General features: G+C 49.6%; 6 protein-coding genes across 12 annotated transcripts; 4 read left to right on the top strand and 2 right to left on the bottom strand.

Annotated features, from left to right (window-relative positions):
* Positions 1-10,549: 10,549 nt before the first annotated feature.
* On the top strand, positions 10,550-28,117 carry PLCD4 (phospholipase C delta 4; the record flags this gene model as incomplete). The annotated part of the gene is made up of 15 exons (XM_080799440.1): positions 10,550-10,571; positions 10,721-10,879; positions 12,238-12,482; positions 13,600-13,707; positions 14,278-14,509; positions 18,487-18,688; positions 19,970-20,114; positions 20,793-20,945; positions 23,308-23,502; positions 24,869-25,025; positions 25,326-25,442; positions 25,662-25,834; positions 26,391-26,526; positions 26,926-27,075; positions 27,161-28,117. 15 exons carry the CDS (start codon positions 10,550-10,552, stop codon positions 27,265-27,267), a joined length of 2,301 nt encoding a protein of 766 aa, XP_080655566.1. The 3' UTR covers positions 27,268-28,117.
* On the bottom strand, positions 28,115-42,853 carry ZNF142 (zinc finger protein 142; the record flags this gene model as incomplete). Of its 3 annotated transcripts, none has more annotated exons than XM_080799869.1 (8): positions 28,115-29,428; positions 30,355-30,460; positions 31,025-33,923; positions 34,694-34,871; positions 36,657-37,481; positions 38,394-38,582; positions 39,219-39,818; positions 42,574-42,853. In XM_080799869.1, 8 exons carry the CDS (start codon positions 42,851-42,853, stop codon positions 28,959-28,961), a joined length of 5,547 nt encoding a protein of 1,848 aa, XP_080655995.1. In that variant the 3' UTR covers positions 28,115-28,958. The 3 variants fall into 3 exon arrangements, with proteins under 3 accessions (XP_080655995.1, XP_080655996.1, XP_080655997.1); XM_080799870.1 differs by having other exon boundaries at positions 38,394-38,558; XM_080799871.1 differs by lacking the exon at positions 39,219-39,818 and having other exon boundaries at positions 38,394-38,558.
* A 2,269-nt stretch (positions 42,854-45,122) lies between these two features.
* BCS1L (BCS1 homolog, ubiquinol-cytochrome c reductase complex chaperone) lies at positions 45,123-49,156 on the top strand. Of its 2 annotated transcripts, XM_080798440.1 has the most exons (8): positions 45,123-45,221; positions 46,462-46,829; positions 46,935-47,074; positions 47,256-47,450; positions 47,723-47,786; positions 48,025-48,194; positions 48,413-48,530; positions 48,668-49,156. In XM_080798440.1, the coding sequence occupies exons 2-8, from the start codon at positions 46,510-46,512 to the stop codon at positions 48,918-48,920; spliced, it is 1,260 nt and encodes a 419-aa protein (XP_080654566.1). In that variant the 5' UTR covers positions 45,123-45,221; positions 46,462-46,509; the 3' UTR covers positions 48,921-49,156. The 2 variants fall into 2 exon arrangements, with proteins under 2 accessions (XP_080654566.1, XP_080654567.1); XM_080798441.1 differs by lacking the exon at positions 45,123-45,221 and having other exon boundaries at positions 45,829-46,829.
* Positions 49,157-49,362: 206 nt separating this feature from the next.
* RNF25 (ring finger protein 25) lies at positions 49,363-55,730 on the bottom strand. Of its 2 annotated transcripts, XM_080799003.1 has the most exons (10): positions 55,649-55,730; positions 53,231-53,305; positions 52,887-52,989; positions 52,730-52,797; positions 52,567-52,636; positions 51,352-51,423; positions 51,111-51,254; positions 50,663-50,755; positions 50,238-50,372; positions 49,363-50,033 (listed from the first exon to the last, which is right to left on the bottom strand). In XM_080799003.1, the coding sequence occupies exons 1-10, from the start codon at positions 55,687-55,689 to the stop codon at positions 49,455-49,457; spliced, it is 1,380 nt and encodes a 459-aa protein (XP_080655129.1). In that variant the 5' UTR covers positions 55,690-55,730; the 3' UTR covers positions 49,363-49,454. The 2 variants fall into 2 exon arrangements, with proteins under 2 accessions (XP_080655129.1, XP_080655130.1); XM_080799004.1 differs by lacking the exon at positions 51,352-51,423 and having other exon boundaries at positions 49,387-50,033; positions 55,649-55,699.
* A 953-nt stretch (positions 55,731-56,683) lies between these two features.
* Positions 56,684-78,854, top strand: STK36 (serine/threonine kinase 36). The gene is made up of 26 exons (XM_080798435.1): positions 56,684-56,783; positions 57,495-57,635; positions 57,746-57,823; positions 59,477-59,607; positions 59,849-60,098; positions 61,426-61,519; positions 61,807-61,976; positions 62,128-62,315; positions 62,830-62,929; positions 63,792-63,935; positions 67,053-67,232; positions 68,494-68,591; positions 69,019-69,124; positions 70,350-70,500; positions 70,704-70,831; positions 71,368-71,472; positions 71,937-72,035; positions 72,122-72,210; positions 72,488-72,551; positions 72,729-72,839; positions 74,702-74,776; positions 75,156-75,330; positions 75,570-75,717; positions 75,946-76,093; positions 76,682-77,428; positions 78,450-78,854. Exons 1-26 carry the CDS (start codon positions 56,700-56,702, stop codon positions 78,591-78,593), a joined length of 3,948 nt encoding a protein of 1,315 aa, XP_080654561.1. The 5' UTR covers positions 56,684-56,699; the 3' UTR covers positions 78,594-78,854.
* An 8,172-nt stretch (positions 78,855-87,026) lies between these two features.
* On the top strand, positions 87,027-122,809 carry TTLL4 (tubulin tyrosine ligase like 4). 3 transcript variants are annotated; one of them, XM_080798270.1, is made up of 20 exons: positions 87,027-87,164; positions 106,397-106,548; positions 107,535-109,128; positions 109,998-110,107; positions 110,462-110,525; positions 112,918-113,039; positions 113,446-113,556; positions 113,915-113,991; positions 114,702-114,893; positions 114,994-115,076; positions 115,344-115,472; positions 117,126-117,248; positions 117,546-117,644; positions 117,950-118,084; positions 118,470-118,607; positions 119,959-120,061; positions 120,883-121,093; positions 121,237-121,307; positions 121,695-121,780; positions 122,216-122,809. In XM_080798270.1, exons 3-20 carry the CDS (start codon positions 107,633-107,635, stop codon positions 122,472-122,474), a joined length of 3,609 nt encoding a protein of 1,202 aa, XP_080654396.1. In that variant the 5' UTR covers positions 87,027-87,164; positions 106,397-106,548; positions 107,535-107,632; the 3' UTR covers positions 122,475-122,809. The 3 variants fall into 3 exon arrangements, with proteins under 3 accessions (XP_080654396.1, XP_080654397.1, XP_080654395.1); XM_080798271.1 differs by lacking the exon at positions 106,397-106,548 and having other exon boundaries at positions 114,729-114,893; XM_080798269.1 differs by lacking the exon at positions 106,397-106,548.
* Positions 122,810-129,983: the final 7,174 nt, after the last annotated feature.

Genomic DNA, 129,983 nt, shown 5'->3' with positions numbered 1-129,983 from the left:
CCTGGGTGGCTCAGTGGTTTAAAGCCTCTGCCTTCGGCTCAGGTCATGATCCCAGGGTCCTGGCATCGAGCCCTGCACCGAGCCCCGCATCGGGCTCTCTCTGCCTGCCTCTGTGCCTACTTTTGATCTCTGTCTGTCAAATAAATAAAATCTAAAAAAAAAATAATAAACAGGCAGTACAGTTCTAAATAACCCATGGGTCACAGGAGAAATCACTAAGTTAGAAAAAAATTGATAATGAAGATACACCGTATCAAAACCTGTGGCATACAAGTAAAGTAATACTGAATATGGTTTTAATTCACATGTTATAAAAGAAAGGCTGAAGTCAGTGATCTAAGTTTTTATGGCAAGGAACAGGATAACAAATTCAAAAAATAAGAAAATACAAAAAAAAGCAAAAGCCAGTGAAATAGAAAACAAATCTCCAAGAAAGAAAAATTGTCATTACCTTGAAAACATCAATAAAATTGATAAAACCTTACTAGACCTTAGATCAAACCAAAAGAATGTTGGAAAAAGGGACATCACTCATATCTTACACTCACTAACCTTCCATGAAGTTCAGAGACTATAGAATAAGGGCACAGGTCCCCATTCATTTTTGAGGCCACCAAAACTCAGCAAGGGTATCACAGAGGAAAACCAGGGGTTGAACTCTCCTGTGAATGTAGATGTAAAATTCCTGGGAAAAAAGGCAAATCAGATCTAGGAGGGGGAAAAAAAGATAATACACCATACCTAATCTGGGTTTACTGAAAAAAACCAGGGTTGTTTCAATATGTGAAAAATAATCAATGTAATTAACAATCAAAAAATATTAATAAGGAGAGAAATCATAATTGTCTAGGTAGATACACAAAAGAACACTACAAAATTCAATAGCTATTCATGATTAAAAGAAAAAAACTAGAAAACCAGAATTAGGAGGGCACATCCTTAAATCTAACAAAAGGTATCAACAAAAATGCTATAGGAAACTTCCGAAAAAAATACAAAGTCCTCCTCCATGAAATGAGGATTGAGCCAAAGATACCCACTGCTACACCTCCAGGTATCATACCAGTTCAAGCCTGTATGATAAACCAAGAAAATACAAGGATCATAAAGGTAAAAAAATTTGCTGACAACATGACTATGTACAATCATAATACAAAAGAATCTGCAAACTCTTAGAATGAAAGGAATTTAGCAACGTCCCAGAATACAAAGTCAATATGCCAAAAAAAAAAAAAAAATCACGTGTTTCTAAATAACAATAAGGAATTTAAACAAATATAACAGGGAGTCTGGCTAGGTCTTTTCGGAAGAGTGTGTGGCTTTGATCTCGGGGTGGTGAGTTTGAGCCCCAAGTTGGATGTAGAGATTACTTGAAAAAAAAAACAACAACAAGGGGCACCTGGGTGGCTCAGTGGGTTAAAGCCTCTGCCTTTGGCTCAGGTCATGATCCCAGGGTCCCGGGATTGAGCCCCGAATCGGGCTCTCTGTTCAGCAGGCAGCCTGCTTCCCTTCCTCTCTCTCTCTCTCTCTCTGCCTGCCTCTCTGCCTACTTGTGATCTCTGTCAAATAAATAAATAAACTCTTTTAAAAAATAGCATAAGATGGGACGCCTGGGTGGCTCAGTTGGTTAAGCAGCTGCCTTTGGCTCAGGTCATGATCCCAGAGTCCTGGGATCAAGTCCCACATCAGGCCCCTTGCTCAGCAGGGAGCCTGCTTCTCCCTCTGCCTCTGCCTGCCTCTCTGTCTGCCTGTACTCACTCTCTCTGACAAATAAATAAATAAAATCTTTAAAAAAAATAAAAAATAGCATAAGAAATCAAATAACTCAAAATAGATATATTGAAAGATGTGCAGAACTTTTACATTGAAAACAACAAAACACTATTGAAAGAAACACCTACATAAATGAATGGAAGGATATATCTTCTCCATGGATTAGAAAACAATATTGTAAGGATGCCAGTGTTCTCAAATTGATCTTCTGGTTAAACTCAGTTCTAAGTAAAATCCCAGCAGGTTACTTCTATGAAATTGATAAGTGGATTCTAAAATCTGTATGGAAATGTGAAGTGCCAAATAGCCAAGGCAATCTTAAATAAGGACAAAAATGGAGTCTCCATTCCCAGATGTGTTCCTTTAACTTTCAGCCTTTTTTGTTGTTAAGATTTATGCAGCAGTTTATTTTTTTAACAACTATTTGTAGACCTGCGTCTTATAAATAGTACATACCTGTATTTCGTTTCCTGACCTTTTCTGAAGGTTTCGTCTCTGTGCAATATTATACCGTTTGTACTTTTTATTCTAATTCCATCTTCTTATTCTGATTTAATACCTCTTTGTTCCCCTTTGCCTTAAGTTTTCTATTTTTAATGTCAGAATTGAGGAATGGCTATATATTCTCTGGTCCTTTGAAGTTATGCATCCTGGCTTTTAATTCCACAAATGGTCTCATATTGATGATTTTTTAAGTGGAACTTAATATTTTGAGCTGCATTTTTGACCACGAAGAAGATGGGGTTTATTTAAGTTTGACTGACTTGGCTGTTTAGATTGGGGAATTGGTCTCTGACTCTCTCGTCTGACTCTCTCATCTGAGCAGCAAGATGTTTAGGGCATCTCCCTGTGTATAAGGAGGGGAGTCTAGGTTTGTCTGCGTGGCAGCCGGAGAGGATAGTGTCTAGGTCTCCCTCTTTGCCAGCTGCCCCTTCATTTCAATTTAGGGCTTCTGGGCCTTTCCTGGGCATGGTTCCCAGAAAATCCCTCTGCTGCTGCTGCCCTGATCAAGTTTCTGGGTCTGTTAATAATAGACAACAGCGGGGGAAGGGCCAGGATCATTATGGAAATAGGAACAACCAAACCACATGGACAGTTCCTGTACCAGCCCCCCACTCCGACCCTGTCTGTCTGCTCCCTCCCTAAATCTAAAGATCACCCTGCAGCAGGCATGTCAGCCACTCTTTGGAGCCATTCTAATCTTGTAAAGGTCTCCCAAGTGCCTGCCCCCCAAAATCAGAACGCATGATCTGAGGAGGATGGGTATGTTTATGAGAACACTGAAAAGGAATATTTAAGATCTGAACTCTCCCAGAAAGTCCAGGAAGAATGAAAATTCCTCACCGAACCCCCAGAAGGGAAGGAAGTTTGGCAGCAATTAGGTGAGGCAAATAGAGGCAAAGCATACATATAATCCCGGAGTGTAGAAGGCGTGAGCAATGTGAGGGAGAAGCATGGAAAACTAAGGACATGATGATGTTAGGGGAGGAGAAATGGGAGAGGAAGACGGGCTCTATTAAATAAAACGTGAAGCCAGCGCCATTTAAATTTTGATGCCCCCTAATCTTTTTATTCCCCATGAATGGCCTCCCTCTTCAGCCTCCCCTCCCTGCATACTCTACTTCCTTTATCAAAACCTGCTCTCAGGCACCTGGCTGGCTCAGGCAAAAGAGCATGGAACTCTTGATCTCAGGGTTGCAAGTTCAAGCACCATACTGGGTAGAGAGATTACTTAAGTAAGTAAATAAACTTTAAAAAAACAATCACAAACAAAAAACTCTGCTCTCAGGAAAATATGGAAATTCAACCAGTGAACTGTGGAAAAACAATAAAACTTCAGAAAGTACCAGTTGCAAAAATCGGAAACCCTCTTGTAAAATATAACACAGATACAGAAACATACGTAAAATGTATATAGTTAGGGGCACCTGGCTGGCTCAGTTGGTGGAGCGTGCGATTCTTGACCTCAGGAATGCAAGTTCGAGCCCCACGTTGGGTGAAGAGATGACTTAAAAAAAAAAAAAATAACTACTGGAGCACCTGGTGGCTCTGTTGGTTGGGCCGTCAATTCTTTTTTTTTTTTTTTTTTTTAAGATTTTCATTCATTTATTTGACAGACAGAGATCACAAGTAGGCAGAGAGGCAGGCAGAGAGAGAAGGGAGGAAGCAGGCTCCCTGTTGAGCAGAGAGCCTGATTCAGGGCTCAATCCTAGAACCCTAGGATCATGACCTGAGCTGATGGCACAGGCTTTAACCCAGTGAGCCACCCAGGCGCCCCTGGGCCATCAATTCTTGATTTCAGCCAGGATCATGCTCTCAGGGTCATGAGATTGAGCCCCGCATTGGGCTCCACACTGAGCATGGTGTCTGCTTGAGTTTCTCTTTCCTTCTCCTTCTGCCCCTCCCCCTCCTCCTGTGCGCTCGCTAACTAAACAAATAAATAAAATCATTTTAAAAGTTACTTTTAAAAAAGAAAGGAAAATGTATAGCTGAATAAGTTACAAAGGGAAGACCCTCATTAGCATCCGGGACTAGAAATTAGAACTTAGCCAGCTATTTCAGAAGCCAGCTATGTGCCCGATCCTATCACAACTCTCCCTCCTCCCAGAAGTAACCACAATCCTGACATTTATGGTAATCACTTAGGAGGATTTTATTTTAATGGGACTAAAGGTTTAGCTATAAATAATCACTAATGGTCAAATATTAGGCACTCAAAGGGTGTTTGGGGGAGCCCAGAGTGGTAGCCAGATCTCAGCACACTTAAAATCACATCATTTTGTACAGTTAGTTCCCTCTATGCCTAGATTAAAACACACCTCACTGGAAAGGAGGCACAGAAGTCCAAGTCCAGGGCTGTGCCCCGTGCGCTCAGCTGCCTGACTCCCATCCACTGGGCCGGAAATCTCCATACCCCACTGTCTTTCCAAGGCAGAGCAAAAGTAGGTCCCAGCTCACAGTGTTTGGGAGAGGGCCAGGGACTATTCGTCTCTGCTGCTGACATGTGAGCCCAGGACGTTGCCAAGACTTCCCTGGGTCTTGGTCTCAGTGTATAGTACGGGGCTATAATGAAGCCTTTTATGATCCCCTATAGTCCTCTCCTAACTTGCTCCCCTGTCCTCACTCTTGGTTTCTGTTTCAGCCACCTGCTCGTTCACCTTGCAAGAAGCTCATCACCTTTCTTTCCCCCTGGGTGTCTTTCCAATCTTGTGCCCCACTTTTTGCCCTTGATTCTTACAATACCACAGGTCCACATCCTCTCTACACACATCTTTATGAAGACATACACACTTCCTTGCACACTGGAGGTGCTGAACAAACGTTCCTAGAATGCATCCATGTAAAGAACGACCGAATGAACTGTTTCATGCATGAATGTATGTATTCCTTCAATATTTAACGAATGCCCAAAGCATACAGAGATACTAACCTGTCCCTCTACCCTCTAGGGTTCTTCTCCTCCCTTTCTCCTCAGGTGCCTCCTTCCCCGTCCTATTTCTTTTTTCCTTCCCCTGTACCACAGAGCTAGACCGAGTTCTCTGCAAGGCAGGATGCGGAGACACAGAAGCTGGCCGGTGGAACAGACACCCTGGAAAGGAGCCAGATGAAATAAGGGCAAAGACAGCTGTGTGACATGCAGGGAGAACCCGTGCCGAATGAAAAGCAGTGATTCACGGAGCGCTGCAACTCAGACACTCCTCCGGCTTCACTCTGAGAGCTACTGCAGGATTGGGGTCAATGAGGGCTGGCATCAAGACGAAGGGCAGCCGGGCTTCTCCTCCTTTAATCCTTGTCTACCCACCCCTCCCCCAGTAGTCCCTCCCATTGACCAGTGTCCTGGGCCTTTAAGAGTTGGAAGGGCTGGACTGAGGCGAGAGCTCATACCTCTCCCCTCCCTATTCCTTCCCTTTGGCTGCAAGTCCGCCAGTCACAGCAGCAAACTGCGGTAGAAAAGGGGAGGAAGCCAGCGAGCCAGCAAGAGAGGAGAGAGAGCCCAGTTGGGTTTCCTGGTCCCACAGGAGAGAGCATCGCACAGCTCACAGACACAAGACCGCTCTCCTGCCCACGGTAAGGGCCCCGGAGGCTCCGACCAGCCTCTGCTCCAAACTCTGCCCTGCCTAAGTCCCTAACTCTGTCCGACACATGCTTATCCTCACCCTGATTAAATTGTACCCCGGACTCCTTAGCCTTAACATGTCTGCAAGGCTCCCACGTTTTGGTTCTCTCTAGCCCTCTGATTTATAGTTTCCTCCTGACTGTGGCAGTCACCCCTTACACGGGGACCTCTTAGCTACCACTCAGAAGCGAGCCCCATCCTAATAAAGGAAGACAGAGATTGGAGTAAGGATAGATTCATTAGCAGGATGTTGAGGATTCCCGAAGACCCAGGGAAGATGATAGAGATTTCCTTAGAAAGAGCTGGGGTTTGAGCTCCGTACTTGTTCTTAGCCTGCTCCATGGGCCAGGACAGTTGGTTGGCATGGCCAAGGGCTGTGCTGGGAAAAGCACCTGCTTCTAGTCCTGATTTTGCCACACTAACCAGCTATGTGACTTTGGACAGCAGCTTCCTGATCTGTGATAGGAATTCAGGGTTTCCCAGACTTACATGTGTCATAGAGGCTCTTTTTTTTTTTAAGATTTTATTTATTTATTTGACAGACAGAGATCACAAGTAGGTGGAGAGGCAGGCAGAGGGAGAGGAGGAAACAGGCTCCCTGCTGAGCAGAGAGCCTGATGCGAGACTCGATCCCAGGACCCTGTGATCATGACCTGAGCGGAACGCAGAGGCTTTAACCCACTGAGCCACCCAGGTACCCCAGGGTTTCTTTTTTAAAATAAATATTCCTGAGCTCCCTCCTGGCAAATTCTGATCCGGTAGATTTGGGGTGAGGCTAAGTAATCTCTATTTGACCTAGGATTTCAATATAGCCAGGAACTTCTGGATTAGATGAGTTATGAAAGCAAGAGCCTTCTGAAGGCTATGTATGACCGGAGCCATTCTGTCTTCTTTATATGGATGAGGTCACCCAATAATCCTGCTCAGAAGCAAGAGAGTAGACATAATGATTCTCTTCCTTCCTGCCCCTTCAGAGAACCCTGAGACACCCCGAATTTCACCGTAATGTCATTGGCACTATTGGCAACTCTGCCATAAGGTCCATCTCTTACAGCCACCTGTAAGTTGAGGACCAAATCTTACTGGGCAGTCCCGGCCCCTTCCCACCTTATTTTGTGTCTTTTCTCTCATGTGTATTATCGAGGTCATCTTCTGTGTCCTTGGGGATCTCCACATTCACGTCTAGGAGAGAACAGTTAAGACCCAATCTCGTGCTCTCAGTCTTCATCCTCTGCCCCTCACCTCTTGCTCTTGCTCCCATTCCCAGTCCTTTGTTCCTTCTCTCCCCACTGCACCTGCATCACCATCCTTCCCATCCTACCTTCAGACACCGGAGGCAACACCGAGACCTAGAACACCTGGGTTCTAAGTCGCATTCTCTGGACAGTGTGTTCAGTCCGTCTCCTAGGATACGGGGGAAGTGAGGCTGAGGGCAGGGGGGTGCTCCTATGGGTCCTTCTCCCTCCTGGACCCCAGGCTCAAAATCCCCACAGAGGATGAGAACCCGACCTATTGGGAATTAGAGGAGAAAGAAAAAGAGGAAGAGGTGAGGGAAGAAGGAGTGGGGAAAAGGAGAAGGAGAGGAGAGCACAGAGAGGCTGACAAGTGAGCAAGTATGGGCAGTGGGACCAGGAGAGAAGAGCGAGCTGGGAGAAAGAAAAAGAAAGGCACCGGGATGGGGAAAGGAGAGAAATGGGAAGAGAGAAGAGAAAGGCTCTCAAGTGGGACATAGTGGGGGCTGAGAATGACAGAGGCAGGGAGACAAATTATCCATGTCCCTTGCTGGTTCTTAGCCCTGCTCTAACTGGCTTTCTAAGTTTTCCTTTGGAAAAAAAGGATTTTCCTTTTTTTTTTTTTAAGGTTTATTTATTTATTTTAGATAGAGCAGGAGGAGGGGCAAAGGAAGAGGGAGAGACAGGACATCAAGCAGACTCTGTGCTGAGCACGGAGCTTGATGTAGGGCTCGATCCCACAAGCATGAGATCATGACCTGAGCCGAAACCAAGAGTCGGGCAAGCAATGGACTGAGCCCCCTGGGGGCCCCTAGAGAAAACCCTTTCTAAGGGCAGGGCCTTGCTGAGATCTCTGAGCTAGTCACAAGGAACCGTGGTTCTGGTCCCACTTCCATCACGTAATTCCTTCAATGGCTCTGACACTTCAGCTCATCTTTCTAGCCCTTCTGCATAAAACGAAGTCCAAGTATGACATTTTGTGGCTCCCTGAGTTGAAATCGACCATCATATGGCCACATGTCACCTGGATCTAGGTTTAAAATAGTGAGTCAGGAATGGGAGGAGGATTAGAAAAGCACGTGCCCAGCCCTGGGGTTGGAAGAGTTTGGCAAGGATTAAAATAATTTTCGAAGGCTTGTTTGAGAGGAGATAGGCTCCAAAATAGGGGTGTCCCGGCACTTGAGCGGAGGCGTCCCATGTTTCAGGACACGACTGTGAGGTTCCTGGGTCCAGGTATAGGGGAAGGAAATTCTGTCTTCTCCCAGGGCTGAGATCCACCCCATCCCACGGTCCCTAGGCCCCAGACATGGGAGCTGAAATTCAAAGAGGAGATAAAGCAGGTTGTTGGCAAGAGGGACCAGAATCCCAGGCTTCCCCCTTCCTCTGGAGTCTGGGGACCTGAGACACTTAGGAGAGACCTGTTAGTTCTGTCCTCATCCAGTTTTTGCGAGCTTTGGTCGCCAAGCTACATCGCCAGCCCCAAAAGGGGAGCTGCGTTTCTGCCTCTCATGAAGCACTCTGGGTCCCTTCATCCATCCAGAGGCTTCTTCTGGTCTCACTATATTCAGCCTCAGCCAGCAAAACCTTGGCTTTTTGGAACTGTCACAGGGTTCTGTCTCTCCTGAGGGCTGCCTTGTGTTATCTTTCCCACTTAGGTACAGACTGGCTCCCAACCTTCCCTTCTCCCTCTGGGCACCTGTGTATTTGCTACTCCTTTGAAAGCCTTCTCTAGGTCCTCCAGTCAGGGGAACTGTATTTTTAGTGACCTCTACTTTCCTCCTAAAGATTTAGCCACCCCTGAGTGACTTGATAGGCTCTTCCAGCTAAAGAGAGGCGGGGGAGCCCTGAGACGCTGTGTGACCCCAGACAAGTCACACCACATTTCTGGACTTCCTACTTTTCATTTGTGAGACCCAGCGAGTTGAGCCACACCGTGTTCTAAGAGAGCGCCAACTGAATGATGACTTTAGAAATGCTTTTCGTGTTTTAGATGCTCACCGTTGTCAAAATGTAAACTTATCCATTAAAAAACGCAGCATCTCTTTTCGAGTGCTGTTCCTCTGCTTATGCAAAGCATAGAGCTTAATGTTTCTTGCGCTTTGCTTCACCCAGAATGAATTTGGTCAAGAGTTGAGGATTTCTTAGAGGGCACAGCTCGGATCAATGTGGCTACATATCGAGCTTTCTGGCTCTTTTTTAAAGATTAATTAATTAACTAATTAATTTATGAGTGAGTGAGAGAGAGAGAGTGCACACAAGCTGGGGGAGGGCAGAGGGAGAGGGAGAAGCAGGCACCCCACTGAGCACGGAGCCCAATGCAGGGCTTGATCCTAGGACTCCAGGATCATGCCCGAGGTGAAGGCAGATGTTTAACCAATGGAGCCACCCAGGTGTCCCCTCTTTTGCCCTTTCGAGAGCAGTTTGTTGTTACCTACTAGGGCAACTTAACCAGGTCCTAAATGAGTGTGTATCTTAATGAGGGCTCTGTTCTTCAGGAGGCAGAGAAAACTTGAAAATGCATTTCTAAGACTATGTAGCTCACCCGGTCCTTTAAGCTGTTGGGAACAACTGTTAGGCTAAGGCGTGTCAAGTGTGCCTTACTGTGGGAAGGCAGAAGAAGGTGGCTTGTGTAGCAAGTATGGCACAAGGGGTCACTTTAGAGGCAAAAGCAGCACTCCTGCCTTGGCCCCTCTGGTGCTGGGGGTTGGGGGGGATCTGCAAAGGACCAGGGAGAGGGCTCCCGAGATACAGCAGCTGGGATGAGTCCCTGTGGAGAAGAGAAGGCTAGGATATAGAGAGATTCCAGGTTCTGAAAGGGGGCAGCCAGCAAGATAGTGGTCCCTAATAATCGGGAGCTGAGGGGTGACGCCGGGGTTTTGGGCAGAAAGCCCCGCTACAACCCTCTGTGGAGATGACTCTGGAAAACAGCAGACTCTGGGGGATCAGACATTTGGCTTTAAATTCTGAATCCTATGTGATCTGATGCAAGTTTTGTAGCCCCTCTAATCCTCAAAGTCATCAGACTCAAACTAGACGTACAAAAGAGCTAAAGACTATGTGGCTGGGGGCGCCTGGATGGCTCAGTTGGTTAAGCGTCTGCCTTCAGCTCAGGTCATGATCCCAGGGTCCTGGGATCGAGCCCCACATCAGGCTCCCTGCTCAGTGGGGAGTCTGCTTCTCCCTCTCTCTCTGCTTTCCCCCCTGCTTGTGTTCTCTCTCTCTCTCTGTGTCAAATAAATAAATTATTTTTCTAAAAAAAGAGTAGGTGGGTGAAGCTCCTGGCCCCTCGTGGGCCATCAGAATGCACAGGTTTCCTTCTCTTCCTCCTTTAATCTCTTATTCTAAGATCCCCAGCATGAACCCAGAACCCTTCGTTCCTCCTTGCTCCTCCAGGTGACTCCGGCACCAGCTGGTGGAGCAGTGGGTGATGGCGTCTCTGATGCAAGGCCGTGAGTACCCCAGTGGGAGAGGAGGCTTTCAGGAGACCGCCTAGGGATGGGGAGGCAGGGAGGAGTCTGGACCCCTGGTCAAGAACATCTCCTGGGCCCTCCATCCTTCCCGCCGGTTGCCCAGCCAGCCCCTTCTTCTCCTGGCCCAGGGCTGCCCATCAGTGAAGACTTGCTGCTGATGCAGAAAGGCACACTGATGCGCAAGGTGAGGTCCAAAAGCTGGAAGAAGCTAAGATACTTCAGACTTCAGGATGACGGCATGACGGTCTGGCACGCCAGGCAGGCGGGAGGCACTGCCAAGCCCACCTGTGAGTCACGTGGATAGCTAGGCACGCGTGCGGTGGGGTCGGGGGCAGGTGGGGATCGGACCCTAAAGAGCCCAGCAGCCTGAGAGCAGGGGAGGGACGAGGGTCCTATGCTGTGTCCTCATGCTGTCCCTCTTACATCTACCTCTGAGCCTGTGGAGTGGGAATTACAATAGTACTTGCCTCTTAAAGCTATTTATGAAAATTCAATCCATTATTGCACATAAAAGACTTAGGAGGGTTCTGGCTCATAATAAGGCTCAGTAAGTCCTAGGTTCTGTTTTATTATCATCATAGTGAGAGCATGATCTCATGCATCAGACTGCCCGTATCAAAGCTCTGGCTCGGCCACTTTCTAGCTGAGTGGCTTTGGACAAGTTTCACTAAGCTTTGGTTTCCTCATCTGCAAAATGAGGACTGAACGGTTCCTGCCTAGAAGGTTACAGGGACTCAGCAAGTTAATGTACAAAGTGCCTAACGTGCCACCTGAAGCCAGGATGCCTTTCACAAATTAGCCATTATGATGAATATTATTTTTTAAAGATTTTATTTATTTATTTGAGAGAGCACAAGTAGGGGAGCAGCATGCAGAAGGAGAGGGAGAAGCAGGCTCCCCTTGGAGCAGGGAGCCCAAGGTGGGGCTCGATCCCAGGACCCCGAGATCATGACCTGAGCCAAAGGCAGATGCTTAACTGAGTCACCCAGGCGCCCCTATGGTGAATATTTTTAAATATCATAAATGCAGCACAACCATGTGTATCCTCTTGGCCAGATCCTTTACGCCCCCTCTAAAAATGTGATCACAGGACACATCTGAGAGAGTCCGCTTTAGAGACACAATCAAAGCTCATGAGCCCAGCACCCCCCAGCTGAGGAAAGGGGGTAGAAGAATTTCTCTGGCTCTTTCCTAGACATCTGGAAAGAGGAGGCCCTCAAGACTGGAACGGGGACACTGAACTTGGACGTACCATGCTTTGGTGTAACTGCTTCTACCTTTAAGTGTGTTTCCATCCATCAGCCACACCAGGGGTCACCAGGTGGACTGGCCATAGATGGGACCATCCCTTATTTCAGACGAGGGTGCTGAGGGGTTAGGTCATTTTGGTCTGTGTCACACTGCCAGCCGGTGTCCTGAAGCCAGGTCTTGCCACTCCCAGCGCAGGCTCCTTACCAGGCTGCCTCTGAACATGGCAGTGACTCACAGGGAATCCTGAATCCCAGAGATCTGCCTCTCCCTGTACTCTGTCTTTAGGGGTTTCATCCTGTGGAGGTTGGGGTTCCTCCGACCCTTCGCCCCTGCAATTTGGCAGACTCTTGTCCCCCGTGTCCACCCCCCCCCCCCCGCGTTTCCTCCCCGGCAGTCTCGATTTCTGATGTGGAGAGCGTGCGGGAGGGCCAGGAGTCCGAGCTGCTGCGCAGCCTGGCAGAGGAGCTCCCCCTGGAGCAGGGCTTCACCATCGTCTTCCACGGCCGCCGCTCCAACCTGGACCTGGTGGCCAACAGCGCCGAGGAGGCCAAGATATGGATGCAGGGACTGCAGCTTCTGGTTGACTTTGTCACCGGCATGGACCAACAGGAGCGGCTGGACCAGTATCAGCAGGATGGAGTCAGAGTGGGGGGCTGGGGGTCACTGAAAGAGCCAGATGCCACAAGGCTAGAGACAGGCAGGGGTGCACAACACTGGGCGGGGGTGACTAAGAGTCCGGATAGGGTGGGCAAGGACAGGTCAGGCCAGGGTGAGGCAGAGGACATCGAAGGCGTAATGGAGGCTTGGGATGCCAAAGGCATAACCAGGCAGGGGGTGGGTAGAAATCCAGCCTTTCGGGATGGGTGGAAGGGACGTGAGAGGCAAAGGACCCAACAAGGTGCTGATCTTGAGAGCTGAGCAGAAGATCCCAGTGGCATGAACTACGCCAGGACTAGGAAGCGGAACTTCATGGTGTTGACTCATTCAGGCTTCCTAGATTGTATTCACCTTCCATGCTAGGTCTTTCATTCATTTTTTTGTTCCTTCATTCATTCATTCACCGACTATGAAGCAGAAGGTATCAGGCACTATGCCAGGCTTTCAGGGTGAAAAGATGAATGAGACTCAGGCATTGTTTTAGTTGGTGGAGAAAAGGGATTTGTGTAAATCATCTAAGTACCCTGGAAGTGAACTTCCAGTGGACTGAAATTATTTGTGAGTGTTCAAAGGAAGGGAAAACATTTAATTCTAGCTGAGAGAGTTCTGGGAAAACAGGGAGGAAGTTGCATGTGAGCTGAGCCTTGAAAAGGAGTAGAACTTGAACATAAAGAAAGGAGGGAAGAATGCTCTCCTGCCAGAGGGAACAGCATGAGGAAAGGCTCAGAGACACCAAAGGACAGGAGGGAGGACATTGAAGAGCAGGAGGGAGAGTCTGGCTAAAGTACGGGGAAAAGAGAAGTGTGTTGAGAAGGCTGCGGGGGGGCCAGATCGTGGGGATGAAGACCTTCAATCTAGGTTAAAAAATTTGGGCTTCTTTCAGTAGGCAATAGGGAGGACCCTGCAGGCATCTGAGCCATGCAAGGACAAGATTATTCTGGAAGCTAATATGGAAAATGCACTGGCATGGAGGAGAGACTTGTAGCAAAGCTAGGGGAGACGATGTCAGTGGATGAACAGGCACACACATCCGCATATACAAACACACACTGTGCTTTGGCCTTGACTCCCACCTGGATGGCTGAGTGACTGGTTCCAGCGTGGAGATAAGAACCAGGATGGCCGGATGAGTTTCCAGGAAGTCCAGCGTTTACTGCACCTGATGAACATGAAAATGGACCAAGAATATGCCTTCCAGCTTTTCCAGGTGAGTCTTTTTTGGGGAAGGATCTTCAGAAGCCAGCCAAGGCCACGTTCTCATGTGGCCCGATGTAGGTGAGCCTATCCAGCATCACTCTTTATTGAATCTCTCCTATATGCCTTACCACTATGCCAGGTTCAATGGAGAGTGTAGGGCATGGTTTTTATGCTTCAGTCTTTTGAGAAGGATGATGCCTAGCCTTATGAAGGGGGAACAACCATATGTTACTGTGTCAGATCTCAAGGACCTCTCTGTCCATGACCAGAACTTCCTAGGTGCCTAGTCACAATGGAAAAGTCCCACTGGAATGTGAATGAAATAGGAAGAGGGATCTTTAGACCTTTTAGGCACTTGCTGGGGCATTTAACCCTTTCTAATTGAAATTTTTCTCTAGTAGCAAATGGTAAGGCTGCCATTTTGTTTTTTACTTAACCAAAGCAGCTTCTATGAACACAAAGTGTCAGGAGCCCTGGGAGAATTTTGTGGAAACATGTTTGTACCCACCTGTCAGCCAGATGGCCATACGATGTGCTCTTAAAAGGATTTTCCCACCATCCTCTAAACCCTCGCTTGCAGGCAGCAGACATGTCCGAGTCTGGGACTCTGGAGGGACAAGAGTTTGTAGAGTTCTATAAGGCGCTGACTAAGCGTACGGAGGTGCAAGAGCTGTTTGAAAACTTCTCGGCGGATGGGCAGAAGCTGACCCTGCTGGAATTTGTGGACTTCCTCCGAGAGGAGCAGAAAGAAGGAGAGCGAGCTTCTGACCTTGCTCTGGAACTCATCGACCGCTATGAGCCCTCAGATAGTGGTAAGAGGGTTAGGGCGGAGGGGTACTGGACATGGGCGAGGAGGGGAACCTTAGAAAGGTCCAGAGATAAGCCACCTTCTGCCTAACTCAGGGAAGGCTGAGGCCCACCCCCTACCTACCCCAGCCCCTGCACAAGCATCTTACCTCATTCAACCACTCCCAGGGAAGGAGATCAGCAGTTTCCTGCCCAGGTAAGACAGGAGTCTCCTCCATAACATTGTATCCATCAGAAGGAAGAACATTCCATAAGCTCCCTTTTCTCCATAATGCTCATACTCCACTTTTAGAGTAAGTTTGTCCTGATGTTAACGTTTGCCCCCAGTGGAAAAGGAAGGTCCTTGGTCCTCTCCCTTTAGCTTCTTCTTAAATGCCTGATTCCTTTTCTTACATCTCCCTGCATGGTTTCTGTTTGCTGTTTCTTTACATGCTGGCTCCCTGCTCTTTCTTGGGCTTTCTCCAAATTCTCCAAGTGGTTCTGGAGTGGCTAAGCCCCTGGGCCAGGAAGCTAGTCAGTCCCGACTGAGGCGGATGAAGAGGAGGCCAGTCATCTAGCTTCAGCAAACACAGCTCAAATAGGGCCTCTCTGTCTTCAGCACTTTCTCCTTGTTCCTTTGATAGACATCACCTTGCCCTCCATCCCCTTCAGAATGAGAGAAATTTACATTAATAATAAATTATTTACAAGGTACTTTCACATCACTTACTTCCTCTAGCCCTCACTATAATCTTGTAAATCGAAAGCATAATCCTTATTCAGCTTCTGCTAAATATCCCATTAATGTGCTAACATCTCTACATGTCTTTTCTCTTCTCATCCTTCCAAGGACCAGTTGAAGTGGATTCTGTTATTAAGTCAGTTGTGCCAAAGAGGAAAACTCGGATTTAGAAAGGTCAAATGATTTGTTCAAAGCCAACAGCTAATGAGAGGAAGAATTGGGATTCAAATCTGGGTCACCTGACCCTTACCTAAGAGCTCTGTCGAGCATGAGAATTAGAGATGAGACGGATGAGAGGTGCCTGGGTGGCTCAGTGGGTTAAGCATCTGCCTTCAGCTCAGGTCAAGATCTCAGGGTCCTGGGATCTGAGTCAGGCTCCTTGCTCAACAAGGAGTCTATTGCTCCTTCTCCCTCCGCACTTCTCCCTCTGCTCCTCCCCCCTACCCTTGCGCTTGTGCACTCGCTTGCACACTCTCTCCGTGTCAAATAAATAAACTCTTTTTTAAAAAAGAGTTTGTTTATTTATTTGAGACAGAGAGAGCACAAGGTAGGGGGAGCAGCAGGCAGAGGGAAAAGCAGGCTCCCTATGGAGCAGGGAGCCTGGTGTTGGGCTTGATCCCAGGACTGAGGGATCATGACCTGAGCCAAAAGCAGACACTTAATGACTGAGCCACCCAGGTGCCCCAATATATAAAATCTTAAAAAGAGAGAGAGAGAGATGAGATGAATGAGAGCTGGACAACTGACCCACGTTTCCTAGGTCTCAACTCCCACTCCTTCCATTCATTCACTCACTACTTCAGCTGATGCTTCTTGAGCCCCTGTCATGGGCCAGGACCTAGGCTCAGCCCCAGAGATACAGCAGAAGGTCCAACAAGAACACTGCCAAACAGAAAGGTTTGGAATCACTGATTCCAGAGTCTATGTCCGTGCTCAGGGAAGAAATTGGGCCGTAAAGCAATCATTTCAGAAAAATAAATAGAAGAGGAATGCATGAAGGTTAAGAAATAAGATCTTCTCTCTCCAGTGCAGGACCTAGAAGACATCAGTTACTTTTATTCTGCGGCGTGCCCCTCTGGGTGGTGTCCCCGCCCCTGCACTCAGCTGTCAGGTACTATAGTCTGGCTGCAGGGTAGTCTCCTCCAGGGGACCTGGGCTCAAGGCCCCACTGTGCTTCTTACTAACTGAGTTATCCTGGCCAAGCTGCTTAACCCCGCAGAGGCTTGATTTTCTAATCTGTAAAACACTTGGTGACCAAATGAAATGACAGGCATGAAAGGCATCTGGTAATGGTGGGTTTACTCTCTCGAGTTAAGTCCTTACTGTTAAGAATGAAACTTCCTGCCTGATTTCCGGCCGTTCTCCACTATCTGTAGGCCTTGTCAAAGCTGGAGCAACGAAGCTGGGCATTGGGGTCGAGGTGTTCCACATCCCAAGGGCCCCCCGCCGCCCCCGCAGTGTTCCCCTCAGTGAGACCGCACAGTCCAGTGGGATGGGCATAGCTCAGACACCTGCCAGCTGGGGTTCGAATCCCAGTTCCTCCAGTTACTGGTTTTATTCTCTAACCTCCCTGGACAGATTCTATTCTATCTACCTCATCACGTTGGCAAGAGCATTCAGAGAGACACTGCAAGGGGTGTCCCGGGAACGGAGCAAGTGCTTGGTACTTGCTCATGGGTGAGGGCTATGGAAGGAGTGACAGGGCCCTGCCCTCAAAGGGCCTAACTCAGGGCCTTTGGGCATATTATAGTCCAGGGGTATATCAGACAAACACTCTTCAAAACACCATATGGCAATTGATGCTAGGAAGAAACCCTCAGGTCGTAGCTGGCAGTGGCTATACAGCCCAGGGAATGAAACACAGGTACCTTGGTCGCGTCGCTAAAAATCTTTGATTTTGTTGGTCTCTGGGCCTCAGTTTCCCCATATATAAAATTAGCCCTTTGGGGCGCCTGGGTGGCTCAGTGGGTTAAGCCTCTGCCTTCGGCTCGGGTCATGATCCCAGGGTCTTGGGATCTAGCCCCACATCGGGCTCTCTGCTTGGCGGGGAGCCTGCTTCTCCTTCTCTCTCTGCCTGCTGCTCTGTCTACTTGTGATCTCTCTCTCTCTCTCTCTCTCTCTGTGTCAAATAAATAAATAAAATCATTTTTAAAAAAATTAGCCCTTTACACTGAATACTATGCTGTCCCTTACGCTAACCATGGCTCCATGTGACTATTTTTTTAAAGTTTTTTTTTTTTAAAGATATTTATTTATTTATTTATTTATTTGAGAAGGAGACAGCACTTGAGTGTGGGCACTCGCATGAGCAGGGGGAAGAGCAGAAGGGGATGGGGAGGGACGAGCTGACTCCACGCTGAGTGCAGAGCAGCCTGCTCTGGGGCTCAATCCCACAACCCCAAGCTCATGACCTGAGCTGGGACCAAGAGGGGGTGCTCAAGTGACTCAGCCTCCCAAGCGCCCCTCTGTGTGACTATTTAAATTTAAATTAACAAGGTGCGTGGTGACTGTCCGTGAAGCCTCCACTCTTGATTTTGGCTCAGGTCATGATCTCAGGGTTGTGAGAAAGAGCCCCGTGTTGGGCTCTGTCTGTGCTCAGGAGAGTTTGCTTGGGATTCTCTCTCCCCGTCTCCCTCTGCTCCTCCCCACCCCCGCTCTCGCACACATGCATGCACATGCGTGTTCTAACTAAAAAAAATGAATAAAATCTTAAAAATAATAAGATAAATGTAAATTATCTAAAATTGGGGCATCTGGCTGGCTCAGTGGGAAAAGCACACGACTCTTGATCTCGGGGTCATGAGTCCAAGCCCCACTTCGGGGGTAGAGATTACTTCAATGAATAAGTAAGTAAAAACTTTCCAATATTTAATGAATTAATTAATTAAAATAAAAAATTTAAATTCAGTTCTTCAGTCACACAGCCACATCTCAAGCGTTCGGTAGCCACACGTGCCTAGAGGCTAGCGTACTGGACCGCACAGAAGAGAACGTGTCCATCATTGTAGAAAGTTCTATTGGCTACCACTGAACTAGAATGGTCTTCATGATTCTCGACGTGGCTTTAACTCTCCCTGAGGGTGGGGATGATTGAAATGACAGGTGGTGGGTGGGGCACATTTGGCATCAGGAGGCCGGGAGTGGACGCCATCTGAAAGGCAGGACCCTGGAGAGGGACGAAGTGAGGGCTGCGCTGGAGGGGTGCTGGGATGCCCTCACTCAGAGCTTCTCACTATAGCCTTCCCCTACTCTGCACCTCAGGCAAATTGCGACATGTGCTGAGCATGGATGGTTTCCTCAACTACCTCTGCTCGAAGGACGGAGATATCTTCAACCCAACCTGCCTCCCGGTTTACCAGGATATGACTCAACCCCTGAACCACTACTACATCAACTCCTCTCACAATACCTACCTCGTGGGGGACCAGCTTTATGGCCAGAGCAGCGTCGAGGGATACATACGGTGCAGTGGGGAGCAAGGGGGAAGGGTTCCTGCTCATGAGAAGGGCCATCTGTGCCATCGGTGGATAACAGGGATCAAAAAGATGTTGTGGGGGGTTTGGGGCTGAGGACCCCTGGATTCCTGAGAGACTTGGAGGAGACGTTGAAGACTGACAGGAGGGTAGTACTGAAACTCTATGGGTAAATGGAGCTTCTTTCTCTTTCATAGGCTGTGAAACTCTCTTGGAACTCAGAGGTCCTGACAGGTTTATTTTGAACAGATGAGGAAACTAAATGTTACATGGAATGCAATAGAGCACAGAAGTTAGAAACATAGGTTCTGGAGTCAGACCATATGAAGTCAAATCCTAGCTGTCTCACTTGGTGCTCTTGTTCTAAGTATTTAACCTCTCTGGGCCTCAGTATCCCCATCTGTGAAATAGGGATGGTAACAATGCCTATTCTGTCTGAGTTGTTGTGAGGATTAAATGAGATAATCTGTGTGCTAATACCCAATAAGTGATCACTGCTTTTACTGTGATTAATCATGGATTGGGTCAAAGAGTCAAGATAATCTTTGTAGTGGCACCAACTGAACTAGTAGCTTCAGGGTATAAAAGATGAGTGGAACATATTGCTTCTGCCCTAGGACATCTAGTAGAGAAGATACAGTATAAATTTACTGAGAGTTTGAAGGGGATCTGGCTGGCTCAGTCGGTACAGCATGCAACTCTTGATCTTGGGGGTCATGAGTTCAAGCCCCATATTGGCCATAGAGCTTACTTTTTATTTTTTTTTATTTGACAGAGAGCGAGAGATCACAAGTAGGCAGAGAGTCAGGGAGAGAGAGAGGGGGAAGCAGGCTCCTTGCCGAGCAGAGAGCCCTATGCGGGGCTCGATCCCCAGGACCCCAAAACCATGACTTGAGCTGAAGGCAGAGGCTTAACCCACTGAGCCACCCAGGTGCCCCCAAAGAGCTTACTTTAAAAACAAACAAACAAATTACTGAGAGGTTGACTAACTCAGGTGTTGCAGAATGCCATACAACCAGAACACCAGAAGCATCACAAAGGCAGTATGTGATGTTGAAGGAAGATTGTGAGCTGGGAAGGGTAGGGGGTGGAGGTAGTGTGAGTCATAGCAGTATCCCGGTGGACAGGGAAGGGTTCACGGAGATGCAGCTTGCAGGGGTCTTGGAGACTAAGTGCCAGTGAGCACTGTTCTCCCCAGAGTGGGGAGAGAGTCCCTATTCACGTGATAAGACCTTGATCTCTCTGTCCCTGGGGGCTTGGGGTTCTTGCAGGGCCCTGAAGAGGGGGTGCCGCTGCGTGGAGGTGGATATATGGGATGGACCTAGCGGGGAACCTATTGTTTACCATGGACACACGCTGACTTCCCGCATCCCATTCAAAGATGTTGTGGCCACTGTGGCACAGTACGCCTTCCAGGTAGGAGTCCTGGGATGGGCGTCCTGGAGAGGGGAGATGATCTGAGGGAAGAGTGGCTGCCTCTGGATCTGGAAAAAGTAGATGGGTGCGGGGGAGGCTGTGTCAAATGGCAGAGATGGACAAGAGATTTTAACTGGAAAGCATCAGACAAATATTGAGGGATTGTGAATAAGGGTTGGATGTGTCACTAGTAGTTAGTAGTCCTAGAGCTAATCGCTAGGGATCAGTGACTCTTACTTCTAGTCACTGTCACCCTTATGCTTACAACTGACACAACACCGTAGACACTGACAACTGTCCTCCATTTCGGAGAGGGTGGATAAGGAAACAGAGGAAGTGGTGGGTAGGGCTGGGGGACAACAGAAGTCTGGAGACGAGAGTGTAACATGAACACATAATCAGGGGAATGGCCTAGCCTTCCCAATCTGAGCCTAAAAGCTCAAAGGTCCCAGAGGGACCTCGGCACAACCGGTATAGGTCTGAGATTTGGGATCCCAACAGTGACTTTTAGATGTGGGGTGGGCCCCAGACCCAGCAAGACCTCCTTGGTGCCCAGAACAGGTCAGAGGGGTTTGGCAACCAGGGTACTCCGAGTGAGTCACCAGAGGAGGTCTAGAGAGGAAGGGAGGTTCCATATTTTGAACCTCTGGCTTTAGCATTCTCTCCTTTCCCCATCAGACATCAGATTATCCAGTCATCTTGTCCCTGGAGAACCATTGCAGCTGGGAGCAGCAGCAGGTCATGGCGTACCATCTGACCGAGATCTTGGGGGAGCAGCTGCTGAGCACTACCTTGGATGGGCTGCTGCCCACTCAGCTCCCCTCGCCCGAGGTAGGCACCCTCATCTGCCAGCCCAGGCTCTGCCGTGGCTTCCACACTGTCCCACCCTTGCCCCTCCATGCCCCTCCTGTTCCCTCCTTCTCAGTCCTCCATGGATCATCTTACTCTTGAGTATCCTTGGAGACAATTTTCATTTTCCAAAAGTCCCATTGAAGGCAGAATGGTTGATAGGTTTTCTAAAGTTTAAATCAATTATTTTCTTCTTATTTTCTTTTTCAGTGGAATGATCTTGATTTTTTTTCCTGATGGCTCATAGGTGTATATATATTTGCACTTCTAAGAACGCTTGGGGTCATTTTCTATATCCCTTTTATATGTCACATACAATAGATACTATGAATGTCTTTTCATGTATAGTTTTTTCCCTTTTAGTAGCTATGTGGGATTCCATTTTCTGTTGTGAACCATTATTTATTTAACCAGTAAATAGTAAACATTCAGATTATTGGTAATTTTTCACTTGTACATATAGCTTTGTCCATTTACTGCCACCCTTCTTCTTCTTTTAAGATTTCTTTATTTGAGGGGCACCTGAGTGGCTCAGTTGTTAAGTGACTACCTTCGGCTCAGGTCATGATCCCAGGGTCCTGGGATTGAGTCCTGGATCAGGCTCCCTGCTCAGTGGGAAGCCAGCTTCTCCCTCTCCCACTCCCCCTGCTTGTGTTCCCTCTCTCGCTGTGTCTCTCTCTGTCAAATAAATAAACTCTTTAAAAAAGATATTTATTTGAGAGAAAGAGAAAGCACAAGCATGCGGGGGGGCAGGTGGGTAGGGGCAGAGGGAGAGAATCTCAGACACCCTGCTGAGCATGGAGCCTGACACAGGGCTCAATCCCACAACCCTGAGATCATGACCTGAACCAAAATCAAGAGTCAGATGTTTAACCAACTGAGCCACCCAGGCGCCCCGTTCACTCTTTCTCTGAGATGGATTCCTAGAAGTACATTGCTGGGTTGAAGAGTACTTGTGTTGATATTTTGGTTATTACTGCCAAGCTGCCCTCTGGAAAAAAAAAACCAAATTGCACTCTGACCAACAGTGTAAGAGATGGACCACAAACGATTAAGTAAGATGATTCACGGTGACAAATGCGGGGAAAAAGAAAGTCAAGTTTTTAAAAAAGAAAAGTCTAGGACACCTGGGTGGCTCAGTGGGTTAAGCCTCTGCCTTCGGCTCAGGTCATGATCTCAGGGTCCTGGGATCGAGGCCCGCATCGGGCTCTCTGCTCAGTGGGAGCCTGCTTCCCCCTCTCTTTCTACCCGCTTCTCTGTGTACTTGTGATCTCTCTCTCTCTCTGTCAAATAAATAAATAAAATCTAAAAAAAAAAAAAAGAAGAAGAAAGAAAAGTCTAAGGGTGCCTGGGTGGCTCAGTGGGTTAAGCCTCTGCCTTCGCCTCAGGTCCTGATCTCGGGGTCCTAGGGATCCCCGCATCGGGTTCTCTGCTCAGCAGGGAGCCTGCTTCCCCCTCTCTCTGCCTTCTTGTGATCTCTGTCAAATAGACAAATAAAATATTTTTAAAAATAAGATAAAAAAAATAAGAGTCTGTATTTTCTTCTTTTGAATTAGTACATATGATTTACCCACTTTTATTGGGGTTTACACTCTTTACCAGTATATAACAAGTTTTTAAATGTTAAAGACAATGCTTTGGGAAATTTCTGTTTTTGCGGCCTTTGCTTTTGGATCATAGCATCTTCTGCCGTATGGAGGATTTTAAGCTTTATGTCGTCAAATAGGCCAGTCCTTTGTATGTCTTCTGAGTTATGGATGATAACAGGAGATGTCCTATTTCTTTTCTTTTCTCTTCTTCCTTTTTTTTTTTTTTTTGAGAGAGAGAGAGTGGGGGTTGGGGTGGCGGAGGAAGAGGGAGAGAATCTCAAGCAGACTCCTCGCCAAGCACGGACCCCGACATGGCATGATCTCAGGACCCTGAGATCAGGACCTGAGCCAAAACCAAGAGTCAAACACTTAACCAACTGAGCCACCCAGGTGCCCCTCATCTCCTGTTTCTAAAGGCTTTCCTACTTTAAGATTATTTAGAAAGATTCTTCATTTTCTTCCAATACTCTTATGTCCTTTATATTTACATGTAAATTTTGAATATGGGCAGAATCTCTATGTGTCATATGTGAGGTATTTTTTATTTTGTGTTTTCCAATTGGATAGAGATGTGACGAGTTGGCTTAATGACAGGAACCCCTACTGTATGTATCAGGCAGCCACCCCGTGGGGACTCTAGCCCACTCACGTCTTCTGCCTTTGAGGTGGTCCTGTGAGAGCACTGGGAGCCGCAGGGCCCCCCAGGAGAGTCCCAGAGCGGACAGGGAAACAAGCCCCTTCATTTCTATCTCCAGGAGCTTCGGAGGAAGATCCTGGTGAAGGGGAAGAAGTTAAGGACACTTGAGGAGGATCTTGAGGAAGAGGAAGAGGAGGAAGAGCTAGAGTGTGAGCTGGAGAGGGAGCAGGAAGCCGACACAGAGCTGGAGGCCCAGCTGGAGTCTGAGTCCCAGGAGTTGAGCCCGCGCAGTAAGGACAAAAAGAAGGAGAAGGTGCGCCAGGAGGGTGGTCTTTCTGCTCTGGCGTTTGGTCAGTCTGTATTGTAAATGGAGTTCATGTGTGCAGAGACCAGTGAGCCAGGCAGGGTGGACGGCCAAGGAGCAAAACGCCCCTTGCCCCCAGTGAAAGAAGTGTAAGGAGGCACGCGTGGCATCACCATTTACTATCATATGGAGAGAGATGGCAGTGGCTTTCTGATTTCTTTGGGCCACGGAATGGTTTGTGACTGAAATCTTACATGGGAGCTCTGTGTACAAAAGGGATCGAAGCGGAGCCATCCCAGGGGAAGAACCCATTTGGTCTCTCCTGAGTCCCCCGTTGACTCTTGAGACATCTTTGTACTTCTTCGCGGTCTCTTTAAAGGCCAGTTTGAAAACCACTGGTGTGCGCATGCATGCGCACAAGTGTGTGTGTGTGTGTGTGTGTGTGTGTGTGTGTATGTGTGTGAGAGAGAGAGAGAGAGAGAGAGAGAGAGATTGTGTACCCGCACTATTGTACTGGGGGTGTAGGACTTACTCAAGTGACTGCTGTGACCGCATCTGAAATGGGCTTAGAGAAGGCTTCTTGGAAAAGGTGAGTCTGAGAAGGGGCCAGAAGTAGCCAAAAAAGAGGAGCAGAAAGAGTTGGGGAAGGTGAAGGTTCTGAGAAGCCTGTGCCCAAGTGGCCCAGCTCCCTGTGGGGAAGCGGTGCCATTGGTGGGACAGGCAAGATCCTGGTTAGAAGTCTGCCTTTCTCGTTCTCATGCTCTTCCTTGACTTAGCTAACTTCTAGCTTATCCTGTCCTCTCCGGGGCTGTGGTGTCTAGCCTGCTACCATGTCCAGGGAAGGAAATGGGAATTTAGGAGAAAAATGTAGAGTCACATCCTTCCGGTGTGACTTCCCTGGCCATTTGCATACCTCGACATAACTGTCTGGGTTCATGAGCATTTTGACCAAAACACACTATTAATGTTTTTTTAAAAGGCGAGAGGTAAGGAGGACACCTCTCTACTTCAAAATAATCATCAAAAACCTGTTACCCAGAAAGTAACAGTAGAGCAGACCCTTTAAGCCCAGCGGCTGAAACCGATCCCATCAGGTTTCAAAGGACTGCCTTTATTCCCATTCCCATCCCCAGGTTGTGATGTGTCCGCTGTTTTGTCCGCCTATCTGTTGTGAGGTTATGGTTCAGGCTCCTATTTCCAAGGCTGGGTCCCTTCTCTTTTCCAAGCAGGTGAGGCAGGAGGGAGAACGCAAAGGGGAGGCAGTGGGCAGAGGCTTAGGTTGGATGGGGCAATTCAGATCCTGGCCACCAGCTCTTTTCCTCTCGGCTCGCTGAAGGTTCAATTCCATCTTCCTCTCTGTTTTCTCCTCTTCCAGAAATCCAAACCCATCTTGTGTCCATCCCTCTCTGCCCTGGTTGTCTACTTGAAGTCTGTCTCATTCCACAGCTTCACTCATTCGAGGGAGCACTACCGCTTCTATGAGACCTCCTCTTTCTCTGAAGCCAAGGCCAGAAGCCTCATCAAGGAGGCCGGTCAGGACCAAAAGGGAGAGCCAGGGAGGGAATTGGGATGGGTAGGGTCAGGCTGCTGGGCAGGAGGACGAGTCCCAAGAAACAGGACCAAGGGCCTAAGGAGGGATGAGGGAGCCAAGCGACTCCTCAGAGCACGCACTGGGACAGGAGCTCTGAGCAGCGGGCTCAAGGCTCTAGGGGGAGGAGAGCTGGCCTCAGGAGATGCTGGGGATGAAAGCGAAGTAGGTAGGCAGTGTACCCGAGGCCAGGGAAGTGGAGAGATCCCCCCATCACCGTCTACCTACTATACCCTCTATGCAGGCAACGAGTTTGTGCAACACAACGCCTGGCAGCTAAGCCGTGTGTACCCCAGCGGCCTGAGGACAGATTCGTCCAACTACAACCCCCAGGAACTCTGGAACGCTGGCTGCCAGATGGGTGAGGGGGCAGCAGCAACAGCAGGGAGGTTACATGCCCCAGGGGCCGGCCAGGAGGGTCGGGGAATGCTTGAAGGGTGCTAGGCTGAGAGAGATGCCATCTGTGGAGGGTGTTCCCAGCAGGCCCTCGTATACCCAATCCATCTCCTTCATTCCCTGAAAGAGGGGCTAGAGGGCTCCTGAGACGTATGCTTCCCTCCCTTTCTCCCGGGACCCACAGTGGCCATGAATGTGCAGACTGCGGGGCTGGAGATGGACATCTGTGACGGGTTCTTCCGCCAGAACGGTGGCTGTGGCTACGTGCTGAAGCCCGACTTCCTGCGAGATGCCCAGAGCTCCTTCCACCCTGAGCGGCCCATCAGCCCTTTCAAGGCCCAGACCCTCCTAATCCAGGTACTGTGGTGAGCAAAACTGTGGGAAAGAACCTGGGGTGGCCAGGATGGAAGCAGGGGGTCGAGGCAGCGGGGCCTGGTAGGGACACAGCGGGTGAAGAATGCCTCAGGAGAGGCAGGCGAGCCCGTGCATGGTGGGGATTTGGGAACCAGCTGCCTAGGTTCGAACCTGCTCACTACTCGTGTAACTCTGGGCAAGTTCCTGAACCCCAGGCTCCTCCCCTGCAAAATGGGAGGAATGCTAGTTCCCCTCACAGAGTTGCTGTGATAGGTAACCTAAAAGTACCCACGACAATGCCTGGGGCCAAATCAGGGCCCGAAAGGGTTTGCTGAACCTACCTACTTTCAAACCTTGTTCAATTTCTACTCTGGTGGATTTTAAATCACACACAGGTTACTAGAGGAGCATGTATTACTCAAAGCCAGAGGCTAGAGTGCTCCTCCCCCGGCCCTCCCCACCATCCCTGGGGGTGCTCCCCCCGCCCCCGCGTGTAAGAGCGAGCTGAGTGGGGCTGAGCTGAACAGGCACCAGTGAGTTTCTAGAGTCCTGCTTGCAGGTCATCAGTGGGCAGCAACTCCCCAAGGAGGACACGAGTAAAGAGAGGTCCATCGTGGATCCACTGGTGAGAGTGGAGATCTTTGGCATCCGCCCAGACAAAAGCCGGCAAGAGACCAGCTATGTGGAGAACAACGGTGAGGCTGGGCGGCGGTGCTGGGCTGTGCTGGGCAGGGGTGAGGGGAGTGGTGGTGGGAGTTAGGTGGGAGGAACGTGGCTGTTTCCCTACCGCACTGTCCTCCCTGAAACAGTCCCTGTTCCCACCCCCTCCCACCTCCACGGGAGGCAGCGTGTAACAGGACAAAGAATAAGGGCTTGGACCTCTTTGATCTGAATCCTGGTCCCTTACTTGAGAGCTCTGGTGACCTGGGCAAATTGCTTATCCGCTCTGGGCCACAATCCCCTCACCTGTAAAATGCTGATCATGGGGAAAACTGAGAGAGCACAAAGGAAGGGGAAGCGACCCAGGACGCGCCTAAAGCAAAGAACCAGCAAGGTCGCTTCCTTCACTCCCTCTCTCCTCCGCCCCACCCCAGGGTTTAATCCATACTGGGGGCAGACGCTGAGCTTCCAGGTCCTGGTGCCCCAACTGGCTCTGCTGCGTTTTGTGGTCGAGGACTACAACCGGAAATCCCGAAATGACTTTATCGGGCAGTACACGGTGCCTTGGAGCTGCATGCAGCAAGGTGGGCCGGTCCTCCCATCCTCCCACCCCTGCCACCGCCACCCTGGCCCCAGCTGCCCTTTAACGCCCTCCTCCCCCCTCTGCAGGCTACCGCCACGTACACCTGCTCTCCAAGGATGGCATCAGCCTCCACCCGGCTTCCATCTTCGTGCATATCAGCATCCGGGAAGGGCTGGAGGGGGATGAATCCTAAGGTGGGCCCTTCTTGGGAAGGGTGGGTGCACTGGCTTGAGATGGTAAGAAAAACCTGGAAGGACGCTCCCAAAAGCAAAGAGAGATGGTGAAAACCATAGTTTTGGACTGTGCATTCCTAAGCACAAAAATTACCTCACTCTTCCTAATAAGCACACCTAGGGCCTGATTTTTCACTCTCTTCCCTTTCTTCACTTCTCCACGTCTGTGGTATCCTTTCTGTCCCCTTCCTTCACATACTCTCTACTGGACTTCTTTCTTTCCTCTTGCCATAGGCTCAATCCCCGCCCAGACTAGGACTAATCTCTCTCGTCGGCCCTGGCCCGAGAGGGGCCTGGACCAGAGGGACACAAAGAGGCATTACCCCCTCCACCCGAACCGCCTCAAAGCGCAGAGCCAAGGGAAAGATAAATCGAACCTCAAGGCTCCCCAGGCAAAGGCTGGGGGAGGACGGCAGACCCCCAAGACCATACTACGACTTGTGAGAGAACACTGCACATCCCCGAGTCCCCACTGGACTGCTCTCCCCTCTTCCCACCTGTAATAATAGAGATTTTCTACCCAGTTCGGCGTGAGTATGGTCTGTTGCTGGGCAAGAAGAGGAGGCATGAAGCTTGGGGGACACTTGGGAGACAGGTGGGGCAGGGAAGGGGTGGAAAAATAAGTGTCCAGCGCCCCGCCCCCCCTGCATGTGCTACATAGAAGGGTACAGAAGAAGTACGGCCTCCAAGGACGAAAGGAGGAGACAAAGGGTTACATGATCCACACCCTCCCGAGAGTTTGCCTGGAATAGTCCCGGTTTATGCCTACCGCCCCTCTATAGTTATTAAAAGTACGCTTTGTCATTTCCCAAGTGTGTCACAGTTTCAATGATTGAGCATACGGTCACTATGAGGAACTCACGGAATTCTGGATTACAGAGTCTCACCGCCCCCCTTCCCTCAAGTCCTGCGCCTTTCCCACTGTCTTGTGATTTAACTCCTGTGCAGCTGCTGAGCCAGGCTGAGGACGGAGGCAGCGGACGGAGGCCGAATTAAAGCTACTTCCAGGGGGAGGCTGACTGCGTGGCCTACAAGTAGACCTCGGGGCTCAGAAATAAGGAGCAGGGCAAGGGCCAAGACAGGCTCAAGGGCAGAGAGAAGGCAGACCCGGGAACATTTCAGAATCCCTCGGTGAAGATGGAAGGAGACAAAGGAGAGGTAGAGGTGTGAGAGGGAACGGGCCAGAGCGAGAGGACAGCCCGGCTGTGCTCAGTCAGGGACATGGACGCGTCGGTAAGCTGGTCACCACTCTGTTTAACATGCTTTGGAGAGCAGGAGGCGCAACAGCACATGCGGTCACATACAACTGTCTGGAGGGTGCTGGAAAAACACAGGACTGGACAGAGCAAGGAGGAAGGGGAAGACAGAATGGGCGAAACCAAGGTCTTAGAGCCAGCGGCTCTGGGGGAGTGATGAAGGAAGCGGGAACTCATGGGTTAGAAACATAGGGTGTCTCAACCGGAAATCAATCTGTGGTCCATGTCACTCCTTTATATGGTCATCAGCGTCCCGGTACTACAGCCTCAGCCCCCGAAACCTCGAAGCCAGCCCTTCCTTAGGCCCTGGAGCCGCAGGCAAGCTCTGCTTCCGGTCTGCAGGTCTGCACGTGTGGGACCACCCCCTCTGTGACAGTGGGGGAGGGGGCAGGTGCTCAGCCCTCGGGTCCTGTCGGGGGAGCAGCAGGAGCAGGAGGGCTGGGGTCCTCCAGCTGCACGTCATGCAGGTGCACCGTGGGGGTGGTGGGGTCTTTCCCCACTCCTTGGTTCGGGTCGGCCTGGTCCGGGTGGTGCCGGCGCACGTGCTTTACCACCTGGAACTTCTGCTTGGCCTTGTAGCTGCAGAGGCGGCAGAAGAAGGGGTGCCGGTCGGTGTGGGTGAGGGCGTGATGGCGCAGGCCAGCGGCCCAGCGGAAAGCACGGTGGCACACGTTGCACACGTAGGGCTTGGCCTCACTGTGCTTGCGGAGGTGGGTGCGCAGCAGGAAGCGGGTCTTGAAGGCCTTGCCGCACTGCTCGCACATGAAGGCCCGTGCCTCCCGGTGCCGAGTCTCCTGGTGCACACGCAGCGCGTCGGCCCGGTTGGTGCAATACTCGCACTCGGGGCACTGGTATGGCTTCAAGCCTATGGGACGGGGCAGGGCCAACAGACAAAGTCAATACCAGAGCTGGTGGAGCCATGTGGAGCGGGCCCAGGAGTCACTGGGATCCCGGGACAAGACACAAGCAGCACACTGACTCACGACTGCCATCTGTGGAATGTTCCAGCCCCATCTGGCATTTCTCTGCCCTCCTCCCAACACAGCCTCTTGCGCACAGTGAGTGCCCAATGGATGCTGATAACTAACTGGACCCCTGAGTAGCCACCTGACGGCGATGACCACTCACTCAGATACCACGGGGATTCCGGATGGGGAACTCCAACCCCTTATGATCATGGGGTACCCGTGGAACTTGGGGATCCATTTAAAGAGAACTCCGTGTTCAACTCAGAAAGGAAAAGAAAATTCTTAAGGGGAAAGGATTAGAGGCAAGAGAGTGGCGTCCGTAGGTGCAGAGCACCCTGAAACGCATTTGGTTATTGCCCGGACGCGAGGGGATCCTATGCGTAATACAGACACACCGCCGTTTAGCTGCTCGTGGAGCACCTGTAGTTCCCGGACTCCGTACCCAAGAGAAACAAAGCAGCTAAAACAGGCAAACTTTTCATGTTCCCATTACTCCTAGTAGCTCCACTGTGTCTGCAGTAACTAAGCAGACCTCTGTCAGCCACACGTTTATGTTGTGGGGCTCTCAGTGGGGGGTGGGTGGCCTAGGGCCATGGTCAGCAGGGAAGCTTTTACAGAGTACACCCAGGCCCTCAGGCTCACCTCTCTTCTGATTCTCCCAGGTCTTCAGTGGGTTGGGAAGCTATTCTGGCCCATCAGCCTCTCCCCCACCCCTCAATGTGCACCCCGAATCTGAGTAAGGACATCCACCACCTCAGGGAGGCTGGGCATGCCAGGAAGTGGGGGGGAACCCCATGGGCCCATGGAAACCACACAGACTCACCTGTGTGCTTGGTCATGTGGTACTTGAGCTGGTTGACCCACTTGCACTTGTAGCCACAGTCGGGGCACAGATACTTCCGTTCCTCCCTATGGATCCGCATGTGGTACTGTGTGGGGGGGAAGAGCAGACTGTGCCTAGAAAATGTGCACACTTGGTCCTCGGTGGAGTTGCTCCCACCCCAGCTGTGCTCCCTCCACCAAGCGGGCTCCCCGGTCCAGCCACTCTGCCGCCACCCTAACCTGCTGGGCTGCCACCCTAACCCACTGGGCCGACCTCTCGGTCTGCTCCTTCTCAGGTCTGCCACTTACTACCTGTGCCCAGACTCCCAGCCTATTAATCTGTGAAATGAGAAACAGCAGCACTAACTCCACCTCCTGTGTTGCAAGGATTAAAATTACGGTGAGTATGCAATAGCGCTCAATAAAAGCCTTCATCACATGCCATGCTCCCATAAGGGCATCTCCCCTTTGCAACCGTGCTATGAAATATCAGCACCTCCTTCAATGGGGGGCCGCCAGGGGGCTTGACAGAGATCCCAGAACTGATAACCAGGAGTAGGGACCAGAGGACTCAGGAAGCTTCCCCCCTACCCACCCCAGCCCGTCCACCTTCCCCTCCCACCAGGCCCCCTCCCCGCCATTCGCCCGTGGCTTCACCCCACCAGCCTCACCTTGAGGCGGGAGGGGTCGGCACAGGCGTAGGGACAGAGGTGGCAGCGGTAGGGCTTCTCTCCCGTGTGGATGCGGCTGTGCCAAGTGATCTTCTGGCGGTTCTTGGTGCTGTAGGCACAGTCAGTGCACTTGTACAGCCGGGTGCCACCATGCCCTTTCACGTGGTGGTCCAGCACCAGCTGGTGGCGGCACGCGAAGTCACAGAAGGGGCAGCGCAGGGGGGGCTGGCCGGCCCCCGCGCCGCCCTCCGGGGTCTCCGCAGCTGCCGCCGCCGCCTCTTCCTCTTCCTCCTCGTGCTGCTCCAGGTAGTGCCTAACCAGGCCAGCGCGCTCCCGGGCTGCGAAGTCACAGAGGTGGCAGCGGTGGCTGAAGTGCTGCTGCCGCCGGTGCTCGTCCAGGGCTGGCCGGCTGGGGAAGGCCTCCTGGCAGGCCCCACACTCCAGTCGTGGGTGCTGCTTGCGGGTGTGGCCCCGCAGGCTGGCCGGGCTGGCACATAGCAGGCCACAGCGGGAGCAGCGCAGGGGGCCCTCGGCGGTGGTGGCGGGGGAGCCCGGCGTGGCGGGGGGCGGCTCGGGGTGCCGGCGCAGCGCATGCTGCTTGAGCGCCGTCTCCGAGCTGAACTGTGCCTCGCACTGGGGGCAGGCGAAGGCGGGAGTGCCCTGGTGGCAGCTGTTGACGTGGCGCGTGATGTCATGTCGCAGGTAGCCGCTATAGTCGCACAGCGGGCAGAAGTGGGTGGGCGTCTTATCGTGGACCCGCAGCCGGTGCAGGCGCAGTTTCGAGTTGGTACCAAATGTCTGCGGGCAGGAGCTGCAGGGGATGCGGCCAACCCCCGTGTGGCGGGACTGGTGGGCCTCCAGCCGGTACCGCCTGGTGGTGGAGAAGTCACAGAAGGGGCACTGGTGGGGCTTCACTCCCTCGTGCTTGAGCCGCCGGTGCTGCTGTAGGCAGCGGCTCTGCTTGCAGGTGAAGCCGCAGTCCCCGCACTGGAGTGGCGGCCGGGGTCCGCGGGCCGGGGGGGCGGTGGTAGGGTGCCTCCGCTTCTGGTGGAGCCTGAGGGTGGCAGCGGCGGCGGCGGTGAAGGAGCAGAGGCTGCAGTGCAGCTCTCCAGACTCTCCAAGGGGGCAGCCCCGGCTCTGGTGCGTCCTCAGGGCCCGCTCCTGGCGGCAGCTGAAGGGGCAGGTCGGGCAGGAGAAGCGGGCCCCCTTTTGCTTTGGAGCCAGTGCCGTGTCCCCAGTCCTGGGGCTGCCCTCTGCACTCCCACTGCTGGGGGAGACGGCGTCCCCATGGCTCAGAAGAGAGGCCCCTCGCTTTCCTCCCCCGCCACGGCCCCCCCGGCAGCCTTCAGCCACGTGAGAGGTGATGGAGGAGAGCCGGGAGCACAGGAACGGGCATGAGTGGCAGTGAAACTTGCCCTGCTCGAAGTGGAACTTCTCAGGGGTCTCTGTGGGTAAGGTGTCCCCAGACACAGAGCACAGGCCAGGGGGCTCCTCTACTTCTTCTGGCTCCCCGGGAAGTGCGGCAGCAGTCTCTTTGGGGAGCACTGGCTCTCCTTCTAGCGGGGCAGGGGGGGGCTTCACACCTTCTGTGTCCTTGGAGACCTGGGTACCTGGGGGCAGTGGGGAGCCTGGTCCAGGCAAAGCCTTGTTCTTCCTGAGCAGAGCGGGACACTTCTTCAGCAGGTGGGTGCTGAGGCCACGCTGTTGCTTGAAGCTGGCTCCACACTCGGGGCACAGCAGGGGCCCTCGGCGGCCCTGGCACCCGGTCCTGGAGTGCACACTCAGGGCCTTCTCCCGGCGGGTAATGAACGGGCAGTGTGGGCAGCGGAAGGCGCGCCCCTCTCCCTGGATGACTACCATCTGAACCCGCCCCTCCAGGACCAGAGCCTCGGCCTGCTCTTTGTCCTGCCTCCGCAGGGCCTTGAGCAGGGACTCCGACTCGGGGAAATGAGGGAGCGGAGTGTTCTCAGCAGGCAGAACGGCCTTCAAGGCTCCCGCCCAGCTGTCAGGGGGCTCCTCCGAGGAAGGGAGGTTTTGGGGGGCCTCTGGGACTGGCTTTTCCGGAACAGGCTCTTCTTCAGCACCCAAATCAGAAGTCCCGGCAGCTTCAAAGGGAGATAGCTCAGTCAAAGTTCCATCTGGCCCTTCGAGTCTCAGGGGCCCTGCGGGATCCAGGGGCCTGAAGGCCACAGGGGTGGTTTCAGGGATCTCCTCCAGGGGTGGCTCAGCCACGGGCTCCAGCTCTACGCCCAAGGCCTCTAGGTGCAGCGTGCAGCTTCCCTCATCGACCTCCACCAGACTGGGGCTGCCAGCCAGGTCGTCCCCCTGCGGAACCCCACTGCCATCCCGTCTCCCGGCGCTCTCCTCCTCACTGGTCTCTGGCGGGGCCGGGTCCGAGTGGGGCTCCACTGCCAGCACAGGGTCCTGGTCTGGCCCCTCAGGCGGGACGGGCAGCTGGCTGGGGGGCTCGGAGTCCAGTGGGGGCATGGGGCCCGGCCCGGCCCCCTCAGGCTCCTGGCCGGCGTAGCGGAGCTGCCACACCTGGTCGCCGGGCACGTAGCCATGGACCTTGCGCTTGTGGAAGAAGAGGGTGGTGTTGCTGAAGGTACGGTAGTCACAGAGCTGGCAGCGGAACTCACGCAGGCGAGTGTGCTTGCAGTTCTCATGGCTCAGCAGCGCCTGCTTGTGGCGGCTCTGGTAACTGCAGTAGCGGCAGGGGTAGAGTGGGGCCGGCGGGCCTGGGTGGTGCTGGGAGGCCATGTGCTTCTGCAGCTCGTACTTCCGCTTGCAGGCAAAGGCGCACACCTCGCACATCAGGGACTTGCCCTGGTGGCGCAGCTTGTGGCTGCTCAGCTGATCCGCCCGATGGCAGCGATAAGAGCACTGGTTGCACTGGTATCTGGTTGGGGGGGGAGGCAAAGTGGCCAGGCTCAGTATCCCAGAACCCGTGAATGCTTCCTGTGGACAAGGCTCCACACTCAGGGCAGGACTCGTGTCATCTAACCCATTCTTGCCACTACCCCACAGACTGGGCATCTGCTTCCAAGGGAGGAGACTCAAGCACAGAGGTTAATGACCTGCCTCGGGTCACGAAGAAGCGAAGGGCAGACAGCCCACCTTCAGTGCTTGTGTTCCGACCCTTGCTCTGTTGCTCCCACAGGGAAGACAGCACAGATCAGCCACTTGCTGTGGACTCCGAAGGAACTGCATGGCTACGGCCTCACGGGGCTGGTGTCTGTGCCTAGATCCTATTCTCCCCCAGAGGCATGAAAGCTCAGCAGAGACCCCCTTGCCAGCCGAGCCACAGAGCAGCAGGGAACTTTGCCTGGATGGGGAACATGGCTAGGATGGGGGGGGTTGCAAGTGTTGTCTCCCAACTTTCCTAGGCATGGACTCTGTGAGAGTTCAAGGGACACCATCACGTCTGGGCCTGGACTCTGGGTCTGTGCTCCTTTCCCTGAGCCCAGAGAGTTCTCCCCATGCAGAGGGGGCCGCAGGCATAGAGGCTAGCTACCGGTGACGGAGCAGAGACCAGAGGAGCAGAGAGGGGAATGGGGAGGAGTCATTCTGGGGCCAGGAGAGCATGGTGAGTTCAAGAGGAGGCTAGCTTAGCATCAGCTTCCTGGGTGAGGGCAGGAGTGGGGGGGGGGGCGCGGCATGCACTCATACCTGAGGTCCCCCGCGTGTTTCCGCATGTGCACACTGAGGTAATGCTTCCACTTGGTGACGTAGCCACACTCAGTGCACATGTAATCCTTGGTGTTGGAGTGGGTCAGCATGTGCTTGGACAGGTAGCTCACGTCTCGGCACGTGAAGTCACAGAGCTCACACTTGTGAGGTTTCTCACCTTGGGTGTGGGTGGGGGTAGGGATGGGAGGGGAGGAAAAAGGTCAGACGTGGATCTAGGGAGTGCACAGACTGTCCTCCCACCCGCAAGCTTGCCCTGATGCCAAGCACAAGCGAAAGCCTCCCGCGCCGCCCGATATGTGGCTCCAAACGGTCAGCGCTGCTTCTGGCCCTCTCCTCCGCTCCGACATGGAGGAAGCCAGGGGGAAAGTGAAGACCATGCTTTCCATGACCGGTCTGCAAGTCTACCTGGATGCTGTAGAGCTTGTTAGCTCTAATGGCTGATTGCTCCACTTACCCTAATTCCCTCCAGTTTTGCAGAAGAGGAGAAAAAAACTAGGCTGTGTGACATAGTGGTTAAGAATTTGGACTCTGGAGTCCAACCCATTAATAAAGATATTAATAGCTAACATGGACAGAATGTGTATTATAAAAATGCCCCCTCTTGGGGCGCCTGGGTGGCTCAGTTGGTTAAACATCTGCCTCTGGCTCAAGTCACCATCCCAGGGTCCTGAGATTGAGCCCCATGTTGGGCTCTCTGCTCAGCAAGGAGTCTGCTTCTCCCTCTCCCTCTGCCTGCTGCTCCCCCTGCTTCTGCTCTCTTGTCCTATCAAATACATAAAAAAAATCTTTAAAAAAACATGCCCGCTCTTACTGACTCTTCCCAGCAGCCCTATGAAGCAGGTCCTAGGATTGCCCCATTTTACAAAGAAAGAAGCCGAGGCACAGGGAAACCACAGAGCTATGAAGTGGTGGCTGACTACTACTACGTGGTCTTGGACAAGTCACGTAACCCCTCCGAGTCTGTTTTTCCTTGTCTCCAAAGAAAGGGGCAACAAAAATACTGATTGCTCATGGCTGGTGAGAAGATTAAGTAAGACATCCCTAAGTCCTCAGCGGTGCCTGGCAAGGACTCAAGGAAGAGCTGTCTATGGGGTTGGGTAAGAGCTGGTGCTAAGAGGCTGGGGGCACGTTCCTTCAGGACCCTTCCCTGTGATCCCTGCCTGCCCACTCAGCCCGTTTCCCTGTGGTGAAAGGCAAGTGAAATGGTCCTATGGCTCCAGTTCTAACATTAGCAGTATGATTCCACAACAGGGCATTTAAATGTTCAGTTCCTCTCCTTTACCTGCCTTCCTTGCAAGACTGTCTTTATGCATTAAATAAGACAATGTAAAAAGAACTCGGCAAACTATAGAGCACTGTAGAAATGGGAAATTTTATGAGGGGCCTTAGAAAAATGACCTTTGGTGACTAAGGCATGCACAGAAACGAACTGTTCACCGGAAACAATGGCTTTGCCCCAGGCTGCCTAAGAGCTATCCTCCTAAACTAGAATCTTCGATGAGACTTTTTTTAAAAACGTCTTGTCAACCCACTGATGCTTGCCTAGAGATCGCAAGTGGGGCAGTGGCGCAGCAGGAAGCTTAATCTGGTTGTCACTCAAAGCATCAGTATAATGCTGACAACCAATCAAGAGTCTGAGTCGGCTCCCGAGGCTCTCTCAGGTATGGACGGCTTGGGCCACTTGCTCCTCATCTCAAAACCTGAATCACAAAGGAAGGTATCTCTCCATGGCCTGCGGCTCAGACCACCTGGACTCCCATCCTAGCTTAACCATTTCACTAGCCGCGGGACCCTCAACTTAAGGCTCCTTTGTAAACTACAAATGGTAGATTTGGTTCTAGGAACGACGGACGCAGAGCCCCTTGTGGGCTTCGTACGCAGCACACACGCCCAGCTACGGCCGTGTGACAGGTGTGACTGCAGGGGCAGAAGGTGGGCTCACCGGTGTGCAGCAGCATGTGGCGAATGAGCACCCTCTTGTGGGCAGTGGCGAAGGCGCACTCGGGGCACTGGTGGATCTTCTCGTGGGCATGCATCTTGCCCACGTGGTCCTGGTAGGCCACGGGGTTGAAGGTGGCAAAGGGGCAGAAGGTGCAGCGCAGCTCCTCGCTGCCCGCGTGGCCCTGCTTCTTGTGTTTGCGGAATGCATGCTTGTTGGAGCAGGCGAAGTCGCAGTGCGGGCAGTGGAAGGCATAGTGGCTCTTGCGATGTGCCTCCATGGCCTCGGCGCTGGCGAAGAGCAGGGGGCACGAGTGATGGCGGCACTCAACAGCCCGCGCACCGTGGCTCTCCTTCAGGTGCTTGACGAAGGCCTTGCGGTCGGGGGCCGTGTAGCTGCAGCCCTCCTGAAAGCAGCGCAGGGGCAGCGGCCCCGCAGCAGCCGCTGCCGTGTGGCTCTTGAGGTGCTCCTTCAGGGCCTGGCTGAGGCGGAACTCCTCCCGGCACACGGGGCAGGCGTAGGTGTCCGAGTAGAAGTTGGAAATGTCTTCGTGCATGCTGGCCATGTGGCGGTTCAGCGCATTCCTCTCCACGGCGCTGTAGTGGCACAGTGGGCAGCGGTGTGCCTTCTGGCCCAGCTCCCGCAGCAGGTGCGTCTTCAGCTTGCTCTTGCTGGTGAAGAACTTCTGGCAGTTGGGGCACTGCAGGCTGGGGTCGGGGAAGTGCAAGTGCAGGTGCTCCACCAGGTGCGTCCGCTTCTTGAAGCAGCGCTTGCACTCCGAACACATGTGGGTCTTGAAGAGGGACTCGGTGCCGGGAGCCACGTCTCCTGGAGAGGGAAAGGGAAAGAGGGTTGACGGCGAGATTCTCTGAGAAGCCGGGGGCTGGCCAGCTCACAGGAGAACCACCATCTGTCCGGACATGTTAGGAGGCCTTTCATCTTTCTCTGTGGGGAACCTAACAACGGCATCTCCAGCAGGGCAGGCTCACAAAGGGGGCGAGAAGTTCAAGTACTGAAGGAAACCAAGTCACAAGGATTTCTCTGACCTGGTTGTGGGCCCATCTGAAGTGCTTCCCCCAGCTCCCCACTATTCCCGAGCCTTTGTCTAGAGCTGCTCAAGAGAACAATCTGGAAGAAGAATTCTCACTCTTCCTGCCCTTGTTTGTGAGGGTAGGCAGCGGGATCGGCAGGGTTGGTTGGAAGGCCAAGAAACCCACAGAGTATGTAAAAGGGAAGAGAAGAAGGTCAAGTACTCCTGCGTCTAAACACTGGTTCACTGAGTTCGAGATCAGAGAACTGGTCATACACACAACCAGATCTTTTCTAGTCACTTGACAGGAAACGTGCTCTGTGGGGGAAGGATGGGTTGCAAACGTGGTTCTACAGAGTTGAAAGCTGGGAAGCAAGGATTCAGAAATAAAAATCTTCGTGGGCCCAATGCCAGACAAAACAGGCTGCTGACCAGTAACCTCCGGCATCTTTATATAATCAATATCACCGTCTCCTTCCCTGCAAAAGAGCCTCTGCCTGAGGAAGACCAGCCTAGGAGAGTAACCCCTACTCTGTGTTTCTACAGTCTTTTTTATCATTTTCCCACTACACAGATCAAAGTGGAAGGGTAAGAACCAGAGGCCATGAACCAACACCCAGAAAACCAAACCCCAGAGAGCCTCAATGTCAGACTCTCCACAATCTATTCCTCCCTACCACCAAGAGGTTCACCCCTAACCATGTCATTACCTTCTAACTGCTGAGCTCCCTGGCCTTTCTCCAGGCCTTTCTGGGTGTCCTTCAGAGCGCCACTCTCTTCTTCCTCCGCTTCCTCTTCATCCGCTGACTGCTCCCTGGGCAAGGGCGCCTCTGCTCGTTCTGATGGCTCTCCCCCTCTAGGGGGCAGTTTGGGAGCTGGAGACACATAAAACTTGATGTCTATGGGAGCCAACGACAGCAATGACCGCTTCTCCTGCTCCTCTTCCGGGCTGGCAGGACCGCCCCCTCCCCATTTAGTATAAGAGAATCTTGCGCTTGGATTCTAGGTCTATCCATTTATTACCACTCAAGACAGGAGAAGCTAAGCTATCATTAACACTCCAACCTAAAGCAAATCAAACCTCAGATGACACCATCTTCACACCCCTTGAAGGCAAGGGCTTTGAGATCACTGCAGTGGGGGTAGGGGGCTGGGAGGTACAGACTGGGGAGACTGCACTTCCCTGGCCGGGGTTCCCAGGGCTAATGGCTGGCAGCTCAGTGCAGGTGAACACAGCCAGACCTCTAAACTGGTCTACTCAGAAGCTGAACTCAGCAATTCAGGGTCACACCCTGTCCCCTCCAATCCATCACTCTACCCCTCCACAGAGGCAGTTGCTTCAATAAGGCAAAGGTGTAAGGCTATTTCCCAGGAAAGAGGGGTCTTCTCTTTGGGAACATGGCACTGGCCGGTCTCAGCAAGCCTGGGTCTTGCAGCAGAATCCTGGTCTCTCTCAGCCTATTTCCTCCTCCTCCTCTATTCACCCCATGCCCTCTTTTTGAGACCAAAAAAAAAAAAAACACCTGGTCTCATACCTGGCAGCAGCTCCTGGGCCGGAAGACCCTGCCGGGCAGACAGTTCTCCCTGCGGCCCAGGCCCGTGGCTCCGCTGATGCTGCCGGAAGAGTTTGACGTTGGAACCCATAAAGCTGCAATGGTTGCAGTGGAAAGGGTAATGGGCCTGTCGGTGCAGCTCCATGGCCTGCCGGCTCCCGAAGAGTAGGGGGCAGCCCCGGAAAGAGCATGGCACAGGGACCGTGGCATGGGCCTGCCTCAGGTGGAGCTGCAGGGCCTTGCGATCTTCCGAGGAGAACGCACAGCCGGACTCCGGGCAGGGGAAGGTGGTGGGAGGGCCCCGGTGACTCTTGAAGTGGCTCTTCAGTGCCTGGGGCTGGGCAAACTCCTGTCTACACACGGGGCACGGCAGGGGGCTATCTTGCAGGCCCTGCCCCTGCACAGGGCCAGAGAGAGGGAGGTTGCCGGGGGTGAGCTCTACGGAGCATGGGGGGCCAGAGAGGCCCGGCAGAGGCTGTATGAGGGGCTCAGCACACTGGTGCAGGGCCAGCAGAGTGGGCTCTGCGAAGCTCTGCTCACAGCGCTCACAGAAGTACACCTCCACCACCTTTACCAGGACACCTGCAGGCAGAGGACCGAAAGAGAAGCACGGCATCAGATGGAACGAGACTCCTAGGCGTTAGCTACTAGTAGAAAACGTAGGTGACTCTTTTAATATTGGTGGGATGCAGATGGACATTAAGACTTATACGGGGATGGTTAGCCCCATAAGGTCAGGGACAGTCTATTTGCATGTTACCTGGGTTCCCAGTTTGTAGCACAATATGCCAACATAAAACGGGTATTTAATAAACATTTGCTAAATGAATACAACAAGCATTAACCAATTCTGGAAAGCATTAAGGAAAGGCAATACGTTTTGCCCAAATGAAAACTTTCAAAAGAAGAAAATGACACTCTGAGGATAATATCTGCAGCTTTGAATGACAAAGTATTACTTTTAACTTTCTGGAAAGAGATTTTTTTTTTTCCCAAAGGCACAGTAATTCATAAAATGAAGAACATCTGTTTTCAAAAGACCCAAATCATATGAGTAATCACTGGCATTTCTTTAGCAATGGGCAGGACCTTGATAAAGAAAGGCTTAGGAAACACTCACTGGGTCCTCTAGCTGCCCTTCCAGAAGAAGGACCCAGAGTCCTGGGAGGTTAAGGACATTGTGCTTGCTCATGGCGGAGCCTTGACTCCAGCCCAGGTTTGTGCCATGTCTACTCTGCTGGTTTTCTCCCCGCCCCCCTCTTTTTTAAAGACTTTATTTATTTATTTGACACAGAGAGAGAGAGATATCAAAAGTAGGCAGAGAGGCAGGCAGAGAGAGATAGGGAAGCAGGCTCCCTGCCGAGCAGAGAGCCCGAAGAGGGGCTCGGTCCCAGGACCCTGAGATCATGACCTGAGCCTCAGTCAGAGGCTTAACCCATTGAACCACCCAGGCGCCCTGGTTTTCTTTTTTTTTTTTTTATTTTTTTTAAATTTAAAAAATTTAAATTTAAAAAATTTAAATTTAAATTTTTAAAATTTTTTTTAAATTTGGTGCAACAATTCAAATGACACAGATGTACCTCCAGAAAGAATAACCAACCCCACCCTTACACACACAGTTTGGTCTATAATGTTTTAGGCCTTCAGGAGTCATTTCTCTGCAATTTGCTCCCCCCCAAACCCGCCACTTGCTATAGATCAGATACTTTTTTCTATGATTACCTTTAGATCTAATACATTTTTTTGTCCAGTTCATAGTACCTCGGAGCACAAACACGTCAAAATGAGGGCTTGCCTTTACTAATGGACATTTGGGTCATTTGGAACCCTTGTAAGTAAAGCTGCTCCAGACATCCTCATCCCTGTATTCTTGTGCATGTGTGTGAGTCTTTCTAGAGGACGGAGCCCTGGAAATGGAATTTCTGGGTCAGAGTATGCATATTGTCAAATTTGTTATGTAGATAAATTGACCTTCAAAAGGTTATACTAAATTTATACTCTCTGTAAGCTGTAAGACAGTATCTATTTTCCCACCAACACTAGATATTATAAAAGATGTTTAATTTTTGCCAAAACTGAGAACCAACAATGGCATATCATAGTAATTATTATTTTTTTAAGGTTTTGTTGTTTTTTCTTTAGTAATCTCTACATCCATCATGGGGCTTGAACTCACAACCCTAACATCAAGAGTCACAGGCTCTTCCAACTGAGCCAGCCAAGCACCCTCATAATTATTTTTAAGTGAAATTTATTTGTGTGTTAATGAGATTAAGCATTCTGATGGTTATTGACTACTTTTATTCTTCTTTAGTAAACTGCATGTAGGTTTTTTCTTCCCTCTCAAAAAAACCAAAACACCCTTTTTCTTATTATGGAGCTCTTTGAATTTTAAAGAGATTAACCCGGGGTTAACTCAGGTTAACCCGGGTTAGCTCAGGTCATGATCTTGAGATGACACCCCGTATCAGGGGTCTTGGATGTCTTGGGATAGAGCCCCACATCAGGCTCCCGCTTCTCTCTCTGCCCCACCCTCCTGCTCTGCTCTTGCTCTCTCTGATAAATAAATAATATTCACAAAAAAATAGAGTTTAACTCTCCCTTATATATTGCAAATGTTTTTCCCATGTTTGTTCTTTCTTTATTATTTGCTTCCCCACACAGAAGCTTAGAAACACTCTATGATCAAATTAGCTAATCTTTTCCAGGATTTGTTGTCACCATACCACACTGCCAAGGGAAGTTGTGACAACTGTAGCCGGAGGATGGCAGTTAACAAATGGGGAAGTTACCTAAAAATAAGAAGTTGTAGCTATGGGAAGAATAAAGGGGAGAATCATTTTTCTAGCATAAACATAAATGCTCAACTCCCATTCCTGACAACACGCCTTGGATGAGTTACATATGTTACACACAAGAAACTAGGGCAAGGAAATACCAGATTACTTCTGGGAAGCCCTGCCAAGCCCAGGGTGGTGGAGACACTGGGCCTTTTGCCTAATCCCTGGCTGCAGTTCCTGAGTGGGAGGGTCGATATGCTATAGGAGTAAGGACTGGGTGGAGGTGTCAGAAAGGTCTTCCCTTCTGGATCCCTGCCTAGCAGACATGAAGTCCTTGCAGGAACAGACTCTGCCAAGAGCTTGGTACCAGCTTGTGAACCACCTTGCCAGGCTTCAATCAACATTCACCAACTGCAAATCAAATGACAACATCTCTAAGAATAAAAATAAGATGCTACCTTGTGTTCTCATCATATTTACATAGAAGGGTCAAAAATAGCACAGACAAAACCTCAGGGCTGATTGTCCCAGTGGCCTGCTAGCAACAGAGTGGGTACCTGGGGTCTCTCCAGGAGCACCTGGGGACAGGTTTCCAGCCACTGCTTCCACAATGATCTCCATGTTCCCTGTGTCCTCTTCAGTTGCTGTGGTCTCTACCAGCAGGCAGCCTGGGTCAGCAGGCAAAGGTGTGGGGTTCCCAGCAGGACAGGGACTCTGGACGGGCTCCAGGATTCCACGGTTAGAGAGAGATGGGGGGATCAGCAATAGCTCCGGGCATAGTCCATCCATCTCCCCAGTGTTGTTGGTTGGCTGTGAGTCCAACACGGGGTCTGTCATCACCACTGACTGGTGTTCTGTGGTCTCCTTATGTGCTGATAAGCCTATGGAAGAGAATCCAAACAAATCAGTTAGAAATCTCACCTTCTTCCCCATTGGTGCCGAGGCATGGCCCAGTGTCTGCCCACTTAGGCATTTCCTTCCATGGTAACATGCCACACCTAGCTAACCTAGAAGTTTTCTTTTTACAACAATGTTCAGAACAAAAACTAGACAGATGCTAATAGGAATCAGCATTAGGAGAGAGCCAACAAGATTGGCCAATATATTAAAAACTGAAGGTTATGTCTCTTGGAACTAAGTGACCTTGGTGAAATCATTAAGCAATCTGGGCCTCAGTTTTCTTATCTGCAACAAAACTGGGGCCAAGGGATCTCAGAGGTCCCTTCCCCTCTTAACATACTATGATCTCACTATTCCTTACTATGGGTCTAAGGCCCTTCCTTCAGGATCTGGCCTGGCTGACCTCTCCAGACTCATCTTCCACCTGGCCCCTTAACAGACCTCTGACCCAGCCATATCAATGAGCTGCCACTCCCCAAGCTCACCACATCCTCATTTCTCACGTGCCTTTCCCTCTCCATGTGATGGGCCTTTTCCCTTTCTCCATCTCTCTCATCTGGCTAACCAATGCCTGTCTTCTAAGAATCTGCACAATGTCACTTTGGCTATGAAGGCTTCTTGACACCGTTCATAGAAGTTACTCTCTCTGGGGTCCCACTGGCACCTTGTACCTAGCTCTGTCGGAATCTGTCACACTGCAGCGTTGTGACCTATCAGTCTCCCTCCCTAGATTTGGAGCTTTCTGAGTACAATTGACTGACATTATCACTTCACTGAACACAAACCACAACAATCTATGCAAATCAGACAGATGAGATTCTAGTGAAGAACTGTAGACACGGAGATCCATCAAAGGAGAGTTAGATTTCTACAAGGATAACAAACCAGTGCCTCTTTAAGTATGATGGAACCCACCTGGAGAAATATCAAACTCATTAACTACGGCCTCCTACTGAAAACACTAGAACACAACCAAGAAATGAATGGCAACTAAACTGCATATCCAGTTATACAGGGCCCAAGTTACCTGAAGCTGAATAATTAATAATATATAAGAATGATAGTAATGTTTAAGAATAATTAGTAATGCATAAGAATGTATTAGTAACGTATACAGTAATGTATAAGAATGAAACTGAGTCATGCCCCTCGAGTGAGGGGTTAGGGCCAGGAAATCTGGTTGCTGGTGAAAATTCTGCAACTCAAAACCTCGGCTCAGGGAATTCAGAAGGTAGCTGGGAAGTGCACTTCCACGGTCAGAGGGTTCTCTGGAAACCACAGCTTCCACTTACTGGATAAGACACCACTCTGCGGGGAGCCAAGGAGGACTATCCTTCTAGATGGAGAACCTGAACCTTCAGCCGCTGGAAGGCGGGTAAGGTGGCAGACAGGTAGTCACAAGAGGCATTGAGGGCAGAGGCATTGAGGAAGAGAAAGGACAAATTAAGGTGGAGAGAGGGCCTGCGGAAAGAATGAGACCCGAGGCACCCGGGTTTCCACCTGCCTTTGGGCTCTGACTCACCGCGTGGCCTCAGACAGATACAGTCACCTCGCTTCCCAGGGCCTCAGCTTTCCTATCTGTAAAGTGGAGGTGATGACAGCGTCCACATCGTTGGGCGGGAGCGAGAATCACAAGAGCCAGCAAATGGCAAGGCCGTTTTGTAACCTGCAAAGCTTGGGATGGAGCATCGTCATGATTACTGTCCGGAGGCGAGGCAGCGGATAGTCGGGCGGGGTCCAGAGCAGTGACGCGGCTGGGGCACTGGGACTGCTGCTGTGATGCGCCGGGGCCCCGATCGTCGGCGTGCTCCGTTCAGCACCTCCTCCCGAGGGGTCCCGCCGCCCAGGCCCACCCTCATCCTGGGGCTCGAGAAACTTTTGCCTCCGGCCCGCTCCACACGTACCCCCTCCTACTTCCCGCCCGGCAGCCGCTCACTCACCTCCCGGCCCAGGGCGGGCGGGAGCCGCGTCTCTATGGTCCGCCAGCTGCTGGAGCGGCCTCCCGGGACTCCCTTTGTGCGACCGCCTCCGGCCCAGCCGCCTCTAGGTCTGATGGAGGCCGCTCTCTCTTCCCCTTGTCGGCTGGCGGGGGTACTCTATGGTTTTCTCTGGCGTCTCCCCTTACCCCTTCCTCCAACAGAGAAGCCCAAGGAGTACCATCGAGAGTTGTGGGGCAGAGTGGCACGGTCCGCTGGGTGGGTGTGGCGGGAAGTAGGTGAAGGTACGCGGGGGCGGGGCCGAGCGGCGTTTCTCTCAAGTGCGCGGGGCTGAAACCATCGAGAGGGAGGGCCAGAGAGTCATGGCGGTAAGGGGGCGGAGTGACGGGTTACTCTAAACCACGCCGCCGGAGGCGCGAGCTGGGGTGTTGAGGGGGTTCGGGAGGGGGCTTCTGGGCGTCCGACAAGGGCCGGGAGGGGGAGGGGCTCTGTCTGAGGCCTTCCATGCATAGATATTTTGGCATTCTGGGTTCTACTCTGAGCCTCGGCGGTGGTCTCAGCTGTCAGTTCACCGCCACGCGTGCCCCCTGCGCCCCACGCAAAGTGGCAGAGGCCAGGAAGGTGTAGAAACGACGTAGCCTCCTGTCCCTCGGGATCTCTAGAATTAGACTCGGTCACGTTTTATTGGGGGGAATTCGGGGAAAGGCTTCATGGAGGAAGCAGCAGATGGACAGGTCTTCTATTGGAGAGAGGAAAGGAATCAATTAGAATGGGCGTTCCGAGTAAAGACACCTGCTTGAGCAAGAACAAACTGGTTTGCATATTTGTACAACAGGGAGTTTTAGGCGCTAAGCCAAGAAAGATAAGTGGGCTCCGTGTTGTGGAGGGTGTTGAGTACCGGGCAGAGGAATTTTTACCTAATTCAGGGATATGTTGAGAGCCAGCCATGGGAGGTGTCGCAGTAGGGAGAGTAATATGATTGAAGCAGATTTAGGAAGAAAGTTCTGGGTCCTTGCCTAGCAATTTGGTGAAGCATTAAGATGACATTTCAAGAACGAAAATTAATTTTAAGGAGGCAGTTTAGTTGGGAGGTAATAAAGGGCTAAACAGGACATTAACAATTGAACATGTAAAGGACAGGGTATTTCAAGGTCATTAATCATGGTGATAAGGCATGAGATTACTGACAGGTCAGTGGAAGAAAATAGCTTCTTCATTCCCTGTTAATTCTGGCCAGTGGGCTCCTTTCTATCTCAGCTAGTCCCAGGGACCACAAAAATTATTTCCATCATCCTGATAAGACACTGGCTACATTGCTCTCTCATGTTTAAACAATCTTCAGACGTAGTCCTCTGGCAGAAAATGAGATACGAACAGGATAATGAAGGGCAAAATGGAAAGAGGGGTCTGAAGTGTCGGCTCTTGCCTTCTAGCCCCTCCCTCCACCCCACAGAGAATATTGAAACACACAGCACTGACCTATCCTTCCTGCACCCTGCTTCTGCAGTGGTTTTGGGGGAGGGGGGGACAAGGGTGAGGATGGATTGTGGAGTCTGGTTTCTAAACTAATCTTGTGTTTTGTCTCATTTCCACTACCACCACCCCCAGGTTTTGAAAATGCCTCAGAGCCTGTAAGTTCAGTGTTTCCCTCTTAAGATGCCCCTCTCAGACTTTATTCTCGCCCTGAAGGACAATCCCTACTTTGGGGCTGGCTTTGGGCTTGTGGGTGTGGGCACAGCCCTGGCCCTGGCCCGGAAGGGCGCTCAGCTGGGCCTGGTGGCATTCCGGCGTCATTACATGATCACGCTGGAAGTCCCTGCTCGAGACCGAAGCTACGCCTGGTTGCTTAGCTGGCTCACCCAGCATAGTACCCGTACTCAGCACCTCAGTGTTGAGACTTCATACCTTCAGCATGAGAGTGGGCGCATCTCCACCAAGTTTGAATTTGTCCCCAGCCCTGGAAACCACTTTATCTGGTAAGTTTGGGAACCAGGGAGGGCTCCAAGAGTAGAGGAGGAGAATGAGGGGAGCTGGATTTGACCCATTCATTCATTGACCCCGCCTGGACCACTTTTATGCAGGTATCAGGGGAAATGGATCCGAGTGGAACGAAGCCGAGAGATGCAGATGATAGACCTGCAGACAGGGACCCCTTGGGAATCCGTCACCTTCACAGCTCTGGGCACTGACCGAAAGGTCTTCTTCAACATCCTGGAGGAAGGTGTGTGATGGCACAGGCTGGCTTTGTTGTGGGGGTTGCAGGGATGGGGGCATTTGACATTGGAGCAAGGGAAGCTTGGATCTGAGCCCAGGGGACCAAGAGGGAAGCTCTTTTGGTACAGCTTGGTCTAATTGCATGGCAAAGAGGAATTACTGGCTTCGTCTCATCTTCTCCCTCCCAGCTCGAGAGCTGGCCTTGCAGCAGGAGGAAGGGAAGACGGTGATGTACACAGCCATGGGCTCCGAGTGGCGTCCTTTTGGTTATCCACGCCGGCGGCGGCCACTGAATTCTGTGGTTCTAGAACAGGGTCTGGCCAACCGAATTGTCAGAGATGTCCGGGAATTCATTGATAATCCCAAGTGGTACACTGACAGAGGTGAGCAGCAGCTGGGGTCTTGGCTGGGGTGTTTTTGATGCGATGTCAGAGCTGGGGAAACAGGCTGGTCTCTGTGACCAGACAGGGCGAGTATAAAGCTCTAGTCTACTTCTCAGAGATCAAGAGTAAAGAACAGTTGTCATGGGGGTGATTTCTTCTCACACCAAGGTCATCAGGCCACCAGGGGGCAGGGTTGGGAATGAATGTGGACATCTGGGGTAGAGTACAGGAATTCATCTTAGGTCTTGATGATCCTCTTGGCTGTTTCCTAGGCATTCCCTACAGACGTGGCTACCTGCTTTATGGGCCCCCTGGTTGTGGAAAAAGCAGTTTTATGTGAGTATGGTCACATTTCCTTGTAATCCGTAAACTGGAAAAAAAAAAAAAATGGGCTGTGGGTTGGAAAGGGACTTGAACGTGGGGACTGGGGACCAGGATAAATGTGGGATATGAGAAGAGTTCGGGTGATAGAAGGGTTAGGTCTCTGAGACCCACCCAGGACATCGAGGACAAGCATTTGGGCCTGAGAACAGATCCCCAGGTTGCCCACCTCCTGTCCTCCCATCCCCCACAGCACAGCCCTGGCGGGGGAACTGGAGCACAGCATCTGCCTGCTGAGCCTCACGGACTCCAGCCTCTCCGATGACCGGCTCAACCACCTGCTGAGTGTGGCCCCGCAGCAGAGCCTGGTGCTCCTGGAGGACGTGGACGCAGCCTTTCTTAGCCGAGACCTAGCTGCAGAGAGTGAGTGAGGGGAGTTTTGAGGGAAGGGGAAGGTTAAGCATATAGGAGTAAGTGAGGAGCAGTGGAAGAAAATGGAAATCCAGAGGGCTGACCGAGGATACCTGGGGTTGGCAGCAGGAGTCCACGAGAGGCACTGATACGTCAGGGAATGTGGTGGGAGTAGAGGGTTTAAGCAAAGTCATGACCAGCCACGCTGCTTTATCTCTGCCTTTTTCTAGACCCAGTCAAGTACCAAGGTCTAGGTCGCCTCACCTTCAGTGGACTGCTCAATGCCTTGGATGGCGTGGCGTCCACAGAGGCCCGCATCGTGTTCATGACCACCAACCATGTTGACAGGTAAGAAGGGGTGAGGCCCCCTGAGGCTGTGAGGCAAGACTGCACCCTCTCAGCACCTGAACCGTCAGTTCTGGGGGAAGGGGGGTCCCAGTGGTAGTTGTGTATACGACTCTGCCTTTGCTGCCTTGTCCTCTTAGGCTGGACCCTGCCCTGATACGCCCCGGACGAGTAGACATGAAGGAGTATGTGGGCTACTGCTCACACTGGCAGCTGACCCAGATGTTCCAGAGGTTCTATCCAGGGCAAGCACCTTCCTTGGCTGAGGCCTTTGCAGGACGTGTCCTTCAGGTTACGACTCACATCAGTCCAGCCCAGGTACAGGGCTACTTCATGCTGTATAAGAATGACCCTGCAGGGGCGATTCACAATGCTGAGTCTCTGAGGACATGACGCGCAGGCTGCGCTCAGTTCTCCCCCTCGGGAGCAATAAACACCTGCCACAGCACTCTGGTCTCTGACCTCCCTGGATGGGTACTTAAGTAAAAAGCAGGGGCCCTTAGGCATCCACAGAGGCAAGTGCTGGGGACAGAAGCTAAGGCCAAGTTGGAAGAGACACTACGGTAATCAGGGAAGTGTAATCTTCCATCTAGACGCATTCAATTTTTTAAAAAATGTGGATATATACAAAGAGGGTGTGTGCATGTTATGTTCCCACATATTTTGCTTAAATGCGGCCTCTACCAGTTTTCCTGAACCCTACCACACTCGCTGAGATGTCAGAGCCATTCTTATTCAGGCCCTGAGCTCTTGGGAAAAATGGGACTTCAGAGCAAAGCCGGGGCTATCCTGCCACACTCCAGTCTTGCTAGAAATTCAGGAAGAGCCATGCTGTACGGGCTAGGCACTACTAAGCAAAGAGAGCCAAACAAGGCCAAGTCTCTTTATTGTCCCCCTGCCCCCCCATCCCTGCCCCCCACAGTACTGCTAGGAACCATCCTCAGATTCCAGGCTCAGGGGCTCCCTTCGAGTGCCAGGACGATAGGCTCCCCGACCCCGAGGCAGGCGGGGGTAGGAAGAACCCGGCGTCCGACCCTTGGAACGCTCCCAGCGAGCACAGTCCCGAGTCCTGCGGGGTGGGGGACCCTGCCAGTTGCCAGGGCCCTTCTCTTGGGGAGGACCTTCAAGACCTTGGCTACAGGGTTCTAGCTTTAGGTCCATGGGCTCCTTGAGGGGCCCCTCGGGAGGTGGCAGTTCCTGGGTGTCACTGGCACCTTTGTGGGCATGGCACTCCCCTCCCTTTAGGTGCCTCCGTTCGGGCTGTTTCCAGGGGCCTCGACTGGCCCGGGGGGGATCTAGCATAGCTTTCTGGGTTTCACCCAACCTTTGCTGATTTGGCCCAGCCCCTGGAATCTTCTCACACGTGTACTGGGAGGCCACAGGCAGAGGGGCTGCCGGGTTGGGTTGGGCAGTTGCTGAGGTGGACAGTTCTGTGGCAAGGGTGCTGGGTGGATGGGATCCTCTGGAGGCCTCTACCGCTGACTCGGGCTCCACAGGGGTGGGAGGCTAGAAAGAAGCGAGCATACATGGTGAGGGAGATGCAGTTCCCCAAAGCAGGGAACCACAGGCCCCTCGCTCACTACCGGGGCTTTCCCCACCAGCCTATAACCTCAAGGGCAGAACAAAGCTCACCCTGGGACCAGCAGGGCAGAGGGGCCCTGGTGGGAAGGTAGGCGGCAGTTAGGGAGGAGTGAGAAAGCCTGCCCTCACCTGCTGGAGGCTGATGAAGTACCGGTTCCGCTCAGCCTCAAGGTCAATGATGCCCCCCCGCTCTTGCTGCCTCTGGTAGAGCCGCTTGCGCTCTTCTTGTTGGCGCAAGCTCTCTGCGCTGGGCTGGTACAGCTCCTGCAGGGAAGGGAGTAGGACGACAGGGGGAAAAGTAAGCAGTGGAAGGCAGACTCGAACCCTGCTCTTTCAGGACCACCTCAGGAGATCTGCACGAGGTTCCTGGGTTTGTCCCTCATATCTGGGCTCCCAGATCCTTAGCCTGGGGCAGGGGGCTGCAGCTCTGCAGAAAGGTCCCATGCAGGAGCAGCCCAGTTCCAGAGATCCCATTCAAGGCCGACAAGATACCATCCCTCCCTCCTTGGAGAATGCCACTATTCCTGGCTCAGATGAGAAGGGAGTCCCCTTACCATGGGCTGTTGGGGCTCAGGGGCTGCTTTCAATGAAGCAAGATCATACACGAGGGGCTCCCTGCACACCGGACACTGCACACCGACTGCCTTCTAAAAATAGAGGAGAAATCACAGCCCTGCTTTGAAGCGCACAGTGCTTGCCAGCTGCCCAACCCATCAACCAGCCTAACCCACAAGAGGCAAGCACGAAGGGCACTGGCATTCTGTTCAGCAGTGAAGCAGGACAGGGTGGGGGCTATCTCCCTAGGCAGAGCTCTGGGAACTCTGAAACTGCATGCAGTGGGTACATGTGGATATCTGAATGCCCTTTTCCTCTAGACAGAGGTGAGCTTTCGCTAACCTCAGACATCCATGATCCCTAAAAGGTGATGAGGCACTGGAACAGAGCGATAGGAAAGGGTGTGATTTTGGGGGGTCGGGTGAGCGCAAGGGCTGGTGCGCTGACCTGCTTGGCCTCAGCATGCTGCCGCTCGTGCTCCTGCTCCTGGCCTTGAACCTGTAGCTCACGCTCCATGTGCTGGATGTACCGGGCGAGGCAGTGGCAGTGGAAATAGTGGTAACATGGTGTTTTGGTAAAGGCCTCCTTCTCCTGAAGGGAGAACAGGCATAGGGCAGGGCCTCAGAGCTCTCACGAACCCTCCCTTGCCCGTCCTGAGCTGACCCCAGGTCCTGAGAGTGAGCCCCACCTGGAAACCATAGAGGCAGATGACGCACTGGCCATGAGGGATGTTGTTGTCTGTGAGGATTTCCTTCCCCTTCTGGGAGGAGAGAAGACACTGTTCAGACAGGGAGGCAGGGGCAAGAACTGTGTGCACAAAGCTTGTCACTTATTCCCAGGACGGACTGCGGGACCGTCTCCCACCAAGTTAGTGTGGTAGTGTTCACGCCTTCCCATCTGGTCGAGGCTCGGTGGGCCTGGAATCAATCCCCCACGGCCCTGCCCTATGGCCCTGCCCCTCCTTCCCTATCTACCCAGCTGCAAAATTCACCTCCACTGATCTCCCAATTCATTCGATAACCTTTAATACATCTCAGGAATGAAAATAACAGACCTGGACAGAATAGGATGTTCTGGTGACACTCCTATCTTCTGGGATGCCTTCTATGGTTCACCCCCTCTGATGATCACTTCCCCCCAAAAAACTTCTTAGAGCCAGCTTTCAGAAAAAGCCAAGGCATGGACAGCTCCAACAGACAGAGAATTCAAAGGCGTCCCATTGGGCTATGAACTCCTGGGCGTGGCTGTCTAAATAGCTCATACTCTGGAATTCCACAGAGTTCCACGCTGCATTGTGGAGGCCGGCCTCAGGAGCACTGCAGTGGTCTAAGCCCACTCTGACTCCAGACCGCCCACCTTCATTCTTTTCTGAACATTCTTCTTCAAAACTTAAAGCTGAGGAAAACAAGACTGTACTAAATTGTGCGCTTTTAATCCCAAGCAACCGAAGTTATCTGTGTATGTGAACTTGTAGCTCGGGGCGGTCCCTGTGGGTTGTTAACTTCCTTAGGGTAGAAACTCTTGAGTAGAAGAACCAGGACTTTTTAGTCCACTCCAAAGGCAGGCTAGCCTTCAAATGTTCATTCCTGGTGAAACCCTCTAAGCAAGGTCCCTATCTCTGGCTACTTTCAGATGCCAGTGCCAAGAGAATGCACTGAAATGGAATCAAGAAAAATCCAAGTAAAAGAGGCAAAATCATAGGCATAGGCCACTTGGGGAAGCTACAGAACTGTCTTTTGGGGGGAATTCTTAGAAACAGAAGAAATTCTTCTCTTTCTGACTTTAGGCCTCACCTCAACAAGGACTAACAATGAATGACCCCATATGTACGTAAGATTCTGGGCCCACTACCTCCCTTGAGAGAAACAGCTCTCGCAGCTTCCTGGGCTAGCACACCTCTTACCTCGATGAGTTCATAGAGCATGGCAGTACCCAGCCCAGCGTTGGCCACCTGGCTCAGTGCCTGTGAAATCCTGGAAAAGGGCAAAGCACGCATTAGGCCTGCACCCTCCCCTCACCAGACTGAGCTGTATCCCATTTTCCCTGCTCTGTCCAGCCCAACTTACTTTTGGATCTGTTCATCTGAGAGTCCTCGGGGGTTACGGATAGAGATCTGTGGCACCTCATTGGGGTACTAGTGGGAGGAGATAAGGTTACTGCTAAAGCACCCACCCCAGGGCTTCTCCCCTTCCTCGCTTTGCTGCCGTAAAGCCGGGGCCTCACCTGTGCCGGGACCCGAAGCACCAGAGTGAAGCACACATACTGTGAATCCTGGTCTTCCGCGGTGGCAGGGTGCAAGGTGATGTAGATCTCCCACGGTGAGGATCTGCAGGTAGAAGTTGGGGGTGGGGAAGTGACTGGGCAGGAGTTTGAGGACTGGGGAAGATGGGAGTGAGACAGTAAAGCAGGTGCAGGAAGTGAGCACTGGACGCTTTCTTTTGGGGGCGATTAAACGAGTTGTCTCGGTCTCCATGAGAACATTTTCTCTGAATCAAAGCTCAGAGGATTCTGCATGGAATCCTCTCATCACTAAGAGGACTCCTGCCCACGTCTAGTCGAATACGTACCTGCCGTTTCCTTTAACCACCTGTAGTTCATCCAGATAGATAGACTCTAACACCTCGACTTCAGAAGGCAGTACCCTAGAGAGACAGGGGGGAGATTGACTCACCATTACAGCTCTCCCTGTTAAAGCCTGCTAGAGCTCATGAAGGCTGGCTTTATAGGAAACTGGCAATCGGCCTGAGTGCGTGCTCTTGCTAACCCCCATAAAAATGGAGGAAATAGGTTTTCTGAAGTTGTCAAGTGGCCAGGTGGGAAGCATGGGAATCAGAGTTTAAGGGACCATTTCTGTCTACGGTTGAGGAAATGGATTCCTGGGAAGGAGAAAAGACTAGCTCAAATATCAAAGTTTAACAGAGGCAGAACTAGAACCGGAGCCAGGTTTCCGGACTCCCTGTTTAAGTTCCATCGTGCTGCTCGTGGGCCAGCTCTATGAACGAGAAATAAGATGTCCACTGATTCACATCTAGGTTACCAATACTACTCCTGGCTTTCCCTCCACCACTGTTCACGCGGATGCCAGTGTCTACACATACTGCCAATATCACTTGCCCTAAGCCTACTCAAAGGAGATACCAACGAGAACAGAAAAAGAGATCTAGGTGGTATAAAGGCCATGATGTAATAGAAGAGCCATCAGCTTTGGAGTAATAGGCAGCAATCAGCAGCTACATGATCTGAGTAAGTATCTCTGTTAAGTTTGAGTCACACTGTCTACCATATATAGATAATACCACCTACTCTCCAGGATTATTGTGAGGATAAAGGGTTGTTTATGTAAAGTACCTAATAATATCTTGGCCATGGTAGCTAGTCTATGTTCTCTTTTCTCCTATTTGTATATAATCTTCTCCCTTAAAAGGAAAGAAGAAAGGATATAGTAGCATTCAGCGTATTTATGAGCCTTGCTATCTGGCAGATCTCGATCAACTTGGTTAGGTCAGGATCTGGTGGTCCTGATGCAAATGAGAGGACATACATGTTTAATTATAGAAACAGCTGCTGTAATGACATTGAAGATTAGTGATAAGCTTGAGTCCATAGCTCTCCCAAGGTAATGCATGTAAAGACGCATGTTCGGTCTCCTTTCTTAATAGGTATTGTTCCCTCTTCATCAAGAACAGCGCTGCTCTAGCATGACTCATATATTACTGGTTCTCAAATTTTCTTTTTAAGTCTTAGACACCTCCAAATATAAAATAGGTAACTGTGGAGTAGTTTTGGTTGACGTAAGTGTGGGAATCTCAGAGCACCACAAGCCAGCTGTGCAATCACTACTGCCCCCTCCATGGCTCGAAATGTCTCCTCAGAATCTTAAAAGTTCCGCCCAAACAAGGTGAAAACCATGAGCCTAGAGGATCTCAAAAAGGAAGACACTGGCTGGGTTCCCTGAACCAATAAAATACTAAGGTGTAACGTCCATTAAGAGGCCCTTCCATACTTTACCCACCCTACTTGTGACTTGGGCCTGGATGTTAGGTATGGAATGGGATGATGGTAAAGTGGTGACAAAAAAAAAAGGGGGGGGGATTTCAGGGGATTGTATAATGTCCTAGTACTAAAAACGGTGAGATTCTTCAGAGTCAGATAACCTGGATTCCTAGTCAAAACTACGTACCTTTATAGCAAATTGATTTACGTCTTCAGGCGTCATCTAGTCCCCTCACCGACCCACATCTTAGTTACAAAAAGGAAGCTTTTATGTTACAAATCTACCATGATCCTCTCAACTATTCTGAGGTAGATGCCACACCCACTTTTTTTTTAACCTCGGAGGACACTGACTCACAGAACCGTGAGGTGGCCTGGTTAGCATCACACGCTAATAAAATGTGGAGTGAACCCACATTTATCCTATTTGCAATCCCAGAGTCCTTCCCGGTTTTGGTCTCTTGTTGAGAATGCTTCAGAGAAGAACTAGGAGAGCTTTTTGTGAGGTGTAAAGTTTATTTAGACAATGGTCCTCAGTGCGGTCGGGGAGGGGTACGGCTGAGAAAAGCCTCGGCGGAAATAGGCTGATCCAAGGGGAAAGGGGGTCGGGGGCTGGAGGACATCGGTTCCGGGAGGTAAAAAAGGAGGTGGCGGGAGCTGATAAGCAGACATCCTCCGGGACCCTGAGCAAATCCACTTCAGGACAATGGGCGGAGTGAGGCCGGAGAAGAAGGGATCGAGTCAGATAAGGCGCAGCCCGAGCTGGGCTGACCGGCGCAGATCCGGCCTTCTCTCCCATCAGATCAGTGCCCCTCCACCCTCCTGTTCTGTTCCCCAGTACAGAAGCTCTCTTAGGAAGACATGTCAGCGTCTCTGTCGTCCCTTTTCCCTCGCTCCGCCCCACAAGCCCGCCGTGCGGATCGTGCGCGGCCACTACGAGTCCCCCGGACCGGATCCAGGCGGCCAGCCAAAGCCCATGCCCCCAAAGTTACCAGTCCTCCTCCCCTGCAGCCGCCGACGCAGACGCCGCCATATCTTCTCCGGCCCACAGCCGGAACCGGAAATACTCTCGGGGAAGTCAGGGGCGGCAAGTTAGAGCAGGGAGGGAGGCAGGTAGGCTGGCGGCCGTTTCTAGGCAACCGTAGACTCCAGGTCCTTCGTGGGTCCTGATGCCCGAGAGACGGTTCGGAAGTGCCCTAGGAAGTGCCTGTGGGCGGTCCTCCGTCTCTCCCAACACCTCTGAACGCCTTCGTCCTGTAAACCTCCCTGACCAGTTCCAGCGAGTACAGCTCGTAGCAGTGGGAGTCTAAAGAGACCGGGAGTGGGGGTGGAGAAGAGGTATAAGTCAGGCAAAGTCTGCAGGCAGCCGGAATGGGCGGGGCTGAAGGCCAGGGTCGACGTCCCTCGGCCTGAGGAGCTTGAAGCTCCTAGGCTGGGGGTGAGAGAGGGGCTCCGGTCTGCGAAGTGCGCGGACAGGGGGCGTGGGAGGGGGTGCTTAGGAGGCTGGAGGTGTCAGGAGCTTGGGAGAGGCTGGTAGAAGCGGGTCCGTAGGTGAGACTGGATGGAGGGGGCGGGGTCGGGTGGGCGAGGCTGGGGAGGGGGGCGGGGTCGGGTGGGCGAGGCTGGGCGGAGGGGCGGGGCCTAAGGGGCGAGGCAGGGTAAGAGAGGGAGAGGGAGAAGGAGAGGAAGAGGGACAGGGACAGGGGGAGGGGGAGGGTGGGCGGGGTGCGTGGAAGTGGAAGGGGGACACAGGGTCCGGTGGGAACGAGATTGGCCTGGGGGACAGGAGGTGGCTGAAAGGGAGGGAGAACGACAGGAGGCGCTCTGTTCGCTCCAAGATCTCATCTTTCCATCCAGTCTACCCAACGATGTTTTTGAGACCTGATTATTATGAAAAAGGAAAAGGCAAGGTGGCTAACATTAATTAACCTTTCTTCCATGCCCGAACCAGGCTTCCTAGATGTGTGGAACTGTCCCCGGGAGCCGTAGCCCTTCACCACCATCTCTACCTCCTTCCTTCTGAGGGAGCCTGAAACCTCTGTCATGGAAAAGTACCACGTGTTGGAGATGATTGGAGAAGGCTCCTTTGGGAGGGTGTACAAGGGTCGAAGAAAATACAGTGCTCAGGTGGTGAACAAAGAGGGATATCTCTTGGGTGGGATTCTGTACTTCCAGCCACGGTGGAAAATGGGACCAGAATACCGACCTGTGTTCCTGAGGAACTGACTCCCTCATTCCTCTCACAGAGTATTGGGCCCTAATATTGGATTACTTGAGTTCAGATCCTAGATAAGTAGCTTGAACAAGTTACTTAAACTCTCAATGTTTGTTTCCTCATCTCTACAATGAGGATAATTATGAGTAGTATCTGATTAATGGAGTTCGAGGATTAAATGTGATTTGTGCTGAATTACTATACTAGTACAGTGTCTGGCATGTAGTAAACAATAAATAAATATTATGTTTACTGTTAATTCTCCTCTATCATACCATGTAAGAAGAGATTGGCCACTTGAACTGTGTTCTTTTTTCCTCATTTTTTCTTCCTTCTCTTTCCCCTAAATCTCTTAAATCAGAGTTCTTTACCCAGATCAGAACACCTCTCCCAGAATCCACCAAAGGGATCTGTCTGGCCAAGGCTGGTTTTTCCTAGGGCAAGGGGTTGGCGGGGGGTGAGGTGGGGCTGGATAAGGACAGGGTACCGTGGGGAAGGGGAGTAGGAGACTGGTGAGTAATGAGAATTTGCTCTAACAATCTAAAGCCTGAATTCTGGAGCTCTCAGGTGAATGTTTCAATAGCGTGGTTAGGCTTTTACTCTTTTCATCTTATCACTGACAGGTGGTGGCCCTGAAGTTCATTCCAAAACTGGGACGCTCAGAGAAGGAGCTGAGGAATCTGCAACGAGAGATTGAAATCATGCGGGGTTTGCGGCATCCCAATATTGTACATATGCTTGACAGCTTTGAGACGGACAAAGAGGTGCCCTTCGGTTTTGGGTCACCCTTCCCGAAAAAGAAGGGTCCCAGAAATTTCCCGACCTCAGAATGTATCAAGCTGGAGCCATTGGGACTTTTGCCTTCTCCTTGCAGGTGGTGGTGGTGACAGACTACGCTGAGGGAGAGCTCTTTCAGATCTTGGAAGATGACGGAAAACTTCCTGAAGACCAGGTATGTTCCCTAGCTCAAACTTCTCCCCTCCCCTGACCTCTTTTCAACTTAAGGGACTGCTAGGGAAAGCTGAGGGCACTAAGAGTCACCATTTTGAAAACTCCTGAGAAAAATACAAGAGTCTGGGTATATATGGAGACAGTGTGGGATGCCAGGAAACTGGAGCCAAAGTCTCGGAGTACAGAGGTTGACCCTGCCGCTTTCTAGCTGGTTCTTCGGGGGCAAGTTACTTTAACCTCTTTGTTCTCAGTTTCCTCATTTAAAAATGGATATAATTATAATGTCTGTCTCATGAGGCTGTTGTGAAGGTTCATGAATTAATCCATGTAAAGGGTTTAAAAGAGTGCCTGACACACAGCATTCAACATAGTTAGCTATTATTATCATTATTATTATTTATTTAAGATTTTATTTATTCATCTGACAGAGAGAGAAAGAGCACAAGCAGGGAGAGCAGTAGGCAGAGGGAGAGGGAGAAGCAGGCTCTCTGCTGAGCAGGGAGCCCAATGCAGGGCTTGATCCCAGGGCCCCAGGATCGTGATCTGAGCCAAAGGGAGACTCTTAACTGACTGAGTCACCCAGGCACCCCTAGTTAGCTATTATTAATGCTGTTGCTGTCACTAAGCACCTTTAGGGAAGAAGAGCTAGTGTGGTGGTATCAAGAGGGCAGGAAAGGGTAAGGGTTGTGCTGAAGGCAGGATTCACCACCAAGATTTAGTGGTTAACAGTGGGATTGGGGTGAACACGTTTCCCAGCCACACTTGTTCTAGAGATTTCTCTGTACCCTAGCAAGTAGACCCCCTCTGGATGTCCTGTTGAAGCGTGCCATCTCCCTCTGAGCATTATTATTTGTAAGTCATCATCTTGCTCATTTTGTGTATCTTATTCGTTTGACCACGTCTCTTGAGAAAAAGGACTTTGTCTTATTTAACAATAGCTGATGTGTATTGAAGGCTTACTAAGTGCCAGATACCATTCTGAGCATGGTGTGCTGTAACTTCTTTAATCCTTGTAGTAACCCTATAAGGGAGGTGGTATTTTTTTTTTTAAAGATTTTATTTGTTTATTTGAGAGTGAGAGAGAGAGCACGAGCAGGGGGAGAGGGAGAAGCAGGCTCCCTGCTGAGCAGGGATCCCGATGCCGGAGGTGGTATCATTATTTTTTCTTTTTTCAAAGACTTTTATTTATTTATTTAATTGATGGGGGTGCAGGGAGAGGGAGAGACAGCGAGAGAGGGAACACAAGCAGGGGGAGTGGGAGAGAGAGAAGCAGGCTTCCCTCCAAGCAGGGAGCCTGATGCCGGGCTCAATCCCAGGACCCTGGGATCGTGACCTGAGCTGAAGGCAGACGCCTAATGACTGACCCAGCCAGGCGCTCCAGGAGGTGGTGGTATTATCACCAGCTTATAAATGATGCATCTGAGAGGCATGGGATAATCTGTCCATCCATGGTTGTTTTTCTTCAACGAGTGAGTGAACAAATGAAAGAATGAATAAATGGGGGGCAAGAACTAAAGCAGGTGTCAAGGGAAGCTCTATAAGAAAGAAAAAGAAGAGACGATCACATCAATAATTTAGGGAAGTGTCTTTGGGTTCCTCAGTAGGCTCCTTCCTCTGACCTCTCCTTTCTTTCTCCTACCTGTGTGACCCCTAGGTTCAGGCCATTGCTGCCCAGTTGGTGTCCGCTCTGTACTATCTGCATTCCCACCGCATTCTCCACCGAGACATGAAACCTCAGAACATCCTTCTTGCCAAGGGCGGTGGCATCAAGCTCTGTGACTTTGGGTGAGAGGTCTGACCTTCCGTCGCTGCCTCACGTTCCGCCGGGAGTGTTAGACCATATGCTTGACTTCCCTGGGCCTCACTGTAGAAGCCGAGCTGGAGACTGGGATTCCCATCAGGTCTTTAGGAAAGTGCTGTCTGTGTAGGTTTGGGATATCTCACGCAATGATAGGCAGTGGTCACCAGGGCTGGTTTGTATTGTTCACGTTCCCTCTTCCCCTTTCCATTCCATCATCTCCCGCAGATTCGCCCGGGCGATGAGCACCAACACAATGGTGCTGACATCCATCAAAGGCACACCACTTTATATGTCTCCAGAGCTGGTGGAAGAGCGCCCATACGACCACACCGCGGACCTCTGGTCCGTGGGCTGCATACTGTATGAGCTGGCCGTGGGCACCCCTCCCTTCTACACGACGAGCATCTTTCAGCTGGTCAGTCTCATCCTCAAGGACCCTGTGCGCTGGCCGACCGCCATTAGTCCTTGCTTCAAGGTAATGAACATAGAAAGGGAGTTCACTTTGCATCAGACACCCATCTTCTCTGCCCCTGTTCCCCTTTTCCAAAATCTGGGGCAAGATTTTGCTGTTAATGAATGCAGGAGCTGGGCCCAGCTGCCTTGGTTTTCTCCTGTAGGGACTGATTCTGGGAGGCTGTTCTAAGGTCCACCAAACTTGGACCTAGCAGCCCCTCCTTGGGGCGGGTTATTCTTGATCGCAATGGAAAGGTAATTTTAAGCCACCAGGGACAGCTGCTATCCTTTTACACACTCTCTTCCACTTATTTCCTATCAGATGCAAGGTCCAGATGATACCTAGATCTGCCCACAGAACTTTTGGTCTTCTTCCTGGAAGAAGGAATCTTCAGACATTAAAATGGCCAGAGCCAGTGGGACTAGCTCAGCTATTAGGGGCAGGTGACAAAGTTGGTGCCCTCTGATTGCAGCAAACTCACAGTGGGGGAGGGGGGGATGAGGAAGGGAGGGAGGAAGAAGAGTTGACCCTTTTTATTTCTTATCTAGGGTAAAATTTGGGCCCTCAATGGAATTTAAATGCAACCTTTTTCCAGAGTACAGTCTCATTATAACTTTCCTTTGCTCTAGGAGGAAAAGGGACAAGTCTCTCCCCAATCTCTTTAGTTGCGGAAGCTCCAGTAATTATCAGAAAGAATCTAAACAAAAGAAACTTAAGTGGGCGATAGGCCATTCCTTCTCCCTCAGAGCCAACATGCAGGCATCTTCATTCAGCGAGAGCCACAGATGACACCTTGTTTTAGAACAGTGGTCATCAGCTACCAGTACCTTCTATTCCCATCCGAGGCCCAACTGAGGATGTTCCCAAGGATACCTCATAACAGATGTGCCCCTTTCAGAGGCAGTCTCCCTTCCCCACCACCATCGGAAGACTTGCCGAAGGATTTCTGTGTTGGTGGGCTCCCAAATCCGTCTGTACGCAATGACTTGAGTGTGAGTGTGCTCTTCACCACAAACGCATCTGTTCCCGCCCAGCTACAGACAGGCCCGCCATCGGAGGGAGGGCACAGTGAGCCATTTGGACTCCTTTGAATGTTTGCTTTCTGAAGGTGATTGTGAAGACGCCAGAATGCCTCTGGATGGGACGGGGGCTCTCCCGGAGGGGAGGCAGTGAAGTCTGTTCCTGGGGCCAGGGAAATGAGCCCTATGGATAGGAGTAGAGGGTGGTCAAGACCAACCGGTTTACTGAAGGAATAGACCCCGGAGTCTTGGTTTCCTGCTTCTGCTGGTGAGTTAAAGAGAGCCTGTAGGAAAGCGGAGACCCATGAGGTATTCTTTTCTCTCCACAGAGCTTTCTGCAGGGACTGCTCACCAAGGACCCCAGGCAGCGTCTGTCCTGGCCAGACCTCTTACATCACCCCTTTATAGCTGGTCGTGTCACCAGTGAGTCCTTACAGTTTTCAGGGCTTTGGTACTTCCCCAGGCTCTTCCCCATCTGCCCCCATTCCCCAGGGTCTGAATGCCGTGCATTACCCTACCAGCTCGAACTTTCTTCCTTGCCCTTTGCCTAATCTTTGCCACTCCCCTTGCCACCCCACTCCCTCTCTGTCATGTTGTCAAAATGGTCTTCTTCCACAGAAGCCTGAAGTCACGGAAGTTGTCTCTGTCCAAGTGGAGATGGTGGCACAGCTCTAGCATGATCACATGTTCTTTTTCTTCCCTCCCTGCAGTAATAAGTGAACCAGGAAGCCCAGATTTGGGCACCCCATTCACCAGTCGCCTACCACCAGAACTTCAGGTCCTCAAGGACCAACAGGTACATCGGCTGGCCCCCAAGGGCAATCGATCTCGCATCTTGCGACAAGCCTGTAAGCGCATGGCTGAGGAGGCCAAGCAGAAGGTATGTGGGACAGAGGGGATGGGTGACATGACCAGGCCAGCAACTGGGGGGGTTGGATAAGGAAGGTTAAGGAAGGACCACAAGTAGGATTCGTACTGCCCTATGGCAACCAAATAGTTTTGATTCAGTGTTTCCTGCCCACTTCCCACAGAAACACCAGAACACAGGACCTGCCCTTGAGCAAGAGGACAGGACCAGCAAGATGGCTTGTGGCACAGCCCCTCTGCCTAGACTAAGAGCCACTCCTCAGGAACCAGGCCTCTTGGCTGGGATCTTGGCCTCAGAAATGAAGAGCAGCTGGGCTGAGTGGGGGGCTGGAGAGGCCCCCCCTGCACCTCGGTGAGGAGGGGATAGCTAGGGATTTATAGAGTGAAGTATCTTGCAGATCTTCATCTTTAGCCAAAGCAAATATAACATGGTGCCTGTCACTAGCCACCACCTCATGGGGCAGGGCCCTGGGAGTCTCAGTCCTGGGTTCTTGAATTCTGATTCTGGATATTTTCCTGATTCATCGGAAATTGTGGGAGTTTTCTTTTCTCTATGCCTCAGTTGTATATTAACTGAGAAGGAAAGAATTGTTTCCATGCAAAAGGGAAGATTATTTGAGTTGAGAGCTACAGGTGGAAACTGCCAAGGTAGACTTGAGAGTAAGATCCAAAGTGGAAGGACAGTCAAGGACACGTGCGGAGTGGTCAACATCCTGTCCTCGTCATATCCTAGAAGAAAGCTCTCCCCGCTCTGATCCTGTACGGCTTGTTCTTCATTCTTACCTTGGACCCAGAGCGATGGACATATTAATGAACCCTGAGCCTCACAGGTCTGGAACTCCTCCTACTCGCTGTTCCTCTGGCAGGGAAAACCGGATCGCCCAGGACTGTGAACGAAATCTTCCAGAGCCGAGGCCAGAGGTGGTGGGCCAGAGGAGCATTGATGCAGTGGACCTAGAAAATGAGGTAAGCTCTAGGGGCTCCTCTTGGCCTTGACCCTGCCATGGGATGTTGGGTCCAGGTAGATGTTTTTCTGGAACAGTGATTCCCAACTATTCCAGGTATGAGCTCCCCTTGTGTTAAAAATTTCTTTCTTATCATCAATTTGTAGATTGATAGGATAATTGCATAACATCTGAACATGTAATTAGCAAAAATTGGAATACATGGGTAAAAGTGAAAGTCCCTTTTGAGCCTCACCCCAATCCCAGTGGTGTCTGCTGTTGCTAATTTAACCTTTCTTCTTCTAAACTTGCTGAATTTTTACAGATACGTATATGCACACACAGAAATCTTTCGTTTGGCCATTTTTTATCACTGAGTTCACACCACAAGTACTATTTTACATCGTGCCTCACTTACCGTATGATCTGTTTTGGAGATCCTCCTACATCTGAACATGTCATCTTTGGGGGGTTTTAATGTTTTGTTTTGTAATAGTTTTAAACTATTGTAATTGTGAAGATGCCACAAAGAATTCCTGTATACCCTTCATAATATTTCCTAAGATGGATGTGCCATGATTTCTTATTCCCTTTCTGATTGGCCTTATGACATTTCCTTTTTTTTTTTTTTTAAATCATAAACCATGCTGCAATAGACCTGTCTGTAGGTATCTCTTCATGGACTCATGCCCGTGTTCTCGGAGAGACTTTTCAAGACCCCTCTCATACTGCCAGCTCTACCTTTTGAAACCGGTGGTTGAAATGAATACATCTGTGCTGAAGAACTCATTGGTTCTTGCATTTACTCCCTAATTCCCCAGGCTGGGCGCTACTGTCCTTGAACCTGACATGCTCCTGACCTCTTTCACCCCTCTATGCCTCAGGAGCCAGACAGCGACGATGAATGGCAGCACCTACTAGAGACTGTGGAGCCAGTGCCCGTCCAGCTGAAGGCCCCACTCACTCTGCTGTGCAATCCTGACTTCTGCCAGCGCATCCAAGGCCAGCTGCACGAGGCCGGGGGGCAGGTAATGGGCCCACGTAATGGAATTTCAGACTATTGTGGTCACAGATGAGGCATTAAAAAACATGAGAAATAGAAAGTTTGTCCCTTTCCAGTTCTCTTTCAGTTTATTTATTTAATTCAAGATTTGCTGGCCTCCTTTAGTAACACATCAATCCTTAAGAAAAGGGGGCGCCTGGGAGGCTCAGTCAGTTAAGTGTCCGGCTCTGGGTATCAGCTCAGGTCATGATCTCGGTCAAGAGACCGAGTCCCGCCTCTAGTTCCACACTCAGTGGGGAGTCTGCTTCCCATTCTTCTCTCCCTCTCTGCTTCTCCACCCACTGAGCATGCACGTTCTCTCTTTCGCTCTAATAAATAAATACATCTTTTTTTTTTAAGATTTTTTATTTTATTTGACACAGAGAGAGAGATCACAAGTGGGCAGAGAGGCAGGCAGAGAGAGAGGAGGAAGCAGGCTCCCCGCTGAGCAGAGAGCCCGATGCGGGGCTCGATCCCAGGACCCTGGGATCATGACCCAAGCCGAAGGCAGAGGCTTTAACCCACTGAGCCACCCAGGCGCCCCAATACATCTTTTTTTAAATAAAGATTCTATTTATTTGAGAGAGAGAAGTAGCAAGTGAGAGCATGAGCAGGGGGCAGGCAGAGGGAGAAGCAGGCTTCCCGCTGAGCAGGGAGCCTGGTGCAGGGCTACATCCCAGGACCCTGAGATCATAACCTGAGCCAAAGGCAGATGCCCAACTGACTCAGCCATCCAGGCGCCCATAAGTAAATAAATCTTGAAAAAAGAAAGAAAGAAAACAGGCATCGATTTTCTCTTTCTGATGGGAAAGGCATTCATTTAAAGCAGGGGTTGGCAAACTCAGGTGGTAAACATTTTGGACGTTGAAGAGTAAGAGGCAAAAATGCAGGATATTATTGAGTACTTCTGTAATGAGAGAGAGCACTTTTCCACACAATTTTTATGGATGATGATGTGATCAGCACTGGGTATTATACACAACGGATAAATTACTGAACACTACATCTGAAATTAGTGATGTACAATATATTGGTTAATTGAATTTTAATAAAAAACTTTGTCGATGAAATTAAAAATATAGACATAATAAATACATAAGTGCTTCTAATACAGGTGTACTAATGAGAAAAACGAGATTCTTTTTTAAAGGATAACATTTTACTTAATTGGTATTCATAATTAGCATTGTCTATTCATTCACCAGTTGATGGATATTTGAATTGTTTCCACTGTTTGGCTTTTATGAGTGATGTTGCCATGAACATTCACATGGAAGTCTTTGTGTGGACATACGTTTTCATTTTTCTTTCTTGGATATTTCGGAATTGCTGGGTTGTATGGTAATTTATATTTACCATTTTAAGAAGCTGCTAGACTATTTTCCAAAGTGACTGCCTCATTTTGCATTCCCACCAGCACCATGTGAGGGTCTCTGTGTCTCCACATTCTTGCCAGCATGTATTGTCTGTTTTTATCACAGCCATTTCTAGTGAATGCGAAATCATGTCTTATTATCATTTTAATTTGCATTTTGCTAATAACTCATGTGGAGCATCTTTTCATGTGCTTATTAGCCCTTTGTATTATCTTCTTTGGTGAAATATCTATTCAGTTCTTGTGCTTATTTTTAAATTGGGTTGTTTGTCCCCTTGAGTTGTAAGAGTTCTTTGTATATTCTGGATAGGAGACCTTTATCACAATGTGGTTTGCAAATATTTTCTCCCAGTCTGTGATTTGTTCTTTTACTTTCATAAGAGTGTTTTTTGAAGCACAAAGGTTTTGAATGTTGATGACATCCAATGACCATTTTTTTCTTTTGTGGATGATGCTTCTGGTGTTATGTGGAAGAAATCTTTTCTAGACCCAAAGTCCAGAAGATTTCCTCGTATGTTTTCTTCTAAAAGTTTTTTAGTTGGAGCTGTACCATTTAGGTCTCTGGCCCATTTTGAGTTACTTTTTATATATAATGTGAGGTAGGGATCTAAGTTCAACTTTTCACATATGGCTCTACAGTCATCCCAGCACCCCCGGTCCAATACTCTCCTTTCCCCATTGAATTGCCTTGGACCTTGCCTCCCTTCTGGCCCTTCCATGCTGTCCTTGTAGTGGGGTGGTGGCTTCAGTAGGGAGGCTGGTGAAAAGCTCTGCCTCCAGGGTAAGTCTTGCAGAGTCGGAATTCCAGCTGAACTACTCTTCAGCTGTGTGGTAATTGACCCCTTACTTAACCTATCTAGAGACTTTAGTCTTGTCTTCTGTAAAATGGGTAATTGTGTTTACTGTGCAGGATGGTTGTAAAGAATAAATGAGCAAATAAGTGAAAAGATTTAGAAACAAAGAATGACGTAAAGCACTTGATGTAAATGTTATTCTTTTCTGAAGGGTTAACTTTTGAAGAACAACTGTTTGAAAGTATCAGAGTGCCCTTACCTTGCAGGTTATGTATAAATAAGTGGCAGACCGGATTTGGCCTGTGGGTCATAGTCAAGCCCTGATTTAGAGTTAGATAATACGGTTTTATCTGTCTGGAGTTGAATGACATTGTTTTGTGTCTGTTGTTTTATATCTTTGGAAGTGCATGTGTGCGTGTGCATGCGGGGTGTGTGTGTGTGTGTGTGTGTGTATATAAGGTGAAGGGCTGGAGAAGGGAGGGAGCAGATAGGAATGGCACTGGGGAGATGCCTGGGTGGCTCAATCCATTAAGCATCTGCCTTTGGCTTGGGTCATGATCCTAGGGTCCTGGGATCAAGTCCTGCATCGGGCTCCCTGCTCTACGGGGAGTCTGCTTCTCCCTCTGCCACTCCCCCTGCTTGTTCTCTCTCTCTCTCTTTCTCTATGATAAGTAGAATAAATAAAACCTTTAAAAAAGAAAAAAAAGAATGGCACTGGATCCCACAGAGATGGAGGGGAGGTCCCCTTTCCCTTGGTTGCTTCCCTGGTACTGTTTTCCCTTTTTCTCTGTTTTCCTTCTCTGGGTTTTAGACCTAAAGAAAGGAGTGGGAACATCTGGTCTGCTTTGGCTGCTCCTTGGGGACACTGGTATCTGTGACTCTCCTTTTCCCTCTGATAATATCGATTCCTATGTGTTTCCCTCCTGCCACCCAGATCCTGAAAGGCGTGCTGGAGGGTGCATCCCAGATCCTCCCGGCACTCCGGGTCCTGGGCAGTCTTCTGTCTAGCTGCTGTGACTCGGTTCCCTTGTACTCCTTCTGCCGCGAGGCAGGGCTCCCCGGCCTCCTATTCAGCCTGCTCAGACACAGCCAGGAGAGCAGCAGTATCCAGCAGGTAAGCCCTACGCCAGGAACCTCGGAAGACTTCAACGAGTTTCTTCACCTGGGATTTCTCTCCTTTTGATGTCCTCTTCTTCAGTTTCTCCACCTTGGATTTCTGTTCGGCCAGCTGCCTTTTCTTTCTTCCTGTCTAGTTAGTAGATAACGAGTCGCAAACCGTGCTGACCTCTGAGGCCAGACAGATCCTGTCACGCAGGGAAGTAGAGTCTGCGTGACCGTATGAGCAGTGAGGAATATGGTAAACTAGAGAGCCTGTGCCCAGTCTGAATGGGACCTCCCCTCGGCTCCGGCTCACTCTTGCCACGTGAGAACATGGGCCCAGTGTTACCAGATCTTCCAGTTTTCTAAGAGAAGCTGGAAACCCAGGGGCGCCTTGGTGGCTCAGTCGGAAAGCATCTGCTTTCAGTGGAACTACTCTTTAGCTGCGTGATAAAGCTTCTGGGATGGAGGCCCATGTCAGGCTCCCTGCTCAGCAGAGAGCCTGCTTCTCCCTCTCCCTCTGCTGCTCCCCCTGCTTGAATGCTCACTCTCTCTCTCCCTCTGTGTCAAATAAAGTCTTTTAAAAAGAAAGAAAGAAAAAAAAAGGAGCTAGAAATCTGGATTTGTATGCACAGTTTCCCACTCTGTAGTGCACTGTGTTTTGGAATGTTAAATCCTAGGCTTTCATTGCCCTGATTTTATAGAACTGAGTACTGAAATTCAGAGATTCACCAGCTCATACACAGGCACTAACTTGTAAATGGTCACAGGGACGATGAGTGGAGGAGCTAGGACTGAGGCTCGGTGTATCTGAGGCCGAATCCCTCCCTCCACGTGCTGTGTTCTACTTTGGCCGGGCTGAGAGAAGAGAATATGGAAATGTTTAACAGGGCCTTGGCTCAGGCCACTGAAAGCGGCCTTCTGCTCATGAGTACTAACCCCAAGCGTTTTTAAGGAATTTAGAGAACAATTTGAGCTATTTTGAAAAACAGAGCCGCCTCGACTCCTGAATGCTATTCAGGCCAAACCGGACACACTTTCAGGCTGTTTACCGGCCACTGGCCGCCACTTTGTTACCTCTAGAGTTCCCTTCTCTGTCCAGTTGCTCTCTTCCCTCTGCCCCTTCCTGGTTGGTCAACCTGCCTGGATATCAGACACCTTTTTTTTTTTTTCCTTTCTTTCTTTTTTCTTTTCTTTCTTTTTTTTTTTAACTGCTTTTTCTCTTCTTCGTCTCCATCCTCTACATTGACCTTACTCTCTGTTCTCTTCCCTGGCAGCAATGTTGGTATGGGACCTTCTTACGGGACCTGATGGCTGTGATTCAGGCCTACTTTGGCTGCACCTTCAATTTGGAGAGGAGCCAGACAGGTGACAGGTGGGACGAGAGCCAGCTCTGCTCTGTTGGCCACTTTGGCTTCGATTTCTACCCCCATTTCTTCCCCTCTCTGTTAGGAGGAGGCTGAGTAAGGAGAAGCCGAAGGGTTAGGGATCGGCTGTCTGACTGGGAGTCAGCTGGGAGTCTAGCTAATCCTCCTAAGGACCCCGAGACCCCTCTAAGTTCACCCCAAGACTTGCAGGCTCTAAGGGTCCCCATACACTAAAGGGAAGGGTCACAATATGAATGACCTAGAGGAAATGGCAAAGAAGGGATGAGGAGGGTGTGTATAGCAGACTGTGTGTTCAGCAGGGGAAAGAGGAGGGAGTGTTCTGAGATGTTCCTTTGCAGGGACTCTCCTGTCTGCCCAGAAATGACCCATTTAACCACATATGGGCTTTTAGGGAGACGGTCTATTTTTTCCCAGCCTACAGGTGTTTCAGGAGGCCGCCAACCTCTTTCTGGACTTGTTGGGGAAACTGCTGGCCCAACCGGATGACTCTGAGCAGACCTTACGGAGGGATAGCCTTATGGTAATCTGTTCCCTTGTCCAGATTTCCGTCTTGATGTCTTTTCCTGTGCTTCTCCCTTCCCCTTTCTTATAAGTACATAGGGTTAGGTTGAGTTAATACAACAAACATTTCCCAGCTGTGTGCCATATGGGTAAGAGAAATCCCCGTCTTCAAGGGACTGGAAATAGTCTAGTAGAGGAGATGAAAAATGATCAAGGACAACAGTGTGAGAAGTACATTAGAATTTGCATAAAACTTGTATGAAATACAGAAGCACCACTGAAGAAGGTATGATTAATGCTACTTGGGGAGCCTAGAAGAAGTCTTGAAAGAAATTATCTTTGCTAGGATTTGAAGAACTCGCAAAAGTTTGTCAGATGTGTGAGGCAGGAAGTAGGGAGAACATTCCAGGCAGAAGGGGCAGCATATATAAAGATCTAGAGGCATTAAGCACTGTGGCCTGTTTCAGGGAACCACAAGTTGAAGTATTCCTTCTTGAAGAGACTTGCAGATGGGCTAGTATTTCCCAAATTTATTTTTCCTATGGACCAGTAAACTAGTGGGTTCTCATCCCTGGACTATGGAGGTGAGGGAGAGGAGAATGGAGAATGGAGCAAGAAGATAGCTAGGTTCTGACGGATCTCAGAGGAGTTAGGAACATCAGCGAGAAAGTAAGCAATTGCCTAGTCATTGTGCAAACAGGCCGGCCCCGTAGGGGACACAGATCTGGGCTGCATTTCGGCCTCCAGCTAGCAGTCCATTTCAGCTCTTCTAGTCTGAAAGCCTAGTTTAACATCCCTTAACTCTTTCTAGTTAGGAAGCTTTTTCAATGTCTAACCTAAATTTTGGGCATCAGCAACTCACGTTATCAGCTAGCATTTATCCTATAGGTCACGGTGCTGTGAGTGCATGGAGAGTTTGGAATAAATACCCTACCACCCAAAATTCTGAACCAGTAGCACTGGGTTGGGAGGGACCCAGGAATCCCCAGGAATTCTCATGCTTATGGTCTATAGCTAACACTTCGGGAGGCATCATCTGGGAGACAGCTGATCAGAGAATAGAAGGCTTGCCATCTAAAATTGCCATCCTCGAAATGTGAAGGCAGTTATAGTGCCTTCGCCACTTCTGGTCCCTCTGGGTTTTCTCTTTTTTTTCTCAGGTTCTCGGAGGGTTCTTGCTCCTTACCCTCAGCCCTATCACTTTTCTGCTGCCCTCATGTCGGCCCCGCCCTTGTCTCCCTTAGTGCTTTACTGCTCTGTGCGAAGCCATGGATGGGAACAGCTGGACCATCTCCAAAGCCTTTTACTCCAGCCTGCTGACGACTCAGCGGGCAGTGCTGGACGGGCTGCTCCACGGCTTGACGGTTCCCCAGCTGCCTTTCCACAGCCCCCCAGGTAACTGGAGTAGAGCACTGAGGTTCTGGTGACTCCGGGGCAACTCTGGCTCTGCGTCCCTACCCATCCCCCCAACTGCCATTGCCTTGATTAGCACCTGGCATCTGGCAAGCACTCAGTAACTAGCTGCTCACTGGAAGAATGAATGGGGAGCTGAGCGAAACAACCAGATCCAACCCTGCGTTCTTTGCCTTTCTCCATAGGAGCCCCCCAAGTGAGCCACCCGCTGCGAGAGCAGAGCGAGGATCTGCCAGGAGCCATGTCCTCTGCGTTGGCAGCCATCTGTACTGCTCCGGTGGGGCTGCCCAGCTGCTGGGAAGCCAAGGAGCAGGTCTGAGCTGCAGTGTCTGCTTCCTCTCATGCGGTTGCTGGAGATAAGGGAGCTGGCCACAGCTTCTCAGAAAGGCAGAAAAACAAGCATTCATGCTTTCCCTTACTCTGTACTTCCAGAAACAGATGCTCCCACCTTGGGTCTGGGCCACTTATAGAACACGATGTCCCCTGAATCCCAGAGCCCTTGGCCAGCTGGTTAGAGAGCTTGGTGACAAACTGCCTGTTTGGCAGGGTCGCTGATCCGAAGCTGCCCGTGATGCTCCTTGAAGGCTCAGGGTTTAGATTTCCTGTCCCCTTTCAGCCAGCAATGCTTTCCTCTGCACCTGCCTGCACTAGGGCTAAACTAGGCCATGACTTTTGGTTCTCCATCGGCCATGGGGACTGGGGGTGGGATGAGGTCTGAGGTTCCTGGTGAATCTGAGGGAGAGTGGCTAGCAAAGGGTTGAGAAACCTGATTTGTTGAAGATAGGAGAGGAATAGGATGGGAATCTTGGGAACGGGATGGGGATGGAGACCTCAGGTGTGTCCCTACAGATCTCTCGGCATTTGGCGAATCAGCTAACTGAAGACAGCAGCCAGCTGAGGCCGTCCTTGATCTCTGGCTTGCAGCATCCCATCCTGTGCCTCCACCTCCTCAAGGTATGCCTGTCCTCCAGATTTCTGTTCGTTTGTTCATTCTTTTTTAGGGGGGCAAGGGACAGAGGGAGACGGAGAATCTTAAGCAGGCTCCATGTTGTATGGGACGTGGGGCTCGATCTCATGACCCTGAGATCATGACCTGAGCCAAAATCAAGAGTTGGACACTTAACTGACTGAGCCACCCAGGTGCCCCAGATTTCTTTTCGGTCCCCAGGACTGAGAGAAAGAGACAGAGAAGGTCCTTTTCTGCTTTTAAATCTATTCCACCAAGATGGCCCCAATGTTAGCCAGTGCTCACCAGAACAGAGAAGTAGCCCGATCTCAGTGTCTTGTGGCAAGAGGTGGAAGTGGCCTGGACTTCTCTACGACCCCCGGGGTGGACACAGGGTCTATTGAGAGGCTAACCTGCTTGTAAGCCCAGGGGCCGCTCAGCCTCACTGACCAACTGCTTCCTATTCCCTCAGGTTCTCTACTCCTGCTGCCACGTCAGCGAGCGCCTGTGCCACCTTCTAGGGCAAGAGCCCCTGGCCTTGGAGTCACTGTTGTTGTTGGTCCAGGGCAAGGTAGGCCGGCAACATAGGCAGGTGCATCGCGGTGGCCCCACTATCTCAGTGGGAAGCTGCTCTGCTATCTGAGGGTTCCCTTGTAGGTAAAGGTCGTGGATTGGGAAGAGGCTACCGAAGTGGCACTCTATCTCTTGTCCCTTCTTGTCCTCCGGCTGCAAGATCTGCCTTCCGGGTAAGCCATGAAGTGGGTCTTTCCGCTGGGATCTTCCATCCCCACAGCTCACCTTGACTTCAGATTGGGGGAATGGCACCCTGCAGCCTATGCTGAGGAGGGATTGGCATGGAGAGAGTGAAGTCTTCTCTACAAACAACAGACTTAGCGTCCAACCAACTTTGTGCTTTGGCGACAGTTGGACAGCCCCTGGGAGAGTGCCATCCAGCGGGGAGGGAGGCCCCTCACCAGCCTCCTTTCCCTCGGCGGCACCCTTTGACATATCCCCTTTTTCCAGAATGGAGAAGCTAGGCAACGAGATTGCTACTCTGTTTACCCACTCACACATCGTCTCTCTCGTGGTGAGTTCTCAGCTTTCCTCTTCCTCCCCTTTTCCCCCTGCCATCCAGCCCTTCGGGGGACCGTGGGCATCACTGTCTCAGCAGCAGCTGGTTCGGAGGCATTCCGTGGGGCCTGACGGAGACTGTATGTCCTTCCTGCTGTGCAGACTCAGACTTTCCTTCTCTGACTCCTCCCAGAGTGCAGCAGCCTGTCTGTTGGGACAACTTGGTCAGCAAGGGGTGACCTTTGACCTCCAGCCTGTGGAGTGGATTGCGGCAGCATCACATGCTCTGTCTGCCCCTGCCGAGGTGAGGTGGGCCAGGGAGGACACAGATGCGTCCCCTCTGATGCAGACCCAGGACTCCACTCTGGGAAGAGACTGAAGCGCCAGCCTGCCTGGGACAAACCAAGGAGTGGGAAAGGAGCCAAGGAGTCTTTCCTTTCCTCTCCCTCGGCCTCCAGATAACAGCCCCCTCTGAGCCCAGATGGCAGGCCAAGGAGGAGAGAGGGAGGGGGACCTGAGTTACCGAGGATGAGATTTCCTGCCTACTTTAGTCCCCTCCTCCAGCAGCTCCTGCTCCTGTTGTTATGATCTTTGCAAAAGCTTCATCTGTTCTCCTCTGCCGGCAGTTTGCACTCCCCATCCCCCCTCCTTCTCCTTAACTGAGATGGGAAAGATGGCTAGCATCCTGAGAATTCGTCAGGAATCTGGTCCACCATGTAGCCTCCTTGTCACTTTCTCCTTTTCAAGGCCTTTCCCACCCTCGTTTTTAGATACCTGGGAATCCGTATTTCTGTCATTTTGTAAAAGGAAGGATAGACTTCATATTCAGATGATTGTCATCCCCATAGACACAGAACTCCTCATAACTTAGAAAGCACTTTGCATGTCCTCCCACAACATGCTCGAAAGAGAGACACATGAAATGTAATGACACTCACCTGCTTTTTCTAGGTGAAGTTGAACTTCAGAGAGGGAGTAGGGATGGCATTCCCATTCATCCAGGAGCCCCAGTCAGAGACCTGGGAGTCCTCATAGACTATGCCCTCTGCTCCATTATTCCCCCATCTAGATGGTTCCCCCAGGTCCCATGTGCTCTGCCTTCCTGTCATCACTCAGATCTTCTGCCCACCACCATCACTGTCCTGCCTTAGTTTGTGTGCACATCATTGATCTTAGACTGTGGCACTTGCCTGCCGAAGGATCTCTTTTCTAGACTCTCTCCTCCCCGGTCCACTCTCTTCATTGCCACCAGGGTGAGCTTTCTTAAAAGTCTAATCATTTGTTCAACCAATAAGTATTCAGTAGAGAAATATGTCTTGAGGGGCGCCTGGGTGGCTCAGTGGGTTAAAGCCTCTACCTTCGGCTCAGGTCATGATTTCAGGGTCCTGGGATCGAGCCCCGAATCGGGCTCTCTGCTCAGCAGGGAGCCTGCTTCCTCCTCTCTCTCTGCCTGCCTCTCTACCTACTTGTGATCTCTCTCTCTGTCAAATAAATAAATAAACATTAAAAAAAAAAAAAGAAATATGTCTTGAGGACCAGACACTATTCTGGGCTCTGAGGATACAGCAGTGAATAGAAGAGACGAAAATCTTGCCCATGTAGACTTTGCATAAGTCCTCAGTGGCTTCCCCTAGACGAAAATCTTGCCCATGTAGACTTTGCATAAGTCCTCAGTGGCTTCCCCTGCTTCTGGGATAAAGTCCAAACTCCTTTACCTTCTTCTCAAAGCTCACCTGTTTCCTCTGGGCTCTATAATCCTGCTGTGCCCAGATTTACCCTTTCCAAAATTCACCATCATCCCTCATGAGCCGCTTTATTTATGCTATGAGTTCTACTTGGAATGCTGTCCCTTCCTACCACCTCCTTCTCTTGACTGCCTTTGAAACTTTCAGTTCACCAGTGTTCTATCTTTAGAAGGCAGAGTTAGGCCCTCTCCACCGCGTCTCCATCCCCACTCCGCCCCGGCCGCTTGTCCAGCAAGTATCTTCCTATCCTAACAGCTTATGTGTCTCTGGGGTAGAGGCAGTCATTGAATGAATAGCTAGGAACCTAAACTCCTGAGTCCAGAAGAACAGTCCGCACTGCCCCGGGCTGGGGCAGAGCTCTTTCTGCCTGACCGGGAGTTGCATGTGTGGGACCTGCATTCTTCCTGCCTCTCTCCAACAGGTCCGGCTGACCCCACCGGCTGGCTGTGGATTCTACGATGGCCTCCTCATCCTCCTGCTTCACCTCCTCACCCAGGTGCGGGTGCCTCCTAGGCTGATGAACTGCTAGGCAATGAATGAAAGCAACCCACATTCGCCTCTTCTGTCCAACTAGAATGCCATCTGTGATAGCCCTCAGCACAGACCCTTTCTGGGGAGTCACAGCTGCCCCCTCAGTGGGGGAGGAGAGCCGTAATTCCCTGGTTTCCAGCAGACACACACATGGGTTAAAATGTGGGAAGAAAGGGAACTCAGACAACAGGGAAATCCTTGGTCATTGGGAAAAACAGAGGAATTATTTCTGGATGCTCTTTCCTTGTAGGTCAGAGAAGAGAGTGGGGAAAAAAAAAAAAAAAAGGCACATTTGAGGCTTGACTTTGACCTCCCTACCCACTCTCCTTCAATTTCTTCTCCAGCCAGGGAAGGGCAGCCTGATAAGGGATGTGGCTAGCTCAGAAATGTGGACTGTTCTGTGGCACCGCTTCTCCATGGCCCTAAGGCTCCCCAAGGAGGTGTCTGCCCAGGAAGAGGAGCCGTCCCTGTCCAGGCCACAGAGCCCGGAGCCAGACTGGACGCTGATCTCCCCCCAAGGTATCTTTCCATCAGTGTGACTTCCATTGAGGGGCCAAAGTATAGAGGCCTCTTTTCAAGAGGAGGCCGCCCAGCCCTGGGTCAGTCCACAGAGATGACTGTGACTCTTGTCACTTGGGGAGAGGATGGCGCAGGCTATGCTGGGTGGGAAAGGGACTAAGTAGGGGGGAGCCCTCGAGAAGCAGGAGCACCTCGGCCTCTTGCCTGCTCCACTGAGTCTCCGTTCTGGGTGTTTCCAGGTGTGGCCGCCCTGTTGAGCCTGGCCGTGGCCACATTCACCCAGGAGCCTCAGTTATGCCTGAGCCACCTGTCACAGCGTGGAAGTACCCTCATGTCCACCTTGAAGCATCTGCTGTCCCCCAGCTTCCTGCATCCGCTGGGCCAAGCGTGAGTCAGAGCTGGAGGAGGGAGACCGGGCAGGCTGGAGGATCTGCAGGACAGGGAGAGGAGGGGGTGGCGGGGGGGCCGTAGCTGACAGTTTGAGCTATGAGACAAGCAGTGGGATTGGTGAGGTGGCGGAAGGGGAGCCGGACTTGGGGATTTGAGCAGGGGGCAGAGAATGATAAAGGGTGGGTGAGGAAGACCCAGCCAATCCTTCCGCACTGCCCTCCTTAGGCCTCACGGGTCTGAGTTTCTGCCCTTCGTGGTGCTCTCTGTCTGCCAGCTCCTCTGCTTTCCCTTCGCCCTGGACGTGGATGACGACCTCCTTGGAGGTGTCTTGGCTGACTTTGTGGACTCAGAAATCGCAGCCCACCTGCTGCAGGTACATGGGAAGCTCCTCAGGCATGAAAGTTGGTGGGGGGTGGTGAGGGGAGAAGATGGCCAGCCTCTTGTACTTGATTTATTCAGTTGTCAGCAGCTCCAGGGCTCTCCCATGCCCCTAGAAGAGCAGAGGCCCAGCTCCAGCTAAGAGCTGGGAGTGGAGAAAGCACTCAGGCCTGAGCAAAGGCACTGCTTGGAGCTGGGTTGGCCCCTCCTCTCTCCATCAGTCCCTCTTCTGGATCTGTCAGAGCTCCATGGGGAGGACATCCCAGTCTAGGCACTGGAGACCCAGTTCCTCAGCCAGGAGTCACCTCCTTGGTGATTGCTGGCACTAAGCAGTGGGCCTCTGAAGGCAGAGCGAGCATGTCCTTGCAGAGCAAGGAATGCTTGTACACCTGTGCCCCTGGGCTCCACGGTGCGTCTTGCGTGGAGGGCTTGGCTCAGGTCTTCCCATTCCCTGTGGTATTTCTCAGCCTAGCTTGGCTGTTCTCTCTGCCAGAGCTGGGGCTCCTTTGAGCTGGCTCATTGCTGTGAGTGCTCCCTCTCCCTGACCCGCTTCTGCCGGCTGCCCCTGCCCCTCTTTCCTCAGGTCTGCTGTCACCACCTTCCGTTGCCTCAAACTGAGTTGCCTGTCAGTCTCCTCACACATCTGGCTCTCACGGATCCCACCTCGCTCAACCAGTTCGTGAATGCGGTGGCTGCCTCCCCTCGAACTGTCGTCTCCTTCCTCTCAGTTGCCCTCCTGGGTGACCAGCCAGTGCTCACCTCCGACCTTCTCTCGCTGCTGGCCCACACAGCCCGAGTGCTGTCTCCCAGCCACTTGTCCTTTATCCAGGAACTCCTGGCCGGCTCTGATGAATCCTATCGGCCACTGCGGACTCTCCTGGGCCACCCAGAGAACTCCGTGCGGGCCCGCACTTACGGGCTCCTGGGACACTTGCTGCAGCACAGCATGGCCCTGCGGGGGGCGCTGCAAAGCCAGGCTGGGCTGCTCAACCTCCTGCTACTGGGGCTTGGAGACAAGGACCCTGCCGTGCGGCGCAGTGCCAGCTTCGCTGTGGGCAACGCAGCCTACCAGGCGGGTCCCCTGGGCCCGGCCTTGGCCTCCGCGGTACCCGGTATGACCCAGCTGCTTGGAGATCCTCAGGCCGGCATCCGGCGCAATGCCGCGTCGGCTCTGGGCAACTTGGGGCCTGAGGGCCTGGGGGCAGAGCTGTTACAGTGCCAAGTACCGCAGCGACTCCTGGAGATGGCTTGTGGGGACCCACAGCTGAATGTGAAGGAGGCCGCCCTCATTGCCCTCCGGAGCCTCCGACAGGAGCCCTGCATCCATCAGGTATGCCCCTGGGGGACTTGTGGACCCCGATGGTGGGCTTGTACTTCACGACATTTTTCCGAGGGAGTCTTTAAGGAATTGGAATACCCCCAGACCCCCTGTCCGGAAGTGGGAAATGAAGCTCTCCTCTCCCACCTCCCACCCTGGAGAAGGGCAGGAGTGCAGGAGAGGGCTCCGAGGAGTGGGAAGTTCTGCGATCTCAAAGACCAGGGTTTCCATCTTGAGGCTGTGTGGGATGGAGGTGAGGACACACTAGGCCATCTTGAGGCATAGAGGCATTTCATCCTGGGGGGCATGAAGCAGGTAGCCCATCTTTTTTCAGCACTTACCACATGACAAGCAGCGTGCTAATCATTTTCCCTTTATCATCTGGTGTAAGCTGTTATAGTCCCCATTTTGCAGGTGAGGACATTGAGGCACTAAGAATTTGAGAACTTGTCCAAGTTACAAAGCTATCTGGGGGGACTGGACTTCTCAGCTCAAGAGTCGGAATCCTGAGCCCCATACTGTAACCACTGCTTTATTCTGCTTTTTCCGCCCTGTCTATAAAGTAGCCTAAAGGTAACCAAACATCTACCTATGATAAAGCTAAACGTCCAAGTTATTACAGTGCAGTGCGGTAGCCTCGGGTGTAACAGACGTTTTGACGGGATGGCGATGATATAAATGATAGGATTTTCTGGCAATCCCTGTGGGGAAATAATGAAAGGGATTCTCGGTAGCAACAAGGTTAAGACCCACTGGTCAGGATCCATGACTGGGAAGCGCACTTATGACCAACTGTCACCACGACATGTGTTACCCTTCCTGGGGATGAGCGCGCGGATCCCTCGGTGCCTCGCTTTCATGGTGTGTAACCAGAGCAAACGGGAATAGAACTCTGGTCTTGATAAGCCCCGTCTCATCAAGATGAGTCCCCAAGAGCCCATTTTCTTTTTCTTTTCTTTTTCTTTTTCTTTCTTTTCTAGAGTGGGAATTGCTGGGCCATGTCGAGTTCTGTCATCTCTTCTCTGTCCCACAGGTGCTGGTGTCCCTGGGGGCCAGTGAGCGGTTAGCCATGCTCTCTCTGGGGAACCAGTTACTGGCGCCCAGCAGCCCCCGGCCCGCCTCTGCCAGACACTGCAGGAAACTCATTCACCTCTTGAGGCCAACCCACAGCACGTGATCTCCGATTCCTGCGGTCCATCCTCCAGCCTTTTTGGCCCCTTATTGCCAACCTCTCCTTTTTCTACTGTATGAGACACCAACTCAACCAAGAGCTAAAGAGACTTAAAAAAAAAAAAAAAGAGAGAGAGAGAATGAGAGAGAGATAAGCTGCAAGTCAACTGATTTGAGAACAAGAAACTAGAAGAGATTTATGTATAAAGCTCCCTCCTTTCCCCAGATACTGATTTCAACCAGTAAACTTCATTGATGGGTGCCACAGAAGATTCCTTCCTTTTCTACATTGAAGGCTCTTTCTCTGATCATGTGCCTTTAATCCCAAGAACATGCCTCCTGGATGTCAGGGACGTATCTTCTTTCTGAGAGCTCTCTTGCTTTCTGGAGCTCCTACAACCCTTCCAGCAGGTTCTTACCTTAGCGCACTGGCCCCAGGACAGTGATAAGGACAGAGCCTGTCTCATTGCTGTGGATGGTGCTCAGACTCATAGCCCACATTCCTCTCTGTGGGTTAGGGTGGAGGGTCGTTCTTTTCTCTTTTTCTTTCTTTCTTTTTTCCTTTCCCTCCCTGCCTGCCTGCCTACCTGTCTTCCTCTCTCTCTCTTTCTTTTTCTTTCTTGCCTTCTTGCCTTCCTGCCTTCCTTCTGCTTATCCTTCCTCTGTTTGTAAATTCTTGTCATAGAATGTATATCTTACCTTGCTTGCAGCTGCCAGGGTCAGAGATCGGGGGGCTCAGCTCCTCTCTCAGCAGCTGTGGGGTGCCAGAAGCAATTGTGTCCTGTTCACACGGGATCCTGGCTTCCATTCTGGTCGGGAAGACAATGAACTTACTAAAATCAGGAAATTCTGTATAGCACGTAGAGAGGTGAGAAAAGCTCTGGAGAAAAATGAAGCACAGAAAGAGGATGAGTGCTGAGTTGGATGGTCAGGCTAGGCCTCACTGAGATGACCTTTGAGCAAAGACTTGAAGATGAGGGAATGAGTGCAGCTATCTGAGGGAAAATTTGAGGCAGAGACGATAATCACTTCAAAGGCCCTGAGACGGAAGCATGCTTGAGGCGCTGTGAGGAAGGCCAGTTTGGATGGAAGATGCGAAGAAGGGGGAGAACAGTAGAGATGAGGACAGGAAGGTAGTCCCCACAGTTGTTATCAGCCTGTGACGTCATACTTCTACTGGAGAGTTTTGACAGAGAAGTGATGAGATCTACCTTATGTTCTGAAAGATTGCTCTTCATTCTGGTGTTGTGCGTGGACTATAAGGAATGGGGGGGTGAGGCCGGGAGGCAGGGTTAGTGCTTAGGGGGTTGCGAAGGCGCCAATGGAATGGTGAAAAGTAGATTTTGAATATATTTTGAACATAGAGAAAATAAGATTTTTTTTTAAAGATTTTATTTATTTATTTGACAGACAGAGATCACAAGCAGGCAAGGACCCCGGGATCATGACCTGAGCAGAAGACAGAGGCCTTAACCCACTGAGCCACCCAGGCACCCCAGAAAATAAGATTTTTTTAAACTGACTGGGTGTGGGGGTGTGAACAAATGAAGGTAGACAAGGATGACTCTCAGATTTTTGGCCTAAGCAACTGGGAGAATGGAATTGCCATTAACTAAAATGAGGAAGTCTATTAGTGGAGTGGTAATGGGTGGGAAAATTCAAGTTCAGTTTTGAACATGTGAAGTCTATTAGTTGGAAATTTTTAAACACCTAGAAGTAGAGACGTGAACTCTGTGAACTGCCATAACTATTCTTCTTCTTTTCAAGAATTTTATTTTATTTATTTATTTTCTTTATTCTAAAACAAATCTTGGGAAACATGTGATGTTACCTAAGTACTTTGGTGTATATCTTTAACAGATCAGAACTCCTGTTTTTGTTTTTAGCAAAACCACAGTACTTCAATAAGGCTTGTCTGGATTCAGGCAAATACGGTATTGTATTTTTTTTTAAGATTTTATTTATTTATTTGACACAGACAGAAATCACAAGTAGGCAAAGAGGCAGGCAGAGAGAGAGGGAGCGGGCTCCCCGCCAAGCAGAGAGCCTGATGTGGGGCTCAATCCCAGGACCTTGAGACCATGACCCGAGCCAAAAGCAGAGGCTTAACCCACTGAGCCACCCAGGCGCCCCAGTATTGTATTTTTAAATCTAGATTTTTTTTCCCCATAAAAGATGAACTAGGAAGAATTACCTTAGCAAAGAATTCTTTTTTTCCCAAATAATTCATTAAATACTAGCTAGAAATACCATGCTTGTCTGGTACATAAAAAATTTGATGTAGAGAAATTAAATATACCAACTTTTTAGGAATTCACATAAAACAATAGTTAATCATTTCATGAGGGAGCATAATATGGAAACACGTTTCCATTCTTGGGAGCATAGAATCTAAGGGATTTGAAATATGTAAACAATGTCACTTCCTTTTATATCATTGCACAAAGTGTTGAGAAGATTTGATGTGAATGGTCTGAGTAGTGCCTAGAATTCAGAGAATGTCTGGAAGGTTGGAGGATTTGTGCCTGTGTTTGGTTTTGCATGTGTATGAGAGTATATTTGTTTTGTTTTGTTTTGTTTTGTTTTAGATTTTTTTATTTATTTGACAGACAGAGATCACAAGTAGGCAGAGAGGCAGGCAGAGAGAGAGAGGAGGAAGCAGGCTCCCCGCTGAGCAGAGAGCCCAATGCGGGGCTCCATCCCAGGACCCTGAGATCATGACCTGAGCCAAAGGCAGAGGCTTTAACCCACTAAGCCACCCAGGCGCCCCGAAGAGTATATTTGTTTTAACTCTTCTAGTCTGAGAGGCAGGTTCATGTTTTCAAACATTAAAAGTGGAGAATGGCGTCATGAGCTTCCAAGCCCTGAACCCACAGATTTGGCTGTTAGAAACATTTTGTCATACTGGTTCTACCTATTCCTTCTTTTTTTTTTTTTTTTTAAGATTTTATTTATTCATTTGGCAGACAGAGATCACAAGCAGACAGAGAGAGAGAGAGAGGAAAGCAGGCTTCCCGTTGAGCAGAGAGCCCTGATGTGGGACTCAATGCCAGGACCCTGAGATCATGACCTGAGCCAAAGGCAGAGGCTTAACCCACTGAGCCACCCAGGCGCCCCCTACCTATTCCTTCTTTTTTTTTTTTTTTTTTTAAAGATTTTATTCATTTATTTGACAGAGATTACAAGCAGGCAGAGAGGTAGGCAGAGAGAGGGGGAAGCAGGCTCCCCGCTGAGCAGAGAGCCCGATGCGGGGCTCGATCCCAGGACCCTGAGATCATGATCTGAGCTGAAGGCAGAGGCTTAACCCACTGAGCCACCCAGGCGCCCCTACCTATTCCTTCTTAAATTTTGTCATTGCTGTAGTTTAGAAAGCACTCTGTTTTGGAATAATTTAAAATTTAAAGAAGAGTTCAAAGAACAGTTACAAAGAACTTGCATATACCCTTCACCCTGATTCACTGATTAACGTTTTGCCACAACTGCTTTTACCAGATTTTTCTGAACCATTTGTTAGTAAGTTGTAAATATCACGTCCTTTTACCTTTACATATGTGAGAATTTTTTTTTTTTAAGATTTTATGTATTTATTCATGAGAGGCAGAGACAGAGAGAGAGAAGCAGAGGGAGAAGCAGGCTCCCTACTCCCCCCATACGGGATTCAATCCCAGGACCCTGGGTTCATGACTTGAGCTAAAGGCAAATGCTTTATCATCGGAGCCACCCAGGTGCCCCACGTGGGGATTTCTTAAGATCAAGGACGTTCACTTATATAATCACAACATGATCAGCAAAATCAGGAAATTTAACATTGATATAATTCTATTAACTTTGCTGCCCATATTCAAATATTGTCAATTGTTGTAATAATTTTTTTTTCAAAATGATTCTCTCTCTTTTTTTTTTTCAAATTTTTATTTAAATTCTAGTTAACCTGTAGTGTAATATTTGTTTCAGGAGTAGAATTTAGTGATCCGTCACTTACATATAGCACCCAGTGCCCATTGTAACAAGTGCCCTTCTTAATACACATTACCCATTTAGCCTAACTCCTGCTCACCTCCCTCTGGTAATGTTCTTTATACCAATTTTTTTTCCTGGTCTAGGATCCAACCAAGGACCATGCTTTGTGTTAGTTGTGTCATCTCTAATCTAGAACCATCCCTCATCTTTTCCTTTGCCTTTTTGGACATTGATTGACGTTTTGAAGAATACAGGCCAATTTGGGTATATCTGATGATTTCTGTGTGATTGGATTCAGTTTATACATTTTTATTTTTATTTTTTTCAAGATTTTCTTTATTTGAGAGAGAGTAAGAAAGAGAGAGATCATGAGCAGTGGGGAGGGGCAGAGGGAGAAGCAGAGTCCTCACAGAGCAAGGAGCCCGACTTGGGACTCCATCACAGGACCCTGGGATCAGGACCCGAGCCAAAGGCAGACACTTAACCAATGAGCCACCCAGTGCCCCACAGGTTATGTATCTTTAGCAGAAACACTACATAAGTGGTGATGTGTCTTCTACTATATCATATATCACATCTGAAGCTAATGATGTCACTTTTTCCCATTATTGGTGGTTACCTTTGATCACTTGGTTAAGGTGGTCTGGGCACATTTCTTTTGATGTAGGTTTTTTTTTTTTAATATACTTTATATCTTAGAACAGTTTTAGATTTACAGAAAAGTTGAGCAGATAGTAGAGAGAGTTCATATGTTACACCTCTCCCCTACACAGTTTTCCCCTATTATTAACATCTTACATTATTATAATACATTTGTTGTAATCAATGAACATACTGATATCCTATTAACCAAAGCCTGTATTTTATTCAGATTTCCTTGTTTTGTTTTGTTTTGTTTTGTTTTTGTTTTTACCTGATTTCCTTTTCTGTGCCATGATCTCAGTACACATTACATTTAGTTGTCTCCTTAGGCTCCCCTGACTACAACAGTTTCTTGTTTTTGATGAATTTGTCAATTTTGAGAAGTACTGGTCAGGTATTGTGTAAGATGCCCTCTATTGGAATTTATTTGATGTTTCTCATGGCTAGACTGGGTTATGGGTTTTGGGGAGGAAGATCACAAAAGTAAAGTGCCATTTTCATAACCTGTCAAGGCCATGTACTATGTATCTGATTTCTTTCTTTTTTTTTTTTTTAAAGATTTTATTTATTTATTTGACAGACAGAGATCACAAGTAGGCAGAGAGGCAGGCAGAGAGAGAGGAGGAAGCAGACTCCCCGCTGAGCAGAGAGCCTGATGCGGGGCTCGATTCCAGGACTCTGGGATCATGACCTGAGCCGAAGGCAGAGGCTTTAACCCACTGAGCCACCCAGGCACCCTTATGTGTCTAATTTCTGACTGTTGATGTTGACCTTGATCACCTGGCTGAAGTAGTGTTTGTTAGATTTTTCTCTTGTTAACTACTTTTGCCCTACTCCACCCTTTCTGCCTTTCCTTACTGTGCTCCTGGAAAGAAGTCATTTTGCACAGCCCCTACTTAAGGAATGGGGAGTTATGCTTCCCCTCCTTGAGGGATGAGTATCTCTAGACTTTATTTGGAATTATTCTGCACAGGAAATTTGTGTCTTTACTGCACTGATGACATATTGAACCATTTATTTATACTAGGGACTCATGGATATTTGTTTTATACTTTTGGTTATAAACCACTACTACTTTATTCAATTTTGTTGCTCAAATTTTTCCAGCTTTGGTCATTGGAAGTTCTTTCAGTTACCTCCTGTGACACACTCCCACGAATGTGATTTTTCTTTCTGGCATCACAAAAGGCTTCAGGCTCATCTTGTATATTTCTTACCCCCATCCTGGAATCAGCCATTTCTTCAAGGAGCCCCTGTAGTTTTAAATGGAGAATGGTATTAGAAAGTAGGACCTGGGTGCTAGGTGTGCTCATTGCCTCTAGAGTGTTTGCTATCTGTATTTTAAAGCAAAAGCAACCCCCTGGCATCATGTCTAATTGCTAAAAAATATATGTGAAAAATGGGAGTATTTTTTTTTAAAGAGATTTCATTTATTTGACAGAAAGAGAGAGAGAGCACAAGCACAGGGATCATCAGAGGGAGAGGGAGAAGCAGGCTCCCCACTGAGCAGGAAGCCCGATGTGGGGCTTGATCCCAGGACCCTGGGATCATGACATGAGCCAAAGGCAGAGGCTTAACCCACTGAGCCACCCAGGTGCCCCAATAAGGGTATTTTTAAAAAATAACCAAAATGTCAAAGTATCCTGTAGCTGCCACAATAAATTACCTCAAATTTAATGGCTTAAAATAAGAGACATTTTTTTCTTTCACAGTTCTGGAGGCCTAAAGTCTGAAATCAGGCTGTCTTAAGGACCTCCATTCCCTCAGAAGGCTCTATGGAAGAATCCACTTCTCACTTCTTCCACCTTCTGGTGGCTCCAGTCATTCCTTGGCTTGTATCCACATCAGTCCAGTCTCTGCCTCCTTGGTCATATTGCCGCCTCCTCTTTTCTTTTTTCTTTTCTTTTTTAAAAGATTTTATTTATTTATTTGAGAGAGAGAGAGAGAGAGAGCAAAAACAGGGGGAATAGGAGGCAGGGGGAGAGGGAGAAGCACGCTCCCTTTTGAGAAAGGAGCCCAATGTGGGGCTCGATCCCAGGACCCTGGGACCGTGACCTGAGCCAAAGGCAGGCACTCAACTGACTGAGCCACCCCGGTGCCCCCTCCTCCTCTTTTCTGTGTCTTCTCTCTGTCACATCTCCCTTGGCCTCATTAAGGACACCTGCTTTGGGATTTAGGGCCCATTCAGAAAATCCAGGAAAATTCCCTAATCCTCTCAAAATCCTTTTGCCGTCTGATATTTACAGGTTACTGGAATTAGGATGTAGATATATCTTGGGGGGGGGCACCATTCAGTCAAATGCATAACAAAATAAATAATGGTTTCTTAACATCTTAATGTTCCCAGTCCATATTCAGATTTCTCCATTGTCTCAGAAAATATCTTTTACAGTTGGTTTGTTTGAATCAGGATCCAAACAAGGTCCACTCACTGAATTTAATAGTCTCTGGAGTCTCTCACAATCTAGAACACCTCATTTTTTTTTTAAACTCTGAAATTATTGAAGAAATGAGGTCATTCATCTGTAGGTTGGCCCATATTCTGGATTCGTCAATTGCTTTCTTGCAGTGTCATTATTTCTCTTTATTTCCTATAATCTGGAAGTTGGAGCCAAAGCTTGATGAGATTCAGATTCAACTATTTTTTGACAAAAATACACTACTTCCTAAATATTGTATAGTTCAAATTGCATCACATTAGGAAACATAATTTATAGCTGTCCTGCATTTCATGATCTAAGATTGGCTAAAATCTAAAGGTGATCCTTCCAGTGTAAAATTCCCCCAATCGGTCCTTCAATGGTTTTAGCATCTGCCAATACTGTTGCCGGAATCAATTACTTATTGAGGTTCCTTGCTTTGGTCCAGATTGTTTTTACTAGGGTAGTTTCACCTTTTACTGTGCCCTTTATTTCTGTAGCCTACTGTTTAGAAAAGACCTTTTCACCTTTCAGTTCTCTTTCGATTTTCTTTTTCTTTTTTAAAGGTTTTTTGTGAGAGAGAGAGAGCATGCGCGCACGTGATCAGGGGCGGGGCAGAGGGAGAAGGAGAAGCGGTCTCCCCGCTGAGCAGGGAGCCCGGTGTGAGTGGGGCTGGATCTCAGGACCCCAATATCATGACCCTAGCAAAAGGCAGACGCTTAACTAAGCCACCCAGACGCCCCTCTCCTTTGATTTTCAAATCCATTTGAACATCGGGGGGCAAGGTCTGCCTTGCCTAGGGAGACGATGAACTGAGTTAGTGTTTCCTAAGTACATACCTGAAGCCCATAGCTTCAGGTGGTTGTAATAGTACTCTATTGAGTCGATTGGAGTTAGGGGAAAGTTGGTTGGAGGGAAACAGCGGATCTGGCGGTGTCTTCTTTTCTGGGGCCAAATTCGAAAGACTTCTGCTGAAAAGGACTACTAAGAAACTTCTTTAATAAAGTCTGAACTCTTTGATTTTAGAGGAACGAATTGAGGCATGGCCAAAGAAAGAGTCCATTCAGGTGAGGTGGTATCAAGGCCCGGAGAAGGCGAGAATCCTGGAATCCCAGATCGTAGTCTTTTATGGTGGTGGGGGTGGGGATGGGTGGATGGGTGGATTAGTGGGGGGGGGGGGGGCGTCGGGGGTGCTTCTGGCTTTCTGTCTCGGGACTACATCTCCCAGAATTCCGCTCTCAGGGCTCAAGCGCACTGAAGCGACTGCGCATGCGCGAGGCAGGTGACGGCCTGCCTTCCCAGGCCCCACAACCCCCGAGATTCCGCGCGCCTGCCTCCCGCGCGTCCGCCGCGATCGCCCCTTCCAGGCCCTCGGTCTGTCCGCTGGGGGCGCGCGCAGTGCCTGGCAGGCGGCCTCGGCGCCGGCGGCTGGGAGCGCGGGTCGCGTGGCGGTGCGTGGTTGCTAGGGGCGTCTGAGGCCGCCGGCTTGCCCAGCAGGCCGAGGGAGGAAGCAGCGCGGAGCCGGCGCCGAGCCGGAGCGAAGCTGGGTCCGCTAGGTGAGTGCGACGGCGAAGCCCTGGCAACGACCGTCCGCCCGCCGACTCTCCCGCCCCTCCCTCTTGCCGGGTCCTTTCGCGCGGGTCCCCAGCCCTCCGGCGGCTCCCGCCCCAGCCCCGCTTCCTGACCGCCACCTCTCCATATCCAGGGAGGCGAGGGGGCTGCGGCCTTCCACCGGGTCGGGTCCTCACGCGTCCCCGGGACCCTTCTCCCCCCTCCGCCACGCCCCGTGAACTTAGTCAGCCCTGCCTCTGGGTGCCCGAACCATTGCAGCATCCCCTCACCCTCGGCCTCCGTGTCTCCTCTTTCCCGCCGCGCGGCGGTTTAAATTCTTGCCGGGGTGGGAGCCCAAGCTCCTCTCAATTCGTAGCTGAATCGGAACATGTATGCCCACTTTTTTCTTTCCCCATCTTTAGGAGCTATAGAGAAATACTTTGCTAAGCCGTAGAGTTTCGAACAGAATTTGAGATCTTGTAAATTTAACCCCTCATTTATCCATTCCTTTATGTAAGCACTCACTCAACAATTTTTTACAAACATCGAGAAATATTTAGTGAACCAAGGCACTGTGGAAGGCGCTGGGGGTGGCAACAGTGAACAAGGCAGGCATGTCTTCACGGAACTTATAGTCTAGGGGGGATTTTTAATCAAGTAAACAAGTATTTGCCGTACTGTGTGGTGTGTGCTCTGATAAAACATTAGAAACATAGTTAACCCAGACTTGCTTGAAAAAATATACAATCCCTATTCCCTGGCCTTCACATTCTTACTCTGGATCCAGAAAATGTTTTGATCCTTTATGGAGTCATCCTTGCTCCCTCAGATACTCCAGATCACATCTTTCTCAACTTCATCACCTGTTGATTTAGCCAATCAGCAAGTAGCTGGGGTACTTTTTGGGACAGTATTCTGTCTATCCTTCATTTCTTGCAGTAAAAATACCAGACACTGTATGAGATTCACCTCCTTGATGCTGAGAAAGTTACCAGCTGCTTATTGGTTGGGCTAAATGGAACCTTGAAAAATTATCAAGTGTCTTCTGGGAATAAAGAAGTTGAGAGCATATTCCAGATACAAAGTAGCTTTAGAAAATATACAGCAAGGCCTAAAAAGAGAATTGGAAACAGTTTGACAGACCTGAGCTGGGTTTGAGTGTAGCCATCCAATGACAAATAGGAAGAGGAAAATTAATAGGGGTTAGATCACAAAGGGCTGTAGATGCTTTGTTGAAGAGAATGGTATCTTCAGGTTTTTCAAGCAGGGTGATTGGGGCCCAGGACTACCAAGGAATATACCTGCACATACAGCTTTAGAGAATCAATGTCCAAATCCTCAGCTTCCAAATGAATGCTTCTGAAACTGACCTGACAAGAAGAGGTGGGGCCTGCTGGATGGAATTTCCCTCCCACCTCCCAAATTATAATGTTTTGTCCCAAGTGTAAAAATGTCAGGTGGATGGCTCAGTTGGTTAAGCATCTGCTTTCAGCTCAGGTCATGATCCCAGGTCTGGCTCCCTGCTCAGTGGGGAGCCTGCTTCTCCCTCTGCCTCTGCCTGCTGCTCCCCCTGCTTGTGCTTGCTTGCTCGCTCTGTGTCAAATAAATAAAATCTTTAAAAAAAAAAAAAAAGGCAGTTTGCCAAGTGGAGTCTTAGGAAATACTGATTTCAAGAATCCTCCTTCGATGATTAAATTACTTTGGAAAACTCGGAAGGCTTCCTGTCTTCCCCTAGTACACATTGCTATTAGGGTAAGTCTTGATTCGTATTGTGGTATTCTGAATTCAGACGAACTCAGCAGTTAAATGTGGCTAGAATGTTTTTTGGGACCATGGGTTTTTCAAGCTATAGGATAAAACTTGCATAAAAAACTTCTATTAAAGAGCTTTCTTTTAATTTAGGTGTGTGTTTTTCAATAAGGTAGTTAAAAATTATTTTACCAAATCATGAAATGCTTATTCAAATTACAGTTAATCCTTAACTTAGCTCTTTTTATAGAATGCTTAGTAGATTCGACCTCCTTTTAACAAAAGAATAAGCTTGTTTAAACTTGTGACGAGAAACCTTAGAATTAAACTTAAATGTGCAAGGAATACATGATTTAAATTCTTTTGGGGATACATGAGTAAAACCATTTGAAGAGTATGTTGCAGGAAAACCACGGAAAAGATAATTAGCAGGAAGATAATATTAGATTTGTGTTTGAGGTTCCTGTAGCATCAGCGTGTGGGTTGAATAGGAAGGATTTTAGACTGGAGGCAGGGAGCCAGTGAGAAAACTTGAGACAAGTCTAGAGATGATGAGGGCTCTATGTTGGCTGCAGTGGGCATGGTGATGTTAAAGATGGCGGAGTAGACAAGGCCTGGTGGCAAAATAGATATACAGAGAGTGGGACAAGAGCAGTTTGGAATGATCCTAAGTTCACACTTTAGTGACCGGGTGGGTGGTGATGTAGGAGAAACTATTAAGAAGAAGGGCAGATTTGAGGAGAAAGATAAAGGGGTTCACTTTGGACATGATGAATTGAGGTCCCTACCGCACATCTAGGTAGAGGGGCCCAAGAGGTCGTTCTGTAGGTCTGGAGCTCTCCTGACAGAAGTCTGGGGATGATAAAAAATTGAGAATGGAGGAGGTGGTTGCAGTCACAGGATGGAAGAGGCTGCTCTAGGTGAGTTTATTGAATACTGACCATGTGCCGGGCAGAGTGAGAAGACTGAACTCTTAGGAACACCAACACTGAGAGAGTAGGCAGAGGGAAAGGGATGAAAGAGAATTTATTACCAAATAAAAAAATGGGCGTGTAAGTGAAAGGTCACTTGCTAAACAGCTATATCTGGATGAAGCCTTAACTTTAGGATCTGACACTCACGCTCTGGAGTTGAGTTTACATTCTTTTGTGAACTTGAACTGTCTGATTATAGGCTTCCTGGATTCCAGCATGGGATCATATGCTTTGGTCTGTCAGTGAGATGCACAGAAAATTTTTCTTAAGTGCCCTGAACTTCTTACCCTCTCCTCTGGCAGAACTGGGAAAGCAAACTGGGCATTTGGGAATAAATATGGAGAGTGCTAATTTCTCTTAGGCCCTGAAATATAGAGAAATTTGTCCTTAGGTGCCCTCAGGGATATTCTGGACAGGCAATGGTGTTTTAAACCAGAGGTGCTCAGACTTACTGCTTTTAGGACTCCTTTATGCACTTCAGAACCTCTTTGGGACCTTCAATGTATTTTTTAATGTGGGATATATAATCTTGGTGTTTACCATATTAGAAATTGAAATACTTATTAATTTTTTCACTTATCACTTATTAAAAATACTTTTTTTTCCATTTTTTAAAAATTATGTTCAGTTAGCCGCTGTATAGTACATCCTTAGTTTTTGATGTAGTGTTCAGTTATTCATTAGTTGCATATAATAGCCAGTGCTCATCACAACACGTGCCCTCCTTAATACCCATCACCCTGTTACCCTATCCCCCACCCTGTTAATTCATTTAGAAGTAATAAATACATTGCAAGTTAACATAGGTAGAATTTTTATTTTATTTTTATTTTTTAAAAGATTTTATTTGTTTATTTATTTACTTGAGCGAGAGCTTGGGAGCAGCGGGGAGGAACAGACAGAGAGGGACAAACCCGCTGAGTCCGGAGCCTAACACGGGGCTTGATCTCATGACCCGGATATGTGACCCGAGCCAAAATCATGAGTCAGACACCTGACCAACCGAGCCACCCAGGTACCCCCATAAGCAGAATTTTTAAAATGAAAATGATATTATTTCAAAAAGATCAGTGAGAAGAGTAGCACTGTCTTTGCAAATCTCTTTAACATCTGGCTGCATAGAAGATAGGTGGATTTTCATATCTCTTTCTGTGCTCTCTCAATTGTGATGTGTTGCTTTGGTTGAATTACTAAGAAAACCCAGCCTCACAGCCATTCAGTTGGTAACTGAATGTTCTTTGGTTTTACACAAAAGTTAACAAGGGTTGATTTTATGGAGGTTATTGCAGTGTGGAATCTGAAAATAACTTTTCATACTTCATTCCATTAAAATCCACTGGTCTGTCTGTCTGTCTCTCTCTCTCTCTTTTTTTTTTAAGATTTTATTTATTTATTTGACAGGTAGAGACAACCAGAGAGGGAACACAAGCAGGGGGAGTGAGAGAGGGAGAAGCAGGCTCCCCGCTGTGCAGGGAGCCTGATGCAGGACTCGATCCTAGGACCCCAGGATCATGACCCAAGCTGAAGGCAGACGCCCAATGACTGAGCCATTTTGACTGGGTCTTTTTTTCTTTTTTCTTCCTGTTTGTTTTTGCCGGGGGCCTTTTACCCAGACATGATTCTGTAACGTTGTGATAGGTATCTGGAAAAGACTGTTTTCATTGAGTTACACAGCTCTTCCAAATGTTGCCACATTTTATTAACAGTATCCCCCCCCCCAAAAAAAAAGAAATCATTCTTATTATCACCACACTTTCATCAGAAAAATGCTTAACTTTTGGGAAGCTGTCAAACTGTTAAACCGAATTCTAATTTTTCTCTTGAAAACTGAAATTTCATCACTGGCAACAAATACTGTCAGTTGTTTTTCTTGAATTGGTTGTCTCACTTTGTTTTGTTTTCTAGAAAACGTTTGCCAAGTGCCAAAGCTTGAATAACCCATCACTTTCGTGTCATTTATTCTTTCAAGTGAACATAGTGTCCCACCGAAAAATTTTGCAATTCGAACACACAGTGCTTTCCTTAGAGGTGGCCATCACCTTCTGTACGCCACGGAAGTGTTTTACACATGCTCCTTGTTTTGTCACACAGAGCATTAAAAAGATGCACTCCCAGATTGAGATTTAAGATAATCTGTACTGTGTCATCAAGGACGTCTTTGGGTAAAGCTGGCATTCCTCTACTGTGTGGTGAGGAAGCCTGTGGAGGGCAAGGATCCGGCTTGGTGTGCCGCTGTCTCCGACCTTGCTGAGGCACCGACAGTCTGACCCATCACTGCTTTTGTACCATCATGGAAAGACCGGCACAATTAAAAAGGCAAATCACATCTTAGTTTTGTTGGGAAACTAGTTTCCCTAGCAGACCCTGTGGACAGTACCCTGAGGACCACTCTGCACCCTTAAGAGGAGGATGGAGGTTCCTTTCTGAAGGTGGTTATAAGCCAAGGCTCTAAGAGAGCTCGTCACCTAATTATGTTAAGCCTTCAACAGTTTTCACTTTTCAGGAATTTGTAGATTGGCCCCCCTCGGCTCTAGGTGCTGAAAGCTCTGTTTCTCTCTCAGCTTCGCCACCTCCTTCCGCATTGCCGAACCGTGTTCTGCAAAAGCCATCTATCCTAACCTGTGGTCCTGATCCTCCCTTCTCAAAGGGCTGGGGTTTTGACCTTCCTTGCTCAGTGGGCCTTCAAGAAGTTCGTTGCCCCTCCAACTTTGTTTAGGGAGATATAGCTAGGGATTTATCTCCTAAGAGAAAATGAGGATGATTCCTACAATCCTCCGCATTCTCTTTGGTTTCAGGTAAGTCAGTTCCGTCTTCTAAAAGAACTACTGAGCAGTTAAGGCAATCTCATTCGAGATGTTTCAAATGGTAGACACTGAACCATTTCTGATGTCCTGAGTTCCCCTGGTGACCGAGGGAAGCTCCTAGGCGGAGGAGAGTGAGGAAACTGCAGGTCCCAAGAGCCACACACACACTCCTGTAATACAGGAGAGCGATTTAATCAGCGGGTAATGAATAATTGCTTTCTGTAGAAATAGATACCTCGTCCCAACTGGTCTGGGCCCGGCCTCTAGAGACTTGGTGGCTTGAAACAACAGCCGTAGATTTTCCTGGCATAGGCTGTTCTTCGTTCACTCTTGACTAAGGAGGAAACTTGAGGCAAAACTACATCTCACAGAGTGGAAGGCACAATGAGATAAGCAGATTCTGAGTGCTGTATAAAGATGACAAAGCAGGTTGGTGTGATTCCTGAGGCTGGCCACTGAGACTGCAGCCGGGTCGGTGGTCGGGATTCTACTGCAAGACACCTGCACTTGGTCAGCTGGGTGCTGGGAGGGATGGGGATTGGGTTGAGCCCGGCCTGTAAATAGAAAGAAAGGGGTGTTTGAGGCTATTTTCTCTTTAGAATGCTCTGCAGTTCTTCATCCTCCTTTCTTACTCTTTAGTCAATATTTTTGGTTTGTTTTATTTTTAACAGCTTCGTGGTGGTATAGCTGATAAGAAGTAGGTCCATCACACGAAGTCAATTGTTTCTGAAACTTTGTTCCAGGGACCAAGTGCCCTACTTGGTCTGTAAGTTGTTTGGGGAGGAGACGTGGCCGGCATTGCTGAGAAGCAGGCCAAGCTGGGGCAGTGATCTTCCCCACTCCTACCAGATGAGCTTTGCTCCTGTCTGTTATAGGTACCCAGGAATTCCCTATAGAAACCATCCGTGCAGGTTATGAGGCATCTCCATGTGAAAAGAGAACAGTGGGGAGAGTAGCCTTTGTAAAGTATCAAGTTAGAGGGCTCGAGATGCCGGACAGACTCATGGAGGGGGTGGGCTTGAGCTGTGCCTGGAAAAGGTAAAGAAAATGTAATGATTCGGAAGGAAGAGGCTTAGTAGAGCAAAGGCCTGCAGACCAGTTTGAAAGGTTTATTCCGGGAGTTTAGTGTTTAGACCAGCACAGTTCATAGGGCAGAGTTCACAGTGGAAAGAGGTGGAAACTCCTTCCAACCCAAACTGAGAAATCTAGATTATATTTGCTGATTCAGGTGAGAATCATCTGGAAGGCAGACTCCCGGCCCTACCCCGGACCCACACTGAATCTACTTTGAAGATGGGACTTGGGAATCTGCAGCCCATGTTTGTTCTGTTTTGTTTTTTATTTTTATTTATTTATTTTTATTTTAAGTAGGCTCCACGCCCAGCATGGGGCTTCTCACGACCCTGAGATCAAGAGTCGCACACTATACTGACTGAGCCAGCCAGGCGCCCTGTACCCAATTACATTGCAGGTGATTGGTGGGCTGCTATGATAGTTAGTGAGGACTCCTAGGAAATTTTTGAAAGGGGAGTAACCTGATCAAGTAAATTCAAGTAGAGTTAATCTGGAGGCTGCCTACAGGGTGGACTTGGGAAGGGCGGACACTGGAAACACAGACCTCAGTCTGGGTGTTATTGCAGTGGTCCGGCTCTGGGGAGGCGTGGGGGGGTAAATGGAGGAAGCATGCTAGGGAGAAAGAATCTCTCTCAAGTTTTAAACTGGCTTGGCTCTGGAGAATTAGGGAAAGGAAGAAGTCAGAAGGGGCTTAGGTGTTCCTCTTAGGCGACTGAGAGAAAGAAGCTTCCACTGAAAGAAATGGAAGGTCAAGTGTGCAGAGCTGGTGTGACAGGCTTGAAGAGGTCGGATATGCCTGTGGAAAAGGTGGCCGAGACCGTTGGTGATGAGGACATGAAGCTTGAGAGAGGTCGGGTGTGAAGAGTGGAGCTTCTGCGGATAATGGTTGAAATAGCAAGAGCAGATTGGTTGGGCATGGGAGGGAGGATAAAATGGGAGCCATGGAGGACTTTGGAGGGGGCACCATGGGGAGGAAAAAGTCACCCTGAAGGAGCTGGTGTGGTTGTGGCTGAGTTCCTGCACTGAGGAGAGAAGTAGAGGCAAGGAGTCGGTGGTGGGAAAAGAGAAGCTGATTCATCTGCAGAGGGCCCGCAGTGGCTGTGCTGGGTTTTACCTCTGCAGATGCATGTGTGTATTTGGCAAATATTTAATGAGCCCTGATTACATTTCCAGGGCTGGGCATAGACTGTGTAAACAAGGTCCCAGTTCTCAAAGAGCTTTCATGCTGGAAGAGAAGATAAACACACAACAAAGGAATGCAGAAATAGTTGAAGTTTCTACTTTAAAAATAATGAACAGGGTTTTTGACTCAGTGATTGATTTTTATAGCCAGAAATGAAAATGATCGAAAAGGTATACACACTTAGCTCTCATACCCCATTGGTATCCTTTATTAAAAAAAAAAAAAAAAAAAAAAAAAAAAACCAGTTCCCATTTATTCTTCCACCATTTCTTTAGCAGTTATAAGGAAATATTAACGTTGAGTAATTTCAGCTAGTGGAAGAATGAAACAGATTAGAATAAGGTATTGTGATAGGGACTGGTCGGGGGTGGGGCAGTATTGGTGTTGACAGGCTCTTTGGGCTGGTGGTGTTTGCTGATAGCTGAGTGAGGGAACTGAGTGTTTCACAGGGAACAACATGGCCCCTGGAGCACAGGTGGGAACACGCCTGCTGAGGAGGAAGAGTGACTTGCATAAGGTGGGAGAGAGAGAGAGAGAAGTCAGATCACGTGGGCCTTGGAGCCACCGGATAGCTTCAAGTACATTCTAAGAAGAACACCTCGACCACAGTCTGGAGAATTGATTATAAAGAAGGCATTAGGAGTTAGAAGCAGTGGAAACCAGCAGGTGAGAGGTGATAGTGGTGTGGACTAAGGGAATAATGGTGGAAGGGAAATAGATAGCTCCAGGCACATATACTTGAAGCCAGAAAGACTTGTGGATGGATTGGGTGAGTAGGAGTGAAGATCGGAGGTCGGGGTGAAATCATTACCCAGGGCATGTTGGGAGTTTGGGTGTTGTATGAACCCCTGTCCCAGGGATTCAGACCCTTCTGCCTGCAAATTTTTTTTTAACTGAAGTCTTTTTGTGCAGTTGCAGCTTATTTACTGCCCCTGACTCTACAAGGTTAATTGGCTTTAAAAGTGAATCAATTAAGTGAAGGATGTGATTGATGCCTTCTTATCTCAGCCCTGCTCCCATTTTCCTTAGCATGACTTTATAAAATCTGACATTCTCATCTAATTTCAAGGAGATTAAGAGGAAGCATGTTCCCTTCTTGAATCACAGGGGTCATAGAAAACCTTGAGTTTCCCATTTTGTCCTTATGATCCCCTGAGTCTAGCCAGTCCTTGTCTCAGCCTCTCGGTTTCTATTTCCAGATGGTGGCAGCAGTAACTGCTTTCTAGGTTAAAGGCAAGACAAGGACTTGTGTTTTGTTGGGCAGTGAGATTTTTCACATAGAATCAGGTTTAAACAGCATTTCTCCCCTAAAAAACATGATGTCCCTGACACTGTGCGTTGGTGGGCCCCAGGGAAATTGCTGTTGAGCATCAGCTGCCAGGCTCTGGTGTTTGCCTTCTCCCTCGAACTCCCCTTAAGCCAGAGTTTGTCAGTTCAGGGGCCGATTAGAGCAGAGTGTGCTGGGTGGCTGGCTCATATTAAGGTGACTACACTGGGAAGACTGATGTCCTGGGGATGCCCTTCATAAGGCAGGTGACCTTAGTTCTTGAACCTTAGTGATGGCAGGTGGATCCCCAGTCAAGCCGGCTTCAGGTAATGGAGCGGAGTCCTGTTTCATTGGTGGGAATCACTCCCTCGTAAAATCCATTCCTGCCAGTCTTCCTTCAAAGAATTGAAGGTGATTGTGTGCTGCCTGCCTCCTAGTCTGAGGAAAACCAAACTTCCCTTTAAAAGTTGTAATAAACTTTTTTTTCCCTTAACTTTTTTATTTTGAAATGATTTCAGACTTGCAAAAAAGCTGCAAAAACAGTACGAAGAATTCCTATTTACTTTTTTTATTTTTTAATTTTATTTATTTATTTATTTGACGGACAGAGAGAGAGAGGGAACACAAGCAGGGAAAGTAGGAGTGGGAGAAGCAGATTCCCTGCCGAGTAGGGTGCCCGATGTGGGACTCGATCCCAGGACCCCAGGACCATGACCTGAGCCGAAGGCAGACACTCAACGACTGAGCCACCCAGGTGCCCCCTATTTACTTTTTACCCAAATTTATAAAATGTTACTATTTTATCACACTTGCTTTAGTGTTCATAAGTGAACTACGAATTGTTTTTTGAAATGTTTGCCAGTAGCTTGCAGGCATGAAACCCCTCCATATCTGAATATTTCCTAAAAACTTCCTGTTTTCTGAAACAATGATATTCTCTTAAATCGACACAGTATATTGATCAAAATCAGGAAATTAATGTTGATATAATACTATATACTATAATGTTATTATCAGATCTACCTTATTCGGATGTTGTCAGTTGTCTTGTCACTATCCTTTGTTTTTTAGCAGCACACACTGCATTTGGTGTCTTGTCTTTTTTGCCTCCTGTAAGTGGAATAGTTCCTCAGCCTTTGTCTTTCATGAGCTTGACACCGTTGGAGAGTACAGACTAGTTATTCTGTAGAATGACCTTCAACTTGGTCTTGTCTGATATTTCCCTTTGTATTCACATGGTGCATTTAGGTCAGGAAATCACAGATGTGATGATGAGTCCTTCAGTGAGTCCTGTCATGAGGGGCATAGTGCCAATTTGTGCTCTTCCTGATGATGGGAACTTTGATCACTTGATTATGGTTATGTCTGCCTGGTTTCTCCACTGCAAAGTTATGGGTTTTGGGTTTTTTTTCAAGATGTATTTATTTATTTATGTGAGAGAGGGTACACATGACTGGGAGTAGGGAGAGGGAGAGAGAAACTAAGCAGACTCCATGCTAAACGTGGAGCCGATGTGGAGCTTGATCTCATGACCCTGAGATCATGATGTGAAGCAAAACCAACAGTCCAAGGCTCAACAGACTGGACCACCCACATACCCCAAGTTGTTTCTTTTTTCCCTTTCGTAATTAATAAATATCTGTGGAGAGGTATTTTGAGACAATAGAATGATCCCATTTCCCAGTAATCTTTCACCCACCAATTTTAGGATCCATTGATGAGTTTTGCCTGAAGCAGTTATTACCATGGTGGTTGTCAGTAGTGATTTTCTGTTCTTATCTGTTGGAATTCTTTTGTGAGGGAGCGTTGTTCCTTCTCCCCCATGCATTCATTCATTCTTTTATTTATTTATATCACTGTGGATTCATGGATTCTTGCTTTACGTAGTCTGATACTCATTTATTTTGCTGCTCGGGTTGTCCCAGATTTGGTTAGAGGGAGCCTCTTTAGGGCCTTTAAGTCCTTTTTTTCCTCTTCCACCTTTAATGACTTCGTTGAGGTATAACTTACATACCATGCAATTGCTTCCTTCACTATAAAAGTAGAGCTCAATCACTTTTAGTAAGTTTGTACATTTGTGCAACCATCACCACCATCTGGTTTCATTTTTTATTTTATTTATTTATTTTTTAAGATTTTACTTATTTATTTAAGAGTGAGAGAGCAAGAGCACGCAAAGAGAGTGACAGGGAGAGGAGGATTCCCCACTGAGTGGAGAGCCGGATGTGGGCCTTGATCCCAAGACCCTAAGATCACGACCTGAGCCAAAGGCACTTAACCATCTGAGCCACCCAGGTGCCCCCACCATCTGCTTCTAGAACACTTTTATCATCCCATAAAGTTCCCTCATTCCCAATTATAGTCATTCCTTGTTCCCACCCTCAGCCTCAGGCAACCACTGATCTACTTTCTATCTCTATAATTTTGTCTTTTTTAGAAATTTTATAAAAGTGGAATCCTACAATCTATAGTCTTTTGTGTCTGGCTTCTTTTCCTTTTTTTTTTTTTATTTTTTTTAAAGATTTTATTTATTTATTTGACAGACAGATCACAAGTAGACAGAGAGGCAGGCAGAGAGAGAGAGGAGGAAGCAGGCTCCCTGCTGAGCAGAGAGCCCGATGCAATGCGGGGCTCGATCCCAGGACCCTGAGATCATGATCTGAGCCGAAGGCAGAGGCTTTAACCCACTGAGCCACCCAGGCGCCCCTGGCTTCTTTTTCTTAGCAGAATGTTTTTGAGGTTAATCTAGGTCGTTGCCTTTTATTGCTGAGTAACATTCCATTAAATGGATATATCATATTTTGTTTATTACTTTACTAGTTGATGGACATTTGGATTATTTCTAGTCTTTGCCTATTAAGAAAAATGCCGCTATGAATATTCGTGTGTAAGTGTTTGGACATAATGCTTTAATTTTTCTTTGGTAGATACTCGGGAGTGGAATCGCTGGGTCATTATATGTTAGTTTTTACAAAACTCATAATTTTTTTTTAAGATTTTATTTGTTTATTTAACAGAGAGACAGATAGATTGCAAGTAGGCAGAGAGAGAGGGGGAAGCAGGCTCCCTGCTGAGCAGAGCCTGATGTGGGGCTCAATCCCAGGACCCTGAGATCATGACCTGAGCTGAAGGCAGAGGCTTAACCCACTGAGCCACCCAGGCACCCAAAACTCATAATGGTTTTCAAAGTAGCTGTATCACTGTATCATTGTATATTCCCATCAGCAATGTAGGAAGATTCCAATTTCTCCATATTCTGGTCAACACTGTTATCAGTCCATGTTGGTTATAGCCATTCTAGTGGGTGGATAAGTAGTATCTTATTGTGGTTTTAATTGTCATTTCCTAATGACTGAAGATATTGATCATCTTTTCCTGTGCTTATTAGTCACTTATGTATTTATTTAGTGAAATATTTATTCAGATGTTTCAGCTATCTTCAAAATTGGCTATTTAAATATTTTTTTAATTGGGTTGGTTTTCATCTTCTTGAGTTGTGAGAGTTCATAGCATATTTTGGATACAAGTCCATTATAATTGCAAATATTTTCTCCTAGTTTGTAGATTTTTCTTTTCATTCTCTCAGTAGTGTTTTTCTAAATTCTTCATTGATAGAATCCAGTTAATAGCTGGACTGTTTTTTTTTTTTTTAAGATTATATTTATTTGGGCGCCTGGGTGGCTCAGTTGGTTAAGCAAATGCCTTCAGCTCAGGTCACGGTCCTGGAGTCCCGGGATCGAGTCCCGCATCAGGCTCCCAGCTCCGTGGGGAGTCTGCTTCTCCCTCTGACCTTCTTGCCTCTCATGCTCTCTCTCACTGTCTCTCTCTCTCAAATAAATAAATTAAAAAAAAATCTTTTAAGATTATATTTATTTGACAGAGACAGCAAGAGAGGGAACAGAAGCAGGGGGAGTGGGAGAGGGAGAAGCATGCTCCCTGCTCTAGTTCTGATGTGGGACTAGGTCCCAGGACCCTGGGATCATGGCCTGAGCTGAAGGCAGACACTTAACGACTGAGCCACCCAGGCACCCCAACAGCTGGACTGTTAGCACATTTTCTATTAAAAATTTTCAATTGCCCAAAGTCAGTAACATTTTCTCCTGTTTTCTGCCTGAAGTTTTATAGTTGTAGTTCTTATATTTAGCTCTCTGATCCAGTTTGAGTTAATTTATGGTATAAGGTAAGAGTCTGAGTTCATTTTTTTATACACGAATAGCCACTTATTCCAACATCATTTGTTAAAGGTTATCCTTTTCCTCATTAAGTTGCATAGGCAATATTGTGAATTAATTCACCATAAATGGAAGGGTCTATTTCTAGACTCTGTTTGGTTCTGTTGATCTGTATGTCTACTCTTAGGCAAATACCACATTATTTTGATTACTATAGCTTTATACTAAATTTTGAAATCAGGTAGTATAAGTTCAATTTTGTTCTTTTTTTTTTTTTTTTTTCAAAATTGTTTTTGGCTGTTCTAGGTCTTTTCCATTTCCATATAAATTTTAGGATCAGCTTATCAGTTTCTCCAGAAAAGTCTGCTGGGATTTTGATAGGAATTGTGTTTACTCCATAGGTCAGTTTGGGAAGAATTTGCCATCTTAACAATACTGAGTCTTCTAATTCATGAACATGTTATATCTCTCCATTTATTTAACCTTTTAATTTCTCTTGGGAGTGTTTTGTAGTTTTCAGTGTACTTTTTTAATTTCAGTTTTTACTTGTTAGTGTATGGAAATAAATCAGTTTTTGTATCTTGATCTTGTATCCTATAATCTTGTTAAACTTGCTTATTTTAGTAGGTTTTTGTAGATTTCTTAGGATTTTCTGTGTACAAGATGATGTCTCTGGCAAGTAAGTATAGTTTCACTTCTTCCTTTATAATCTACATGCATTTAATTTCTTTTTCTTGCCTTGTTGCACTGGCTAGAATTGCCAGTGCAATGTTGAATAGAAATGAGGAGAGTAGGCATCCTTGCCTTGTTCTCAGTCTTAGAGGGAAAGCATCTAGTGTTTTACTGTTAACTGTTACGTGAGCTATTTCTTTGATCTTATGATACATCTCTATCAAAATTTGAGAATTTCCTCAGTTTTTTGCAGCATAAGAGATGGTCGGGCTCATCTGATACTTTTCCTCCAACAGCTGTTCTCCAAGAAGCTCTAGTTACTTGGTTTCTTTTATTGACAAATAGTATATAGTGGTCAGGGTCCAGGCAGTAGGTGAGTAACAATCGCTTTTTAACTCTTCTCCCAGTGTTTTTGGAAATCCCAGCCATCTAGTTATATAAAAACTGTAAGAGCCAGAAGCAAGGGTTTTCTTTGAGTTTATCCCAAAGCACTTTTCAGTTGTTTTTTTAGTGCCAAGTCAGACCTGCCACTGAAGAACCCAATTACTGGTAATATAATAAATTTCACAGAAGTTTCCAGATGACAAGACTACTGTGTCTTTTTATTAAAAGAACACTATTTGTACTAGCTAAAATTTTGCAGTGGAATACTTGTTGCCTTCTCCAGGTGTGTGCCCCTCCCTACCCTTCTTCATGGTAGCTTGAGAAGAGGGCTGAGGAAAGAAAGATCATTTGATGCCAGTCGTTTTTAATTTTTTTTTTAATTTTTTTTATTTTTATATTTTATTTATTTGTCAGAGAGAGAGAGAGAGAGGGAGCGAGCACAGGCAGACAGAGTGGCAGGCAGAGGCAGAGGGAGAAGCAGGCTCCCCGCCGAGCAAGGAGCCCAATGTGGGACTCGATCCCAGGACGCTGGGATCATGACCTGAGCCGAAGGCAGCCGCTTAACCAACTGAGCCACCCAGGCGTCCCCATTTGATGCCAGTCGTAACGAGCATGATAACTGCCATCCCTTGAATGTTTAGTGTGGACCATGCGCTGTGCTTTATGTGTATTCTCTAATTTGATTTCACTGCTTCCCAGCAGAGGTTATACTTCCTTGCTTTTCTTTTCCCAAACATTCCAGCTGTGTGGTTTTAGCACTGAATGAATTCACTGTTCATCAGAGCTCAGACTTGAGTTATGAAGGAGTGGTGACTGCTGGTCCAGCAGGGCCAAAAGGAGCAGTAGTGCCCTGGAGACTCTCGGAATACTGCACACAAGTGTCATGTGGTTGTTTGTTGTTTGTTTGTTTTGAAAGACTTCACAAGCAAACTAGAGAACTGGTCCCCCACCCCTGCCCCATCCTCATCTCACCCGTTGCCCCAAGGTATCTGCCATAATAGTTTGGCGTAAATTCTTCCAGATCTTTGGTATTTTTAAAAATTATTTTAATTTTAAAATTATTTAATTATTTAAATTATTAATAATTTTAATTTTAAAAATTATTTTAGTGTGGGCTCCCAGCATGGAGCCCAACACAGTCAACTCATGATCCCGAGATAAAGACCTGAGCTGAAATCAAGAGTCAGATGCTTAACTGACAGAGCCACCCAGGCGCCCCAAGATTTTGTTTTGGCATAAACATATTTGAATGTTCTGAAGCTGTTTCAGAGAGACCCTCCTTCCCAAGAACCTGCACCTCAGCTGCTCTGCCCTAAACTAACCTTTCTTTTCAGCTGGGCATTTTCCTGTTTGGACTTTGATTAAAGAACTTAACCAGAAACAGACTTCTTTTGGGTTTTTTTAGATTTTATTTGTTTATTTGTCAGAGAGAGAGTGCACAAGCAGGGGGAGCAGCAGGCAGAGGGAGAGGGAGAAGCAGGCTTCCCTCCAAGCAGGGAGCCGGATGTGGGGCTCGATCCCAGGACCCGGGGATCATGACCCAAGCTGAAGGCAGACACTTAACTGACTGAGCCACCCAGGCGCCCCCAGAAACAGGCTTCTAAACTCGTACTCTGCAGACAATAGAATAGTGTTTGTATTCCCTCTTCAGCCCTTAAGTCCTCCTATTCCCCAGAGATAATGTGTAGGAGCAAGAAAGATAGAAGATTAATAGCTCTGTGAAATGTGTTAGATTGTTCAAAATCCTTTTTTCCAGATGAGGTCAGTGTGTTGACTCCTGAAGTAAGTTCCTCACAAGCTGTCGATTGGAGGGTCGACTGATGGTGGATCCTTTAGGTTTAGTCAGAGAGTAAATATGAGTGCCTTTGGTTATTTTTAAGTAGGGGATATATGTGGTTTAGAAATGTATGAAAATAATGGGATCTGTAAATCCTTTAATTTATATAATCACCAATTACTCTAAGTTTAGGTTTGCTTCAGTTGGGTGTTTTTAAAACAAGGCTTCCATTAGTAGCCTGTGTGTGAGGCCTCCTATGTATATAAATGCCTTTCCTTCTTGTTCTCTTGTCTTTTTTTTTTTTTATTAAAGATTTTATTTATTTATTTGACAGAGAGAGAAATCACAAGTAGGCAGAGAGGCAAGCAGAGAGAGAGAGGGGGGAAGCAGTCTTCCTGCTGAGCAGAGAGCCCGATGCGGGGCTCGAACCCAGGACCCTGAGATCATGACCCGAGCCTAAGGCAGTGGCTTAACCCACTGAGCCACCCAGGTGCCCCTGTTCTCTTGTCTTTGATGTCTCATCCTAAAATGTTTCCTTTGAGATGGGCAGGCCGTCTGTGAGAACTGTAGGCACACACACAGACACATCAAGTATGTGTCATCACAGTGCACTTAGAAACTTGAGGGAGATGGAGAGAAGGATCTCCCAGGCATTGTGTCAGGAGCCCAGAGTATAGCACAGGGGACAGGCTTTGTGGCCTCCGGGAAGAACAGCCTTCTGAGTGTATGCTTTCTGTGGGGACTGGCTGCCAGTGTTTGCCCATCTAGACTCTGACTTTATGGCAGAAACCGCAAATCTCAGGGTGTTGTATTTTGCAACTATTTCTCACTTCATCTACTTCTTATATCTTAGACCACCTAGGACTTTTCCAAGTTTGTCAGTCCTCATTTCTGTAGGAAGATGGAGTCGTTCCTTGGCATCTGAGTGGCAATGCTATTAAAGGCCATGTCTCGGAAAAGGTGGCCTGTGGCAGCAGTCAGAGGGTCCTGGGACCCGGGTTGCCTGAATTTTCTGGCCAGGTCCCTGCTTCCCTTCCACATGGGGTTTTGATTTCATCAAGAATCTCTGTAAAGAGAAGGAAGAGGGCTGCTTTTAGCAACCATTTCCTCATCTAAACCAGACAGTACTTCTGAGGCAGGAACCGTGATACCAGGTCAGAACATTTGTATGTGGTACTGTTAGGAGTGATACTGTTTACCTCATGTTCTCGAATCTAGTCTGTGCAGATTATCTGACGTGACAGACTTGTTTTGCTTGGCAGTTCCTGACAGTCATCTTAGCCAACCCTGGCCATCGTTTACTTTCAATGGAGCCCTTTCCCAGAAAGAGACTTCTACAGAACTGTCTTCTCATCTGCTTGGCCTCTGTGTCCAGATAATGCTTCCTTAGGAAGACAGGTGGCTCTTTTCTAAGCTGCCATCCTACACACCAGGGGGACTGTGAGAGGAAACAAGGCGTGGGGAACAGCCATTGCAAAGACATAAGAGGTCTGGAATCACACTAGAGAGAGGAGAGTCCCCTTGACTCTCTGGCGCTTGCCCAGCTGGCCAGCTTAGCACTCTGCCTGGGAGCAGGCCACTTGCAGCCTCTGAGGAGGGTGGGAGCATATTCTTGGCTTCCCTCTCCCTCGTTTGGATTAGCAGTCAAGTTAGCTAGATGCCAGGCCACTCGCATTCAGTATTCCTGGCCCTGGAGATTCGTGTGCTATGACGCAGAGAGGCAGATGCCGCCTGGTATGCGCAGAAGGGAGGAATGGAGGGTTCTGTTCACCCAGCCCTGGGGTGGCGTGCAGTGCTCATGGCAGGGGGTGGGATGGGAGAACACATGCTCTTACAAGCTTCACCCCCCAGGGGCTCAGTATGAACTGGGAGAGTGGTTCCAACCTGAGCTTTGTCTTGTCCCTGAAACTGAAGGGTAATTGAGGGGACAGGGACTGAGCGTGTGTTTCCTTCCTGTTTAAGAGGCATGTGGAGTCAGACAAACTCGAGTTTTAGTCTTGGCACCACTCATTATTGGTTGTTTAACTATAGAAGAGTTACTTCACTTTTCTGATTCTCGGATTCATCGTCAGTAAATTGAGTGTAAGGTTTTTGTGAGGATTACATAAGAGAACAGAGGTAAAGTGCCTAGCACAGCACCTGGCATTTGTTAGGTGCCCAGATCGGTGTTGATCACTGCTAGTGCGTGTCCCCTTCATTTACTGAACTTTTTCAGTTTATTCATTCAACAGAATACTGAGTGCGTACTGTGTTCCGGACGCTGCGGGGGACACGAGCTAGTGGAAAATGCACGTGTGGCTCCTGGTCAGACAAGTGGTGCATTATTCAAGTTCAGGGTAGTAGAAGCAGCAACAGTGGCCTACACGCGGCTGAGGCATCCTCTTCAAAGTGGAGAGTCTGGGAAGGCTCCCTGGAGAAGGGGGTATTCAAGTTGAGTACTTTTCAAGTCTGGTCAAAGAGAAGGAAAGCACTCCAGGGAGGAGCACTTGTAAAGGCGTGAAGGTCTGAGGTAGCCGGATGCACATGAGGGACCACAAAATGGGCATTTTTCAAGCCGACCAGTGCAGTTCCATTTCCTTGGCCCTTCTCTCCCGTCACTTTGGTGTGTCTGTTGGCCTGCACGGGTAGGGCAAGACATGGATTCCTAAAAGAGGATGACGTGAGTTGGGACTGAATCTATTGAGTATACACAACACACACACGTGGTCTGGTAAAGTCCCTGGCAGGCTTTGACTCTTCCCTTGTGTCTGCTTCGCTGTCATAAATGCACGGAGTATAATTAGGCCCTGCACCATACTTACGTGGTTTAGACTTGGTGGAGGTCCATTTTCTGTCTCCTTAATTTGAGGTTACTGGCATCAAAATCTAGTTTTAGAACTTAGGCTGTTTTTAGCCCACTGTGATATTGAATGTTGGCAGTCATGAGTCGTGGTTCTTGTCCTGTCTCCTTGAGAAAGAATCCATGTAAGTCAGCCTTTGCACGAAAAGAGAGTGACGTCATGTGGCTTCTGTAGGCTTTGTGTTTGTAGACAACACCAACGGTTCCTACAGGTGGAGGCAGGAGTCATGGATCTTCCTTGGCCATTAGTCTCTTATCTAAGAGGAGGTCCTCTCCCCATTGAAGTTTGTATTTTAAAAGTAACTTGAACAAAAAAATTCTCTGCTAATTCTTTCCCTCTAGCCACTGCAAAAACACTTCCTTGGAAAGGATGCCAGGATTCCATTCAGAATTATCCCAGATGAGTGACTTCTTATAGAAGAGTCTTGTTTTTCCCCTTCTGGATGCTGTCATTTGTGAAAACTGGAGATTATTTTGTGACTTTGATTTAGAAAGTAAGTGACCATGCCTAACGACTGTTTGGAACTCAGAATTAACTGGCTCGTTTTGCCATAGAGGAAACATCTAATGAGGGCCTGAGACAGGCCCTCCCTCCCTGCTCTCTGCTGCCTCCCCACCACCACCCCCCCACCCCCCCGCCCCGCCAGGATCAGCCCAAACTGACGCCTGGGGCTTGGGATAAAGCAAGCTCTCCTCTTCCTTCCCCTGTTTTCTACCCCCTAAACTCTCCTGTCCCACCGTGGCTGCCGTAAATAAGGTCACTTTAAGAAAAAACAATGTTGGTGTCCAGTTCCATTTTGTTTCTTCTTTTTCCCAATGACACATGAGATGGGCTCTAAGTCTGTTTAGCTGGCCAGACGCTTAAAGAGGTGAAGTCACTGTCTCAGCTTCCAAGTGAACTCCGGAGGTCAGCAGGGGGAATTCTCTGCTTGTATCTCATCTTGTCACACCTAGCTGTGAAAAGCAGACCACACTAGGGGCCGCTGAGAGTTGGTCAGGGACAAGTAGATGTAAAATAGGTTTCTCAAGTGACCTCTGAACTTTCAGAATTGGTTGGGGAGGAGGAAGATATTGGCTGGTTTCTTTGCCACCCCCAGACTTGCCTTATTCCGAGCCCCACCGGGCTTAGGAGAGGAAGGAAGCCACTCAGAGAAGTCACGGATGGTGAGACAGAGAGATGTAGTTTTCTCTGGAGAGAGAGCAGAGGGCTCTGAGGGAGCGGGAACCCATGAGCAGACTGCTCGGTGGAGCTATAAAGTCCCAGTCCTTGACAAAGCCGGCCCTGATTGCTCAAGGGCAGCCGGAAGACCCCTGCAGGCCCCATAGGAGTCCAGTGTCCTCTCGGGGTCCTGAATGACAGCTACAGCTGGTTGCCCCGGGGGAATGGAGGTGGGGCTCTGTTGCTTCACCAAGAACCCCTGTAGCCCACGCTCTGTCCTCCTGGGACAATAACATCCCCAGTGGATTCTCCTCCCTCTAGGTGGACAGATGGCGAGGATGCAGCCACTACTACTGGAGGTGCGTGGCACCTGTTCCGAGTCTGGCCACGAGGCCATGTGGCCATGATGGGTGCCCCTCATGGCCTCAGCAGGAACGGAGCACTACAGTATTGGCCTCCGCCGGGGAAACAGCTTCAAGCAGAGTGGCCCCTCGGGCTCCGTGCCCGCCCGGCCACCAGAGAGACCCTCTGAGGGCAGAGGCTGGGCGCAGGCCCATCAGCAGGTGAAGCCAATCTGGAAGCTGGAGAGGAAGCACGTGGGGACACTGTCAGCGGGCTTGGGCCCTGGCCTCTTGGGTGTTCCGCCGCAGCCAGCCTATTTCTTCTGCCCCAGTGCTTTATGTAGCTCGGGGCGCTCAGCCGTCCTTGCGGGCCCCAGCAGCTCCTGTTACCTGCCCTCCCTCCCGGACCTGTTCAGCGGGACCCTGCTGTACCGCCGCGCCAGCTACCGGCACAAACCCTACCAGCAGCTGGAGTCCTTCTGCCTGCGCTCAGGCCTGCCGGAAAGAAGACCTCTCTCTCTCCCTCAGAAGAGCCTCCCCATCAGACTCACTGCCAATAAGGCCCCTTCTTTCACGTTCTCCCCCATGGCCCAGCCCATGGCATCCTCATCCACAGATCCATACCTCTCACTGGGAGCGGCTGGGGAAAACCCTTCGGGGAAGAGCCTGGCCTCTGCCATCTCAGGGAAGATCCCGTCTCCGCTCACCGCCCCCTCTGCCTACAAGCCCATGCTGAATAACAACTCCTTCATGCGGCCAAATAGCACTAAAGTGCCTTTATCGAAGGCCCCAGAGGGCCTGAAGCCAGTATCCTCCCCAGCGATCCATCTTGTCCCCTGGCATCATTCAGGGGGCACCGGGGACTGTGTCCTCCAGCCTGTGGAACACAAGGTGCCCAAAAGCGATGGCCCTGTCCTTAGTGAGGCCCCCACCCCTGGCACCCTGTCTGCCTCTAGCTCCTTAGACACTTTGACCACCAGCGTGGCCTCTGCCCCGTACACCCGGAGTCACTTAGCCACCAGAGCAGAGCTGCCTCCCTGTGGCCTGGACGGCGGCTTTGTTTCTCAGGCTCTGGCTAAGGAGGTTCAGTTCACTGAAGCTGTGAGGAAGTTGACTGCAAGAGGCTTTGAGAAGAAGCCAAGGCCAGGTGGCCAGTTTGAACAGGCTTGTTTCATGAGCCCCAGCTTGCAGTGTGATCTCCTCACCAGGAACCGGCAGTGGAAGTCTCCCATGGTCGGCCAGCAGTTCCCTCAGGAGGATGCTGGAGCGAACGAGCGGGCTCTCCCTAGCACCTCAGACACCTTGGAGTTGGACAGTACCGTCTTCTGTACCAAACGCATCAGCATTCACCTCCTTGCCTCACATGCCAGTACGCTCAGCCACAGCCCTGCCTGTGGATCTGCGATTGACCCCCCAGCACCTGGAGAAGACAAAACTCCCATCCTGCCTTCTCCCCCTCAGCCCCTTGGTGTAGCCGACGTGGCCACCCGCCTCTCTTCCATCCATCTGGACCAGCTTGGGAAGGAGGGGCCTAAGGAAGCCAGGGGGCCAGACTCCCCTGCTAGGGATAGCAGGTAAGTTTGAGAAAGTTTTCGATGCCTTTAGAGCAGTGGATTATATACACCATAATTTGGTGACCCTAACCCTGCGTCTCTGAAGGTGGTTTACTTTTTTGGCTGCCCTGGCATTTTGGTTTCCAATTTAGGGCAGAGGTTGGCAAACTAGACCAGCATGTGGGCCAAATCTTACCCTCTGCGGGCTTTTATAAATAAAGTTTTATTGAAACGCAGCCTCACCCATTCGTTTACTGCTGTCTGTGGCTACTTTCATGTCCCAACGGTAGGATTGAGTAGTTGCAGCAAACTGAATGGCCCGCAAAACTGAAAAGATTCACTGTCTAGTCCTTTAGAGAAAGAGTTTGGCAGCCCTGCTTCAGGTTATAATCAGGAAGAGATAATGCCAAACATTGGGGCCTGCGACTTTTCTACTTAATTCCATACCAAACCAGGCTCTCTGTCATTCCTTGTTTGATAGCCGTTTCAGAGTTAGGGCATACACAAACTCGGCTCCTTCTCTTATGCCTTGTTACTTCTCTGGGACCTTGGTCCACCAAGGCCTTGTGCAGAATTCCGAGGTCTAGGGGCCTTTGAAGTCAATTACCAGACATTCATTGATGGTGTTTTGTATGCAGAATTTTGCACTGATGTGCTATGAGGGAGAAAATGGGAGATGGAGTGCTTCTCTGACAATAGGGGCTGTAGGGTTGAGGAACTATGGCTAGACTGAAACTCTGAGGGCCAGAAAAATGAGTTGTGAGATCTGGACAAGAGACAGCAAGTCATCGAGTGGGGAGGAGATGAACACTGGGAGGTGATGAAGCGATGAGAATCTAGCTGTGACCTCTCTTACGGAGGTTGGGCTGGGGCATGATTCTTTCTTATAGTTCACCTGCAGACCCGCAGCTAGACCTGGGTGAGGCTGAAGATCTAGAAGAAGAGCTAGTCGATGGTTTGGAGGACTGCTGCAGCCATGATGAGAATGAAGAGGAAGAGGGTAAGTAAGGGGCCTTCTCCCTTCCCAGCTGGCAAGTGGTCACCACCCACGAGGGAAGGGGGCTGACAGTTGTATGCTGGGTCCTTGACTCACTTTATCACCTGCAGTAATCTTTTGCCTTATGGGTCTGAGGGTGGCAGTGGCTTCCGGGAAATTGGTTCACTAGCCCTGCGGTCCACCAGTCTTCTTTCCTCTGTGCTACTGCCAAGCTCATGGAAGACTGCGTGGCTGCATGTTGGTGCTCGTGGCTCCGCGGGAAGGCTGAGCCGGGATGCCCAAGGAAGCGCAGCCTGGGTGTGATGGGTTTGTGTAGCAGCCTCTGCCAGTGGAACTTCTCTGCTCTGTCCCCTCCAGGAGACTCAGAGTGCTCCTCGTTCAGTGCTGTCTCCACCAGCGAGTCGGTAGCAGTGATCTCCCGGTGAGTGTTGTGTCGATTGTTGGTACTGGCTTATTTCCTGTCTCTTTAAGATTATAAAGAGAGGGGTGCTTGGGTGGCTCAGTCAGTTGAGCATCCGACTCTAGGTTTCAGCTCTGATTATGCTCTCCGCACCCAGCAGGGAGTCTGCTCGAAGATTCTTCCCCTCACGGCTCCCCGCCTCCACCCCCACCCCCGCTTGCTCACCTGTGCACACACTCTCTCTCTCAAATAAAGAAAATAAATCTTTAGGGACGCCTGGGTGGCTCAGTTGGTTAAGCAGCTGCCTTTAGCTCAGGTCATGATTCCAGCGTCCTGGGATCGAGTCCGGTATCGGGCTCCTTGCTCGTCAGGGAGCCTGCTTCTCTCTCTGTCTCTGCCTGCCACTCTGTCTGCCTGTGCGCGCTCTCTCTCTCTCTCTCTCTCTCTCTGACAAATAAATAAATAAAAATCTTTAAAGATCATTTAAAAAAAAAAAGAAAATAAATCTTTAAAAAACAGAAGATTATAAAGTCATTAATGGCCCTGTTAACTGTAACTCATTTTTACCAGATTTTGACATTTGGGACTTTAGTTTTCAAATAAGGACCAATGGGAGGGACTAGAAGCATATTTTATCCTTCGGGCTTAAAAATAATACCGTGTTTCTTAGGCTGCAGTTTGGTCGTTAGTTTCTAAGAAATTGTTCCAAGTAAAAAGGATTTCAAGCAGTGCTTAGAAAATTAATCAGGAGTTAATGGAGAAACATAATATTTGGCCATCCCACAAGGGTCGTTGCCACCTTGCATCATAAGTGTGCCTGCCCCACTATCAGACACAGTTCTGAGATGTACATATTTTTGTGTGAACGTAAATCTTTGTCCCTCTGAGGTCAGTGTCCAGGAGGGCAGTTGCTGGGTCGTATGGTAGTTGCGTGTTTAATTGTTGTGTTTTTTAAAGATTTTATTTATTTATTTGAGAGAGTGAGCATGAGGGGTGAGCAGAGGGGGAGGGAGGAGGAAAGAATCTAGTGCGGAGCGCGACTCGGGGCTGGATCTCACAACCCTGAGCTCATGACCTAGTTCACAGGACTGAGCCACCCAAGCGCCCCACTTGTTTAGTTTTTTTAAGAAACCGCCAAAACTTTTCCAGAGTGGCTTTACCATTTTACATTCCTGTCTTATTTCTAAGCCTTAACTCCTTCTCCTTAATTTTCAGCAGTCTTAAATTCTAATATTCCATAAATTAAAAAAGCTTTGCAATAAAATATTTTGGAAACGAAGAATTGAGAGTTGAATTCATTAGAACTATTTAGCTGAGAATTAGTATTTAACTGGACCCAGTAACATTTTTAAGTAATCTTAAAGATTTCAAACAACTGAAGTGTTTTCCGTACTAGTGCCTATTTCTGTTGTGCTGCAAAATAACAGGTAGAATGGCTCTTTATAAGCTAAAGATTAATCTTAAATGGTAATGTTTGTGGGTCATGTCAGCTCAGCAGAGAGTGAGAACTATTTTCTCCTTTCCCACTGCTATTTAAAGACATGGTCTGGGTCTCTCCTTCTGTACCCAATAGCTGAGGTGTTCAGTTTTTAGAGATCCCTTGAGATCGCCTTGGCTGCGCCATGGTCGGCGCAATGGTTGGACCCCAGCGGCCCACTGCTCCAGATTCCCAGACCTGCGTTACCACACTGATGTCCCAGATCGTTTCCAAAATGGAGAACAGCCTTCATCATCTGCATATCTTCAAAGATTTTTACTTATTTATTTGACAGACAGAGATCACAAGTAGGCAGAGAGGCAGGCAGAGAGAGAGGTGGAAGCAGGCTCCCCGCTGAGCAGAGAGCCCGATGCGGGCCTGGGTCCCAGGACCCTGGGATCATGACCTGAGCCGAAGGCAGAGGCTTTAACCCACTGAGCCACCCAGGCGCCCCCATCTGCATATCTTCAGATTAGCCTAAATATAAAATGAGTTAGAAGTATCCCTATTTCTTTCCTTTCTGTTGCTTTTTCCCCTTTTTCTTTTTAAAACTCTCTATACTTCTTCTTCGGTCTTTTCTGCTCTTCCTTCTTTTTCATTATCCATATCGTTTTCTCTCCTCATTCACTCCTCTTTGTTCAAGTGTTGCATACCTGCTCTCCGAACCACTCTTTCCAGGACTTTCCCTGCCCGTGGCTTGTCAGGGGAAATGTTGGAGCTGTGTCACAGAAGGGAGTATGGGAAAGTCTGGCCTTTATGTGACATGTACCAGTGTTAGCTCTGGCACTGTGTAGATTCATATTTGCAGAATACTTACTGATTACTTGTCTTTGCGGAATCCCAGTGCGGACCACACCCCTGAGGAAAGGACACAGTGACAGCACTTCGGGGGCGTGGCCTCCCCTTTCTCTAGCACACATCTGTTTTGCATCGTAGGAGCTGCGCGGAGGTTCTGACCAAACCCCTCTCTAGTGAGAAAGTTGTCCGGCCAGCCCTCGTCTACAGCCTCTTTCCCAACGTGCCCCCTACCATCTATTTTGGTACCCGGGATGAGAGAGGTAACCCTGGCCAAGGGTCTGAGCCCCGAAGTGCCCCTAGGAGAAGGGTGCTAGCCAAGTTGGGAGGCGGGGGGTGAAAGGGGCTTTCCAGAATGACCTTTCTGGTGCTCGGTTCCCCACCTGGTTCACCAGCCTGATACTCGGAACTTTTCCGTGTCTGTCCCTCAGCTGACCCTTGTCAGGTGCATCATCTCATGCTTCATTCTTGCCAACCTCCCTCCGGTCCATGTTCCTCAACTGCTGCGGCCCCCCTCTTCCTGCCAAGGGTGCTCCTTTGAAACTCTGGCCCAGAACACTTCTTAGTGACTCGTCTCCCTAGTGGAGGCTGGGCAGCGGTGCCACCTTTCCGCTTCTAACCCTGACTCTCCTGCTCTCCTTCACCCTTGCCCCCCATCCCTTTCCCCAGTGGAGAAACTTCCCTGGGAACAGAGGAAGCTGCTCCGGTGGAAGATGAGCACTGTGACCCCCAACATCGTCAAGCAGACCATTGGACGGTCCCACTTCAAAATCAGCAAGAGTGAGTCACCGGCCTTACTGCGAGCTTGTCCCCTGCCCCGTCAGATGGCCTCAGGGTGGGGGGAGAGCCCTGCGTACCTCCTGCTCTGTGGGGACCCTGGCCTGGATTTCCCACCTCATGGGAAGACATAGCTCTGAAGTCTCTCCAGGCCGGAGCCTGGTCCTCGAAGTTAGAAGACAGAGAGCCATTGTTCTGTTCCTCACCCCAGGGTCTCACGTAGGACAGCTCCACAGCGGCTCTTAGAAAACTGGGTCTGGGAGCTGTGCCCGGGCCCAATGGTGTGTCTGGGGCCTCTGAGCCTCTCGGCCCCAAGGACTGAGCTGCTAGCGGGACTGACTCCCTGATGTGCCTCCTATAGGAAATGACGACTGGCTGGGCTGCTGGGGTCACCACATGAAGTCTCCTAGTTTCCGATCTATTCGGGAGCATCAGAAGGTAGGGGTCCTTTCTGGGGAGTCCCTCCTCTGGACTTCGGACCTGGCAGGAGGAGGTTGGTATGGGCAGGGGGGAAAGAGGAGGGTGACCGCGGAGAAGCCAGGACCGTGCACAGAACGGAGGTGGTGCGGGAGGAGTGGGCAGCGGGGTCCTCGCGGGTCACGGCCGTCCAGCAGCGCAGCTGCAGTGCCCCGAGGAGCTGCAGCCCCCCAAAATACTTCCTTCTCCGATGTGGCTTGAGCTGCGGCATCTGTTTCTGTGAATCGTGTCTCTGCTGTGACTGCTGTGCATTGCCTCCAGTCCTCCAAGCTGGGTGTGCACAAAGAGGACTCTGGTCTCCTGTTGTGACAGAGGAGTCCCTTGCCCCAGACTTAACGAAGGCCAGGTGCTTTCTTGTCTTTGCCTTATAGGCCGTTACGGCAGTAGACACTTACAGGGAATATCTTGTCTGACTTAATCACTCTTCTCTGGTTGTTTATGAGCTATCTACCCCTTGGGGGCACTACATTTTGGTGGTTTTTGTTTGTGTTTTAATCATCTTTTGGTGAGTGCTCTGCGGGGGAGTACTTACCATCAGATGGTGATGGTAGAAGTGGATTGAGAGCTCAGAGTGTCGCTAAGGAAGTTGAAAGGACCCCATGAGTCTTGCTGTCTTCCTCCTGGCCTTACCCAGGCCCTCTCCCTGCTCTCCCACTTTGTCCCTTCCGTAGCTGAACCACTTCCCAGGTTCCTTCCAGATCGGGCGAAAGGACCGGCTGTGGCGGAACCTGTCTCGCATGCAGAGCCGCTTTGGCAAGAAGGAGTTCAGTTTCTTCCCCCAGTCCTTCATCCTGCCCCAGGACGCCAAGCTCCTGCGCAAAGCCTGGGAGAGCAGTAGCCGCCAGAAGTGGATTGTTAAACCGGTGAGTGGATGGTGGCAGGTGTCAGGCCGAGGTCCGAGAGCCGGAGCGATGGCATATTGGGCCGGCAGCAAATCTCCTCTCCCTTCCACTTGCCTTCTAGCCAGCGTCAGCCCGAGGCATTGGCATCCAGGTCATTCACAAGTGGAGTCAGCTCCCCAAGCGAAGGCCCCTCCTGGTACAGAGGTGAGCTTGTTGCCAGCTTACGCCCCACTCCTCATTTTCCCACCTCCCCAGCCCAGAGGGTCCCTTTTTATAGCATTTCCCTGCCCTTTGTCCTCCCAGCCATCAGCTTCCTTCAGCCAGCGGTTTTAACCCACTGAGCCACCCAGGCGCCCCAAGCCAGCAGTTTTAAGGTCTTTAGTTTGGAGACTGTTCGCTGGCATCTGCTGTTTTACATACTGAGCCCCATCTCATCGGTCACATTCCTGAAGCTGGTCGTTCCCTGTTTAGGTATCTACACAAACCCTACCTCATCAGCGGCAGCAAGTTCGACCTGCGAATCTATGTTTACGTCACCTCCTACGATCCTCTGCGGATTTACCTCTTTTCTGATGGACTCGTCCGCTTTGCCAGTTGCAAGTACGTGGTCGTGCTGAGGCCTCACCCCGACAGCTCTGGGGACTTGTTTTCCTGAGAATGAGGGGAACTGGAGGATGCCAGGCTGAAAAACAACACATTTTGTGGGCAAAGGAGAAGTAGGTGTATCTGGAAAACCCAATCTTCCTTTCCTCTTGTGTGTCTCCTATCACACTGAACACTTCTGCCACTTCTGGTCATGAAATGCATGGGACTTTTCCCCACAGGAGGCAGTTCTTTGCAACACCAGCAGGTATCCTGCATTTTAACTCCTGTCTGACACTGGCCACCCCCCCCCCCCCGCAACATACGCACACACCCCACCAGAGTCCAAGCCCCCAGCTTGGGGCTCCGCGTCACGAGGTTGTCCCTTCCTCCTGCTTCAGACGCCGGTCACCAGTCCAGGTGCCTGTGCTTCTTATTGATCAGCTAGAAGTCAGAAGTTCCCGAAACCCCCTTCTCAGCTTCCCTTAATTTGCCAGAGCAGCTCATCATAGGAGATGGTAAAGTTCGGTTACAGGCTAACAGCCAGAGAGAAGAGACCAGGTGAGGTATCAGAGGAGACAAGGCACAGGGCGGCATGTGTGACAAGGGATGCAGCGCTCCCTGGCCCTCTCTGGGCCCCACTCCCAGCACATCCCACGGGATCCCCCACCCAGAACACGTACCTTGTACTTTGGGGATTTTAGGGAGGCTTCATCACATAGGCATGATTGATTCTGTTTTTAGCCCTTCTCCCTCTTAAGGGGGGAGAGGGGGCAGGGCCGAAAATTCCAAGCTTCTAATCATGGGTTGGTCTGTCTGGTGATTGGACCCTATCGAGGAACCCACCCAAAGTCACCTCATTAGAACACAAGACGCTCCTATTGCCCAGGAAATGACAAGGGTTTCAGGAGCTGTGTGTCAGGAACTGGGATCAAAGACCAAAAGAGGGCGCCTGGGTGGCTCAGTGGGTTGAGCCGCTGCCTTCTGCTTGGGTCATGTCTCGGGGTCCTGGGATCGAGTCCCGCATCGGGCTTTCTGCTCAGCGGGGAGCCTGCTTCCCTCTCTCTCTCTCTGCCTGCCTCTCTGCCTACCTGTGATCTCTCTCTGTCGGATAAATAAATAAAATCTTAAAAAAAAAAAATTAAAAAAAAAAAAAAGACCAAAAGATGGTCTGATAGTGAGTGCCCTTATCACTGAGGAATTTATAAGGGATTTAGGATCTCTGTGCCAGGAACCAGGGACAGGGACACGCATGTAAGTTTCTTATTATAAATCGCGTTGTCACATGGGGAAGAGGAAACGAGAAGGTTCTCTACCTCACTGACTGTGGGCTGTGTCTTCCTGTGGGACTGAGGTGGGATGAAGGCGATCAGTCCCACATGCCTTGCCCTGGGCTTCTCTTGCGCTTGGCTGTTAATCCGTATCCTTTGTCATCTCCTTGCATAAGAAACAAGTAAACATAAGTAAACTTTTCCTGAGTTTTGTGAGCTGCTCATGATAAAGGAGCTGTGGTGTTCTAGAAACCTTGCCAACAGACGTACTTCTCAGGCTCTTGTGCATCTGGAAAGATCTGTTTACTTGTCCTTTACTGCCTTGGAATTTGGGGAAACGTTTGGACCCTGTCCACCTGCCGTCTCCCTATCTCACCTCTGCCTTTCTCCTCACTTCTAGGTATTCCCCTTCCATGAAGAGCCTTGGCAACAAGTTCATGCACCTGACCAACTACAGTGTCAATAAAAAGAATGCTGAGTACCAGGCCAATGCGGATGAAACAGCCTGCCAGGGCCACAAATGGTACCCAGGCTGCGTCCCCGTCAGGCGGAGGCCTGGGGGAACACAGGGTTCTGGGCTTTGGGGAGGTTCAGGGGCATGGTCAATGAGGATTGATGTAAAACCCAAAGGTCATATAAACACTGGGCAATTCAGAATTGGTCTGTTTCCATCCAAGCTCCTCTCTTTCTGAATTGAAAACCTCAAAAGAGACATGGAGAGAGCGCCTTTGGACCTCTTACTCCTTTTTCTTTCTCTTTTCGTCATCACCCGTTCATAGAATATAACCCCACCCCCCCCCACCCCACCCCTGCCTTGCAGGGCACTGAAGGCTTTATGGAACTACCTGAGCCAGAAGGGAGTCAATAGTGACGCCATCTGGGAGAAGATAAAGGATGTTGTTGTCAAAACCATCATCTCGTGAGTCACGCTGCTACCCTGGGTGTGGGGCCTTTCATGGCCTCCCCTTTTTTCACGGACCTACACACGGCTGTGCCCCAGACACTGACCACACTGGGTGTCAGTTTCGGAGGACCAGGAATAGGAAGGAGTAGCTAGAATTCTGCCCTTTTACTGAACTTCCTCTCCAGAATCTGGCTCCAGATCAGAGGCCTCCCTTGGGAACTGCTTCTCCTGGGGTGCTTCTGTTCTCCCGTCTCTGGGCAGCTATAGTGAGGGCCCCGTGGGAGGGGCTAGGCTGAATATGTTGTCTTCCTTGTGACCAGGTCGGAGCCCTATGTGACCAGCCTGCTGAAGATGTACGTGCGACGGCCCTACAGCTGCCACGAGCTCTTCGGTTTTGACATCATGCTGGACGAGAACCTCAAGCCCTGGGTCCTGGAGGTCAACATCTCCCCGAGGTAGGTGGGTTCTTGGGGCACTTGGAGCACAGCCCTGTCTGTGTCCTCACGATCCTCCTTCCGCTCTGGTCTTGCTGACTTTGGGAAGACCTTTCCTGCGATAGATTTTGTGTTTTCCCTTCGGGATCTGTTTTTCACTCCTTCACTCATTCTAAGCCATTTTCTCAAGAAGTTGCTCTCTTCAACTTGACCCCTACCATGTGCTTTCCCCCTGCAAACAAAGGCCATAGTCGGGAACCACCCCGAGTGAGGTGATCACTCTCTGTGGGGCAGCAAGTCCCCCGTGATGGTGCTCGGGGGTCAGGGAGGCAAGGTGTCCACGGGCTAGCGCTGTGGTAGAGGTAGTAGAAGCTGTTCTGCTGCCCCTCGTACCCTTTCCCTGAAGCCTCCACTCCAGCTCCCCGCTGGACATCAGCATCAAAGGCCAGATGATCCGGGACCTTCTGAACCTGGCAGGCTTCGTCCTACCCAACGCAGAGGACGTCGTGTCCAGCTCCGGCAGCCCCAGCAGCTCCAGCGCCAGGTCAGCCTCCGTGCTTGGCCCTGTGGCTCACAAGCGGCCCCCTGGGGACTGTGGGAAGGAATGGAGCCCGAGCGCCCCTTTCTGCTCTGTCTCCCGTGCTGCACACTCTGCCCCCAAAGTTTTCCCGCGCACCTCTTCCCACGTCAGTGCCCCTTGAAAAGTATGGCTGGTTTTATCGCTCCCGGCTCAGGAATCTCCACAGGGCCTGGAGAATCAGCTTTAAACTCCTTACAGGGACACACGAGGCCGTGGCCTCCTTTTCCCAGGCGTCCCTCCCTCTCCTCCTCTTCCTGGCTCCTGTGCTCTGACCAGGCAGCCGCTCCTAGAAGCCCAGAGTTGAAGGATCGGTGAATGGAGTCTCCTCTCTGAAATGGACGTGGCTTCTCACTGTTCCTCTGTAATGTCCCCTCCTTTGCTCCTGGGCTTTCTTCCTCCTGACACCCCCCTCAGTCAGATCCCCCTGCTGGGATCTCACCCACCCACGAGAGCCTACCTGCGGGCGGCATCTCCGTGAAGCCCGCTCCACCACAGCCCCAGACCTCTTGGAACCACTCTTGAGGGGAGGGAGCTGATACTTGGTTGGGACCTTGCTGTGTGTCAGGAGAAACCCGTAACTCCTCTCCACCTCAGCCCATGAGGCTGGTATCCGTGTCCTCAGCTGACAGATGAGGACACTGGAAATCCCTGGGATTAGGCAGCCCACCCATGGTTATTCCGCTACAGAGTGGGAGAGCTGGGATTCCAGTCCCGATTCGCTGGGAACAACACTTGCTTTTCCCACCGCGTCTCGTGGACTCCGGTGTGGCTCTGGCTCTGGCTGTGGCTGTCACTTGACACCCGCCACCCCGTGGTCTCTGTGGAGGCCATCTTCGCGTCTGTGCACAGTAGTGGTGGTGCCGGGGCTGGGGAAGCGGGGCAGGGAGTCCTGGAGTGTGCCCGGGTCGCACAACCAGTCCCGAGCTGGGTATCGAGGGGCTGCCCACCAAATCCGACTGAACACATGCACGCAGCGGTCCTTCCCAGCTCCTCTTTTCTTACCAGCCCATGAGGGCGCCTCGAACTCTTCTAGTTACTCCGTGCTGCTTGCTCTTCGGTGCTCAGGCTACTTGCGTAGAGTGCATCGCTGTCCCGTCTACGCAAGTAACAGGTCTTTGTCTTCTCTCGAGAAGGGGGTGACTCCCTCCAACAAACCACTTAACCTTGGTGCCCCAGTGAGTCCCCTGACCCCAGCCAAGAGTTGTCTTCCTCCCCCAGCTACGCTAAGGGTCCTGAGACGGACGCTCTTTCCACGTGTCCTCAGGATGCGAAGCTGCTGACCTTACCCTTTGTTTCTCTCCATCCACCGCGTTAGCCTACCCAGCTCCCCCAGGGATAAGTGTCGAGTGGCCCCGGAGCATTTCACTGCACAGAAGATGAAGAAAGCCTATTATCTGACCCAGAAAATTCCTGATCAGGTAGGAGATTACCCTCCACCCCCAAGTGCCAACAGAAAGTTACCCTGGTGAGACATTTGGGAGCCAAGGAAAGCAGTTTCCCTTTCTCCAAGACAGGGTTTCCTAACCCAGCTTCGGGGTCCCTTGCTGTGCAGGGATCTGCTGGCCTGTACGTGGTTCTGGGAGAGAGTTGACGGCCTTTACCACGTGGCCAACCACTGCTCCTCGCCCGATGCTGTTGTAGCCATCCCCTGTTGTCTAAGCTGTCGACCCTTTGGGTTTCTTCCCTTGAGGTGCACTGAGCCCCAGGGGAGCTCGTTGTCTTCTTGGAGTAGATGAGAATAGTATCCCGAAGGCAGCTGCCGAGTCTCAGTTGCTAGATTCTGATCTTGACTCCATCCAGCAAACCTCTTAAAACCTCTGTGCTCTGGGGGCGCCTGGGTGGCTCAGTGGGTTGAGCCTTTGCCTTCGGCTCCGGTCATGATCCCAGGGTCCTGGGATCGAGCCCCACATCGGGCTCTCTGCTCGGCGGGGAGCCTGCTTCCCCCTCTCTCTCTGCCTCCCTCTCTGCCAACTTGTGATATCTCTCTCTCTCTGTCAAATAAATAAATAAAATCTTAAAAAAAAAAAAAAAAAAAAAAACCTCTGTGCTCTGGAGTATCTTCTCCAGACAGCAGAATGCCGTAGGCCTGGGAACAGACAGGGTCCCGAGCTGACCCACTAGTCAGCCTCGGTGTTGCCTTGGGAGTCCTGCAGCCTTAGGACCTCAGAGCGGCACTCACTGTACCCTCCCACCCAACCTCCTGTTCCACCCTCTTCGTCTCTTGTTCCTTGGGCCTTAGGACTTCTATGCGTCTGTGCTGGACGTCCTGACGCCAGATGACGTGCGGATTCTGGTTGAGATGGAGGATGAGTTTTCTCGCCGTGGGCAATTTGAACGAATTTTTCCTTCTCGAATCTCCTCTCGCTATCTCCGCTTTTTTGAGCAGCCACGATATTTCAACATTCTCACCACCCAGTGGGAACAGAAGTACCATGGCAACAAGCTCAAAGGTGATGTATCCTCCCTGCCCACAGGAGGCCATATGTAGTGAATGATTAAATCCTAGTAGGCCAAGAAATGGGCCTCCCTGACAAGAAGAGTCCACCAATTGATTGCACTCTCTTAAGTCCCACCCCTGCTCATCTTGTCCTAGGAGTAGATCTGCTTCGCAGTTGGTGCTACAAAGGGTTTCACACAGGGGCCATCTCGGATTCTGCTCCAGTGGTGAGTGACGCCATTACAGGGCCGGGGGGCACTTCTAGTCAGCAGCCTCAGCCCTGCAGCTTAAGAACACAGCATGGGTTGGTTGTAGGTCCAGACCCTCTCACTTCTCCCCTGTCTCTGTGTCTCCAGACCCTTCCCTTTCAGGGGAATAATGGCCTCCAGGATTCCCTGGGTGACTTTCTTTCAAGGGTCAGAGTGCTTTGTAGCCTCAACTTCTGGTCTGAATCTGGAGAAAACAGAGATTTTTGTCCCACATGGGCCCATGCCTGAAGGGTAGGGAAGAGGCGAGCCCCACAATCACTCAGGTGGAGCCGGGAGAGAGTCCCAGGACCCTGAACACTCCCGCCTGACTAGCCCTTTTGGCCTCACTGCTTCCTTTGCTTTTAGTGGTCTCTCCCAACATCACTTCTGACCATCCCGAAGGGTGATGTGGCACTCAGTGCGCTCTCCAAGTCCGAGACTGGCAAGCTGGGGTGAGTGCTGTCTGGGCAAGGCAAAGGTGCTGGCTGTGAGTTCAGGGAGTTTTCTTCTTCCTCTCCTCCCAGATGATGATGAGCTCAGCATTCTCCATTGGGGGCTGGGGGTGGGAACGCGGCCACCGTCTCTGCCTAGTGGCTCCCCGTGTGCCCGGCGCAGTTGAGCTGGAGCGTGGCTCACCTGCCCACGCAGCCCCTCTTAGCTGTGCCTGCTGCCTGCGGGCTCATTGAGGCCTCCTCTCACGTGTTCACATTTGCACCAAGCTCTCCGCCTTCAGATAAAGAAGATGTGTTTTGTGGTTCTATCTCCATCTAGTCATGGTGTGTAGCCCCGGAAGGCTGGAAATGCCTGTCTGGACTCTGAAGGCATATCACAGGCTAAAGTCCCAGCCACACAACCATTTCAGCCATTTCTTTCCCCACCTGTTTTAGGAAACACAGCTTCTCCGAGGGAAGCATACCACTCTCTGAAGACGGGACCATCCCTAAGCCCAAGAAGACCCAAGCTGGCCTTTCTCCTCTCCCTGGGAAACCCAGCTCTTCCAAGGACCTTGAGGACACCAGCAAAGAGCCCAGCCTCTCCACCCAGATGTTACCTCTGATGAAGTACTCTGGGCAGACCTCGAGACTCTCTGCTTCCCCCACCTCCCAGTCAACCGGTGACTCACTCCTGGCTGCCGTGAGCTCGTGACTGGCCTCTCTCCACTAGCCCCCACCTAGGAGCACCGGTGTTAGCTACCTCATGGGAACTGGCCGGCCGGCTGGCTGGCTAGCCAGCCTGAGCCCCAGCCCCTTCCTCAAAGTATTTTTTTGAAGTGGTTGAATTGCAGAGATGGGTATGTGGAGGGATGGAGGGGTGGTGGGAATGGGGAGAAGGTGAGGAAGGTTCACTGGCTGGTACCTCTTATCTCTGCAGAGAAGCCACTGATGGCCACTCAGCCTTATAAAGCAGGGTTTGGTTTCTAACTTCAGAGAGCCGTGTGTGGTTTGTTTTCAACCTTGGTATGGTGAGATGTTACAGCTCTAGAGGGGGAAACACACCAAACACATTTGAGCCTAAAGTCCTTTGCCTGTAACTGAGGCAGTCCCTCCCAAGGTCCTTACCTCCTCAGGTCTCCCCCTCGGTCCCCTCACCCCATACGCTGTCCGAAGGAGCCACTTTGAGAACCCTTCAGACTTCCTCGGTAGACAGGCAGGGCAAGGCCACACGTGATAAACCCATTTCCTGCCGTCCTGGTCCTGGGGGCTTCACTTCCTTCACATACCCAGCAGCTAGCATCCTGAGCCTTCCCATTCTGACCTCATGTCACTACCTGTTCAGCCTTCTGGACTTCTCTCTCATGGATGGTAGTTCTTAGCGCTCTGTGAGGTGAGAGGTCTCGTGAGCTTTGCAGACCTCTTGCGGCCCCAGCGAAGGAGCCCAGATAATCAGTGGCTGTGGTCTGTGTCCATGCATTGAAGGACACGATCCAGGGGAGGGCGGCAGGAGCTGTGATTTCCCCGCAACACAGAGGGCGTCTTGGGTTCTGCTTACCCCCTTTGCGGTCTCTGATCAGCAGGGTCTGGCTCACAGGTCACAAGGGCACGCAGAGTCTGGTGGCATGGCAGGTGGATTTCAGGAGCAGTCGCGCTTGTAGGATGACCTTCTGGTCGGACTGCTGATGAAATTCTTGTAGTCTTACCTGAATCTGCCTCCCTCCCCAGGAGTCAGTAAAATGGCAAGTGTGGGATGAGTGTTGACTGGGTAAACCATGCCTATGAGGAACACGGGCATCCGAATCAGGAGGTGTGCTCCTCTCCAGAAGCAGAGTGGCGTCCAGGGGAAGCATGTGGTGTGATAGTGCAGATCAGAAAGGTGCTTTTCCCCCCAAATTGTGCCCTTCCTCCGCCCCTCACCTCCTGGTAGCTACTGGCTCCCTCCCCAGCCCTGTGGTCTCTGGTTTCCTAGCAGCCATGCCCAATGAGCAGCCACCTGGCCCTGGGCTCTCTACCTTTGTTCTCTCCAAGTTTTGGAAGGACGATTACCCTGCTTCGTGGCTCCTGGAGTTCTACGTGGCAAGTTGGGATGGAGCCATGGAACAGCCACCTAGAGGCCTGCCTGGGTTCAAGGCCACCCAGTAGATGGCTATGCTGGCTGGTGTGAAGGCCATGTTGACAATTGTGAAGAAAGCTTGGTGGCAATGTCCTGGGGTAGCACCTGCCACTCAGCAGGAAGGACATCAGAGTTGGGCCCAGCCGAGAGGCCCTGGCAGGCTGGCTAAATCCTCATGACAGGATTGGAGCCAGCTCCCTCATCCGACCCACGGGCAGCACCCTAGTGCCGTGTCAGACCCAGTGATGAGGGCAGGACATGTGGCCTTCCTCACAAAGCGAGCCCCTTGCTCCAGTATTTTCGGGGTGGCTGGTCCAGCCAGCTGCACTGGTTTACTCCTTGGAAAGCCACTGCAGGTCTTTGGCCCGACATCTGAGGGTCCCCGGACGGCATCCCTGTAACGAAAGGGGACCGGCGTTGCGGCAGCGTGGGCATGGGGAATAGGGGGAGGGCTTAGTTAAGTAAGTGATGAAAATAAGTGTCCTTGGTAGTTTAGAGCATGTTTGTGCAGACATTATTTTTCATTTCCATCCCATCACAGCATCTGAAGGTGTGCGTGTTTTACTGGGTGGGAAAAAAGAATGGGGCTTATATTCCCCCTTTACCCTTGAGAGAAAATTGGATCTTGCTAAAGCATGCAGCGCACATGTTTAGCAGTGAACACCCATGGTATAAGGTATTCAGCTAAATAAGGACTTTGGGGGAAATCATGAAATTTTTCCAAAGGGTAAATGTCAGAACGTGTCTGCTGTTTTTCTAAGTTGATAACTTGCACCCAGTCCCCGTTTGGAGACCAGGGAGAAATACAGGGTATTTCTGGATCAGTGGAGTGGGGATCTGGGGTGGGGGCACAGAGGGTGGTCCCTGTTCCCGTTCACTTCAGGTTCACTCAGGATTGATCAGAAACTAATTTAGAATGAATACTAATGAGGAGGTGGCCTTGTGATAGGAAGAGAGCAGGGACCTTATAGTCTGACTTTGGGTTCTAATCGCAGTTCTGCTGTGTGACCTTGCACATGCCATCTAACTTTTTAAAGTCAGGTGTTAAAGATTTAATTTATTTATTTTAGAGAGAGCGTGTGAGTTTGGGAGAGAGGCAGGAGGCAGAGGGAGAGAGAGAATCTCAAGCAGACTCCGCACCGAGCGTGGAGCCTGATGCATTCCCACTACTCCCACTACTCTGAGATCACCACCCAAGCTGAAGCCAAGAGTTGGATGCCCAAGCGACTGAGCTACCCAGGCACCCCTTAAGTCGGATATTTTAAATAACATGAATATAATACCTACATTGCAGGGCTGTGAACATTAAGCGAAGCAAGGTAAAAGTACGTAGTACGTAAAGGGAACTTAATACATGGTTACTGCTTTCTCCATTTGCTGTCCAAGCTCTGTTCTTTGGCTAGGGGAAGGTAGGCATGAAATGGAAAGCCCCTTCCACAAGGGAAGTGAAGCAGCTGAGACATTTTAGAGGGGAGGAAAGCCAAGACGGGCTCCATATGACCTCATCACCCTCCACACAAACACTGCCAGCGTTATTCAGTCTACTGTTTCACTCTTCATTGGGGGTTTCTTTGGTTAGTATTTTACAGAATACTTGGGGTGCCTGGCTGGTTCAATTGGTTAAACATCTGCCTTCAGCTCAGGTCATGATCCCAGGGTTTTGGGATTGAGCCCAGCATTGGGCTCCCTACTCCACGGAAAGCTTGCTTCTCCCTCTCCCTCCAGCTGCTCCCCCTGCTTGTGCTCTCTCTCTATCTCCATCAAATAAATAAAATTTAAAATATATATATTTTACAAAACACAAATTCCATGGGACAGGAAACACTTTAAGCATTGCAAATATGTGAATTGAGTGCAATTATTCCGTCCTATACCAAGAGAAATCCCCTTTTTGATAGAAAAGGGAGAGCAAGGGAGCACTGGGGACCTGGTGGCTGGGAGGGGAAAGAGCAGGGTCCAGAAAGTGGGAGACCTTGAACTGGAGCTGGAGCCAAAGAACATGCACAACATGTGCCAAGGGACAATTGTTACAAGTGCATTCCTAAGCTTTGGGGCTATTCATTAAGGGCAACTGTCCCTAAAACCAAGAGCAAACAGCACATGGGTTGCCCCTAGGCCGGTGAAGGATGTGGATAACCCAGCCCATGGTAAGTACTTCCACATCCCTGTCAGCTGAATTAGTTGAATAAGGGAGTCACCAAAGGCAGTGGGGGGACCTCCCCTTCTCCTTTCCTCTGCATTTGCCCTTTAAGACAAGATTAGGGACGCCTGGGTGGCTCAGTTGGTTAAGCAACTGCCTTTGGCTCAGGTCATGATCCTGGAGTCCTGAGATCCGTCCACATCAGGCTCCCTGCTCTTCAGGGAGTCTGCTTCTCCCTCTGACCTTCCCCCTCTTAGGCTCTCTCTCTCTCTCAAATGAATGAATAAATAAATAAATAAATAAAATCTTAAAAAAAAAAAAAAAGACTTAAGATTAAGCTTTGTACTTACTGGTTGAATCCCCCAACTGCTTTGAGACTTTTCAGAGATATGTAGCTGAGGGACCTCTGTTTCATGCCTTTTGGGATTCTGACCCAGCCTCTCAGACCTTCCAGGCCTTTGGACCCTGCCCCGCCCCGACCTGAGCTGAGTTTGCATCCTTGTTAATGTCCAGGGGTCGATAGATGCTCTTCTGACATGACCTTTCATCAGCTTTGGAGCAATGAAAGCTGGAAGCAATCTTAACGTTGCTCTTGGCAGGTTTCCTACGTAGATGAAAGCACACAAGAAGGATCAATAGTTACTTTCTAAAACTGATTTGTGCCTTTGTTACAACGGACACAGAACGCTAGGGACTGTCACTGGAAAAGCTAACACAAATTTGAAAACCTCTTTTCTCTCTGTGCAAAGTGATTAACATTTAGTGCGATTTAAAATAGGTTCTATGGGTGCCTGGCTGGCTCAGAAGAACATGTAACTCTTGATCTCGGGGTCATGAATTCAAGCCCCACATGGGGTGTAGAGGTTATCTAAGTAAAACTTTTTAAAAAAAATAGGGGTGCCTGGGTGGCTCAGTGGGTTAAAGCCTCTGCCTTCGGCCCAGGTCATGGTCTCAGGGTCCTGGGATGGAGCCCCACATCGGCCCCACATCGGGCTCTCTGCTCAGCAGGGAGCCTGCTTCCCCCCACCCCCCTCTCTGCCTGCCTCTCTGCCTACTTGTGATCTCTGTCTGTCAAATAAATGAATAAAATCTTAAAAAAAATAGATTCTAAAATAAGATACCACCGCCCAAAACACTTCTTCCATGAAGTAACAGTAACCTAGCATGTTACTGTTTCAACAGTTCTACAACACTGTTACAATAGCACGATACTATTATAAAACAAATCAAATGTACTCTAATTCTATTCATGAGATACCAAACCTGATGATTTCATCAAGATAATTAGCTCAGAAAGATGGGACCCTTTAACATTAGCTGTCAGGAAAGTGCATTTAAAACTGTAATGAGGCAGGTTCAGTGATTTGGTATTGTGCCTCAGGAGGAGCCAATGGGATGAAGCTACTATCTAGGATTATAACTGAACCTCTTAAGTCAGAATGTTATTGAGGCCAAATGAGAGGGCATCTTGCAGGGGCACCCTGGGCAGCATTCTGAGTGGAGAGCCACTCCTCCAGAGACACAGGTGTGGCTGGAAAGGGAGCCTCATCCTTGCACGCCAGGCAAGGCACGTTCAAGGAGAACCTCAGGTTAAACTATTTGTAGAGGACCCACTTCTGGGTCTAGGTTGCTGTGTAGCTGAGCAGTTCCCTCCTTGGGATCTACTGAAAGTTAGCCCTTGACATAAGGAAGTGGGGGTGGGAAGGAGGCAAAACAAAAGAAAACCAAAATACAGGAAAAACTCCAAGGAGACACCACTTACGTAGTAGGGCGGTTCACACGAAAAAGGCTGAACATACAGAGCAACCGGAATGCATACATTGCTGGTGGAAATGCAAAATGGTACATCAGGAAACAGCTTGATAGTTTCCTGTAAAGTGAAGCATAGTCTGTAGGAGTGAATTGCTGGGTCATATGCTAATATGCTATACTAGTATATGACCATGTTATATTAGCATATGACCCAGCAACCCACTCCTGCACGCAAATGTTCATAGCAGCTGTATTCGTAGTAGCAAACACTTGGAAATGACCCAAATATCCAACAACTACTGAGTAAACAAACTGTGACATATCTGTTCAATACTACTTAGGTATAAAAAATAAGTAAACTGGGTGGTCTGGGAGGCTCAGTCAGTTAAGCACTTGACTCTTTGGCTCAGGTCATGATCTCAGTCGCCTGAGATCGAGCCCTGTGTAGGCTCTGTGCTGGGTGTGGAGCCTACATAGGATTCTCTCTCTCCCTCTCCCTCTGCCTCCCTGTCCTGGCATACATACTTACATTCTTTCTTTCTCGCTCTCTCTCTCTCAAAAATAAATAAATAAATAAAATAAACTGACACATGCAACAATATGGAGGAATCTTAAGAGCATTGTGCTAAGTCAAAGAAGCCAGACACAAAGAGCTATGTATGTTTATTTTTAAAGATTTTATTTATTTATTTATTCATTTATTAGAGAGAGAGAGAGCTCAAGAAGGAAGAAGGTCAGAGGGAGAAGCAGACTCTTCTCTGAGTGGGGAGCCTGACACCAGGCTCGATCCCAGGACTCCAGGATCATGACCTGAGCGGAAGGCAGCCCCCCAACCAACTGAGCCACCCAGGTGCCCCAGAACTCTATATGTTATGATTCCACTTATATAACATTATAGAAAAGGCAAACTGCCTTGTAGCAGTTACAGACTTCGGAAATCGATGGGAAGTCCTGACCCAAAGGAAGGATGGTTGGTGAAGCCAAAAGAGTAAAAAATATTAGAAGATTGACAAATGTGACAGTGAATTCATCATATGGTCGAAGGTACCCTAACAGTTATAAAGTAATAATTAAATGATTTAGAAACGAATTTTAGTGGTTCCCCGCCCCCATATAAGGTGTTTCCTACACATTGTCCCTCACTGAAAACAATGAAATAGTACATGGCCAAATAAAAATTTCTGCCAGTTGTCAAAAGAAATTTCCAACACCATTATTTGATGATTTGTGGACATCCCCAGATTTCTGGGTTTTCCTTTTCTTTCTTTTGTCTCAAGATATATTTCAGGAGCACTTGGGTGGTGCAGTCCATTAAGCAGCAGACTCTTGGTTTCGGCTTAGGTCATGAACTCATGGTCGTGGGATCAAACCCCGAATCAGGCTCTACTCTCAGCATGGAGTCCGCTAAAGATTCTTTCCGTCTCCCTCCCCTTCTGTTTCTCCTCCTGTTCTCTTGTGCGTGCTCTCTCTCTCCAAAGTAAATAAAATCTATTTTTAAAAATTTTTTAAAAATTTTTAAATTTTTTTAAACTTTTTAATTTTTTAAAATAAAGATCTATTTTATTCATACTACTCTAAATAAAGCAGCTTCCTTTTACTCTAGAATAAAATGGCCTACATTTATACTTACAGATTTCCTACGGATTACATAGCCTAAAGTTTACCCCACGATGTACCCGAGATTCAGCTGTTAAAAAAAGAGAGGAGAGACTTCGTAAAATGGAGTCTAGAAGTTCAAACTGCAAATTAGATTTTATTTTATTTATATGAGAAGCCAAATTCAAGACCAGGGTTATCCATCATAGCAATCAACCCGTAGCTAATTAATTCTTTGGAGATATCTGTAGTATCTTAAATTCTACGGAGATACCTGTAGTATCTCCTTAAAGAAAGTTATCAACTCCCATCTAACATCTATCCTGACAACTCTCTCCCCTAACACTGGAGATAGTAAACCAACTCCTTGGTATAAAAGATAACATATGTTGGGAGTCAAGAGCAATTTTAAGGGAGACAGAAATAAAGAATGTTTGCTAATTTAAAATCAATGTGATTGTTTCAGCCAAGATAAAGTAACATGGACTAGATTTGCCCTCCCCCATGAAACTAAAAAATGGACAAAATATGAAATAATGATTTTCAGACACTGGACATCAGGCAGCTTAGGACAGTGACCTGAGAGATGGGAAATAAAAAAATATGATTCTTGCGGTTGC

This window comes from Martes martes (genome assembly GCF_963455335.1).
Source record: "Martes martes genome assembly, chromosome: 3".
Lineage (NCBI taxonomy): Eukaryota > Metazoa > Chordata > Mammalia > Carnivora > Mustelidae > Martes > Martes martes.
This window is presented reverse-complemented; position numbering and strand designations above follow the sequence as displayed.

Coding starts and splice junctions, on each gene's coding strand:
- BCS1L (XM_080798440.1), top strand. CDS start 46,510: ATGCCCCTCTCAGACTTTATTCTCGCCCTGAAGGACAATCCCTACTTT. Junction 47,787..48,024: donor TGTGGAAAAAGCAGTTTTAT/GTGAGTATGGTC, acceptor CATCCCCCACAG/CACAGCCCTGGCGGGGGAAC. Junction 48,195..48,412: donor CCGAGACCTAGCTGCAGAGA/GTGAGTGAGGGG, acceptor GCCTTTTTCTAG/ACCCAGTCAAGTACCAAGGT.
- RNF25 (XM_080799003.1), bottom strand. CDS start 55,689: ATGGCGGCGTCTGCGTCGGCGGCTGCAGGGGAGGAGGACTG. Junction 52,990..53,230: donor GTGGTTAAAGGAAACGGCAG/GTACGTATTCGA, acceptor TTCTACCTGCAG/ATCCTCACCGTGGGAGATCT. Junction 50,373..50,662: donor CTGAGCCCCAACAGCCCATG/GTAAGGGGACTC, acceptor CCTTCCCTGCAG/GAGCTGTACCAGCCCAGCGC.
- STK36 (XM_080798435.1), top strand. CDS start 56,700: ATGGAAAAGTACCACGTGTTGGAGATGATTGGAGAAGGCTCCTTTGGG. Junction 72,840..74,701: donor CTCTGTCTGCCCCTGCCGAG/GTGAGGTGGGCC, acceptor TCTCTCCAACAG/GTCCGGCTGACCCCACCGGC. Junction 77,429..78,449: donor AGGAGCCCTGCATCCATCAG/GTATGCCCCTGG, acceptor TCTGTCCCACAG/GTGCTGGTGTCCCTGGGGGC.
- TTLL4 (XM_080798269.1), top strand. CDS start 107,633: ATGGCCTCAGCAGGAACGGAGCACTACAGTATTGGCCTCCGCCGGGGA. Junction 115,077..115,343: donor AGGCCCCTCCTGGTACAGAG/GTGAGCTTGTTG, acceptor TTCCCTGTTTAG/GTATCTACACAAACCCTACC. Junction 115,473..117,125: donor GTCCGCTTTGCCAGTTGCAA/GTACGTGGTCGT, acceptor CCTCACTTCTAG/GTATTCCCCTTCCATGAAGA.